Genomic DNA, 144,179 nt, shown 5'->3' with positions numbered 1-144,179 from the left:
AAGGTTATTCTTTACTGTAACTTTTATTCTTGTACTGTCCTTTTTAAGGGCAGGGCACAGAAAGCTTACTTTAATCCAAAGTATATATATACTTTTGATATTTTTCTGTTCTTATTCAGCCCACTTAATTTTAACATTTTGAAAATGCTCACAGTACAATTTATTCCTTTCCTGTCATTAAGCTTAGAATCATTCACTTTTCAGCTTTTGAAAAACTGAGAAACAGCCATTTTAAAGAATGTGTTTGGTACTTCTCTCAGATTCCTTTGATAATAATTCTGCATCATTCCTAAACTCTGCTTCTTCTTAGTCAAAGAACAAGTCCATTTTTGGAAAGCATTGTGCTCAGAGATTACCTTATTGCAATACCTATAGAAACAGTAAATTTCTCCTCAAACAGGCACAGTGCAATTGAAACAAATATATTTAAAGTGTTGAAAGAGTCAAAAGCAAATTATGAAAATAAAGTGGAACCTAAAAAATGTGCAATTGTGCTCAGACTATTTTGCACTGCTGCACTTTAAGACTTCCACTATGATGACAAAAATGACAGCAGTCGTACAACAATACCAGAAGTATTAGAAAGATTGCGTTGATTTTTATAAAGCATACAAAAATCTTAATTAAATAAGGGCAATCTGACGTTCTAAATATCCCTTCCAAAGCTTATCCTTTATTTTTAAATTGCTTTTGCGGAAAATCACACCCCTCCTCCACAAACCCAAAGCAAACCTTAAGGTCTAATTTTTCATTTGCTGTTATTACTCTGTGCATTGCATGAGTTACTCATGCAATAAATTCAATTTAAAAATAAAATATTGATGCTTAAGGAAGCGTCATGAACAAGATGTATGTGTTTTGAATTTTGAGAATAAACAACTCCTGCTACGTTTGTTTAAACACAATCTGCAACTCTTAAGAATTGTGAGATGAAGTGGATTACTTCAGGAAAAAAGTTAGTTTTCTTTGTCAGAAATGGGGAAGAAAATGTTTGCTTTTTTATTTAATAATGGCACCTAATTTCAGCCATCTGTCTACTTGTTGTCTTAGAATTTGTGATCACTTAATGTAAATATAATTATCATCCCCTGTAATCTGATATTTCTTCATGGTACTGTAGCTGTATCATACACTTTTTAAAGCTTTTTAATCTAAAGCTAACCATTCCTGATCACAAACCATATATCTAGAATTTTTGCCATTGTCAATAGTTCACAACAACATAGAGTAAAAATGTTTAAATATAATCTTAACATGTTGTAAGTGACGTATATGAGCAGATTTATGACTATTAAAGCTTGAAAATCTCTTTGGCTATTATTTCTTTCAAAGCCAGCAATATATTCTAGAGAACACATATCAAGGAAGCTAAAGGTACAACAGTATTAAATATTGGTGTATTACAGATAGTATTAGGTTGGAATTTTAAAATATTTATTATACTTTAAAGTATTCTTCTCCAAGGAAGGTAAATGATAAAGGGGCATAAGACAAAGAAGATAAAAATGATTTTGTTTGCAATATGGATTTAAAGGAGTTGACTGTAAATCTTGTCAGTCGACTTTGCTTATTTCATTGCTTATTTAAAAATAATTTTTTTTTTCCCCAGGATTTCATGAGATTTCATCCCATGTACCTATGAGATATGCTATCAAGCATGATAGGGTACTGTTCCCTTTTCACTTGGTAGTTAGAGCACAGAAGAACATCTGGTTTGGGTGTTTTTTAGTAAATATATGTGCAAAGGGATGAATAAACTTCACTATTCTTTCAACCAGAAAAAGATTATTTTCTTGATGAGTGAAAAGAAGTGAACAATATAAAGGTGGTTCAGTTTGGCAAAGAAAATAGAAGCCATTTATTGTGTCTTTGTAAAATGAGAGAATTTCAGCTCAAGTTGTCCATTAAAACAGAGGAAAAATGGGAGGGAAAATAGATCTTGTTTTCATTCAGATGTTAAGCACATATCCCTAGCAAGCAATGTGTATTATTATTAAGCAAGCTTGACAAGCCTGCTTAAGAGAAATTCTTTCCACAGTTCCTCTGCAAAGACAGCTACATTCACACTTCTCTGTCTTTCATTCAAGCTTTTTTTTTAAAGCAATTTTCAGTCAGTGTAAGTGAATTAAACCTTTCAGCAATGTTGTTAGTCACTGAAAGTTATGTATCTCTGTTTTATGATTTGAGGCATAAAAGTTTAAAGCCTTAATCCATAAAAAACTTTCACTGTCTGGTGTAACAGTTAAATAGAATTTGTGAGGACAAATCTGAAACGCAGGTCCTCAACTCTTCCTTCTACAGTCTAACTCTGGTGATGGCAAAACTGCATTAATGTATCCAATTAATTTCCTAGGGAGAAGGAAGCTATTACAGCTACATTAATGAGCATTAAGATGCTTTAATACTTAAATGGAATAAAAATACTGAGCAATTGGAGCAGGGATGGGGAAACAGGTTTCTTTCTTTTCAGATGAGTACGTAATGAAACACATATAGTGAAGCTGCGTCATTTTCTTTTTCTCAATTTTTTTTTTTTCTGGTGAACTAACAATTCTTCTTTGCGAAGTGTGCATCTTCAAAAACAGAAACAAACAGAGATTTCTTTTTGCCATATGATCGAATCTCTCTCCAGGAAAATAGAAGAGAACAGAACCAGATTCCATAATCCATAGTCACTGTTCTGAGTTATGGACTTACATCTCTTTCTAAAACAAATTTTAAAATTAAGTATGAAGACAGGGGATGCTAAAAAAGGAAAGAAAAAGGGAAAGAAAGAAGAATATCAGATGGAAAGAGGATGGGGCAGGGGAAGGAAGGATTGCGCAGAGATATCCATAATGTCATATGCTAATAAATTGACAACTTTACTGCCTTTAAATGATTATACTGCTTTCTATATTTCAAATGGATTGGTTCTATCTGTAAAGTATGGCTTTGCACAGCACCACAAACCCCAACACAGCGTGTGCAAAAATATTAAAAATAGGAAAGCTCCAGTGGTGCCCAGGCCAATGCTTTTTGGATGCATTTTTCCGTATTTCTAAAATACTAATAAATAACATTACTAAAATCTACTATAAATAATATTAATAATAATAATAATAATAATAATAATAATAATAACAACAAATTTCTACTATGATAAATTCTACTATAAATAATGCTAAATAATAACATAATACTGTGGAGTATTTTAGTGAGTAAAAATTATTTCTTCATCAAAATTCTGGAATGGAAATTCTTTATTTCACTCAAAATTTTATTTTTTTGTTAGTTGTTCTCTGTCCATCTTCCAAGAATTTTCATTTTTTCCCAAGAAACTGGTGACTCAATCTGTTTTCAATTCTTCTGATTCTGTTAATAACATCCAGGATGGAATTTACAAAGGAATTGCAAATCATGAATGAAGAATAATGTTGCACATCTTCACTCCTTCTGCTTCCACTGAACAAACGAACACTCTCAGAATAGTTTTGAAAAATGACCTGTTCATGTGGTTTAAGAGAAGAAATAAATATATGAATTACAATTCCTTCAATATGTAATAAAACATATTTTAAAAAATATTTGCTTTTTGAAAAGTCAACATTACTTCTAAAATAAATAAGAAATTTCATATATTTTCTGCAGTATTTGCATTTTTTCTTTCCTCATTCTATTCCAAGTTGTGTTCATTTCATTGATTTGGCTGCTGATTTTCCTCTATATCATAAAATTATTTTTAAGGTTGGTTTTATTTTTTCCAGTGAAAGTGAAGATTCTTTTACTGTACTTGTAGAGAGTTACTTGCAGTCTAAAAGAATTACTCCCAGAGTAGCTAATAGTTCTTGGGTGAGTAGTTCTTGTGCTCCATGGTTTGCATGTTCACCATCATCTTGCGCATCAAGTTTTTGAGAAGAGATACTACCACTTTTAAGAACATGAGATTTAAATTGGTAATTATTGGTGTAAATAACACACTTTTAGAATTAATAACTGTGGAAATAATAAAGCAAATCCATTATTGATGTGTTCAGTTCAAGACTAACCTTCATGTATAGACTAGCTCTAGTTCTGAACTTTCATTCCTTTATTATTTACATGTTTTTTTCTCCTTTGTTTTCACCATGTTTGTTTTCTCGCTTCTCTCACTCTTGTTTTGGGTTCCTCTTGCCACTTTTCCTTTTCCATAAGGAATCCAGGTATCCTTTCCAGCTGTCAATAAATTCTTTGAATAAATTTTGTCTTATAGTGAACTAGCTGTTTCAAATCACTAAAAAAGGCGGTAGATAGCAACAGAAACAAGCGTTTCTGTCCATCTAGTTCAATTGTTTCTAAGTAACATTGAACAAAATGTGGCTTTTGTAATGTTTTACTGCATTGAACAAAATACTTTCCAAACTTTCCAGCACTTTGGGTACAGCCTTCAGTCTAGATTGCATTACAGATCTGCTGTAAGAAGAGTTGGTTTTGAGTACAGACTTCATTGTACAGCTTGGTCAGCATCTCCAGTGTGTCAGATGGCGCAGCAAATTCCAGTTATGCTGGCTCTATCAGACATTGGCTTGTTATCGTGTCGTGAAATACTTCACTGTGTTTAGGATGCATTGGATTCACTCATTATGTGCAGCAGAGTTCTGTGTGCGTGCTCTGCTCATTTCCCAAAGCTGTATTGGAGGTGCAGTCCAGGCAAAGAAAAACTCACCAGATCATTGCTAAAAGAGGCAGGCCTGTGCTGGTTTTTGCACTTTCTCTCTTACCCCTTACCACCACCCACCAGTATGCAAGAGTCACAGTCATTTTGAAACAGGTAGTAAAATTATTAGTTTAGGCTTTGGCTGAAAATCACAGCCATCACTTCATCACTTAATCATGGTCCTCCTCTTCCCTGGAGTGGACTGGTGCAAGACAGATTTTGCCTAATATAGATTTGAATAATTCCGCTAGAGTAAATATTTAAACCAAAGCTATTTTTTCAACAGCTCCTTAATGCCTTATTTTATTCTTCTGTGTTTTGCCTGTGATTCTTTTTGGCAGAAAAAAATAAAAATGAAATATATCAGTCTGTAATTATTTATGTGTTCTGAGATGATCTTCCCTTAGAAGTTTAGACTATGGAGATGAAATTCTGTTCTCTACAATATGGTTCTGTGCTTAGACTCCAAAGAGCCAGTACTGATAATAAATTACGTTGGGGTTGTGCCTTCTCAATGATTAAGCAAACATGCCAAATTGACACTTTAACCGAAAATGCCATAAATATTAGGCCCTTGGAAAGGGGGAACACGGGGACCCCAAATAGCCTCTCTGTGATCTCACGGCAATTATAGAAAACCTATGGTAGAGTAGAACTGGTACTGTGACTTAGAGGTCTCTGGCACTATTGCATCTCAGCCTAGAGATGTCCTGTTATCTAGATTCCATGTTGCCAAGTCCACACTGAAAACAAATTCTGAGTGTTGGAAGTCAGGTTAACATGACATTTATTTTAATTTGATGACAACACATATAATTACAGCACCACCTAAATTCATGGTTTATAACTGGAGTAATAAAAAAAAGATGTGTGATGCATTGAATGGTCAGTTGGTATAAACACCTTCAAAACCCACCAGTTTATGGCAGAAAACTCAAAGGCAAATTTTGCTGAGGAGTATTTCCATTCTGAAAATTAACCTTTAGTCCCTGACCATGTAACCTAGTTGTTTTTCAGAAAACTGTGACTTTTCTGGCTAAAATACAAAATACTTCCTAGAACTTATAATGGCGTTTAACTGGCTATTACAGGAATGCTTTCTCTAAGTAATTATTTCATAGATGAGACTACAATCTAATCACATAGGTGCTGAGTTCAAGACCTTGTCTTAATGATTTGTACAAATTTAGATCAGGTCTTTGCCCTTCAATATAGAAATAATTCTATTATCTGCTACTCGCAGGTAAAAGCACAGGGATGTATTTTCTATGAATGTAAGATGCACACTGCAGGTTGCATCAAAGCCCCAGCTAAACAACCCCTCTGTCACTGCCCCAGGAAAAAAAATACAGTTTTGTGCAAATATGTAGTGATACTGTCTAGATAAATTCACAGTAACTACTGAGCTGAATTCCAGGTGCTCCTTGTTGACAGAAGCAGGGTATTCCATAGTGTACATAAAAGTCCATGGGTCCTCTTTTGTGAAACTGTCGATCCCCTGTAGTAGTGGATAAGTTTTGTGGAAAGGGATTCCACAAGTCCTCTCTGCATGGCACATGGGTGTATTTTCTTTAGTTTCTGTTGTACTTGCTAGTTTATTTGATACCCTTTAGCTCTTGGACTAGATAAAGTAGTGGAATGTTCTTTCTTTCCCCTTCTTCTCATTGGACTTTTTTTTTTTTTTCAATCTGAGAAGCAGCCAGTTGGAGCATGAAATTAAGCAAGACATTAAAACTTAGACTCTTCAAACTTCAGTAATGCTTTTGGTTTCTTGCAGCTTAAATCAGACGTGGATAATTTTGTTTGGACTTTCATAATTTTCAGTCTCATGTAATATAAGAATTTAATACAGTTTAAGTAGAATTTCAAGCCCGAATTAAGAATTGAAAATATTTCTTTAAAATGAATGTTTTTAAATGGGTTGCAATATTTCTAGCACAGAGCAAAATATATTGAGAAGGCAGTTTTCTTTTACTCTATAAATATACTTAACAAGTTTTTAATGCTCCAGTACAAGTTTCAAATTTGAGTCAAATGGACATAACTAGAAAATATTTGGACAAAAAACTGAATGCAATGAAAGACTGTCATGAATTGATTTGAATGAAGATAATTTAAGCCACCCTTAACTACCTAACCTTTTAACCAGTGCTTTTCTAATTATGATTTGGGAAAAATATATTTAGGCAGATGGTGTCATTACCTGAAGACGTAAATCTTCATAGAAGTACTAATGAAGCCTGACATTTTCCTACAAGGTTAGGACAATGTTATATTGCTGTTTGTCCACTTCTGTGAAGCAAAATGCATTTAAGAAGAATTTGCTGAACACTAGAAACCACTTAATTGAGATTACCCAGAGAATGACTCATCACTGTGATTATCAATGGCTTCAGGTCTGCTGTCATGGAGCAACAGTAGCAACTTTTTTCTAGATCAATGGAGTTCTAAAAACTCGGTAGCTACAATTTGGTTGCTTTTTGCTTTCTCTCAGTCCTTGAAGTGATTTGCCATTTTGCAGGTAGTTTACTCAGAGCACCTGTGAACATCATGTTTTGGAAGTATTTAGGAAATAGCACAGCAAGAGGCTTATTTTGCAGAACTCTGAAGAGGATGAGAAAGCTTGCTTGGTGTTTGGTAGAAAAGATGACATTTTGACCAGTTCATAAGGGGCATTTGCCACACAGAGTTGATATTAAATCTTGACTTCTACTGGCAATTAAGCTAATTTTGTATTAAAAGTCTCACTGAAGGCCAGATGGTGATATTATTATGTTTCTAGACAGTGATAGGTGACAGTAGGTCAGCTGAGAGGACAAGATCTCTTTTCCTCTTTCTAACATCCCATGCCATGTTTTGATTCCAGTCAGAAAACACTGAGCACCACCTGACTGCAGCTTTGATTTTATATTTTCTTGTGAACTATATGGTAGAGGTTGACTTAAGTTTACATTTTATTTTTTACTGTATTTTCTGCATAATTTTCTGGACCTCTAATGAAAATTTTATTGAATTAATACATTCCAAAGGGGTGACTCTGTGTAACTTTCTGTGCCCTTTCTATTTCTTATGGTAGCATTTCTTTATATAAGCCAGTAAAATGCAATATTTTGAGAGAGCAACACCGGCTTTGGAATTTTTTTTTCGGTTTACATATTGTAATTTTTTGGCAATCTGTATGCAATAAAAGAAATCTATAAAAAAAATTACAGTAGAAGACACATCAACAACAGATTGAAAAATGTGTTGCACTTTTATGGTGATTTAAATTGGCTGTTGCTAACAGTGTTTTGCAAGATGCAGCAATCTTGTCTTTGAATAATTTTGTTTTGTTATATCACTAAGGTTTCAAAATACTGTATGTATATTTTATATGTTATATACCTAGAAACTAAAAATATTTAAACGAAAATCTGAACTACTGTTATGACTCTGTCACATTGGATGCAAACTATGACTCAATGTATTGTTACAGAGGGCCAGCTTCTGCCTCTGTGCCATTAGCCTCAGACTAATATTAAAATCAAGATGTAAGTCCATTTGAACTATGTGAAAAATATTTTTCTCCCTTCATTGCCTCTTGTTTCTTTTGAATGCATCCTGTTTTTATATTTTCTAAATTTTTACATGGTTTATTGTTTTTTTGTTTTTTTTGGTGGAAGTTTTTAGTCTTATAATCACTTTAAATTTTGGAATTTTTTGTTTATCAGCCTGGACAACATCTCTTTCATTGAATAGCTGTCCAGCTTTTTTGGTGGGAATTTTCCTATCTTCTAGCAGATCTAATATTTTCCATGAAAAATGGGTTTGACCACTGAATTTGTACATGTCATGGTATGGTGTCCAATTTATGACCACAGTTCATTTAATTTCTCTTTAGATGTAATCCATCTGCGCATTTGTAACTGACTTCACATGTTTCTCTAATTTTATCTGGTTGGCATTATTTGCTATTATAAATGCTCATTTCTTCTTCTGTTATCAGCATGTAATTGGGTCCGTTTTTTCTGCTGTCACTTGCTGAAAAGTGTTTTTTATACCGACTCTCTAATCTTTTATATTCGAGTTGTTCTAAGAATCAAAATAATCTTCTTAGTAGTACTGTGGCAAAAAAACGTGTCACCATCAGCACACAGTTTGTGTGCTGTCTGCCCTGTCTTAAAAAAATTTCTTCTTAGTTCCTGTTTTGGAGTCCATGTTTCAAATGCTGACATTTTCATAGAGAGCTGCACTTCAAAAGTAGATGAACAAATAGGACAGCACTTTTTATCCCTCCAAGAATATCTTTAACATCTTGATTCACTTTTTCCTTCGCAGCCAGCCAGTGTCCAGATTGGCAGAGGACATCCTTCTGTCTGCTTCATTACTCCTGCCTCCACCATCTGAATATAGAATCAAAGAATGGTTTGGGCTGGAAAAGGCCTTAAAAATCATCTGCTTCCAAATTCCCTGCCATGATTAAGGATACTTTTCACTAGACTGGGTTACTTATAGATCCATCCAGCCTGACATTCAATGCTTTCAGGGATGGGGCATCCAGAACTTCTATAAGAAACTTGTTTTAGGGCCTCACCACCTGCATAGTAAAAATTTCTTCCAAATATTTAATCTAAATCTACTCTTTCACCTTTTGAAGCCATTCCCCTTTGTCCTGTCACTACATGCTCTTGTAAATAGTCCCTCTCTATCTTGCTTGTCTGCTCCCTTCTGGTGCTGGAAACTCTCAGATAGGTCACCCTGAAGGCTTCCTTTCTCCAGGCTGAAAAATACTACTTCAGCCTTTCCTTCTAGGAAAGGGGATCCATTCCTCTGATTATCTTGGAGGCCATTCTCTGAGCTCATTACAAAAGGTTGATGTCTTTCCTGTTCTGGGTACCCCAGAGCTGGATGCAGCACTGCAGGTGAGGTGTCACCAGAGCAGAGCAGAGGGGCAGAACCACTTCCCTCAATCTTTTGGCCACATTTCTTTCAACAGGAAACATAAAATTTGAAAAGAATTTGGACCTCATTACCACCAATTTTCCTTAATGTATGTATCTAATTGCTGAGAAGGAACCAAACTTCTGTGTAAGTTTTCATGATGAATGTTTTAAGTATATCTCCCTAGATCTCAGTGTTCATGAAGTTTTCTTAGAAATATAAATGATTTGCTGATAAACTTGTTCTTAGAGAGGTTTTTTTCATCCTATTTATCTTGGTGGTACTGTTGACCTTATGGAATAATAAGATTTAGAATTTAGTTTTGGGATCCTGTCACTACTGCATTTTAAGCCACAGCATTTAAGCACTGTTATAACAGACAAGTAGAATTTTCCTATGCTTGAAGTATGTCTCTGATATTTTTGTGGCAGTTCAACAGTGTTCTGATTTTTCCAGTGGTGGGCATAGAGGGAGAAAAGAAAGGTTTGGGGATTTTGTTTGTTTAGTTGGTTTTGTTTTGTTTGCTTGGTTGCTTTTTTTTAATTATTTAATTAATGTTCTTGCTGTTGTTGTTGCTGTTGTTGAAAACAATTTTAGAACACTTGAGTTACTGGTCTTGTATTCTATTGGGTTTCATAGGAAACCTTGTTACTCATGACATATGTTCCATTATTGATATAACAATTTTGAAAAACTTAAATTTCTATGATTCTGGTTCCCAGATTCAGGTTGAAAAAACTTGTGATTTTCACTGTCTTTCTCTCATAGAATATCAAGTGTACAATTATTTTTCAGCACCTCTTGCTGTATGTACAACCCTCTTCCTGTACGGCTACGGAATACAAAAAATTGTGTGCATGATACTTTATGATTTTCTCATATGGGGGTTTTTGTTACCTCTGTAGTATCCTTTCCCACATGTAGGTGGTAAGGTTGGATAATGATGGTTTTGTGTGCTCTTATTTCTATCTAGAGAAGAAGACTTTCTTCCCTCTGGAAGTTAATGTGTTCCTTTTTCAGCACAGGCTGCAGGCACTCAGACATGTAATATTACAAAGCATAAAAACAAGGTTTCATCTCAAATGATCTTTATTTTTCTCTAATAGTTTATTGTGATGGAAGAATTTTTAAACTGTCTTAATTTTAATAATGAATAATGGATGGTGTAATTACATAGAAATAGCATTTAATTATGCTTTTTTTCTTTGCACAATATGATATATTAGCTACAGCAATTGAAGCCCATTAAACTGCAATAGACAACAGTATTCACAGTGTGTCTTGGTCATTCCAGAAACCTTTTGCATCATTCTGTACAGTTTGACATTACTTTATTATGTTTGAGTGACTGCAATGAAATATGAACTCTATTGTAGCTAAAATTAAAAATTAAAAACTAATTAATATTTGAAATAAATCTTACTTCACAATCCTAGCATTGCTCCTAAATGATAGCACATTATGTTCTTTCAGTATAACTTTCTAGTTTATTGAACGACAAGGAATAATTATGTATTAATGGAAAAGCATACAGAATGTTAAATAAATTTAGCTAATTTTACTCAAGCATATTAACCACCTATTATCCCAAATGAACACAACCCTTGAAAAGTGTATTAGTCTGAAAACAGTTAAGAAAGTTCAGAAAACTGAAAATATGAATCTGTAAATGAAGGACTGACCATTCAGAGTGAAATTTAACAAACTTTGAAAACAAAAAGGATGCTTTGTAGAGGGAGCAACGATATGGAATTTTTTGATGGTCAAATCCAGGGGAAGTGGGCAATGTCTCAATGTCCAGATGAAGATCAGTGCTGAGGGATATCCCACATGGGGGCCAATACTGTTCAATGTCTTCATCAATGTCCTAAACAGAGGGATGGAGTGCACCCTCAGCAAGTTTGCAGATGACACTGAGTGAGTGGTGATGTTGATACACCTGGGAAATTTGATGCCATCCTGATGATAAGTTCAAGAAGTAGTCCCATGTGAACCTCATGAGGTTCAACAAAGCCAAGTGTAAGTGCTGCAGCTGGGTCTGTGCAACCCCCAGTATCAACACAGGCTGGAGGATGAAAGGACCAAGGGCAACTCTGCTGTGAAAGATTTGGGGGTGCTGGTAGATGACAGGCTGGACATGAGCTGGCAATGTGCACTTACAGTCCAGAAGAGCTGAATCAAAACAAGTATGGCAGCAGAGAGTCTGTCCCTCTGCTCTGCTGTCATGGGGCTCCACTTGGAGCATTGAATACTGGTCTGTGGCCCTCAGAGTATTGGAGAAAGTCCAGAGAAGGGCCAGAAAAATAATTAGAGCAATAGAACACATCTCCTGTGAGGAAAGGCTGAGAGAGCTGAGGTTGTTCAGCCTGGAGAACAAAAGGCTCCAGGGAGACACTAGTGAGGTGTTGAAATATGTAAAGGAGTCTTATAAGAACAATGGGGACAAACTTTAGCAACACTTGTTGCAAAGTGAAAAGCAATGATGTTTTCAAACTGAAGGAGGGTAGAATAGATCAGATAACATTAGATTAGATTTTAAGAAGAAGGTTTTTACGAAGAGGATGGTGAAACATTGAAACAATTTGCCCAGAAGTGGTATATGCCTCATCTCTGGAAATATTCAAGGTCAGGCTTGCAGCAGCCCTGAGGAAGCCTGATCCAGTCGAAGATGCTGCTGGTCATGGCAGGAAAGACTGGACTAGTTGACCTTTAAAAATCCCTTCCAATCTGAGTTATCCTATGATTCTGATTCTGTGCTTTGAAGTAAAAGAATGAGTAGAGAAACTTTTATCGGTAAATAAGAATTCATTCACTCAGTGAAAGGGCTGAAGGACTGATAAAAAATCCTCAACATTCCTGTGAACTGAGGACCTGAAATATCATAAATGGCAAAGGTTTAGAAAGTCAATGCTAATAAATTGTTGTGAGTAATACTCTTTACTGTGTGCCTGAGAGAATCTGATTTGATTTCTGCATTTGTTCTCCTTTCTTTTCAGGCCATCAGGATTCCAGCCAAGATCCCCTCTTGCTAAAACAAGTCTGTCTTTGGATGTTGTCCAGGCTTTGCTGAAAGCATAGTGACTGCTTTATTTTTCCATAGGGTTATTGCCCCTTCAGTATTTAACCCACACTTGGTAAAACACATCTGAGTACCATGAGTGTGAGAAGAGCTGCTTAGGAATCAAGCTATTCCCTTAAGGTTACTTGTGGGTAAAGATGCTGGGAAGAGAGGTATAATTCCAGGGTGTGAATACTCAATCAAAATCACTCCAGGAAATCACAACCTGACTTTAATGAGAGCAGGAAAAGTCAAGTCTTCTTAATGAGCATTAGGATACCAAGTTGTGAAGTTGCTGTCAGAATACTATGTACTCTGCAGTAGATCTAGTTTGCCAAGCCTTTTTATTACTCAAAATTGGCTAATTAACCACTACATTACAAGTAAGATCATACTTTCCTTAGCCTCTCATCTCACTCTGCTTCTTTGAGAGCCCAACTCTGCAATGCCAGCCCAGACAAATAGTCTTTGTACTTAACTCCATTCTTTGCAGTGGATGCCAGATAAGGAACAATTTTTTATGTGAGTGGAGTACAGTAAGGCTTAAGTATCTCATTTGAGAAGTAACTGCTCAAGCTGGGCTGAAAAAGCATAGAAATATTTAAATGTGACTATTTCAACATGTAAAGCACCCTCACACAGAGGTAGATGAGCCAGTTTAGGGAAAATCTTTGCAAGTTCTTAGAGCCTTCCTGAGTATCTTAACCTCCTTAAGGATGAGCCATCTCCTTGAAGTGAAATAAACCAGTGGCTACAAATATGAAGGAGTCTGAGCCATTTCAGCTGTATTACTACTGTTATTACTTTGTTTGCATGTACCAGATTCTTTTAATATGTTGTAATAAGAATTATGAAACTGAATTCTAACTTGATCATAATATCAGTCTAGTTTCAATCTAATTTTCATTTGAAATGTGTAATTATCTTGGAATCCAGTCTTGAGATTAGATAATGGAGAGCTGAAGTCTTTCATTTGCCACTTGATTTTTTGTCAGTACATGCCACAGCAGTGCTGGGGGTAGAACAGACTCTTTAGTAGGAAATGCCATTAATGCTGATATGAAGCAGTAGCTTAGACTTGTTGCCTCCAGCACTGCATGTAAATGTGTGGAGAACCACTGCTCTCAAATGTAGTGCTGAGGATATGCAGGTTGCACAAGGATAAGAATTGCCTCCATTTCCACAAATTCTGAATCAGAATTAATGATTTTTTTTTTATGACTTCAATATGTTCTCCTTGAGAAATAATGGTTTAAATGAGTATGATAGTTTTACTTCCTGGTTAATTTTAAGAAAAAACCTCACTACACTCTAAAAAGCCTAGGAGAATCTCTCATCTGATTATCTTTTCATTTGAAGAGCAACAAACCAAAGTCACTTGCACAAATATTTGGCAGTGATATTGAGTAAGATCATTAAGAGATTTAAAATCCCAATGAATTCCTGAGGATTGGCAAGCTGCCAATGTGACTTTCTGAACTCACAAACCTAATGCAGGTTATGTAAGACAAGCTACAGAGAGAAGGCTAGACAATTCCAACTATTTGACACAATTTACTTATACACTATTTGACTATACTGTATCAGCGTCAGTGTCTGGGATGCATTTAGTATGCTGCAGGTGCTTCAGTGTTAAACCACAACCTTCAAGTAATGACAGAGATGATGCAATCTGGAACACAGAAGCTCCTTATGAGTATTAATACTGCATAGGAAAGCCAATTGTTTTTCTGGGCCCATTAGCCTGGCTTTGATTAGAGAAACACAGCAGAAATATTCAATTAAACAGTTCTTTCAGAAAAATGGCCTGTACGTCTCATTCTTTGAGTATTTCCAGTGTGTAACTGGACCTGTATAATTTTCTGTCAGACTTGCCAACTCCTGTTGAGTTTTAGCTTTTGTCTTGCTTTCTTTAAATATTTTTCTTTTCCAGGCTTTTTAACAAGCTGAATTAATGTGTCATCGCAATCATTACTGAGTGAATAACACAGCTGCACCACAAGGACCACGACAGAAGGTAAGAAGACTGAACAAGTAGCTATTGCAGGGATCTACATCATTTTAGTTAAATTAGTCTTGTCTGTGTATTGTGTAGGTGTCCTTCAATTTTGTATATTTTTATAAGCAGCGAATGAAATGCTTTGTTATATTTAAGATGTAGCAATGATAACATAAAAATCTCCTCCCATCAAATTTTCACTAAATGCCTGGATTGTATTTTCTATAAATTTCCTGTTTTTTTCTAAGTACCTCAGACATGACTGACCTTAGGAATCCAGACTCCTAGTGCAGACATTGCAGCTGCTATCAGGCACAATAAACTGTGCTTTGTCAGTCCCTGCTTGCCAGCTCATGTGGGAAAATATTCTAAAGCACAAGTCCAGAGCAACCATACTATGGTCTATGAGGAACCTGTAATCTTCTCAGCTGTTTTTTTCACATTTAACCCACAGCTAAGTGTCTTGGTTAGAAGAAGGTTTTGGGTCAGAGACAAAACCAAAACTCAAATCCTTTCTCTGTTATATTTATCCATTTCTTGTCAAATATTGACTACAGATAAAAAGAGGGAGCTGACATTTGGGCTGTGTGATCCCTCCCAGTAGTTTGTTCCTCCTTTGAAAATGTCCTTGTTAGGAGAAACACTTTACCAGTGGGCGAAGAGCATGGATATTCTTCCTTCACTTTGGGGCGAGCAACCCCCAGGTTAGAACTTCATTTACTGACAGGCTGGCACTGATCTAGCCTGCTTAACTGTGAAACCAAAGACATAAGTTTGTAGGAGTGCATGTTTTCAACGAGTTGTACAAATTATTGACTGATTTCCTTCCCACCTGGAATGAGTAACTAACTAGTTCATGCTAGAGTTAGAAGAATGAACAGAAGTGTGAGAGTGCATCACTGCATATTTGCAATGGGTAGCAAACTGTATTTCTTGAACTACTTGATTTCTTTTGTCAGCCTCTCAGATTTGTTTTTTTCTTAGTATTTACCTTCTCATAGTTGTCCTACTCATAACTGTGATAATATTGCAATAATCTCTGTGGAGAAGTATGAGTTTTCCCAGATAAAAGACAGCAGCTGTCAAAGTGGAAATAGCTCCCATTTCTGACATTCCAAAAAAAAAAGAAGAAGAAGAAAAAAGTCCTCTGCCAGTTAATGGGTATTCCTTCCTAAGACACATTTTCTACAATATGTGCATATAACCTGTTTATTTCCCAAATAATATCTTTATCAAAATCACATGAACTGTGATATTTAGAACATTTAGATATGTTTTTTTCAGCTTTTTTAGCTTTGCTGAGTGTGACAGGGTAGAGGATGTTAATTTTAGCAGAGATCAGCTGATGTACATTGTTATTCCTGGAGAAATTTGGTCATGTGCCCAAGTCCTTTCAAAGTATAAAGCAGGATAAGTGATGATAGAAAACCTCTTATTCTTTGTGATCTTGTGACAGTATATCTATTCTTTTGCTTCACTGTAGCATTTTTCTGACATCTTCTCTTTTCCATCATCTCAGTCAGAAATAAAATTAAAAATTAACTACTTATATGTAGTCTGTAAGTCCCTCCCATATTCAACTCATGAGGAACATAACCCTGTTCAAAGTACTGCAAAATATATATATAGCATTGTGCATATGAGATGGGCAGAACTAACTGAAGTTTCTCACTTTTGCTTCACTTTTAATTTAAAAATGCCAACTAGAACTCAGGTTTTTGGGCACCAATTGTTCAAACTCTTTCCTAGCCAATATGGTATATAATTTAATAACATTTCTTCTCATTTTTCAGTTATCAAAAGGCTCAGTTACCTGTAGCAGGGCAAAGTAGTTACTTAGATTGAATCCTTTAGACAGGAGTACACCCTAAAGGGACATAAAAATTGGAGACTTGATGTCTTACTGTGAAAATGTGCCAAGACTTTTCTCTGAAAACGTTGTTCAGTACAAAGTCCAAATTCCTTTTCTCGACATAAAATAAAAGAAAGAAGGGAAGAAAGGAAGGAAGAAAGGAAGAAAGGAAGAAAGAAAGAAAGAAAGAGAAACCAGAACAAAAACCAAAAAACCCCAAAAAAACAAAACAAAAAAAAACCAACCCAAAAAACCAACCAACCAACCAACCCCCCCCCAAAAAAAAACACCAACCCAAACAAACAAACAAACAAAAAAAACCAACCAAAAAACAAAGAAGAAAGCTGTCCTTCCTTAAACCTTTTAAACACAGCACTCTGTCATGAGATTCATTTGCTGCTAAAATTGGAATCACTTTGTGCCTGAACAGGTACCCAGGATGCTCTTTCTCTCAAATGGTCTCTGTAGAGTCCTTAACTGTAGATCAATGTTTCTGAATTTTTATAAAGGCTTTAAAGGGAGTACTGAAAGGAAATTCTCTGTTCCTAGATACAGTAATGCACTGTTATATTTGGAGAGATTTTACAAAACAGTTTCCTTACTGGTATACCTGAAGGACCTGTTGGGCATAACTTGATATACCTCATTCTTTCCAGCCTGCTCATACTACTACACACAGATAAAATCCTCAAAGTCTTTGTAAAAATGAAAAGAACAGTGCTAGAAAGACTGCTGGAGACAGCAAGGTGAGCAGATACAGGTCATCAAAAATTAAAGGTACTCTTAATAATGAATGAAAAGTGTTATAGAATCAGAGTGTGTTCTTTTTATTTAATGCCATTTATGGTGTGCTTTCTTGCCCTCCTGTTACGCATGAGATTTTGGTTTAAAATGTCATCCTAATTTTTTTTCAGGTCTGATAATTTCAAGAAAACCTGACAAAGTGAATAGCACAAAACACTTATTTAAGCCTTTTCAAGAATTCCGAAAGTCCTGTTAATCCAGATTCCAAGTTCATTCACAGTCTTATTAAACTGACTGTCAGCAAATTTATTTTTTCTTCCAGTCCCAAGGAACAAACCCTCATTCTTGTAATTTTCTCTGATGTCCTCTGAATGCTGGCTTTCCAAAATATTGGTCTAGTAGCACCTTGCACCCATTGTTATTGATACAATAAACTGATTTCTTGAAAATATTTATGTAGGAAATCTGTAGGGTGTACACTGCTAACATTTGAAACCACATATCTGTCTCCAGTTTTAGGTTAACAACAGAAATCACTGATGAAGTTGATTGGTTTTTGAATATGCAAAAATTAATTCAAAGATTCATGCTCACTGACAGCTCGGTGTAAAGTTTATCTGTGTGCTCCCCAATTATTTGTGTTGAATTTTAGAACTAAACATATATGAAATCATGGTTACAACATCCTGTTAGTAATTGAGGGTAATTGGGATTTTGGGGAAGCTTTGTTTTTGGGTTTTGGTGGGGGTCTTGTATTTTTTGGGTAGTGTTGGGCTGGATTGTGGGCTTGGGATAGTTTGTCTGGGTTTATTTTGGCAGTTTTTATAATTTTTTTTATATTTTTTAATGTCTAAATGTCTAAAATCTATCTGAACACAGATATTTACAAAGTACTGAAGTAGAAGTTTATAATTGTATCTTTCTGAATTTCAGTCTTTTGCATGCTTACAGCTCTGGGTGTGGATGTAACTACTCATGCTGATTTCTACTGTATTGGAACTTGTGAACTAGTAGAAACATTTAACTTGTCTCTCACTTGAATTTTCTTCCCATTTCCTCCCTTTTCCCTCCATCTCTCACAGGGGAAATAGAAAGAAGAAAGTGTAGAAAAGCAAAACCTTGAACCTAATTTTGGTAGTGTTTTGCACAGTTTAAACTTTTAGATAAGGAATGATCAGGATTCAGACCAGAAAAGTACATCAAATGGGAATGTAATGTAATGTAATATAATGTATAATGAAATACTACATTACAAACAGGAAGAAATATGGTAAAATTATTTCTAATATTATGAGCATATAATCTGTTTTGTGGTGTGATACTCACTACTAATCTCCAGTGAGTTCCTTAGGAATAAAGCTGTCTTCTCACAAGATTCAGGATTAATAAAGTCATACCTTAATAAAGGAACAATGCACAGTGCTTGTTGCTAAGGGAGCAAGTGAAAAGCTAATGTGTCATGCTGTATTGTCACAGCTGAAATCTTCATAAGGGATTGCATTGGATCATTAAGTGAAATTATTTCTGTGATAAAATCAGAGAATTACAGAGTATTTAGCTTGTGCTTTGAACGCAAGCAGAAATTAGTCAGTTGATGTTTGTTCATGCAGGAAGTTCAGAGTTGACACTTTTGTTCCATATGACAAATATAACCTTATATATGACCTTGATTTCCATAGTTCAACTCAAGAGCTTTTGAGCAAATTATACTGCAATTAGAGGAGAACAAAACAAAGAAGTGTGGATCACTGCTCTCTGTCAAGTTATAGTGATTGATCTAAATAACCACTACCACTGTATCATTTCCACTGATTCAGTAAGATTTCTGGAGCTGCAACACACATGTATGCACACACACAAGAGGGTGGCTTAGCTGCTTGTCAGATTTTTAAAGCCAGTGATTTTCAAGGGATTTGATCAAATATAATGAAGACAGAAATCTCATTAGTTACCTCAGACAAACAGATACACTCACAGGTATGGCTAAAATGGAAATGGGCTTTGTCAGAAATTTTAGGGAGGAAAAAAGCCTCACAATTAGATTTATTTATTATTTTAAAATATCCCTAAAAAAAATTCTGATGGGTATGTTCAATACAGTAATGGGCTCCTAAGATTCTTTTTTGGTTAGACTCAGACAATAAACTTATCAAGATTTTTCCTCTTAAAGATATTTAGAGCCAAAATGTCTAGCCTGTAAATAAGAGATTCCAGATATTCTTCTGCACCCTTCTATGCCTGAGGCTATTCTACTTCTCTCATCAACCAATTTAATAAGCCATTGACCATTTTATTATAGCCTTCATCCAGAGAAATCTTCTCTGGCTGCTAGCATGCTAACATATTTCCAAAGCAACACAGAGATGTCTCAGAAACAAGTAATAAATGCCTCACCATGTCTGAGATATTTACTTGAAAAAGTGGTAACTGCTGGGAAAATCTGACCTATTAAGAGTGAGACATTCATTCATTTCATTTCAGAAATCAATTCAAATTTCAGTCAAATCAATTTTTAAATTGATTTTTTCAGTTTTGAGTTTCGCTTAGACATTGGCAGTCCCTCTCTAAATGGAACCAACTTCCACCATGAGTTGGTAGTTAACTGGTGAAATGAATCAAAAAGAAAAATTAAAAAAAAAATAAATAAAGCCAGATCAGTTCCTACATCTGGTTCAGTGTCACACAAAGGCAGAGGTGAGTTGCTAGGCTGAAGAAAAGACAAGACTTCTTCTTATAGAGACAGTGATGCCTCATTCTGTCAGATGTTTTAATGAAGTTTTGCATTAATTCTTGTTGCTTCTCTCAAATTTTCCTCTTTGATTTTTTTGTTGCACTCCCAACAACCACTTCAAAATGCAGACTCTTCAAAACCATCCACTTACTACATTAGGCACTGTCTCAACGCTTTCAGTGTCAAATGTTTGCCTGCCCTATCTAATCATTACCAAAGACCAGAATATTTTCTCATGGGTTAAAAATTTGAAAACAATAGCACTGCTAGCAATACCTGACCAAGAAATGAGAGCAAGTAATAAATAAAGTAGGAGAGAAAATATGCACTGGGAAGAGTGAAACTCAGTGTGTTTCAGCATAGTTCAAAATGTCAGAAGCGGAGATCAGATCCAGAATTGGCTTAATACTTATCCTTAAATTAAATCACCTAAAGTTGGTATTTTCGTATTAAAAGGTGTAGGATTATTAAAACTAAATTTTGAAAATCTGGGAGAAATTAAATTTTGACCCACTAGTCACAGATTATCTGAGTGAGATATCAAGGCACCTTGCCTCAGTCTTTGCATGTCACTACTAGACAAACTAAAAATATCATTAATTTACTGTGTCTATTGGTTGACAAAAACCATGCAGGAAGTGCTAGACACTATCTTTATCAAGAGAAACAATTCCAGGATCTCTTAATAGCCTTTCTACACTTATATAGGCTATGTAAACATATTTTTGATTTTTTTTGATAGTTCAAATAGCTCTGCAATCATGAATATTTTATTTCAAATTATGGAATATATATTTTTAGTTTAAGCTTTTTTAACTTATTTCATTGCAGTTAAATGAATTCAATATAATAAGAGCTAGAAAAATGTACACTAAAGACATTCGCAAAACAGTTTTAAAATAAAAAACCTTTCATGTCCTTCTCAGTTAGTGACTCTACTGCTTTGTAGGGTAGCAGTCAAAGATGAGTTGGCAATGAAAACTTCCCACATGTGGAGGAAACTTCAAGTACCATTATGCAGATCATCATTTAGGAGCCACTCATATCTGAACAGATGGTGAAATCTATTCAAATGAGTATGTAAACATATTTTCAAAGATCACAGCACCTTAAATAAGAGTGCTAGAATGAATTTATCTTGAACAGTTTTTTGATGTCTTAAAATAAGACAGAGATAAGATTACTGAGACAAAGATTTGTCAGTGATAAATGCCATTTCAGATGTCAAAATCCAAAATTTAGGTCTTTAAAATCTTCTCATGGCCACAGACGTTCCAGAATTACTAAAGTATCAACTTTTAATGCCAAAAGGATCTTTGCAATCCAGTATTTCTGAAATGTATCCTGTCATATCATCTGACAAAATCTGACCATGGCTTGATGCTACTACATTTTATCTCCTTAAGGGCTTTACAGGTTCAAACTAATGATCACAGAGACAACTGAAAATCTCATAGCTTTGATGAAATCTACTAGATATGTAATGAGACATTGTGTTTAGGATATTAATTTATACAGAATGAACGACAGATCTTCCTGTTTTCATTGTATCAGAAGTGATGACATTTATGACGCAAATAGATTATTTAAAGCCTCAAAGCCACTAAATATTTTGTCTAACAAATAAGGAGTCTATTCTGCTTCCCTATCTTCACTGACTTATACCCTGGAACTATCAGAGTGCTCCTGAGAACAAAGCAAGGACTAGCTTTTATATGTATTTTGAAAAAAAGCATTTTGAATCATGCACAATCTGTATGTGTGACACTCACACTTAGAACAGACAATTTAGTCATTGTGAAAATCTTTTGAAGTGTAAATGACTAACATCTCTTTTCATCCTCTTCATGATTTCAGTTTTATCTGAAACATGTAGTTAACAGGAGAAAAGAGTATCCTTAAAGCAATCTTGTCATATTCTTTTCAGTTCTCTCAGAACCAAGAGTTCCCATTTCAGTTCAGAACATTTTTTTCTAGTCTATGTGTTTTTATCCTAAATACTCTACAGTTGTAAGTACAGGAATTTAGAAGAAATTGGCCTAGTGTTAGCATTTGAAGACAAAGTTAGACAAAGAAAATCAATTGCATTTAAGTCAATTAAGATTTTTTTTCCTCTTGGCTGTGGTCTGTGTCTACCTGTATCTAAAAAGCAGTTTACCTGTGAAAAAGGAAATCAGACTTTCAGATGTGAATGGCAAACTTTATTTATGTGTGTATTTATGAAAACATATTATTATTTAGGTAAATAGATAGTAAAGAGAAATTTTAGACTGAAGGAATAATTACAAATATAGCATCTATGAAAGATTATTTATATAACAAGTAAAAGAATTTACTTTTAAAATATATTGTATAGTAGTTGATTGGAAAGAAAGGTAAGTAAAAAAAAAAAAAAAAAGTTTTCCTTAATATTCCAGTGTAATTGCAGTTCTAATGAAGATATGCTTTTTTATAATTTCATTTGTCATAATATATGTCTACTGCAGTCCTTCCTGTAGACAGAGGAGTTACCAGCAACCTGCTGTCTAGCATAAAAGTGATTGTCTGGGGTTAAGAAATCTGTTCAAATTATCAAGGAAATATTGCTAAGGGGGAATAATTTCAGTATTCTAGAAAAGTGGTAACAGCAACCTGAGGGAATAAATGAAGAAGATCCCATTAATTGTTAATATCTTAGTAATATTAAAAAATATAATGGCCATAATTTGAAACATACCTTTCTACTCACTTTTACCTAAAGTTTCCAGCTATCTTTTGCATCTGATTGAAAAAAAGAAAGGCAAATCTCTCATATCTCATACACCTGCTGTAGCTCTAACAAAGTTTTATTGCAGTCCATCTAGTAACAGAAAAATATGAAAGAAGAAAAAGTATGTATAAAAGAAGAGCACTTTGCTCCCTGATATTGTGGAGAATTTATACTGTGTATTGTGTGATTATTCTACAAAAAAATCTTTTGTTGGCATGTGCAACCATCTGACAAGAAAATTACCAAAGTATTATTGCGAAAAAAAACAACCAAACAAACAAAAACCCCAAAAACATACAAACAAAAACCCAAAAAAAACCCAACAACAACAACAAAAAAAACCCCAACAAACCCACCTCTTTTTGTAAATACAAATCAGAGATATTTGAATTTCAGTTTGATTTGCCTGTAATAATCAAGGTAAAGGCCACTAAATTTACACTCCTTGTCAAAGACCTGAAAAGACATAGGATCGACAAGAACTGAAATACTGTTTTCCACAGTGTCTCTTTGATAGATTTTTGTTTTATTGATTTAATAAACCTCTTTCCTGAAATCAGATTGTGAAAGAAAGGTGGTGAGATCATTGCAGCCAAAGGTTACCACTTCACACTGAAAGAAGCCTAATAATCTAAACCCAAGAAGATGCAGATTCCTTGAGATGATCTCCTCACTCACTGTCAGTAAGAACTGAACCACAATGTCAGTCATGGAAAGAGGAGTATTTTTAGATGGCAAACCTACCATACCGTAGCTCATATGCAGCAAATGTTAAAGGAGTTCTCTTTCAGCTCACCTTGTACAATATGATGAAATAATTTTTGCAATTACTGTAATGCAGCTGTAAATAGGATACTGAATTCTTACAGACTGAAAATCTGCTAAAACAAGATGCATTGCAATTGCAGTGAAACTAAGCAATAAATCCAATGTATATTTGGGTAATTTAACTTTGAATGTTCATGGCAGATGATTTCTCTGGATATTAGAAACCTGTGGCACATAGCACTGAGACAGTTTTTCTCATCCTTCTTTGCAATCAAGAAATTCCTTCCTGCCTACAGTTTAAGGAATTGACTTGTCTATCTTGTCTATTTAAGTATGCTCTCTGGAAAATACTAACATAAGGTTTTTTCTTTCTATAATATTTAATGGGTTATGAGTCATTTTTCAGGTGTCCAATCTGCATGCAATTGTTGGGAAGATACTAGTTCTGCTTTTCCAAAACAATACAGGGATAATTTGGACATCCCTAACTTGGAGACAGTCAGGTCACAAATATATTTGGAATTTTGAAGGAAAAGGTTGCTATGCCTAAAACATGTAAGATGTTAAAATTAGGATAATGAGCTGAAGAAAAGCTTTATTTTAGTGCCTTTCTGTGTATTTTTTGTTCACATAAGAACTTCATTCATTCACATCTCTATCTGTGATGTCGAGACCTGTTGATAAGTTCAGAAATCCACTTTGTCACTGAAAAATTACTGGACATTTTTTTGGACATAATCCCTATTCATTCTTCCAGTGCGTCATGGAACACAGAAAGTAAGATAGCTCAGTAATTTCTTTTAGGGTGTTAACATGAATACTTGCACAACCTTGTATCTTTCTGAAACTGCCATAAAATGTTAAACAACTTCTATGGATGTATTTTTTTTTTAGCAGGACAATCATTTACATCTGCCTTGAATTAATACTGATTTTTGCCTTGAGAATTCAATTATCCAGCTGGTAAACACAGAATTGTCTCCTTACTCCTCATCTTAAATGTATAGAGATTCTTCCAAAGGGTGTGTGATTCTTCACAGGTCTGAGACAACAGAGGTGTTTTGGAAGAGCAGAGAAGAGAGAACCCTAATGTATCCACCTGTTATCTCTCAAAGTGTTTCAAAATAGAACCTCATGCCTGGGCAATAATTCTTATATGAGTGAAAATGGTGCACATAGCAACACAAGGCAGGTGTGTTGATATTGCCTGGTAGCTTGAGCTCCTGCAGGAAGTTTTTGAGTTCAGGTTTGCTGTGCTTTCATTTGCACATGTAAGACACTTTCCTAGTCACAAGCACATATGATCATAAGTGTTTCAGAAAATGCTTTGAGAATATGACTAAAGTAGATTATGTACCTGTTTCTTAGATCCTAACAAATTTAATTTATGTACTTACACAATTCAGTGTACTGATTGTCAAAAATTGAAATGAATGGAATATAACACCCTGCTGACAGTAAATATGATCAAGACTTGTTTCTCTATGGACTATTAAACCATATGACAAAGAACTCTTGCTTTAATGTGTTTGAAAGAAAAGAAGGGTCTGGCTGTAACTTTTAGAGGTCTTCTGAAAGTGTTTTGATAAAAATAGATCAGAGTGGACACTGAGACAAAAATGCGCTCAGAAAGAAGTAACTGTGACCTCATCCTATGTCAGAACATTTTTGTTGAATTGCATTGTTTCCCTGTGTTGGTGAAAACATTATCACAGGCTGATTGCTCAAGGTCATGACCTGAAGATATAAGATATTTTGAGAGATAGTTTTTCAGTGCAGAAAAAAACCAATTTTGAATCTTATCATCCAAGTGAATATCCTAAACTTTACACTTAAAAGTGCACACATAAAGTGAACAAAGATTTCTTTTTTATTTTGAATTAAAAAAATGAAAATAAATTGTAATAAGAATTAGATTGTTATCTTCTGCTGTTCTATTTACAGATCTTGTAGCTTAAGGCAAGGATATATATCAGCTTTACAGAGGATTACAGCAGTCACTCGATAGTTCATAAGACACCGGAAAATCAAGTGGTTGCTTATTTTCAACTTGCAACAAGAAAAGAGCCAAGGACCTGCTATTAATATCACTTTATCATTCATGTCACCATTACTAGGCTGCCTTTATCAACATTCTAAGTGCCATTTACCCATGAACTGGTACTTGAACAGCTTGTATAGTGAATCCCTCAAAAATAAATCACTATCAAAGCTTTCATATTCCCAGACATGTGACCATACCATTAGGAATATCTGTTTTCCTGCATGACATTTTTCGATATATTCAGAACTGTCTTATTATTCTCAACACCACCAGCATTTGACACCATGTGAAAAGCTCCAAAATGAGTGTATGCTGGTGTAAATGCTAAATGAAATCTTGTTTGACTTTTCATTACCTTCTGAAGGAGCTATATTCCCTTTTTGTTATGACTGTCCTCTGGAAATAGTAGAATAGCTGCTCAAGGGTATTTTGCAGAGAGAAAGGCATTTTCTGAACAAAGTATTTTTAAATTATGGAATACCCTGCTGATTTTGAAGCATTAATGGTATGCTAATTTATCTGACAAAGTAAGACACACTTGTGACCACATGAACACTAGTCAAAACCCTAAGTATATCTGATCACCCCATTTTTCCAAGCTACTAAAGATTGCAGAGATAAATTTTCACACATTGCGTGCCCCAAGGACAGTCAATGGTAGGTGTCAAAGCAGAGGAGACTAATTAGTCGCCGTTCTTTACTTCAGGGTCAGAAGAAGAGGTTTTTGTAGCTTGCATAAAGTGATCATCTACACTTTCTTATGGCAGACTGTCCCTCTCCATTTTTCCCACCCTGTACCATTTTTAAGGGAACCCATGAGGAAAATATTGTGCTACTGAGAACATATTTTTGCAAAGTACTTTGGGTATCAACCAATTTTTGTGTAGACATCATTTTCTTCATGGAGTCAATTGATTTTGGCTGTATTTGTGTGTAGTCTGCTATTTAAGTCTGTTTATCCTCACACATACAGACGTGTATTTTGTATCTTTCTAATGCTTGTCAGGATTCTGAAACTTTAAAGCTACCTTATACTTCCATATGTTTGATGTGAATGTGTGATGATTGACCATCCTCATTCAAACTTTCATCTTATGATGTCTTTGAAAAAGCTTAATGTTACATGAATGCAGAAGATAAATTCTTCATAGTTTCTAACACAGTGAGTTGGTTGTCCATTAATAGCTGTTTGGAATTTCACTGAGTGTAATCAAGTCAAAGTTATTTTCTACAAAGTATCGTGTTGCATTTTTGAACTATTCATTTTTTTTCTAGCCAGCACTATTACTCAAGTAAAAAAATTCAAAATTTAATACATTTTAAAAAATTTCACTGTATTCTTGTAATTGGTAACACATAACTACAATGCAGAGGCATAAATTCTTTTTAAAATAGGTTTATTTTACCTGTGAAAGTAAGACAATTCTTCAAGCCTGGCCATTCATATCAGATTGTTCACATCCACATTATACTTACAGAAAGGCATATAGGACGGGTATGATAGATTTTCAACAGAGAAGAAGTTTCTTTTTGTGCTGTAGGAGAAAGAAAAGTTGTGAGAGATGCTCCAGAAGGACTTCAGCTTACTCTGGAACATGGCCAAACCTTATTAATGCAATTCTTAAAAATGTTGGGTTCATCATGGAACAAACACTCCCTTTCATCTATGACATCTGTAGGGCACATAATAGAATAAACTTCTGAGCTGATGCCCTCATCTTGCTTTTATTTTCATTTCCATTATGATCTCTCTTCATTTAGTCAGCCATAAAAAATTAGAACACTTGCTCTCATCTGAACTTCAGTTTCCAAACCTAAAGTTGCTTAAAAGATGAATCCAGTTAGTCTGTAATTAAACACGGGGGAAAATAGGAACATCAGTTATGGATCCATGTTAAATCAAGAAAATAAAATTCTGACTGTGCTTAAGGATGAGAATTGACTTTGAAATGGAGAATTTAAACAGGGTTTGTTTTTTCTTTCCTAATGTATAGCTAAGAGTATTGGATTGCATATTGTAGTTACAGCAAGATTTTGGGAATAGCATTGATTCAATGCACTCAAAATATATGTAAATGCAGAGTACATTGAGGACTAAGGAACAGCAAAATGTATGAATGATTTGCATTTCTTTCCTTTCACACTTTGACTCATACCAAGCAAGTGAATTTCATTCTTTCTTTTTTAAATATTACAAGTTAATGCGGCATTATGAAAAAAGAAAAAAAAATAAGCAAGCTCTATTTTACTTGGGATTATGAAACACAGAAAATATTTGACTCAAGGCACAGTTTTTACTATATCCAAGCTGCTAACTTTCCTGTAAAGTTCTGTTAAATGAGTGTTGATCTGTTGGGTTTTGTGAGTTTTGTTTGGTTGACTAAGATTCTTTAGCTCCTCACAGCAGTATGTAGCACACCTGAGTTGTTAAATTAACAGTTCAATCTCTATATTGATTAAATTTAAACTGAGATTTTGCCTCTGGGAATGTAAATGAATCAAATCAAATAACAGAGTTCATATTTCAAGGACTAAAGGTGTGTATCCCACTACAGGCTTTTACCCAAATTGTAGAATAAGCACAGGCTGTGGGATGTTACCAGTATACTGAGAGTTAGTCTGGAAACCAGGATTTTCAGACTCTGTAGACACTCAGTGTCCAAACAGGGACTCCAGAAATCCCAGGAAGGGTGTTTGGCCAAGAGAAAACCTTCCTGCTAACCCTGGAGTGGGAAGAACCTAAAAACTCCAGACTCTTACGCTCATTCAAGGAAGGCAAGGAGCCTTTGGGAATTAAGAAGGCGAAGAGTCCTCCCAAGAGTCTCAGGGAGCCTTGAATATTGCAAGAACTCTGTGGTCACCAAAGTAGGAGATTACTTGTCAAGCCTTCCTTGGAGCTTGAGAATCTGAGTATCTTCAAGCCCTTTTGACCTACTTGTGAGGGAACAAGGGGGAAAAAAAAGAATCTTTCAGGTCTTTCTTATGAGTTAGTTTAACTAACAGAGAAACAGACAGCTTTGAAAAAGCCAGAATCACCCAACGGTAGTCCAGTACTTGGCCAGGTCATGATATGACAAGGTCCAGGTAAATACTCCCTTCTTTTTAGGCTTTTTATAGAGATTGCATGTAAATATTTTGGTGTAATTTGTGCTCTTTTTTTTTTTTGTCTTTTTTGAAACAAAACATGAAAAGCATGCTAATAAGAAAATTTTTAACTACTATGCATTGCATCAAAACAAGATCTCGTTCAATGTCTTGTCCCTCACAATCATCAAGAGCATATTCTTAGAAAAACCAAATAGGGATCATACTCTAGATTTCCCAATTCACCCACTTCATTTCACTAAAAATTCCGTGGGCCTTCCATCTTCTGTCAGTATCCTCTCCCCAAACCTATAGAAGGTACTCCATTTCTCTCAACACACTTCCTGTATTTTGATCCCTATTTTTTAAATTTCAACGTTAGTTTTTTTTTTAAATGGGATGAACAAGACTGCAGACAGAATGCAAGAACATGCATTCTAACCAAATTCTTACTTGTTCTTTTTCTTATATTCCTGAATGGCTAACATTCATTTTCCCATTTTGACTGCTGAAAATTCTATATGATATTTTCAAAGAGCTACCTGCAGAAGTCTCAGGAGCTCTTTCACATCATAATAAAGCAGAATTTTTATTCTTATTATGTCATCGGGTGACTTTTTGAGAATTAATTACCTTGTATTATTTCATTTGGGTTAATTTGCCATTTTATCTTCCATTTTTTGATAATACATTCAAATATATTAAGGTCCTATTGTTATACTTCACATTCAGCTTTGCCCCTTGTTCCTGATTTTGCATTCTTAGAGAGCTATATCGCATCATTGTTCCTGTAATTTTCAGATTTATTTGTAAATATATTTGACAACGGAGAAAAACCAAAAAGGTCTCTCTGAGAACTCCCTGTAGTTGTGAAAACTGACCATAAATTCCCATGTTTTCCTTCTTACCATGACTGAATCTTCCCTTGTATCTCTGACCCCTTGGTTTATTTAGGAACTTTTGTTCAGAATGTACTGAAAAACCAAAAATACTTTATTAACCAAATTGCTTTTTATTTTCTCACAATTTATTGCTCTCTAGCGGATGTGTCAGACATGTCTTTTCTCTACAAAAGCTCTGTTGATTTTTTGTAGAACCAGTATTTATCCTCTTGTTTCTACAACTTTGTCCTCTGTGGGTAATGGCTCTGATCTACAGTTATCCAGATAATTATCCAGCCTTCTTTCACAAGTTGGATTTACTACAGTCACAATTTATTCTCAGCAGCTCCAATTTAAGCAGTACTTTGAACTCACCCATAAAGAATAGTTCCAGAGAGGGAAAATCCACACCTCCTTTGTAAGCATAACCAATAAATAGGGTTCATCTTCTTCTTTTTCTGATAAAATTTTAGTGTTCTCACATATTGTATATATTGTCTGTAACTGCCTTATATATCTGATTTTTCAGGTTTTCATTAAACTATGAAGCAATGAAAACTGAATGTACAAATTCCTTTTTCCTCTACATCATGTACTTCTGATTTTGAAAATAGTATGAATTCCAATATTAATCCTATTAAAATTTTCATCTTGTAACTCAGAATATGAATGTGACTTGTGTAGCTAATTTTGGGAAATGTAGCATTTCATTAAATGAAATGAGTGATATAAGGATTTCATTCAGGCCTACTGTGGAAATTAAACCTCTTCAGTAGAACTTTTAAAATTGAGATAATTTATTTTGGAAAGGTAAAGACAACTTAGTGATGAATGTAGGTTCACTGTTTAAAGTGCATTTCAAAGAGCATTTAAGGGCATTATACAGATACAATGAAAAAAAAGAAAAAAAAAAGAGATGATCCTGTAATTCAGAGTATTCTTGAACTAACTTTTAAATCATCTCAGAAATTATATCACCTGTAATATCCCATCCACAAACAACATAAGTGGTGTAATTCTGCTAAAACTAATATGCTTTTCGTAGACCACTGAGAAATCACTTAAAATATCCCATATAGAAGCTTTCAGAGGCAGTAGTTTGGCAAACCGTTCCGCTGCAGGAAATTTAGAGGGAAGAACTTTGAGTGTTAAACCTGCAGTTTATGATTTGAGATATCTCTGTTTTTGTACTTCTCTTTTGTGATCTCAGAACCAAATACTAGACTGATCATAATGTTAAAGTGCAAAATCTAGTTCCCTGAATGGAGAAGTAAGCTTCTACTGATCAGCATCACTATACCCTGAGCAGCAATGTAAGCTTAGAGCCTCTTGTTGCTTAAACATGCACAACTGACCCGTGTCACTTGGTCATTATATGGTGGATTTGCGTCGAGAAAGATTCAGGTCAAATATTAGCAATAATAGGGTTACTGAAGCATGGAAAAAACCTGCCCATTGAGAATTTGCTATCTCCTTCAATAGAGAATTTAAGGACTGGCTACATAAACATGTATCAGGAATGACAAATATATAGTTCATCTAGCCTTGTGCCAGAGAACTCAGTGACCTCTTAAAGGCCCTTTCATTTTTATTTCCCTATGATTCTATGAAGATTTGAAAATAAATACAATAAAAGCTTTGAGATGGAGTAAAGGAGCCATATAATGTTTTGAAGAGATGACACCAATGCTGTCTTCCTGGGACTTTTGCCAGGTAAGTGATTTTGAACAACAGCTTTTCTGAACACTTATGCTACTGAATCCCTCAATTTATTTTAATTGAAGTCTTTATTCTTAAATCCATATAAAGAAATTAGGCATCTGAACAGAAGGGAAATACACTCTGATCTTTAGGAATTGAGCAATATGCTACAAATACTAATAAATGTAAATACCTCTATAAAGAGCATTTCTGTATAATAGATATTTTTCTATTTGACCTCTCTCAATTTAGACTGCTCAGGAGATCATCTGATTGTTAGTATGTACATGCAAATCCAAGAGGGTGTTATGAGCTGTTCAAGCCTTTTAATACAGCCAGAGTAAAAATGGTAGTTTTCTGTGGTCAAAGCCTCATTTTGGTATAAATTTTAAAGATAAAATCAAGTGATAGTGTTAATTGACACAATGTAATTTAGATATGACAATATATATGAAATTGAAAATTACCCTGAAAAGTAATTGAAAACATAAATATAATATAAACTTAGAATTTAGATGTGCTAAGTATGAGATTATTTCATAACCTGATGTCTCTCATTTGTATAACAACAACATAGATATTAATTAATTTATCACAATCTGTTTTCTTCTAAAAAGATCTTTTTCACACAAGAGAAAAGCAATAGCACCATCTAGAAGAAGCCTACTTTCAGTTATATGTTAGTCCTTTAATGTCTATCTTTTTTCCTCCTTCCTTTGCACTGGCTAGAAGATAGCCCCTCTGTGTTTCCAATTTGGTCAAATTTGTATAGACTTTAATACTGTAGTTATTTGCATGAATTAAATTAATATTCTTTTTTTTAAATAAAAAGGTCAATAAAAACTTTTCAGATAAAGAATTAATTAGTAGAATTTTATTTTTTTTATTAGACGGATATGTGATTAAACAATTCTTGACATTTTTACAAAATATAATGATAGAATCAGTTACTTGGCAGAAAAAAAAGCTTACACAAGTGGATGAACTTATAAAATTATAAGAAACTGAGAATGGACCTTAAAATCAAAAATGCTAGAACACCTGAGATAAGCCCTAATACTCAATAGTCCTTCCAGGATTTTTTCTCATATTGGTAATACTGGATCAATATTAACATGCCATGTGGCCATAGTACAGATCAAAAAATATTTGTCTCATATAATACCATGATAATCCAGATAAAATTTTCTGCCACAAAAAAAACCCCAAAACCACAAAAACCAAAACCAACCAACCAAACAAAACTGACATAAAATTTTGCCTGTAGGCAAGGAACAGTGGCTGAAGTGTCCAGTATATCAAAAATTTCTCATGTCCAGCACTGGATTTTCCAGGAACTTTAAATATATATATAAAAAGTCCCATGATCAGCCTCTTGATAATTATTTAGGATGCAGCACCTCTAATTTAAATCTGTAGTCTAAATCAGAGAAAGAAAACCCAAAAACCCTTGAATCAGAATTTCAGAGATTTCAGATGCAGGTTTTCTCTCCAGCTCTTTCAAAGCGTTTTAGAGAAGGTAAGGTCAAACTGCTGAGCCTTGTAGCTGGGAAGAAAGGGGAGTATTTTTCTATCATTTCCTTCACAGTCATGACAAAATCTTGCATTAGTTACTTAAACTTTATCAGATGCTCTTGCAGGCTGGACATACAATCTGTGATAAAATTTTAGGTTTTGTTTGTTTTGTTTTGTTTTTAAACTAGATGATTAAGCTTATTGTCTGTCTTTCTCCCCAAAATTTGAATTGATCTTTTAGTTTCCCTGGGTCCTGGCCATAAAGTAGCAACTGAATTAGAAATTATAGAGAAAGTCAAGTATTGTGGAGAGGGAAGGACACAGTGTGTCCTTGTCAATCACCTTGCACAAGCTGGAATTTTCTCCACATGGGAAGTGTTGTGGCAAAGCACATTGCATTACTGCAGTTCCACTATGAGGTGAGATAAGCATCACAGACAGAGGCAGCAAGGCAGAATTGTGTTTTGCAAAGAAACTCTGTACACAGATACCTGAGCTAGCCCCAGGCAATGCTGATACCATCATGTGGTACACACAGCCTCCTGTTCCAGAGAAGCAACCCTGACATCATGGGTGCCTTGTTGCTCAAGCTTCTTCAGGCCATGGTGATGATCCTGATGGAGATTTCTGTCTGGCAGTGAGGGAATTACTGAGTGCTAATTTAGAACCAGTCATGCTGTGCTCTGTGGCACACTGCAGACATACCTACAGACTTTAACTGCTCCATGAGGAGAGAGGCCCACCAAAGATGTGAGACTGCAATGTTGTAGTAAAAAAGCCAAACTGCCCAAAATTATTGTTTCACAGAATCACAGAATGATGAGGGTTGGAAGGGACTTCTGAAGGTCATGTAACCCCACTGCTAAAGCAGGATCACCTGCAGCATGTGGCATAGGATCACGTTCAGTAGGGATTTGAAAATCTCCAGAGGAGACCTCACCATGTCTCTGTGCAGCTTGTTCCAGTGCTCTGAACAGTGGTTCTTCACATGTAAAGTGCCTTCCTGGTGTATAATTTAAAGTCTGCACAAGATGGAAGTCATAAATTTGCAAAGCATAGAAAGTGCTTCACAGCTTCAAGAGAACCTCATATCTTCTGTGGACTTAGAGCTGGCAATAGTCACAACTGCACAGCTGAATTCTGGCATCCCATGCAGTGCAATTAGGGTGTAACAGCTGATATTCCTATTCAGCACAGACTGGAAGAGAATCAATAAGAAAAATGGCACAACATAACCAATAAATATGGCATATAATATTTTCCTTTTATTAAATCAGCTTATAAAGAGCAGGAGCAGGAGATATTCCTTTAATATATTTCAACTTGCATTTAAAATGTATTAAATGTAAGTGATTTAGACTTTTTTATTTCATGTTCTAAGTACAAAGAATCAGGACATTAGTATTTAGTGTTCTTTTAATTAAAATAGCAGTTTACTCTAAGCCCTGGAATTAATTACTTTTTGAACTGCTTCTCTGCTCTGCTAATAATGTTTGACAGTTTTAAAATAGAATAGCTAAACTTGAGGCTATTCAGTTTAGTAGGCTGATGCAGAATGTACTGAGAAAGATGAACTGTAATTTAAAAAACTATCATGTGCAATAGGAAACTATTCATTTAATGATGAAGACCTCTGTCAAAATTTGTATATGCACGCAGTGAATGAAAGGCCATTCAGAAGATGGAAACTGAAAGTAATTTGAACATTTATTGACTTAATGATACTAAATTTTGTCCTAGCTGTGACTTCAAAAAGAGATGATTATTTTCACATGAGATCGGGCCTTGGAAAGAAATAGTTTACATTTTCCAGGAAATGTGTGTTAAAAATGCTGGGTTCAACATTTTTTTCTTAATTATGAAGAAGTGTTACAGGACTTAAATCACAAGACATGCATTTTAAACTAGAAACAGAAAAGTTTTCACCTGTAACAACTTATTCATGTAAATAATAGTCAAAGAAGGACTCTATTATTGGTTACCTTCTTGGAAAAATCGCAACTTTAAAGCATATTAACATAATGCTAATGTTAACTAACATTGCCCCAAAGCATAATGCAATTTTTTTGCCTTATTTAGAATATTTTGAATGAATTTTACCAGAGAAAAGTCTTCAGTGTTATCTATTAGCATCCAATTAAGATATTAATGTTAGAACTATGCCTACTTACCTTATTTATGTACCCTTTCCATCTTCTGTCAACCTTCCACTTTGCTCCCAACTCAAGGTTAAGAAAAGGACAATACAATGAAAGTCTATATTGTGTGTTAGTCTAGAAGCTAGTCTTTTAAAAAAAGGCTTCACTTAGACTGACAAATGTGTATCCAGCATCTTCAGTGAAATTCTGTTGATTTACAACTGAGATCAAACCAGGCTTTTCCTTCTAATTCAGTGCTCCCAAATAACTCTTCCCCTTCTGCCTTCATTTCAATCTACTTTGCAGTCCATCATTTATTTACTTGTAGCTTTGCTGCGTGCACTACATATATAACTCATGTGCTAGATATAGCAAAGATGCTGACTTGGAAGATAGAAAATTGCACTCAGCTTTCAAATTCCTTTACCATAAGAGATCATAAATTAATGCCTTTTTTGAACCAGGTCTACAGTAATTAGTAATTTCATAGTATCTTGCAATAATAACTAATTTAACTCCAAAATATATGATTTGGCACAACCTCTGTTACTCACTTGTAAGGATGAAATGTTTGGCAAGACAGCAAGATTCATGCACTTCTTTCCATGGCACAATATTATAAATATTCCACCTAAATAATGACTCACCCTGCCTCCCAAGTGTAAAAAAGAATATTTACCTTAAATGGTAAATTGAGTCCTATTAACAATTCCCTGAAAATACATTTGATTACAGCATTCCACTGGAACACTAATGAAATAAGAATTAGTTGAACTTTCCAATTAACCCTTCTAAGATTCCACACTACTGTGTAGGAGAAATGGTGCTGCTTTGTCTTATTAAGGAGGTAATTTCTTTTATCAGTACTAAAGAGAATATTTCAGGAAAACATCCAATTATCTATGTAGCTGAATTATATTTTCTCTTAAGTACTCTTCATTCTTACAATGAAGAACAGGTTCATAGAGTTCTTATATATGTCACATTATTTCTAAATACAATTTTCAGATTGGACCCCCACTGAGTATTTGGGTTCATTTACCCTAAAGAGTTATAGGAAAAAGAGTGCAGTAAAAGCTGCAACGGAATGGGTCAGAGGTAAGTGCAGATGAATCAGCTAATAATAAACTAGTAATTTTTTGCTAATTTTCATTATGTAGTAATTAATGATAGTAGTTTTGTAAGGAACTATTTATCTATTTTAAACATAATTTTAGTTTCTACCATTTCAGGTTTTAATTTGAAATTGTGCAGATTCCCATGGTATATCTTCCACTGCTGTCTTCAAATTCTTAACCTGTGATTGATGATTCAGAATATAATCTTGGGAAGATTTACCACGAATTTCATGTTCTCTTACAGCTGTTCCTTTGAAAACTTATAATTTATCTTTTTTATTGTTCTTTTGTTTTCATTTATTTGATGTTAGTTATTTTGGTCAGAGTAGTAATCACAAAATTCTTACTAGATGACTTGGAAAGAAGAAAATTTTTTTTCAAATATTTCTGTCAGCTTTCTTCCATATTTTGCCAATAATAGGTATGGAATTTCTTGAGCTCTTTCAGGTAGCAACACATCTGTGTTTAATTCATAAATCAAATCATCAATATGTGAATGACAAAAAACCTAAACAACTTACAAACAAAACCACCTCCTCCCCCCTCACCCCGCCCCCAGTTCTGAGTTGCCCTTTTTCTTGAAATGATAGAATTAAAAGTTCTTGAAAGCCTTAAGTGACAAATTTATCTCTGGCTTAAATGTGGAATCTAAGCGAGCATTTTTTCAAATGCCATTTGCTCCAGAGAGGATATCTGGAAGAACTTTAGTGGTCTTCAAATTTTTTTGGTAGCAAACCCCTATTAGTAAAACATTTTTAAACATGCAGCCTAATATACGTTTATTGACTTATTTATAAAATAAATACACAGACTACTGTATTACTGCATTGTGTTTATAAATCATATACAAAAATAGAAATTAAGAAGGATGAGATAAGGATGAACTAAGAAACTTTTTTTAAAATTTGTTTTGCTTCGTTTATTAATGATGTAAAAAATATTTTCTTTCTGCACCCCAACAGGCTGTATTGTACACTCTATGAGTCCACAATCTCCTCCCATTTTGAAGACCATTGCTCTAAATAAAGAAAGAAAATGGAGTACAGTTGGCAACCTTGCCAAATCCTGTATCACCCCCAAAAAAGAGATTTTTTTAATTCATTCCATTTCAGAGTGAGACTAATCAAACAGAATAAAAGAAAAAAAAAGAAGAAGAAATAAAAATGTACTGTAGAACAGGAGTCTTTTATCCATTGAAATTTTGTGATATTATATAAATCCAAGTTGCACTTATTAAATACAAGACTAATTATGAAAAACTGCAGATGAAAAGTATCAGATTTTTCTTCATTCCTTGTTTAAATTGCCTCCTTCTCATATTTAAGGGTTATCTCCCAGACTGGTTTTCAGAAGGGAAATACACTTTAATTTTCAAGAAAACTGTGTGAAAAGTTCTAAATGTGTTGTAGTCAGGAAAACATTTGTTGGAAGAGTACAGACTCAAAGTTCTTCTGCACTTACAAGAGACAGTCTGCAAATGAACAGAAAATGGATGAGAGAAAATATGTTATTTTAAGGGACTAAAAGGTTCCATTATCCTGATATCACAAAGAAAGATATATGTTACACCTCTCTGTAGGTGTTTCATCACAAAAGAATGGAATGTATTTCAGTTCTTCATGTTTCAGCTTCTAGCACTGTTGAAAGAAATACTGAATAAGTCCATATCAATATACAATTCAGGGCAAAAGGAGCCTATCTGAAGGGTGAAATGATTGATACAGAGTTTTCCATGCCTGCTCTGTACCTGTTTTAAAGGGTATTTATTTAGCACTAGTTTTAGTCTGTTCCTATGGGGCTGCATGCCTTTTAGAGGTTAGAAAACAGACTCTGCTCTAGGAACACAACTCTCAACTTCATTTCATCTATGAGAAAAACAGCTCACACACTCAAAGTCTGCTCCAATTTGCAATCCAAAATGCTGTAAGTGAGGGCAATTGGGAGACTCATTTTAGAACCACACTCCTAATCTGAACTAAACCATGAATCTAGATGTGCTGATCAGCTTGGTGATTCATTTCAGTGTTTCCAAATGTCACACTGCGTAAAACTGTTATCCTGAGCCTGTAGTTTGGATTTGATACATTCTAGGAAAAAAAAAAAATCATTCACAAAGAGATTGTGGCAAAAAGTACATCTGTGATTACATATGACAGCACAGATTTCAAAATGTTTTTAAAGAAGGCATAGAGAAGAGAAATACCACTCTCATATTTCTTCCTTCCCACCCTCAGAAGCATAAATTGCTTTCCATAAATAAGGAAGCCAGTGCCTTCTCCATTTCATAACTGTGCTGTTTCTTTCAGTTCAATGAATGTTTTGTTGAAAATGTGGGAGAAACTTGTGGTTATTTTGAATCCTTTAAGTCTTTTATCTACACAAACAGGAATTAATTCACTTAGTTTTTATGGGGTATAGTTAGAACAGTTGTCAATGGCAGAGTTGGGATAAGACAAGACTATCCAAAGTAGCCAAGAAAAGATGGACAAATGCTGGTTAGGTCTTGTTTTCAAAAAAAAGAATTTAATTGAGAAAGGTATAGAGGTAATTTACCTTAGGTTCCTTCATGCTGAGGAATTTTTCACTGAGAATAATTTACCACCTTAAATGAGACTGAATAATCTCCTCTGGGTCAAGGAGAAAATAATCGAGATAAATTGTCTCATTTTCTTACACACTACAACTGAAAGCAAGACAAGTCAGTCCTGAATATTAAGGAGTTTCTTTTTCTCACCAAAACTGCTCCCCCACTTTAAGCTCCATTGTTACCTACTGTTTACACACTCAAAGCATCACAGTGTGTTTGAGGTGGGAAGGGACGTCTGGAGATTGTCTTGTCCAACTGGAGATTACCTTGTCCAACCCCTTGCCTAGACAGGGCCACTTACAGACAGTTGCCCAGGGCTTCTGCTTTTAACATACAAACAGACTAACCACAGAAGTGGGGGAAGGCAAAGCAGAGTTTTTATTTTCATTTCTTGTCATTGAAACACCAGCATAACACAATTCAGAGGCAAAAGCTTTTTTTTTTTTCTTTTTTTTTTTGGTCTGTTGAAGAAAACTGTCCAATGCTTCACATAGATCTCAATAGGAGATTGTACACTACTGTTTTGGACAAAACTCGTAGGTATTTTCATGCCTATGTGTCTTTTTTCATCTTGTAATTTCAATCTGAAAATGTTTCACACTGCTTGAATTGGTCTGTAAATGAGTGATCTCCTTTTGGCCATACCAACCCTCCTCAGGCTGATCAGTGTCTTAGGTTGACCTAAAGATGTTAGACCACAGGAAGGAAGTGCTTCATGCCTTACTGAATAAAATATTGTCGGTTCAAACAAATTGCTCTAAAAATCAATAGAAAAATTCAGCTGTGAATGTGAAAGAGACAGGCTGACAAAATGTGCTATATGAAGATATTGTCATGTAGTGGATGGTTTAAAACTACAAAGAGTAGCATTGTATGCACTGAATCAAGTAACATAATTATGTTGGGTTTTCTTGCTTGTTTTTAAAAACAAGGTTCAGTTGACAACCAATTTAGAACTAATAGAAGTACATTTCTAATCTAAAAGTGTAGTTGTCATTCTAAGAAATAAAATAAACCAATGTTATTACTCTAAGAAAAAACACAAAACCTAAACTCATTTAAAAATCAATAGGACTCTGACCAACTAAATCCAAAGACTTCCTAACACTACTAGGATGCCATTTGACATAATTGTTTATGGCTATTAGGCTTTCCCATTTTGAAAAAAAAAATCATGTTTTATTAAATGTCAGTCCTTTTCTTTCTTTCTTAGCTTACTGCCTAGTAGAAATGTAAGGTTCTGGCAATTGGGTAATTTAGCATGTAAAAATACTAAGTTTATAAAAAGTTAGCTATAGAATTCCAGGGTAGTTGAAGATGTGCCCACCTAAGAGCATGAGCTACTACTTTAATAAAAAGAGCTTTTACCAAAATCACATGAAGAGATTTTGCAACAAAATGAGACATAAAGCCAAAAAAAGATGTTGGTGAAGATTTCAGTAGTTGTATGAAGTTCAAAATTTCAAACTCTCTATGAAAGAGATATCTGTTGAGGCAGAAAGCAATTCTGACCAATCTCTAAATTGCAAACACTAGGTACTTGCTTATAAACACATTTGCATAAGCTTTTAGCATTCAACAATGCAGATCCTAAGATATCTCCTTAAGGTCTCATTGCTAATGAGAACGTACAGTGGCCATTGTGGTCATGCCTCATTTATTGTGTGGATGTCTCCCTCCATTACGATGGCTACTGATTACATTTTGGCATAAACACACAAGGTATGTACCAGTTTCTGTTTCTCAATACTAAAATGGCCTTAAAATTATGAGTGACAATAAAAGATCTAGGAATTTTAAAACTGAAAACACCTTATTTCAGGAAAGGAAATATGTGAAGCTCGCTGTTATATGATGTGACACAGCACATTTCCCAGAAGAGCAAAATCAGCTGTTTTGTGCCTACTTGGTCTATTACCTTTTTTTTTTTTTTAAGCAACTATAACTTGAAACTTAGCCATATGGATGTCTGCATCATCCTGCAGAAGAAACATCTGACTGTCTATAAACATTCGTATGACTGTTTTCAACACCACCTAATCTGTTGCTTGACCAAGGTAGACTGCACATCTGTACAGAAGTTTATCCTATGCATAAATTAGGTGTCTTTCAATTACTCTACAAATAAAGTTCTGTGGCTCATTGTGGATGGGAATAAGGAAGGTCAGAGAAAGTGTTGAGAGGATTAGAAAGCAGGGTAGGTCAGTTTATTAAGATTAACAGCTGCAAACTTGATGTTGCTAATGGCAAGACAAATTACACAAAACAGGTGAATCCTTTCACAAAGTCTTATATCTTCTATATTCCTTATTATAAGGAGCTTACTCATAGCCCTGTAGCAAAGCCCTGTGCTCTTTTCACCCAGCAGGATTTTCAGTGCTCAGTCAGACTGGCTGGGTGGTTGAATGGGTGAATCCTGCTAGCCAAGATCACCTCAGGCTTACCCTAATGTGCACGCTGTTGTTTCTGACTACCTGCAATAGTAAGCATTGATGGCAGATACAGTCTTCATTTCAGAGTATTGGGGCAAAACAATCCACAGGCTGAAAGGAGTCCCTGAGGCTTTTTATTAAAACATGGCTTTTAACTGGGGAAAAAAAAATAAACAAACAAATAAACACACAAATAAATATCCAAGCTTCCTCGTCATTCACCTTCCAGAACAGCTGCTGTGCTGCTCAGTGCTGTCCCAAAGGCAGCAAGGGTACCGACATCATTAAAAGGTGCCCTAAAGACAACAGGCCTCCCACCTATGCTAACACTGCCCCCAGCCCGCCGGCAGAACCCGGGCTGGGGGGCAGACCCCTGGCTGGGGGTCAGACCCCGGGCTGGGAGGCAGGCCCCTGGCTGGGGGGAAGACTCCGGGCCGGGGGGAAGACCCCGGGCTGGGGGGCAGACCCTGGGCTGGGGGGCAGACCCGTCCGGCCCCCGCGGGCAGCCCGGCTCCGCGAGTGCGCACCGCCGGCACGCATCCATCAGCGCCGTCCGACCTGCGCTCACCCGCGCCCGGGCTTTTCCGCACCCGCGCAACGGAGGATCCCGGGCTGCATCTCATTTTTAATTGACTTACAACCTCCTCCCCAAAACCCCCGCACCACCCCGGCTGCGCTTCCAGACACATTTTTCTTGATGCAAACGGCGTGAGCATCAGGTGCGGGCAAGGAGGAGCGGCGCCGACCCCGCCTCCGAGATGCTGCTGCGGCGTGGGGAGCCCGGGGCAGGGGCTGCGGGTATCCCGGGTCCCCCGGCTCTGCCCCCATCCCCGCGGGCGTCGGCAGCTTTCCCGCGCCGGCTGTTCCCCAGCCTGGCCGCCGCAACAGCGGTGCAGAGGAACCAGGGAATCCAATCCTGCACCCCCTGCACTTATGTGGCGCATATATTCCCTTCTCCACGTCCCTCGTCGCCGCCCCAGCCGTGCGCTTCGCTCCCTGTCTTTTCTTGCCGCCCTCCCCTCGCCGGGGCCACGGCGCTGCGGGATCAGGTGCCTGCTGCCGTGGCTCTGCAGGGCCGGCTCCCGAGGCTAAGGGGGGGTCACAGCCCTTCCTGTTCAACCACTCCTCCTCGCCTCTTGTTTTCCACTGAGGCCATTTCGGGTCCTCTCATTACTCTTATTATTTACATGTTTTCTCTACTGTATTCTCGCCCTCTCCTCCCTTCCCGCCCTGGCCACTAGCCCTCCACAATCTCGGCAAAGGCATGGGGTTTTGGGGTGGGATGTAGCTCGGGGGGAAGATAAGTCCTACACGCGGGGGGAGGCGGGAGAGAAAGGGAGAGATTTTGCAGTCGTCTCTGGGCTGATTGGAAGAGGTAATCATTGTATCTGCGGCCGGAGGATTAGCAGATAAACTTTTATTGCTCCCTTTTGCGCGTGTGTGTGCGCGTGTCTTCGTGCGTGCGTGGGTGTGGGTGTGTAGAGGAGGAAGTTGCCTCTCAAGGGGGAAAATCTTTTCAATTTCCCTTTGGCAGGTGCAGGTCAAGGGGGAACTCATGAGCATTTTGTCTGATCCATGAACTGATTAGGAGAGGGGAAGCGATCCCTCTCCTCTTACCCTTCCTTTCCCAGTTTTGAAATCATTCCTTCCCCACCACCGCCGCCCTCCCGTCCTTCCCCTCCTCTTCCCTTTCCCCTTCCCCTGCACTGAATGAATGGAAGAGTCTCCACGGTTTTCTTCTACTTCCCACCCTGGACTGGAGAAGTGAGGGGGCATCTATCTATCTATCTATCTATCTATCTATCTATCTATCTATCTATCTCTATTCTCATCCATCTCTTTCTCGCTCCATCCATTCCCGAGGGGATTCAGACCGTGCAATGTGTTTTCAGGCTCTTGTCTCTGCTACCACTTGATACTATGTTATGCGCAGGGAGAGGGTTTTGCAAAAATGGATTTATTCGATTTTGAAGGATCTCTTCTCTAATAAGGTTCTCATTGCACACAAATATGACTAAATCCCCTATTTGGTAAATCTTTCTCTACCCCACCCCTCCTCTTTGGGTTCCCTCCCGCCCGCCCCCACCCCTTCAGAGGAGCAAGCACAGGGAGCTGATGACGGACCCATTAATCCCTTCTTCAATGCATCAAAAGAAGCCGAAGGGCTGGAAGTCGCTGGGCTCGGAGTCCTGCAGGAAATGCTTCGATCTGCTTTTGGTTCTGTATGAAACTGGTGACTAGGGGCTCGGCTCGCTCCGCCGCCGCCGCCGCCCGCCGGCACCTGGATGCGCGGGCCGCCGCCGCCGCCCGCCGCCGCCGCGATGCACCGCTCGTGGCGGTGCTGGTGATCGCTCGGGTGTGATGGGATTGAGCCGGCGGTGATCATTCGAAGGCGGTGAGGGAGAGAGCGGGAGAGGAAGGGCTGCTCCGCTCTGCTGTGTGTGGGCTTCGGGATATTTTTTTTGGTTTGTTCTTTTTTCTTTTCTTTTTTTTTTTTTTTTTTTTTTTTTTTTTTTTTTGTCTTCTTCTTTTCCTACTTCCATCCTCTCCCCGACACTGGAAGTCCTCCCGTATCTAAATGGAATTAGTGGAGACCGAAGCCCCTTGTGTAAGGAACAGACATGACCCATGGGCGCAGCTTCTTTCACAGTAAGTATCTATCTCCCCCTTCCCACCGCCCACCCCCGGCCGAGCTCCGCCGCCGCGCACGGGCTCTTGCCCTCCGCTGCCTCCACGCCTGGCGTGACGGGACGCCCAGGCTCCCGCGGCGTGGGGGCGAACTCCCCCCGCGCACACACCGCATCCTCTCCCCCAGCGTGCTGCGGTGCCCCGGAGGGCAGCTGGTGTCTGCCAGCGCCCGCCGTGGCGCGGGCGGCGGGGCACGCTCCCGGGGCTGGAGGCTTCACCTGGGCGCGAAGCGTCTGGTGGCTTTTGCCGCGCCGGGACAGACCGCAGGGGAGCTGCCCCCGCCGCCCGTGGCTCGAACCGGCGGCCGAGGCTGAGGGGGCGCGGGGCAGCGCCGGGAGCCGCGGCGGGGGCGGCCACACAGGGCACGGATCCCGGAGAGCTGCGGGGCGGGGGCGGCGCCTTCGGCTGAAATCCACCAGGATTAGCAAGGAGGCACCGAAATATGTCACCTACTCTTCCAAGACCTTAGGGGCCTCTAGCTGCGCGGTTGGACCCCCTCTCCTGCCTCTGTTTTGCAAAAGGTCCACTGTTCTGAAGGGGCTTGATTGGCCACCGTTCCTCCCAGCACTTCTCTGTGCGCCCACACCTGTACAATAGCGCTATGGCCAGGTATTGCTTGTCCAACAACTCTTCGCCAGGCTAAGACACGTCTGTGCCAAAACACAGCCTCCTAAAAGCCTGGCCAAGAGATAAATCACTTAATGTGCAGCTTGTAATGAAAAAAATGTACAGATCCAAAAAAGATGTAAAGATGCGTAATCAGAGTGGCACTAGAAAGCACGATTATAATTACACCCGTGATTAGGAGGGAAATGGGGAGGAGGAAGACAGTGAGAATGCAACAAGAAATTTTGTGGAAACTTTAAAATAATTCCCAAACCGACATAATCACAATATTGTTGCCATGCTGCCAGCGCTTCCCAAATGACAGTTTTCAATGAGTGGAGATTCCATGGTTGGTCTCTCTGAAGTCTCTTTTTTTCCCCCTCTCTGAAAAGCACTGTTCTTTTTCTGTGGCTTAAGAAAGAAAAAGGCGAGGGTTCATAGAATAAAATGGTCTGCCTTGTCTGCTTAAATGAAATATATTGTGTTGGCTTTTCCCAGGAAGATCACAATTTTAATTACTTTCTGGCAACATGTATATTTTAGTGCTGCTGTTAATAACACTAAAGCAAGAGGTTGTTTTTTTTTTTTTTTTTTTGGTTTTTTTTTTTTTTTTGGTTTTTTTTTTGTTTTTTGTGTTGTTTTTTTTTTTTAATATGGGAGAAATGTTTCACTTTATCTATCCAAACATTAGGTATTATATGTCTGGAATAAAACCTAAACCCCCAACACACTTAGTTTCTTAGTCTCTGCTTGTCTGTTCAACTTCATTATCAAGACTATTTTGACTGCTTAGTAATAACAAATACTGATATGATGACATGTAGCATAGCTCTCTGCTTTGGGAAAACAGCTCTGTGATTTGGAAACCTCTTTCCTAACAGTTACAACTGGAAGTGGAAAGATCTGTGGGGTTTTTTTGTCATCTTGGTAATAATATATCTGTGGCTCGGACCAACTCTTTACTTCTCTGAACTCCACTTTTTTCCATATAGAAAATGAGGGGAGACCTAATAGATATAGATACTTAAAATGAACCTGTAAGAATCAGATATGAATCGTCATTAGTTACCTAAAACAAACACTTCTCACATGGAGTTTGTTTAGTTATCATGCGTCCTATTCTGGAATTTGTGGGGAGAAAGAACACTGGCAGCTGATTCCATATTTGAACACCAATCCACTTTAGACTATTGAGAAATTAGGTGTAGGCTGGTGAAGATTACAGGCATAGATGCATTATGATCACTGCATGAAACACAGCTAAAGTAAACGAGCAACTCAGCAAAGGGGTGATTCCTGCCTTGCCTTTGGATTTTGACACATTTGGCAGGCAGAGTCTCAGCCAGCATGTATTTCCAGAATTCATCCCTGAGGAGAGTAAGGGCCCAAATGGCTAGGTAGCATTCAGCTCTGAGCAGAAGGTGTAATGTTCTCACTGAATGCCCATGACACACAGGAGTTTTAACTAGCAGTGCTGCCAACATCTGTCTCTAGGGGCTGACTAAGAAATAGTGAATTTGCTGCCAAGCCTTCATTTTCCCAGAATTCCAATCTTACCCTGCTTAACAGGGCAGCCATCACCCCTGGCTCAAGCCCTCTGTCACATGGGAAAGGTCAAAGACATAGAAATAGGCATCTCAGTGCCATCAGAATACTGGAAATATGGAGAGTGTCTTCCTTTGGGGTGAAAATTGCACCCTAATTGCAATAAAAAAAGAAGAAAATGTTAAAAAGCCCCATCTCGGAAAAGATCATAGTTACTGGCCCATGATGGCATTTGGTGTCTAGTGGGGAAAATAAGAAGAAATTATTACTTTCAATTACTTTTGTTAATTGATCAGTTCCTCTTCATAATCATCAACAAAATGGTAGCTGACTGACCCAAAATGCTCTAAATAAGTGCACAACTTCATTTTCACCTTAAGGTCAGCGCAGCCTGGGCACTGTGTTTGGGCCTAATGCCAAACATGCCGGGGCAAAGCCCTAAACACTCCAAGAACTGATGGATCTGCTCTCTTCTGCTCTTGCTATTCCACTTTCTCTAACAGCCAAAGATATGAGTGATGATAGGAAAATCAGCGTGTGATTTCTTCATCAGGTAGCTAGCTAGTCACTTTGATCTTTCAAATTTGTCTCACTGTGACTGTATTAAAGGGTTTGCCTCTTAGCCTTTTATAGTCAGACTGTTGATTTGGAATTCCCCAGAGACCCGGTAATTATCTCCAGGTCAAAGCCCATTTCAGAAACATTGCATTTGTTTCCAAGAGGAATGGTTTTCCTATCATGGTTGAAGATAGTAGATACCTGTTTGTAAAATCGACTGCAGATTCACTGCAGCAAAAAAGCAACACCCTCTTGACAAATCAAACTAGATTAATGGGATTGTTAAGCACACACAATAATTTACTTCACTAGAGATTTACAAATGCTTTGATGGATGTGAAGAACCCAACCCCTCACTTCCTTCCTACTCCCAGTACTCATTTTCAAATTTTATTATGCCATAGTGAGAGACATTAGTACATACAGCGGCACTGAAATTTAGTCTCCCTCTGTTAAAAGCCACTTTACTATTACTGACACAAACTATTATTATATAAATAAGTGTTATTAAAAATGTTTTTCTCTAATATTAAAGAAGACGGAGAAAATAGGATGACAACATCAGTGCCTGTGGATTTTGTTTCAAACCCAAAAGATCTCTTTATTTGCATACATTTGCAAAAATAAGTACTTACAAGGACAGGCCATGGAGAAACTTGTTTATACAATATGTGCAATTAAAAGATTCAAGTAAACATGAAACTTTTTCTTTACAGTAATGCTATTTATTTTGTATTCTTGTGAGATATATGAGTACAAGTGATTTGATTGCAGAAACTATCACTCTGTGATATTGAATGCATATTTCTCTTTCAGTTGTAGCAAGTCTAATCATCCTACATTTGTCTGGGGCAACCAAAAAAGGAACAGGTATGTAAACTTCAGACATGCTTTTCAGACAATTTATTAGAGACCAAAATATGGATTTGAGTTTTTAGTTTAGTTTTTGAAATTTTTAGTAGCTCATTTACTTCCAGTGTCTGCCCTTTGTCCATTTGATTCACACACTTGTATACACACAAACAATCCAGGAGTGCTCAGCAGGCTCAGCCTGACTCTAACTAAAGGCTATACAATACTCCCACTTTCAAATTGGAAAGTCCAGTTTGGGCACTTACCTACACTGAAAACTTTTTTCTTGTTGAAGTATAATTAAAACCCTGGAATTTGGTATCATGGGTACCTTTGCGCAGTGGGAATATAGAAAGAGGTTCTTGAAAGCTTTGTATGCTCAGTGTGAGGACAGCCTAGCAGGGGATGCTGCTAAGCACAGTGTGTCTGAACCTGCGTCTGCATGCAGTCCCTGCACGCTGGAATTCGTTGTAGGACATTAGGCTCCATGTCATATTCTGCCTGGATATGGACCAGGGTGAAAAAGAAATACTTGCAGAGTATAAGTCAGACCTCAGACAGTTAATATCATCTTTGGGAGGTAATTGTTTTTCTCCGTTGATCCTAAGAGGGAGCCTCAAACACCTTTATGCACCGGGGGCTAAAGTTATATGAGACAGTTCTTTGATTATTAGATACCTCATTCAGAGTAACACCAGTCTAGAACCTGCTATCCTTCCTTTTAATAGCAGCCTAGATATATTTCCTGAAGAATCTATCTCATTTTAGCCTATTTGTCAAAGCAAGATGCTCAGGTATGATCCCTGATCTTCTTCAGCTTGAGGTGGCCCAAACCTACAACTCCAGTCTCTCTGCCAGAGAGCAGAAAGAAATGCAAGAGATTCAGGGCTAGGAAGTAAGCAGACAAGAAGGTCTGACTCTGCTCTCTGATGATTCACTTAGGAGAAGGAAACTTCTGGGCTGTGATTGCTGGCCTCAGAGTTATTTATTAATTTTACAGCAAACACTGAGATAAAAATAATCTATGAACCAGACTCCAGGAATTCCCCTGTCTACCTCTGTCCGGTGAATATGGACTAACTATACTGCACATTTAAAACAACTTCGATATAAGATCATAATTGTCTGAGTTATTTCCTTGATTTTGTCACTGATAAATTCCTGTATTATGACTTGAAGCTTGCTGATAGAGCACACGCTTGAGCTTTTTGAGATGTATAAGTAGGAAATTCATGCCTTCCAATTCTCAAGCTTGTGCTTTCCCTAGAAGGTTAGTATTTTAAAAACAATGCAAATTTATTTTCCCTGAGACATCCAAACCTCTCCTCTGCTTTGAACAAAATGTTTTGAGTAAGAATTATATGTTTGAACCCATAAAAAACATCCTTCTCTTCCACTAGATCAATAATCATACTCAATCTCAACAGAGAAAAGTTTGAGGCTCCTGACAGAAAAGGGGCTGTTGTATTTATCCTGTTAAAGAGTTCTACGTGTCATGTGAACATAATTTGAGAGCTAGTGATACAATGTTTAATGTCATCATTTCACAGAAAAGCAAACTACTTCCGAAGGACAGAGACCAGTGCAGTGTGGAACTTGGACAAAATATGCAGAAGGAGGCATCTTCACTTCTCCAAACTACCCCAACAAGTATCCTCCGGACAGAGAGTGTGTCTACATCATAGAAGGTGACTGAAAGAAGAATCTTTATATTTTACCATGAACTGCATTAAAAGGGTAGATTTTATTATATGTGAAGAGTAGGTAAAGTCATGGTAATAAATCTTTTCAAGACAAAAGATTTAGAGAACCTCTTGACTTCTATCTTGGTATAGCTCAGAATCTGGTTAAGGTGGTAAGTATGCATGGCTCAATAATAAACAGTACCATTTATTTCAGGATATTCAGAAAATGAATAGAACCTAAAATGCTGTAATGTGACAGAAGAAAGGATATTTTAAAATGAGTAGTAAAAGTGAACATGGAAACAGCAATGTTTTTGACTTTCATGCAGACATTTTAAACTTGCCCTAACTGAATCAGGGATGACAAGCTTAGCTAGGCAAAGTACAGTAAAAGAAGTCATACCGAAAATATACATATAGTGAGTGTTAAAATTATTTTCCATCCTGTTGTTCATAAGAAATGAAAACGAAAAAACCCCAACCTACAAAATAAAACAAGAAAAGAATAAACACTAGCACAAAACAGGTCTAAAATGTAGTTTTTAAAGGCTATACAATTGCAGGCACTGAAGTGACGTAGGAAAGACTAAAGATGTATTACAAACAAATTATGTGGTTTCTTTTCATTTGTCTTAATACAATGGATGTTCGAGAGATTGCTGTAATAATGGATCTGTGGGAAGTACTAGAGATTAGATCCTGTCAGAGCTCAGAAAAGATGGATCAGGTACTGTGTAGTAAGTCTCTGGAATCAAGAAGTTTCTTTCAGGAGTTGTGAATACATGTCGAATAAAACAGTGGTGGTCTTCTATCCATGCTTCATTTAGAGAATTATTAATTAATTAATGATGGAGTGAGGAATTACAGAAATAATTATCTTATGAAAGATGCAGGTAGTACCAAGATATACTTCCAAAGATATGTAGCTGATTTAAATTGAATTAACTGATCTAGGCCCACACACACTATGTACTTTTTGAAAGTCAAAAGTCAGAGCAAAATGATTGAATTCCACTTTGGTGCTAGATAACTTGACTGAAGTCAGAAGGGGTGATTATAAATAATGTAGCCAAACAAACCCTTAAAATAAAATTTATGCTAGTCTGTCCTAGAATATGTCTGAAATTTTAGCAGACATATGGTAAATATTGAAATTCCATCATAGTTTGGTAATTGGTTTAAAAGAATAAGTTTTTTGAGGAAGATAAATGCATAGGTTCAAAATGTACAGTTTAACTTTTTTTTTCTTTTTTTTTTTTTTTTTCTTCTTCTTTTCTGGTTATGCATATGTTTGTAGAGATCTGGGTCTTTTTGCATATGTTGACCAAATTATCTAATAATCCTGTGGGGCTGGGAAGAAGCAAGTCTGTTTTATCTTCAAAGATCTGAAACACAGGATATTTTATCATTAAAGTGAAATGGTGTAGAAAATAACCCACCATTTTTGTGAAATTTAGTCCCATATCTCAGGTCATGAGATGTTCTTCCTCACAGTAAGAAGATGCTTAAAAGTCCAATATTGTAAAGACTTTTATCTTTATTACAGTAATTAAGTACTTACAAATATATAGTTAATATGCGGAAAGATGCAAAATACACTGTTGAAATAATGTGATTAAAAATACCTTAAAATGGACATGCCTAAGAACAGTTTAAGAAGGAAAGATTTAATCAACCAACTTCTATGACAAAGATGAAATTCCACATTGACAAGTTTAGAGACATGTATAGGGAAAAGAGTAAACTCAACAGAAATCTTATTATAATTTATTGGAAAATTCCATCTTGTAAAATGGAGTTGAACACAATTTTTTATGGCACAGGTATTTTCTCCTTCCCATCCAGCCTAATCAACAGTTTGGATTGTAGCTGGTCATTTAAAAACCCACAATGAAGCATAGGCACTGCATTACATTTTCAGTTCTGATCTTCCCATGTCTATTTCTGTCTTCTAAAAAATTCAGAAATAGTCATGTCTGTCTGGAAAATGTCAGAAAAATAAGCAGAGATATAGGAAGATATCTGAGCAATAATATTTTAAAATGTGGCAGATTTTAAAAAAAAAGGCAAAAGAGCTACTGAAGGTCAACAAAAACTTTTTTGTAATTAGAATAAATTATTTGTCCTTATTTATTTTTTACAACATACAAAATGACAGAATATGATAAAGAAGTCTAACAAGAATCAACTTTCCCCCAAATCTATTATATTCTTTGAAATCCATTGTCATAAGACACTGATATTAAAGGAATTTTTAAAAAATACTGATAGCAATGTCTCTGAAATCAGATAACAATCTACAGAAATCGTGGATAATCCTGACTAATGCAGGAAAGAAATATTTTACAGTGAGACAGAAACATCTCTATATGCATTTTATTTCTGTCTTTATTATTGAAATTTCAGTGTGCTTGATCAGCTTCTGAATCCTGTTGGATGCCAAGTACCAAACTAGAGGGACTGTTGATATGGTCTATAAAATCATCCCCCCATCACTATCTCCCCATTAAATGTCTCAGGGAATTCAGCATACCAGGACAGTAGATACCATACTGAAAGCTGTATGATGTGAGTATAAATACATATATGAATCGCTAGGTCCTTTCCTGGCTGCTTGCATTCATTCCTTCATTTATTTGCTATCAAACGGTCTTAGGGCAAATTCAAACACAATTCCTAGAGACTTTTGGGGTCTTTACTGAGGACTCCAGCTTGTAGGATATTGTAAACTGTTGACTTTCATCTTATTTTTTTTTTCCTTCACATTATAGCTCAACTTATATGTATGCATGCCTTTTATCATGTCAAAATTACATTGGTGATATAAAGGAGCTGACACAAGTTGCCATCATCATAAACTATGAATTTCTGAAAGAGAAAGGAACTTCTGATTGCAGAGGCTTCTATCCTAGCAGTCAGACATAAACAAAGCAAAGAGTTGGAAGTTTTTCAGATTATTCTGCTTTCTTTTTTCTTTTTTCTTTTTTTCTTTTTTCTTTTTTCTTTTTTCTTTTTTCTTTTTTCTTTTTTCTTTTTTCTTTTTTCTTTTTTCTTTTTTCTTTTTTCTTTTTTCTTTTTTCTTTTTTCTTTTTTCTTTTTTCTTTTTTTTTCTTTTTTTTTTCTTTTTTCTTTTTTCTTTTTTCTTTTTTCTTTTTTCTTTTTTCTTTTTTTCTTTTTTCTTTTTTTCTTTTTTCTTTTTTCTTTTTTCTTTTTTCTTTTTCTTTTTTCTTTTTTCTTTTTTCTTTTTTTTTTCTTTTTCTGTTCTGCTTCAGTAGTAATGATAACAAACTCCTGGGACAGCTAGGAATTTAAAGTCCAGGTTGAAGGCCTTTCTAAAAGAAATCCTTTAAGTCATTTAGAAATCATGGACTCTGTACAAAAATTGTTATGCTAAAGAGGAGTGTCACAAGTCAGGCTTGGAAGAGATGGATACAACTCCCCAAGGAGCTTCTGATGAATCCCATCTGCCTTTCAAAATGTAATGAGAATTTGTTCTTTTTGTTTGGGTTTTTTTCTTTCTTTTTTTTTTTCCTTTCAGTCTTATTTGGCATATAGAAAACATAGAAAATGAACTGAGAAAAATTGGCCAAATTTCACCCTTATTTTGCATATTCGTGATTCTAACCTGAGAAAATTCACAGCTGCCCAGAGCAATCACAGCAGTGACAGCAGTAGCCTTTGCCAGACTGCAGAACATTTGGCGTGTGTGCTACAGAAGGAAATTTGCACAGGAGATTTTGTAGGGGCAAAGGCTTTTATTTGTATTAAAATATTTGGGGAGTGGGATAGTCATACTGTACACACTATAACTTGAGAATTGGTTTAGCAATCCTGCAAGCAAAGTACCTGTAAAATTTTAGCCACTATTCTGCTTTTAGTAATTAAGTGCTTATTTATGAATATAGTTATGGACTAGAATTGCTTTACAGAGATATAAAATATATCTTCCACTTTACGTGTTTGCAAGCATAATGGGTTATTGCCCTTGAAGATCTCATATTCTCACAAAAGACCATTAAACTCTTTCATGATATTTCTCAGTTGTTAGAAAATTGTCATGTTATCACCGAATGAAAAACCTCTGTTCAAAGTCCTTTTGTATTTCATAGTGATTTTGTGTTCAAAAACTTTTCACCAAAACAATGAAAGAACACTCTTTTCAAATGGACATAAATCTGATTTTCTTATCAATAATAGCAGGATAACCAGAAGGAATGGGGGTTATTGAAACTATTAGCTGGGTAACAGCTCATGGAGATGGCAGTAGGTATTGAGTAGTTTCTCATTTCCATGCAGTGTGGCAAATTGAAACAGATTTTTTCACTTAACTTCAGCTGTCATTACACAGACTTAGAGGTTGATCAGAATTAAAACCTTAATTGTGTAGTTTTGCTGCAACTGTTTTACTGCAAGCTGGAACCCAATGACTGTTTTTTCATTGGATATAAAATCTCAAGTCAGCACTTGTGTAAGATAATTACATGAAAAATATGACAAGACATGCAAGATTTAAGTAGGTCTTTCCATGGTACTAAATGTTTTTTGAAGAAAGATAATTAGAAGTTAAATATGGAATTTGTGAGATTAGAAATCAAGTCCTTTTATGAGACAATATATTATTCAATATATTTCATTTGGAGTTGACAACAACTTTTTCTGACTATGTAGCCACAAAAGAAGTTCTGAAGATGTGAATGGGCTTTACCTTTGCATTAGGATACCAGAAATAACCATGCCATCCCTCCTTTTCTGACTAGAAGGCCAGGTGCCAATCCAGTCTGGAAGATTTGCATATTCTGGATTTTTTTTTTTTTTTTTTTTTTTTTTTTTTTTTTTTTTTTTTTTTTTTTATTTTTCTGTAGGTACACTCAAACTATTTGTGACTATTCTGGACTTGTTCCCAGTTTATTTCTGTAAATTTTACTGTGACCTCATGTACCCACACTGATGCAAAGGCTGTGGCACAAGATGTGTATTTAAGCAATAGCTGCTTGTTCTACCCTGCATTTAGCAAAGAAACTCCTCATTAAAGCCTGGGCATAAATGTGAAATTATACCATTTTTGCTAAAAGGAACTTAAAGTTAAGAATTTGAATTATGTGTTTTCATCCCTTATGGTCATATCTAGAAAGTTTTGATTTTAGTCTTATGTAGATTATTGCAGACATTTAACCATTGACTAAATATGAAGCACAAGATGAAAAACAGAGGTACATTTGAAAGCACCCGATGATAAGATCATAGATTCAAGTGTTGCACCCTGGGGTTACACACAGTTACAGAAGCATGAAGTGTTCCTACTGGCATGGACAAAATGATGCCAGAACAGGAATTTACATTTACGTAGTGTGAATGTGTCACCAGTAGGGACACGAAAGAACCACACTCACTCAGGTTCAGAGGTGAGCAGAGAAAGAGAAAGTTTATTATCATTTGGAATTTAAATAGGATTTGGAGTTTGATCAAGGATTGATAGATGAGAGGAACACCTTTCTGACCCTAGTGGTCAGTTCACCAGTCCATCACAGACTGGAATGAAAACAATCTACTTGTTTATGTTACACTTGTGAGAGACTCTACTAAAAATATGTAAACAGTCATCAGAAGGCTAAAGAATCAGGGTGACATGCATGGGCAGTGGTCCAGCCCTCAAGCTCAATCCCCAGCCCTGTTTTGCCCCCACTGGACAAGTGCTGCTAATGATTATTCAATGTTCCATTCTAAAAGTGAAGTAGCCTCTACTCACAGGACTTTAGGGAAAAGTGGGAACTCTTGAGCTCTCCTTGAGCTGATGTGATTCTCTCTGATCCTCTAGCAAGAGTTGAGCTTCACTAGGAAAAGCCTCATCTTGACTTTGTTGTAAAATAAATAAAAGCAGAATAGTGTGAACTGTAGCAATATTCTGGTCATAAAACTGGTTGGCAATGTGAGATTCAGAAAGCTACATGGAGATTATGGTTCTGGAAATTTTGCATTTTCTCAGATCATGCATTCATCCAGTCGATAGCTCTCATGTGTAACTCTGTAGGCCTGATTCTTATTTATCCACAGTCTTTCCTTTTACTTTAGAACCTCCGATACAGAGGCTATATCTGGCTCTAGGGCTCCTTTTCGACACCCAAAACCATGTCAAATGTCTGAACTCTGAGGGGGCCTCATGGCCATTTTCAGTGTTACGTGAGTCTTGGATACAGAGAAGACCTGTTAAGGATTTAACTATGGGCCTGCAATTGTAGCCCTCTTCTTGCCAATAAATAAGGCAGCAGAAAAGAAAGTTTTTAAAGGATAAATATGTTATGATAGACATAAGCCATTTTTGAAGCAATCACTTTGTGGCTGTGGGAAGTGCAGCAGCCATACACTGCGCTTTGCTGCTGTATGTCACTAGTAGTAGGAGAATCGATCTTCATATCTAGTTTGTGACATTAAAACATAATAATAAAAAAGCTCTAGGCAGGTTAACAGCATAACATTGGGAGTCATGAATGTGGAAGATTTTCAAGCCATGACAAGCATTCTTAAGATTACCTAAAGTGTTGTCAGGATAGAGTTGCTGACATCTGACTCTGTGGTCCTTAGGTGAATGATGAACAGTTCTCAACCAGCCTCCTGAAAAGGAATAAAAGCATGAATGATATGATCCCAAATTGAAATTGTTGATTGTTCTCTTCTGTTGTAGCACTGCTTAGTTGAGTTTAAATCAATAATTTTTATGAAAGTGTAAAGTTAAGGATAGAAACATCTGAATAAAATTATCGATGATGTCTTCCAGATATTTAATCTTTTACTATAATCTGAAAAGATTTACTTTGTTCTTCAAACCTCAGCAAAGATAACATTATTTTTTTCTCCTTTACAAGCTTTATTATCTGACTTGCCTTTTGTAATTTTTTTTGTACTTTCAAAGTAGTTTCTCTTCCATAGACTGGGAATTTGGTGCAATTATATGTAAAATATAGACCTTTGCTTTTGCTATTGAATTTTTATGGGCATAAACATCACAAATTTCCTGTTAATTGGTATAAATAATGAAAAGTCAATAGTAAGTATTTCCCTGAACATGAATTTTTTCAAATTGAGAGCAGTAGAAAAGGTATCTTTCTTATGTTAAATTAAATGTTTCAATAAATATCAATCATCTAATTGTATTAACATTGTAAAAATCTTTCTTTTTAAATAAGGTGTTTTCATTAACTTCTTAAATGCTTCTTATAAAATGCGGTGGTATTTCTTTACATGAAATAGTTGCAAAAGGGATCTGACTATGTGCTCATATGCAAAGACTTCAAAATTTACTTAATATCTTCTTATTCAGTTAATTTAAAATAGTCTCTCTCCTTATATGAATAATGAGTTCTTACCAAAACCTTCATTTTAAAATGTTTCCGAATCCAAACAAGATAGTTGTTCTGGTCACACTGACAATATTCTTACTGCTCTTGAGGAAAGAAAAATAGAGATGCTGACTCCTGGAGTGGCAGCAGTTTCCATGCTAAGCAGTTCCCATGCTAATAACTCAGCATGGAGTTTGATCTTGCATATTTTCATGTGGGAAGAATGGTAACTCTGGCAAAGCTCACGGTCATGCAGACCTCTTTTGCTGTGTGTCAAGTGTAGGACATGATCCTGTGATAGGCATAGAGGGCAATGACACAACAAATCCTTGTCTTAGCAGAAGGCTTTGTCAGCAAAAGGCTCCAATGCACCATGCTCCAGACATGGAAGGCACTTGTTTTTTTTGCTATGGCCAGGATTAAGCATAGAAAACAGTGCCACTAGGAGGTTGTCTCTGATAAAATGTATAAGTCAAACCATGATTTTTTACCCTCCTCTTAAGAAAGTACAATATTTCCATAAGTTATAGGTTTTTTTGCTTTGTACAGGAGATGTCAGGAAATATTTGTTTTAGAGTTTGTTCGGACTATCTCTGGACTTAGTACCTATCATTAAAGATGGATTTATTAAAAAAATGTCTAATTAAGTGTCCACTATGAAGTTCCTTCAAGATTTTCAGCTTATCATTTGCTCTTCAATTGTCATCCTTATCTAGTTGGCTTTTTTTTTAAGTAAGTATTCACTGCATTTAGGTTGCCAATGAGAAGTAATTCTGAGTAGAAGCAATTACAGTCCAGTGTGCCATTGACTGCAATACCTATAGAAACATAACCTGTCCTTACTGTAGCACAGTCCTGATCAGCCTTTTCTTCATCATTTTTATTAGTACTATAAACAAAAAAAAAAAAATTATTCTGATTACCACCCCCCTCCCAAAAGAAGAGAAAAACTATTTTTCTAAATATGTAAGTTTCTTAGAAATATTTTATGTTTGAAGAAATTGTTCCTGGCTGTATTTTTCTTTTCATTGCAGATCTCTCTCTTAGCTTTACCAAGCAGTGCTGTAAAGAATACTTTTTTAAAGGAGAACAATAGACAAACTGACAGTGTGAAAGCTATAAAAATGCAGATGGACTGATTTTCAAACAGGTTTTTAAAAAAATTTTAGGAAGTATACAAAATTGATATATTTGATTTTCTTCAGTTTTGCTTTAGTTTTTAAGGGACTTGGGTTAGAAAATAATAAAATAATTTTATTTTTTTGTCTCTAGCTGCTCCTAGACAATGCATTGAACTACACTTTGATGAAAAATATTCCATAGAGCCTTCTTGGGAGTGTAAATTTGACCACATTGAAGTACGAGATGGACCTTTTGGCTTTTCCCCAATCCTTGGGCGTTTCTGTGGACAGCAAAATCCACCCATGATAAAATCCAGTGGCAGATTCCTGTGGATTAAATTTTTTGCTGATGCTGAACTGGAATCTATTGGGTTTTCTGCTCGGTATAATTTTACACCTGGTAAGTACAAGCCATCACATTTTTAATAGAAAAGGCTTATAATGGTAACTTTTCTAATGATGTATAATCTTGCTGTTGAATAATATCTTTAGCTGGGACTTAGTTTATTGTCAAGGAAGGTATTAATAGATAGAAAATTAATAAAAGTCATATGTATCTTTTGCATAACAAATAAGGCTTATTCAAGGGAAAGATGTTCAGATTCTGCAGTTTTGAAAAGTATTATTTTCAAGTGAATGTTATTACAGAAGGTCATTCAAAATGCCTCATGGGAAGTTTAGTGTTTTATGCTTGACTGCTACACTCTATGGCTTTTATTTCAATAAGATCATTGATAAAGTATTCTAATAAAATATGTAATTATCTCAGAAAATTCCATCATTGCTCTTTCACTTCACCAATCATTTTCACAGCTCAGGAGTGGAATACTTCTTCTTCCTCAATAAAGCAAATTATTACAAGTAATACTAGAGGATGTGTGAGGTTCAAATAGTAACATGTATTGAATATTTTTCTAAGAAGGCTGTAAATCTTAGTTGCAGTTGTACAAGTATTGCTTGTCACTGTCACTTCATTCCTTAAAGTAAAACAAAATTCATAGTCATATTTTCCATTAACTTCCCTGCTCCCCCACTGATTAACAAAAGATTGCTGATTTTAAATTTCTTCTTTGGCTGCAGCTCCACTATAACTGCACTGCAACTGCACTGCTGGATGTGACGTAGTTCTGTGACTTCTTATGTACTGAGTGATGAGTCATGCTTTAATATAGCTCACTTTAAGCACTGCAATTATTATGTAATTTTGTCAATTATATCACTATTTTTTTTCAGCTAAATTGTTATATTAGGTAGAACAATATTCTCTAGAATACCACCTAAAATTAGCAGACCTAAAATTCTTCCTTAATTATTCCAGTAGCATCACAGAAGTTGGCAAGTCTACATGCTCTATGTTGTTGTTCTTTCTGTTTTTCTTTCATTAATTCAAGAAAAATACTTATTAAATTAACCAGTATAGTTAAATTTTCTTTCAAGTCAAGGCTACTGTTTTGCTGTGGCTAAACAAAATATAAAAGGTTCAAACAGAAACTGAAGAGAGAATTTCTGTAGCAAATTATCTGATAGCCAGGTATATCTATCTGTTGTAAATGCAAAGAAAAAGAACAAATTTTTGTTATAACCATGCATTTCCACAATGAAAAGTGAGTTAAATTTTTATCTCTCATCTATCATGGGTCTGTGGGCTTTTGCCATTTCACCTGCACCATTGCCACCTCATCCTGCACCATGAGTTCTTTGCTTTAGATTTCTTTGCCTTTTTTTTTTTTTTTTTCAAAAGGTTGTGCATTATGGTTGAAAAGATATTCATGGCACAATCTTCAATTTAGTCTGTCTAAAAAACTCTCAAGTAAAAGAAAATTTCATGGATCATGTTTTATCCTCATTCCTTTTCTACTGATGTAAGGAGAATTTCTACACAAAGATCAATGCTGGTAAATTGGTACAGCAGCATAAATTATTCTAGACTTCAGATGGAATAGCTACATCTTTTTTCTTCCTTGTTTCTTTCTGTTTTTCACCTCCATACATTTCAATAGAAAGCTCTGCAAATAATAGGAAATCTCTAGCAATATTGGCCAAAATGAGAATATAATTAATCTGACAAGTGCAAAACAACACTACACCCTCTTTGATCACCAATAAAAGGACGCACTTCACAATTGCACATTATTACTTGGACAGTCTTTTATTATGCAAATATGGATAAGGCATGACATTTTGAGATCTAATGTCCATATGTGTGCACTGGGAGGGGTTCCTGCCAACTCATAAAACAGAATGATGACTTTGGAGATTGTAGAAGAGAATAACACAGAGAGGACTCCACTCCAGAGAATAACACAGTACCTTAGAGAAGACTCCAGTACAGAAATCATCATCTAAACCACTTAGAACCAGCTTAGGTGGTGACAACTTAAAAAATTAAATTATGAACAGTGGAAAGATCAGAAGAAAATCTTTGGCTAAACTCTCTTTAAAGAACTTGAAGACAATGATCCAAAGCAAAGACTCATTTGGAAACTATTACTGTCTCAAGCAGCTGAATGCTCAGGGAAGATGCAGTTTTTGTTGCCACTCATCTCACTTGTTGAAAGCAGGACACTCTTCCTAGCTGCAGCCTGCAGAGGAGGATTTCTTCATCCAGACACAGGTGCAACACAGCTATTTCTTGGGTATCAGCAATCTTGGAAGGTCCCCACCTACCCATGACACGTCTTTTATCTGCCTCTTTTGCATTTGAGATCTTAATGAAGGATAAAGAGATGTGATGTTAAATGTGTGGGTGTGTGCCAAGATTCAAAAAATAAAAAGTAAATTTGACTAAATTGAAGCTGCAACTGTTTATTGTTATTTGAATGGTACCTGGAAAAACAGGGAAAGAAATTATTTACTATGTCTTCAGGGTATATAAAAGCAGCTAACTGGATGAAGTTGAAGAAGAAGATCAATTAGGGTATCATGAAAAATGCTGCAATGAATATCTATTAGGCTGTGCAAATGGAAAGAGTCCTACACCTAAGGCATTTTAAATCTAGTTTGGACTAAGTCCTGTAAAAAGCAATTATATAGAAAAATCCTAAGGGATATACTAATAATTTGCAATTACTACTACTTTTCTGTTCAATAATTTCTTTGACTCCTTAGTACTGAAATGGTTGGAAATCCATCCACCAAGGCAAAAGTCCAGTAGGGACTGTGGTTTCAGAAACAAATGTAACTCTTTTGCCATACATTCTTTCCTTTTAAATAAACCATTTTTCAGAGGTCTTTTCAGTACTTTAAAAGATGAGATTTTGCAGAAGAAGAAACTTTAACAACAAAATCAGAGCTACACACATAACCAACATGAACACACCCAGAAACTGGTAAAACTACTGAAAGTTTTGCAAAAAAACTTCCTTATTAAGAGGATAATTTAGGCTTTCATTTTTGCCATTGCTAAATTATAGTGTTAAGCAATACATGGATGAGTGAAGTTGTACTTATGGTATAATAGACTATTTTCAATGTCAAAACTCTGAGCTAATGGAAAAAGTATTCAGCTTTTGCATTATTACAGCTAATATACGTAATGACTAGATGTTTTTTGATGTAAATTTTCAACCATTTTGCATATGTATAAGAGAGTTTATAAATAAATGAAAATTTCTTTACTTTTAATATACTATATTAATTTAATTTTTATTTTAAAATTCCGATTAACTATTCATTTCTAAATGGAACTTTCTGAACCTGTTGAACCTTCCTAAATGTATAAAAACATTTTTGTTGAGTTTTTTCTTTTTAAGGAAATCTGATGTATGAGAGAAATACATATCAGGCTACAACATTTTCAGCTTCCTTTGGTTCGTTTTGAAGACAATTTTGATTGGCTAGGGAAAAACCCATAACACAAGTCAAAGGATAATTCATCTTTGTTCTTGTTTTGTTATTCTTCAGGCCATTGAAAGGCCTCTACCTGAAATTTTGTTTCACAGCTCTGGGTCCTTTGACTCAATCTATTACACTCATTTTTCCTAAAAAGTTTTGTCTCAAGACTGTCTTCCAAAGTGGTGTTGAATAACTGCTTTCTGTAGAAAAATTCAAGTCCTACCTCAAATCATCCACAACTCTTTCTTAAAAAGAGTAATTTTTTTTAAATACAGACAGGGATTCAGGCAGAGAGAGGCTGTTTATCTGAGCTTTCTTGCTCAGCTAGAATAATCAGATTTCTGTTTATCCTAGTCCCTGATTTTGCAGGACAGTGGCTTAAGATAGCACATCATTACTTTCAGTTCCTTCACTTAGTAGAAGCCATCTGTGTTTTTATTTAGCCTCATTAATATAAACGTCAGTCAGTAACGTTTTCTATTCAACAGCCTGATAGTGGAAAAAGAAAGAAAGATTTATACTCCTGTGTCCCACAAAGTGGAATATGAAACACTTTCTAACGAGAGTAACAGTACTTGTACATTCCCGTTTCAGTGAATGTCAGAGTAATAGAATTATTACATCATCTATCTCGAGGGATAAAAAAACCAAAAAACAACCCAAATTCTTCCTCGTTGGGGAATTTGCATATTTTAGAACTCGTGAAAAATTAATGTGAATTTATTAAATTCAGATGCAATTCTAAAATCTTGGATAAAATATTATCAAATCATTTTCCCAACTAATGTCCATATTCTGCCTTGAATGTATTTAGGCAAGGGATATTTCCTAGGTACCTGGGATAGCTGAATATTCATGTGAGCTAGCTCACTTACTTGTACACTTTTGTTTACTCTTCTGCACCTGGTCTGACTACTTCTTATTTGGTATCAGCAATGACAATCACTTTTTAGCAGCTTGAAATCCATTTAAGTTTTTTGAGAACCATCAAACAATGCCAGAGCCACTCACCTTTGAACAAGACAATGTTTTTTCTTTGGGATCAGAGCTGGTTTGGAAGTATGAGAAATTAGTCATTATAGCTTCATTTAAACTTTTGAGACAAAACCAAGTGATGTCAAAAATCCCCAGAAAGGGTAAATCTGTTTTATTTATTGAGCTATAACCCCCTGGCACTGCAAATTGCTACAAGCAGATTCCTGGAGTTATGAATGTTTATTGTGTTCAAACAAGTGCACTTCATATGAGTCAGGCACTTCATTGCTGTTTACAAGGCATTAGGGCATCTGGTCTTGGGAAAGGGAAGGAATTTCTCTCAAGTAGGATGATGCATTACATTGAAAATCATGATCTCAGGTTTATATTAAATTTCAAGTAAAAAATAATTCCTTATGTGGAGCAAATGAGTATCTAAAAGGTCTCATGGGATTCTCAGATGCCATATTATGTCTTGTCATCACATAGTTCTGTGTTTCTTTTGACAATACCCAAAAGGCAAATACAGAACTTCCTAGTTTAGAAATCTCTGTGTGCTGGGAGTATCATATTACCAACAAAAAGAAGTTGAACATTTAAGTCCCTACTCTGTTGAACTTTGATGTAAAAACGAGAGCAAGAGAAAGACGAGATAAAGTTTTAAGCATTTCTAGCACTGGAGTAAAGAAAAATGACAACTTAGCTAGGGACAGTTACTGCTTCTCCTGTCATCCCCTGTTCTCTACAAAATCCCTTCCCTGTATTCATTTCATAATAAGCTGGCCACAGACTTCTAGGGAAGGTTTACTGGGATATTCTGCAGCAGTCCAGGTACAAATAATTCCATTCCACCTCCACAGGAAACACCTTTCTTCATTTGTAGGTGACTGTAGCAATAATGGTGATTATGATGTTGAAATGATAAATAATCTCTTCAGAGGAGTCTTATTTCTCTGACAAAATGTCTGTGTTTTTGGAGTACCTGTGAGGGATCTTTAGGAATCTTAGATGTACATTAAAAATTAGTCCTAGAAAACCAGTCTTTTTAGGTTAAACTGGATTTTTACAATACCGTTGTCATTCTATAAATAGTTTATATTATAACTTGTTACAAAACAATTAAATCTAAATCTTAGAAGCAGCAGAGGGTTTTCCTTAAATATGATCTTTTTCTTATCCTCTTTTCCCTAAGGATAAACTTTTGACTTTATGTAAATACTATGCTGAGTTAGCTTAACCTTAGGTCTGATATAAAGGGATTATCCTTTTCTTTAAACGTGTATAAAATAAAGGCCCTGGACATTTGTTTTCCTTGTAAATTGTTGATTTCTCTGTAACATTTGTGAAGCTCTTGGAAACGGCAGATCAGGGAGGATAGTTTGGAGTTTGTGCTGAACAGAAAGCCTGGGTAGTCGTCTTTTAAAAGCAGCTTATTTTCAAAGAGAATTTTCACTACCCACATTCAGAACAGCACCTCCAAAACCTGTTCTTGTGTTACTCGATAATTCTCATTCAAACATTATAGTACTTACTTCTTCAGGAGAAAAATGGAAACTTCTTGTCTCATATGTAATGAATAAAGAGTTTTTGATTACTCTTCAAAGACTTTCCAGGTCATCTGATTTTCTCATCAGGCAATTTTTCTAACAGCTCATATTGGGATGCACTCCTAGGTGGGTGGTTGTGTTGTGGTGTCATCCTGACAAAAGTGTCGTTGTCTGTAATAGTTTCACTAGGGGACCTTGGAAATGTGGATATCTGGAGAGATTCTGCTGACATTGAAGCAATTATTTTTCTTCATAAATACTTGAGCTGTTAAATTTTCATCTTTATGCATTGTATCTACAGGTTTGTAAGGTGTTACTGGTATGGCCAGTAAATCTTAGCAATCACCCCAGTGCTTTTGTCTGATCAGTCTTAGTGTGTGCCCCATCTGTTAGGCAGAAGAACTATTTTTCAGTGTAGCCATTCAGTTGCAACAGGTTTGATTCTTTAGATGTCAGTATATGTTAGGTAAAACCCATGTTTATGTAATTTCTTTTCAGTCATCTTTTTTGCATAGGTTCAAGTAACTGTGATTGTAGATTGTTTTTATTATTGTCTAATTTATTTAATGAAGCATTTCTTAATTCTAACAGCAAGAAATAATGATCTTTATTGAGATATTTATCTTTCCTTAAGAGAGTTTTTACTCTTTGTATAGTGCTTCTAGCTAATTCTCCTTAAGGAAATACACACAAACTGTTGTTAGAAGTCAGTCAGTTCCCTATATCTAATAAACAGGGTTCTTGCCCAGTAATTAGTACCTTTGTAAACTTAAGTCTTTGCAAAACTGAGTCATGTTTCTGGTTTTAGAACTGAATATTTTTGCAGTATTCAATGTTTAGTAAATGCTGAAATGTGTCAGATAAAAAATAAATCTTCTGTCATCATTTATTTATACTCATCTATTGTCTAGCATTGGTTCATTTTCTAAGGACAGTACTCATATTTTTGTAAAGAGGACAATCCAGAGAATCTCTTTTGCTTACCAGTACTGAGGTGAATGTATTGAATATTCTTTGCATATTTGTGGTTCTAGTGGGTGTTAGTTGTCATCCTAATATATCTTTTGCCATATTGATGGCTCAGATCTATCTTGATTTGTTTACTGTCTTGTTGAGTAATACAGACTATGTAATACCTTCATTTCATCTATCACACTTGAGCTTCTTTGATGGTCAGATCTAAAAATAAGATCATGCTTCGTTCAGCTTTGACACAAATTTTGTTTGAAATATTTTGTAAATAAAGTTAACTTGCCCATTAGAGCATCTATGCCTTTGATCCATCTTCTCTTTTTCTCCTATCACGTGCTAAGATATTAGGGAGCCAGCAGTCTTTAATACCAAACTGCTGTCATGGGGTCGGGAAATACTAACACGTAAAGTCTTTTTCGTGTGATAAACAGGTTATACAATGATTTCTGTGAGAAGTAGGTGTCATCTCTATTGTTAGACACAAAACTCCTGGAAAATCAAGACTGAATCAAGTCTATGAACACCCTGACTTAGTCCTCTTTTGTTTTTGTTTTTTGTTTTTTGTTTTTTTTTCCCTCTCTCTCTTTCTGTACAATCATGGCCTATCTGAAGCTTCTGACAACTTCCTTTTTATCACACACTCTTTTATCTTATACATACACTGAGGAGATACAAACCTCCTCTCAAAACATTGACTGATGACATCTATACAACAAGGCATGTTGTCCTAAAAATAATCATAACAAATTGAGGTCGTGAGAAGGTAATTTTTTTTTTAAGTTCTATTTTAAAAGGTTTCAATTTTCAATATAATTGGGTTCATGCAAGGGTCACCTGCTCATTGTAGGTGTGGTTTGATATTTGTGAATGCTGAGTAGATTAAACACGGGGGTTTTTTCCTTATACTATTAACTCATATTAGATAGAGATATTCCTAATCTTTCATTGGGGAAAGTCAGCAAGTCAATTTTTTTTTCAATTTATGTTCAATGTGTACGTATTTTCAATTTGCATGAGGTTTTTTTTTTTTTTTTATTGTGACAAATCCAAATTCTAGTTGTCTCCTTATTTTTTTCTCTGAAAAACCTGTTCATTTCATAACAGCCCTCAGGCCAAGTAAGAATAACAGCTACTATAATTTAATGCTGTAATCCATCAAAAATCTCTGAAATTACTTTCTGATATGCCCAAGGATAATTCCAAAGAACAGTTGCTTAAGCTTACTATACTCAAATGCTGCACTGACAAGCCACCAAATCTAGTCTCAATTTACAAAGAATTTCAGGAAACCTGCATCTAAGCATGTGCCTAAGTCCAGGCAATCTCTAGGCTTGGGTTCTTACTTAAAAGAAAGTATGTTTAAAAACTGTCCTCTACCTTTTTATCTACGGAACTAAGTAAAAACTAAATATCTGTTAGTTTTTTGGAGCAAAACCACTGTTTCTTCAACTCTTTTAATGAATTAAAACTACATTTCTACCTTCACACAAATTATGTGGTAGATCTTTATTAATTCAGCATTTATCCATTTGATCAATATCAAACTAATATAGCCTTAAATAGGTTCAGGTTACTCTCTCCCTGTTTCTCCATTTTTTTTTTTTTTAATATTCCCTTACAGTAAGCTGTTGGAGTTAGAAAACCATGATTAATGATTTTTCTGTCTTTCTGTGCTATTCTTCCTCCAGACACCCTTGCCCCTGACCAAACTACCGTGGAATTCTCTGAAATGAAATTATTTTCTTCAATCGTCTTCTGCTAAGGATATAATTAATTCAGATAAGCTTTTTTGATTCAACTCAGTTGGTCAGTCAGGTTTACAAGTTGTAAAATGAAGTGATAAAAGTTCTGCAATCATTTGCAGGGAGTACTGGTTCCACTCCTTGGATTTAAAATTTGAAATGTAAAATAATTTTCCAGTGCACTTTTACCACATTCCCACTACAACTTTTGTTTGTGCATCCATTGTCAAAGGGACTTTTTTAAAATAAAAATTGAGCAATACTTAGAGATAGGTTTTTGAAAGAGAAAATTTAATAATAATAATAATAATAATAATAATAATAATAATCTTTCTCTGAAAAATCCTCTTGTTTATTTCAAATGCACATTGCTTACACAACCACAGCATAGTCTGCAACTCACTAGGGAGATGAATGCCTGACATTGCGGTTTCCTCAAATAGGTTTGTAGAGGAGGTTTTAACTTCAATGAGAAAAAAAAAAATGTTTTGGAATACACATTATAAAATGTACTTCCAATTAATTTTTGTTTTTAATATATAAGGTGGTGAGATTTACCAAACAATTTAGAATTTCATTAAAAGGAATAAAGTCATTGTAAAATTGTTAAAATAAGTAAGCAAATACTTTTGATCAAGACTTCAAAAATACTGTTTCAGAGGTCACTAGAAATTAGAGATGCAAAAAGTTTATTTGAATACTTGGATATCAAAAGTATATGGAATATCCAGCAATTTCTGTTAATAAAGTTTGCTTGAGTCATGAATAAGATGATAAAAAGACAATTGCAAAATATTTTTTGAGAATTCAAAATTAAATAAACCAGTTTTTGTGACACATTCATTGTTAAAATTGTGTACTAGCATGACAGAAGCAGGCAGTGTGAAATGTGTTATTCTAGTCACATATCAGTCCCCTAGATGACACTGAGAAGCCAGAAGATGTTGTGTAACAGGACTTACATACATCATTTGCCAGATGTTATCTGATAGTTGAAGCTCAAGAGACAATGTTATCAAATCTGCTGGTTGCAGTATGTGGGTTAACAAAAGATTGTATTATACTCTTCTTGTTTTCTGGGGTTTTTTTCCCTTTCTTTTCCTGTAGCTTATTTCTCAAGTCTATATGAAAATTAATATTAAACGAGAATGCAGAAAATACTTCCTAAAAATGTTTTATTCCTAGATGTTGATTTCATTATGTGGTTTAGAAAGTTGTTTATTAACTGCTACTAACTATGAATTCCATACTGAAATTCTACAAAATAATTTTACAATTTTCTTTAACAAATCACATACTGGCCTAGTATTTTGAAAATCAAATTTGGTAGTTTGGATCTCTGTAATTTCATGTGCATCTTCCACACAAATAATTTTTAGCAGTAATACAGTTATTTGTATTCTAGAATATTGCATATCAATGATATTTCAATATCAATAGAGATCAATGAATTACCAAGTACTTTTATAGGGAAGGTTTAGTTTAATTTATATTTGACTTTTTTTTTTATCTCTAGAACTTTAAATGACTCTTTTAAATCAAACTAGGAAAAATCCTGCTCTTTGGCAGTCAAAAACTTGATCTGGTCATCAAATGAAATTTAATTATTGTCTGCTTGCTGGGTAAGCGGCTGTCCCCTACTTAACAATCCTGAGAGCTGTGACTGGCCTTCATGTTTTGACCTGCTTCTGCTGCAAGTCAAAACTCTCCTGAGACCTCATTCCTTCTAAATATTACCAATCAGTGGTAGAACTAGACAATCTCTAATCAGTACCCACTTTTCTGTTCTTTTCCCTGTCTCTTCAGCCACTTACATAGTAATATTGTGTATTGTATAAAGTAGACATTAGGACTTATGAACACTGCCTTTCTAAATTGTGGTTCAATGAATCACAATGTCTTTTTCGTTAATGTGATGCAGAAGATCAGCATTTATTCTCTGTATTAGGCTGAGCCAGTCAGTTAGTGTTGGACTCAATCAATTGCTAAATTCAGCTCAGATTATGGACTTAAACCTGCTTCTTTTAGAATCAATATTAAAATTATGAGTAAATCCAATGAAAATAAAATTACTGCTTCAGATCAGTAAATACTGAACAGAGGAGGAAAAGGTGTAAATCAGTTAAATACCATGTAAATTAGAATTTTTAAACCTAAAATCTAAAGTTATGATAATAGAATTAAAAATTTACTAAAATATACTTAATATAATCACTGTTTAGGGACCCAAGAATCTGGAGTTTCTGGGGTAAGGAAAAGTATGAGGCAAAAGAGTTTTTAGACTTGAATGCAACCCTACTCGAATTTTAGGTTCCAAATCTCCATTTACCCACAGACTCACTTGTTTGTGACGTTCATGACAAACCAGTTTGAGGTAATGTTGTGATCACAGAGCATGTGGCATACATGCTACTTAGAGAGGACTGAGGATTCATTCGAAGAAAGTCACTGGAAGAAAAAGAGATTGAAGGTAATATGCCCTGGTTTAGAACTTATTTTCATGTTGATTTTTTTCATATAGGCATGCAGTAAAACATATGTTAGTGTCGTTTATGAGAAAAAAATTTTATTAATTAATTTCAGTGGAAATGCTTGGGGCTAGAGTTGGTATGAACTGTGTTTGGTTTCCACAGTAAAGCATACAGTAGGACTTTTCTCATCAAAATTAAGGAAGTCCAAGCTGACCTCTATCTTGTTTCTAACAGTTTCTGTCTACTCTTTGTCAGTATAAGTATTTAAGTGTGGTTTGAACCTTCTCTGGCACTTCTAGTTGTATGAAATTGGAGAAAAGTTATCAATATGAACAGAAGTGAATGTCACTTTCATGAAGGTATAACCAACAGGAAGCAAATTAACTGTTAGGCAAAAAAGTCTGGCTGTAAAGCCTAGATTAACAAAAAATTGTCTAAAAGTTTTCCTCCCATAATCTCAGGGGAAGCTGAACTTCATAATACTGGAAAAGGGGGAATGATTATTGCTTACTTCCAATATGTATTTATATCCTTTAAATATGTGAAAGTTACCTTGTATAATAAAATGTAAAATTAATGTTTGTGGGTAATTTAAATAAGGAATTCACAGTTTAACACAGAGCTATGTTCTTTCTGAAACACTTCCTCAGAAAGAGCTGCTGCCCTATGCAGTTAAAAAGATGAGGAAGCAAAAGTCTTAGAATGTCTCCAAAGACACTCCCCAATATATGCTGCAGCTAAAGTTCTTAAACACACCACTTCTCATTCTGTACATTTGGAGAAACTGCTGAGGCCAACAGCTCAGTGGTCCGTGAGAGGACAGTTTCTAGCCAGAAAGCCTCCTAAGAGTAGCAGAAGAAGGAAAGATCTGGTCTCACTGAAATTTATACTGCTATGAATTCTAAAATGAGAGGACAGAAGTCTTAGTTTTCTCACAGTTGTTTTAGGGACTTCGTGTTAATATGCCTTCCTCAGCAACTCACTGGGCTATGTGGCTTTTATAATTCCCCTTCTTGTTCACTGAAAGTTATCTGCGGTGGGCATATATAATTACAATTGGAGGTGACAATTGAGTTTAAAAAGTGAATTTCACTTTTCCTCTGATATATCCTACAGTGTTTTTTTCTAATTTTTTCCTTTATAAAGAGAACATTCAGGTTCCAGTGGGGATAAAAACCTAGATTTTTTCCCTTTGATCCTAAAGATTTTTACCCTAGATACAAAATACACTTTAAAAACATCCTATGACATTGACTTTTTGAATCACGCAATGACTTTGATATAAGAGAGTATGAGAATATAATTTATCCAACAACTTTCAAAAAATCTAGCAGTTGCACAGTAAACTAATGAATGGGGGGTTCTTTCAGTCTGTGGCTATTTAACTTGTTTCTACTCTAAGATTCTCATTTTATGGAGTGTTTTGTCTGTTTCATCTCCCTCTGATATACGGCCAGATGATTAAGCAAGCAGTTGTTTTTTGTAAACACAATTCAGTTCCCTCTGGTGCTCTCTGACAGAATTCTTCACTTTAGCAAAAGACCGCCTGGTGCTTCGCTAGTCTATAAGAGAAAAATATTTGGAGATGTGGAAGAATTTGTTAAAGTGGAAAGTGAGCTATTCACAAGTGGAAACTAGAGGAGATATTTGGGTTTCTCAGGTGAGATGCAGTTATCTTCAAAAAGATGCCATCACTGGCGTGGCCAGATACAGCAGGAGAATATTAGTAGGTGTAAATGCTGTGATGTATTTCTTTTTTAATTGGAAATGTGCCACAGTGTGCAGTGAACTACATGTTATACAGTGCTACTTGAAGCAGCACAAGTGGTATATTGTGTTGACTACAATAGCTGTAAAAGGTGTAGCTATTTGAAAGAACACTACAGTAAATGCATTAATTCTGTTGAATGTTCTGAGGTAAAACTAGGAGAAAACATTTCTCCTATGAAAAAACAACAAAAGCTACCTTAAATCACAAAGTTATTCTCATAAGATCCTTCTGTCCTGAGAAATCCTCCCAGTGGACTGATACAGCATAAATAGCCTGAAAAGAACGTGCAGATTCTGTGCTCAGTGGTAGCAAGAAATAATGTGTAAATAGGTTCAATCTGCCTGGTACTCAGTTGTGGCTAAACATTTGGGCTCATTTTTTTCCCCTACTCTTCTGACATGAACTTAAAGTGTTATTTCTTTGGACTGGGCCAGGAGTCATGTATAAAAAAAATAATGAGACACATCCTGAGTCTTTAGTATAATTTTGCTGAAGTGGCATGACTAGGAGTACTTAGAATTCAACATTATTCAGGAAAAACACCATAGCGTTGCACATCTCTCTTCCTAGTCCAGTTCAGAGACCATTAGTCAGTTACAGGAAGCCTCCAGGATATTATCTTGGGGAGACACAGACAAGGTGCTGCCCTTGACTGATAGTCAGTCCTGGTGGTCAAGTCATCTGCACTGTCACAGCAAGGCTGCATTACTCAGATAAAGTGGACTCCTGGGCTTGTTCAGTCTTTCAATATTTTCAGGCAACCAGCAAATGAAGGTATATGCAGGCCTTGAAATATTCATCATAGGAGCACTTTTTTCCTGTGTTTCCACACACAGCGTGATGCATAAAGGCAATGTAATGCCTAATTAGAGCACTCAGATGCTAGTGTAAATATTTAACATAATAAAAATGATCTGTCAAATAATCCCATGCATAGCAAGGCTCCAGGACATCCTCTTTCCACTCATCAGCCTGAGTATGACATTTTTGCCCATTCTTAGTCTCCTTTGTCACTAGGTCAATTCCAAAAAGCCCTTCTCACTTATGGGATTTAGGCTGAAACACCCTTTGAGGATGAGACCAAAAATCTCATGCAGCCTTTTGTTTTCTGACATGGTTTCCACCCATGACAAAATTTACAAGGGGTCAAGACTCTGCTTTAAATGGTTTGCGGAATAGACAACAGAGGTATGCAGGCTAAAATCTCAAAGCCTGCCATCATGTGCATGAAAATAGAAATTTAACTGCAACTTCTCCTATCATGTGCTCTGTTCCTGTGGAATTCATTCAGGTGCTTCTTGTCTGTTCAGTTTGACCAGTCTTATCAAGAAGCAATGCAAAGACATGGATTTTGGTGTGGTGGTGTTTGTTGTTGTTGTTGTTGTTGTTGTTGTTGTTGTTTGTTTGTTTATTTGTTTTTCTTTTTTCTTTTGTTGTCTTTTTATTCCCAAATAGATGGCAATGAAACAGAAAAGCACATCATTTAGGCATACAAATATCCAACTGTTGCTAACACTTGTAGTATATCTAATTTTACTGAGATCACCATAGCAATACAATTAGTTTGTAAATCACTATCAATATTAATTACAATATAAAAAATTCTTTGTAAGTATAAGCTGAGAGTAGTAAAGTGAAGAAAGTAAAAAAAAACTAAAAAAGAAAGAAGATATTGTAGAAATCAAACTACTGGGTAATAGTTTGTGTTATTTCAACGGTATTTGTCTTCATATGACTTTTTGATGGTTTAATGGCAGTTAGATGTTCAAGGCAAAATAGCAGGAGTCATGTCACTGCTACATTTGCACTTATCAGCTTTGAGTTCTTTCATGACTGTGTTAAGAAGTGAAAAATTTGTGAAGCATTATTTTAGGGTATAAGTATGCAGTCTTCAAAAGGGCTGCAATTGTTCACAATATTGTCCTTAAAAGAAAACATAGAAAATAAAGAGCAAATACAGCACATAATATTGCCAACTATAATTATTACAGAAGCTTCCACAGTGTCTAGCAAACTATAGGCTTTCTTTGGACGCTATTTTATATCATTAGTACAAATAGAGAGATATATATATGGAAGTTTCAAGAAGACTACAAATATGAAAAGAGCCATCAGAACAAATTTCATTTTAGGTCAAGAAGAAGCAATTTTGGGGGTTTTGGATAGCTATTTACCTTCATATTGTTATTCTTCTTACTACTTTTTCTTTACTCTCCCCAGCAGAATAGCTAAGTTCCCTTTGAACACCATACAAAAAATGTTTACGTACAGAAATGTTTCTCTCTTTTAGAATAATATTAGTGATTCTTTGAGAAGATTTTTATGCTTTTAAAATCTTTTGGCCATCTTCTTCAAATACTTTTACTCTATCATCAAATACTACAAGGCAATGACATAAAATGCCTTAGAATAATCATGCCTTTCTGTACTGAGTTTTTCAAACTCTGCTTTTATAGAGAACTATACTTCATCCATCAACAGGGCAAGGCTGTTTTAGGCTCACAGAAATCATTGTAAAAGAACCTGACTTAGTAAACTTACAAATAAATAACTGGTGGCTTGCTGTGGAATGCAATTCTATTTACTTTTCTATGAATATTTACATGCAAAATCAGGTCTCTAGTAAGTTCTGTGACAGAGAAGCATGTGCATGTGTTAAAATTTCTTAAATATTGATGGATAGGAGTTGAATATGTATTTTCAGTCAAAGACAGAGAAATGAAAAGATATATATATACAGCTGTCTGATCAGTGAAAAAAAATGTACTGTCTCCCTACTTCTGATTAGGAAATATGGCTTCAACCTATTGTGACTACTTTCTGTATGTGACCATTAAAAAGGAGGTTTTGGTATTCACAAACAGCAAAAAACTCCTTAGGTTTTAAACATCAACCCTTTGTAGTGTATGGTTTATTCAAATAGTTCAAATAATTCTTCCACATCTCATTTATAGAAGAAAAGAGAGAACAATACCTCAAAAGTTATTCAGCACCAGAATTTCGCATCACACATTTCGTTTCTCTTGACTTTGGCATTACACATTTCCTTCCTCTGGACTTTTAACTGTACAGCAATTGCTCATGTTATTTACTGTAAGTATTGCACTTCAGATATTTAAAAAAAAAAAAAAAAGAAGTGTAATTAAGTATAATGTAGTCCAGATATGATCAGGAACACATAAACTCAATCTTCCATTTTTGAAAGAGATGTAAAATTTTGACTTACATGTTTTGACTTCCAGAGTGAGATATCTAATTTTTTTATCAGTGAAAGCAGCAGGTTTGAAATTCGCCAGGTAGAAAGTGCACAGATGAATTTTATACGAAAAGCTAAGGAAAGATAAATAAAATGTGAGAGGTGAACTTACAAATTTTGTCTTTGTAAGAGTGAAAACACTAATTTTTCTGTATTACAACATTACTTTTAAGAGCCTTGTGAAGACAAGTTGAATGATCTTTATAAGTGTGGATTTTTAAATTTAAAATGTGGTCTTTTAAAATTGATTTGCAATAATACTTAGCAGCAGAACATCATGTTGTTAGCAATTAGTTTGAACTTTATGCATTTGCCCTGTGTCTTACAGAAATTATTCAAGTAATATAGTTTTAAATAATTTCACTTCCTGTGTAAGTGACATGGTGTGAGGTGTTACATGCATAAGTGCATGAATGGGTGGGTAAATGTGTTTCTTTGTGGATATGCCTCAGTTGGGAAATCCCATAAAATGCTGCAGTGTACTTGTAAACAAGGTCATTTATGCATTTAAAAGTATGTACTTTTTGAAGACTTTATCTAGTTGATGTACGGTGCCTTTTAACTTTACATTTTTCTTTATTTAATAAGATTATTGAGTATTCAGGTGCCCTAGCTCCTTGCAATTAGCCTCCTGTTTTTCTATTTAAATTCCACTTTTGCCAGCTGCTTAGAAGAGTCAGACTTCTTGCATAGGAACAGTGAAATGAAAAATAAAGAAATGTAGTACGGTTTCCATGGAAAATATAGGTTCCAAAGCTAGCATCCAAAATCTTTAGAGTCTCCCATAAATACCTAGTGGAGCTTTTTGAAACCAGGCCTAAGTATTTCATTTTTCTCCAGGCTGGATGGATATGTTTCTGCAACTAAGAGCAAATTCCACAAAAGCAAGTCTGGATTGTGATAGAAATTTGTCTAACTTCTGCTGCTACCTCAGATAATATGTCTAGATTTTTAATTTGTTATTTCACTATTATCCAATTCTATTGTTTAGTTATGACCTCTGAAGGTCATCTTGTCCAACCCCCTTTTCAAGCAGGGTCACCTAAAGCCTCATGCCTAGGATCATGCATAGACAGCTACTGAACATCTTCAAGGATATAGACTCCACAACTTCTTGGCTACCTTGCTAGTCCTGAGTTACCTCACACTGGAGAAGTGTTTCCTGATACTCAGATGGAACCTCCTGTCGTTCAGTGTGTGCTCATTGCCTCTTGTTCTGGATACCTCTGGAAAGAGCCCGGCTTCATTCTCTTTGCACCCTTCCACTAGGTTTTGTGCACATTGGTGGGATCACCTCTGACTTTCTCCTTCTTCTGACTGACTAATCCCAACTCGATCTCCCTTTCCTCATATGTCCCTCAAAAATTTCATGACCCGTAGTTGGATTGTCTCTAGCAGCTCCATATTGCTTCCTATTTTGCCTCTGATTTTTCTCTCTCCTTATGGGTGATGTATTTTATTTTTTGCAGAAAAGTTTTCCAGTCTTTGGTGTTTTCCCTAATGGGAACATGATTTTCATCTGGTTATTGGAAGATCTAGCTAGTCTGTGTTTATATAACATTAATGTTCTGACCCAGCCAGACTGAGAATAACAGTTTTATTGAGTTACATACAGAAGAGCTGCTAAAACCTAATCCATTTGATGAAAGACTATTTAAAAAGCAATATTTGATAGTTAAATATGCTCAAACATGGGTGAATTTTAAGCATCTGTGATAATACCTTATTTACAGATTTTGCAGTATTAGTACGATAGAATTATTTAATGAAAGGTTATCCCCTCAGGTGTCATAGATTTTATTTCACTCTTTAAATCTTGAGAATTTGAAAAAATTTATTTTTTAAGACTGGGCAAATCTACCGTATTTTTAGAATATTAATGGATTGTGCATTTGGGTATGCACTGTTACCAACGTTACTGTAATGTTAAATGAGAACATACTTTCAGTGTTGTTTTGTGGGTCAAACTGTAAGGTCTAGATTGTACTTCAGCCTGTATTCTTGCTACTAACACTGCTTTATATGAAAACTCTCATATGGGTAAAATTCTGGCAGACAGTTTCTGGTTTCTTACCCCCTATGTACTTTCCTAATGTGGTGGAATGTCTTCAGTAAATCACACTAATCCTTGCAAAGTAATCCTCAGGAAAAGGAAGAAATGCAATGGTTACATGAGATATCATTGGGATTGTAATTTGAACCATAAGTAAAAGTGGATTTCCTCTAAGTATCTCACTTTCAGAGCTGAAATACATCAGCAACCCAAATACATCAGCTGAAATATTTGATTGCATTTAATGTTGTTGGTAATCATATCTATCTACTGATCTATAAAAATGCGTAACAATTAATATTATTTGCCTACTCAGCTATATTTGCAGTCCTGTAAGCTCATGAGTATTTACTCATGATTTATGTTGTGCAACTCTTGAAGAAATTTGGGAAGAACAACAGCAGACTGGTTATAGAGGGACAATTTAAAAAGCAATTTTAGAACTCCAGTTTTTGAAGTCAGCACGTTTTGACTGTTTAGATTAAAATGGTTGGTCTTATACAGCACTAGACTACCTTGTTATATCATCTGGTTATGATTCTTACTGTTCTTAATTGACTGAGGCCAGAGGGAAACAGCAGTTTTTGTGGCTTGGTTGTGAGTTTAATTTTTTTCATTTGATACATCTCCTTCTTCATTCCAAGATGTATCAAAGTTTCTCTTCTTCTTTATTTTTTAAATTTTTTTAAATAGTTCTTTTTACACTGACCCAGTTGTGAAACAAGAAGATCAGTTTCATGTGCAGAGAAAAACAGTGCACAACATCCATTTTATGTAGAAAAGCAGTGCAAGTGATAAAAATTTCCCAGACAAGACCAGTCTATTCGAAGAAATAATTTCTTGAAATACTTTAGCCTCCCATATTTCCGGTTTTGGACAGTATCTTCAACTTGAGACAAATTTTGTGGAATTATGATTTATATGTGGGTGGTTGAAGCACAGGACTAATACGAAGCTCCTTTCATCTCTAAAAGCATGATACAAGCCCTCTCAGATAGTAAATGCAATCATGTTTATCTGATGGAAAATAGCACGTGTTAGACTTATAACCTTGTTAGCACAATGACTTCTAATGGTAATTCTTATGGTATTTTCTTCCAGTAAGACCAAATGGATGCTTCAGACAAAGAAAGTGTCTCCTCTTCATCAGTAGGGATGTCAGAGAATAAGCATAAACAGAGAAATATGTTCAGCTTTCTCTGGTTGAGTGTTATTCTTCAAAATGCAAAATAGGCAAAAGGATTCTGAATGGATCTGTAAATATATCCTCTTTCACTACGCTGATGTATTAAAATGTCATGTGGTTAGCTGTGTGATGTTCTCACTTGCTAATGTATGCAGAAATATTTTTGTACCCTTCTGAGAGACAGAGAAAAGCAGGATTTCGTAACAGAAAAAAAAAACTTGGTATGATGGTATCTGTAAGTTCTGCATTAATAATTATTGTGTTGCCATAGTTTTGAAGCTGTTCCCATTTCCAAGAAGTATATGTATAATTATATAACTAAAGTGCATTATAAAATTTGAGCATATTGACATAACATGCTAGATATTGAACAAAACTTATTTTGTCTTTCTCTATTTTTAAGACCCAGATTTTAAGGACCTTGGCGTTTTGAAGCCATTGCCAGGTTTGTATGTTGTTTTTGGGTTTTTTCTAACTTGGAGGCCTTTATACTCTGCTGTAGAAAACATTTTGTTTGCTGTTCAGGTTTCATTTTTTCTGGTGTTTTGTTATTTAGTTTGTGAGTTTGAGATGGGAGGACCTGAAGGAATTGTGGAATCTGTACAAATTGTTAAAGAAGGAAAAGCTTCTGAAACTGAAGCAGTAGACTGTAAATGGTACATCCGAGCACCACCCCGATCCAAGGTCAGTCCTTCATCCACTTGCTGATTTGCCATTTAATTTAAGAAATTGACTTTTCTAATATATTGTGCATTTCTTAGTACAGTCGGATCTCGTTTAATAACTTTACAGTTTGAACTGTAAACTATTTTTTCCTTCTGCTGTGGAAGGGTGATTTTTCATCTCAGCCAAAATAACCACCTTTCTCAATAAGTGATGATTTGGGCAGTACTAATGTGCTTTTTGTGCCATAAGTAATTTACTTAAATTCGTCTTTAATTTTGCTCATATTTTTAAAGAATCAATGTGTGTTTTGAAGTGGGAAGTAATCTTTTAATTTTCACTGTATTTCAAATACCTAACATAGAGACTACTAAGGGAGCACTGCTGGCTCTCTGAGGTCACCATTGTTTCTTGTCTGGGAACTGTGAAAACGTACCTAAAGTAAATTAATGTTTCTCTGTGTATAAAGCCTTTAGCTCCTTTGGTCTAGAGACACAGACAAAGAGTGTTCTCATTTTTTTTTCCTCCACAGTCAGCAAGCCAGGACTTTGTAAAAAACATGAGAGGGCTGCATTTTGAATGAATTCAAAAATACTTTTCTTGGATTCCCCTTGATTTTCTCTCTTATCTATAATTTATCAGTTATGATATGCATTAATTGTTGCTGGCTACACTACCACTTCTCCCCTCTTTGCTATAGGAACAGCTTTATGCCTCCTACCTGCTTTCATTCACTGTGTAAAAGACACCCCACAGAATACTTTTTCTAGCTGTCTTATTGGACAGGAAAGGTTTTAGAAAGAATTTATATGTGCACTTCTCTCTGCTGTCTTTAAACAGAGAAAGGCTTTTTTTGTATAACCTCGCTGAGGTAACTGTACTGAATATGTAATTGTCTCATCATCAGAATAACACACAGATGAATGTTGAAGGGTTCCCTTCAGGAAAGGTTTTCAGAAGTGAAAAAGTCATTAGTATCAGCATTTTTCTATTGGGAAAGTTTGGGATTTGAGTTGGCTCATAAAGACTACAGATAAATTATTTCCAGAAAATCTTATGCATTTAATCTTATATATAGTTTTTGCTTTTGGATAAAATTAATATTGATAGAGGTTTTCAATTAATTAGATGAGCTTCCCATTTTGGTACACTAAGTAGTGATATGAGATGATGGTACTGATGAATGATTATTCTATGTGTTGTAGGCAGTTAATATTCATTCAGGGCAAATCCCAGTGTCAATATAAGCTTCAGGAAGAACAGATGGGGAGCAGCCCTACTGAGAAAGTTTTAGGGATGCTGGTGGATGAGAGGTTGAACATACCCCAGAAATGTTCACATCCAGCCCAGAAAGCTAATTGTGTCCTGGGCTGCATCAAAAGCCATGTGGCCAGCAGGGTGAGGGAGGAGATTCTGCCCCTCTGCTCTGCATTGGTGAAATTACGGAACACTCATCCATAATTTGGAATGATGGAACACTTGGAACACTGCATCCAGCTCTGGGGTCCCCAGCATAGAAAAGACATGAGCCTGTTGGAGCAGCTCCAGAGAAGGGCCACAAAAACAGTGAAAGGAATGGAGAACTTCTCCAGTGAGGAAAGGCTAAGAGGTGAAAGGTTATTCCATCCAGAAAAGAGGTCTCTGGGAAGACATTATAGCAACCTTCCAGTACTTAGGGGGAGTCTGTAAGAAAAAAGGGGAAAAATATTCTGTCAATAGAGTAAGACAAGGTGTTTTAACCTAGAAGAGGGTAGATTTAGACTAGATATGAGGAAGATATGATTTTTGCACTGAGGGTTGTGAAACACTGGAACGTGTTGCTCAGTGAGTTGGTAGATGATCATCCCTGGAAACATTCAAGGCCAGGTGGGATGGGGCTCTGAGCAACTGGATTTAGTAGGAAACATCCTTGCTTTTGGAAGGGAAGTTGGACCAGATGACCTATATATGTCCCTTCAAACTTGAACCCTCATATGATGTATTTAGATATTAGTAGAAAGAAAACAGAATTGTAATTAGAATCAGCACAATTAATTAAGACAATAACATTTCCCTATAGTCTAAATTCAAGTTTATGGTTGATCATATAATGTCATTATGGTGTTTCTACTTGGTCTAACTCTAAAGTTCTATATGATTCAAAGCCCTGCTAAAAATCCCAGTTTTACCTACCCGTAGTATTTATCCATACTTCAGTTCTGATGCAAAACTCCAAACTAGGTACTTATGTAACTGGAAATCCATTGTGTATCAGAAGAATACTACACTACCACTGTTAGTAGAGGGTTAAAAATTAAAGTTCATCAATCCTTCATAAACTCCATACCTGTGTTTAGTTGTGTTGCATTCCAAGAAGCGTATCCTAGTTGAAGGGCACCTGGAAGGGAGAGCAACAAGAAAGTTTTAGAAAAATGAATACTGAATACTATTAAATGTCATCTAGATGACATTAAATTTGTGATTTTAGACTTTGTGAAGGAGTGTTATACAATACAATAAAATGCTTTTACAAGAAAGAAGGAATGCTCTGATGCTCACCTCTGTAGGATAATTCAGTGTCCCATACTCAGAAAAAAGGTTTCAGGTTAGATATGAAGGAAAAAAATTCAAACATCAGCGAGGACATTAGGAATGTTTGTTTGAGAAAGTTGGTTCAGCTGGCATTGTTAGTGGTCTGAAAGTGCAGGTGAGATAACAGCCTGTGAAAAATGAGAGAAACATTAATAATCCTACCTTTAGGCAGAGGGCTAGACTGGGTCATCTCTTGATGGATCCTGTTGTTCCCATCTTATCGAATTTTCTGGGTGGAGAGATTGAGCAATATAAAAGCATATAAATCACTGTTTCCTAATGTAGAGTTGAAAGGTTTCACAGCAAACTAGGAAAAAAAAAACCCGAACAATGATTTTTCAAGTCTAGATCCATCTTTAAGGCGTAAGTCCAATTTAGCATTTGGACTTAGTGTGGTTTTCAAACTGATATATTTATGTACACACAGACAAGTATATACCTGTATAGATGCATACACATACGGTTATGGTTTCATCATACTGGGACAAGTTGAAAAATATACAGATATTATGGAAAGAGGAACAAGTGGATAAATTTTTAAGAAATTTGTATGAAGTGAGGTTTATGATAAGATTGTTTATGGGTCTGATTCAATTGAACTGGAATCTACTGTTCATTTTTTACAGTCAGCTTCCTTTGTCCCTATCTAACCTTGAATTAATGACATAGTCAGTACAATTATTTAGTGACATCATTTTAATTTATGTCAGCTTGCACCTATGAAAACAAGCTCTCCTGCTAAGAACAATGAGAACTCAGCAGTCATTTTTAAACCCACATGTTCCTGTACTCTGGGCTGCACAGTTTGTTACTGGGATTTATGCCTAAAAGGCAAGAGTTTCTCAGAGAGAGTTTGTGTTGGACTTTTTCATCTTTAGTTTCTTAATTAAACTGCGCCAGAATGTGAGTTGCCTGCAATTTCATTTGGCGTTAGCTCATCCAATCTAAACTGTCTACAGAAGCAAGATGCAAGTCCTTCCCTTGGTTTCCAATTCCAGATTCCAGCCAAGTCTGATCTCAATATATGAGCAATGAGATCAGCCAGGAAGTGTGTACTTGAGGTCTCTAAGCCTGAGCTTCAAACTGACAGTCTGGGTCTAATGCTTCTATCCTCAGTGATCTGGAATGGGACAGAGAGCAGAAAATTTGTTGCACGCTTAAAATAGAGCCATCACTGATTACCTTATATCACTCACACACACACACACAGAGAGAAAAATAAATCTGAAAAGCATTCAGAACTTGAACATTTTCCAAGTGCAGAAGGTTGCAGAAGGCAGCATGAACACAAATTATATGCAGACCTAGAGTCTTATATGTGAAAGTGACTAGTTGAAAAGACTGTGTTTCTTGTAATCATTCAAAGTCAGTTCCTGCTAAGGATAGCTGTGAGTTTTGAGTAGAGTAATACTAGGGATTCTGCATTCATGTGGAATGTGATCGCAATTAGTATTCAGACCAAGAAAGGAAAATTAAGAAGAGAGCTGCAGACTGAAAGTGCTAATCCACCCAGAAAAATAAAGTTCTGGAAGAACTTCTCATCTGAAAAGTCTTCAGTGTATAACAAAGCCCAAAGAAGGAAGTGTATAAGCTTATTACGCTGTGATTTGAAAAATTTCAGAGACATCATTGGCTGCAAGCAGTGGATAAGCAAAGATTTTGTATTTAGGAATAGAAAATAAGAAAATTAATAGAATTACAGGTTCCTTACATTCTGTTAAGGGTGAGGTATTGGAGAACAATATCAACAAGTGTTTTTCTGTGTTGGAGGGGTCAGCATAGTTTGACAAAGCCCCCCAGGAAGAGAGAACCATGTTTGTGCTCAGGTAGCTTGCTTTGGTGGGTAATTTTCATGCTTGTAATGTCATGCTTGTTCTTTGAGAGGCTCTGTAAAAAAAATGACACAGCAGAACTTGATAGTAAGAGTAATAAAATATTTACAAATATGATATGCTTATTTTGGAAACAAAACAGTAAGCAGTGCTATTAAAAACACAATTTATTATCAGACTCTCTGGGCACCTCAGAAAACGGCATCTAAACAGGAATTAATATGTCCAGTGGAAATAATCTCTTCTGGAGGAATAAGCAATAAGTATATTTAGACTGAAAAAAAAGTGGGAGTAGCTTCTTTATTTGCACCATGAGAGGTAAAATGAAGTTTTAAGGTTGTTGCTGTAGGACACAAAAGACTCCAAATATTTCAGAAGGCTAAGAGCTAGAAAAAGAAGGCATGTCTAAATTCCTATTACCTTTTATAAGGTTCTCCGATACAGACTTAACATGATTGGTAAATAGGAACGACACCTCTCTAATGCCTTTGATTGAACTAGAGAAACAGCAAACACCAGCTGGACAAAGATTGTTTTGAGAAGGGATAGTTGTTTACCAAGATTATTTTGAGAAAAGCTTTTTTGAGAAATTTTTCCTTGGGAAAAAGTTAGCAGCTGCTAGCAGGCTAAAAATCTCTCAGGCCCACAATAAGGTAGCTAGGAATAGTGTGCCTAACTCTCTTGCCCAGCCTGAACAGGGTATTGGACGAAGTTTATAGGATGCAAGACTTAACACAAGATATTGAGGGAACCCAAAGTGTCAATTAATGAGTGTCTAGTTCTGACACATCAAGGCAGCGTCCTTAACCCTGAGCTGCCAGAGGGTGGTGGCATCTGTTTGAAGAAGAGCCGTTGGGGAGCAGTGGGAAGGGGACATATGGCACATGGAAGGGGCCAGGATGAGGGAGGCCACAGTTCCAGGACATGACTGACGAGACTTGGACAGGCCTGTCCATGGTGGCAGGATTTGCCCAGGCAGTGGGGCTGGCCCAAACACAAGCCAGACAGCAGCTTGGCACTGGCCGAGGCTGGGGTGGTGAGGAATGAGGCTGGGAGCGGGGCAGTGTGACCAAGACACTTGCATGTTTGCTGAGGGTTTATACTGCTACCTGGCATGCTCCTGACCAAATGGAGGGATGACTCTTTTGGTTCCAGGTGCCTGCCTTCATGGTGAGTGTAGTCTGGAGAGAGACTGGGTCATTGTGTGTGCATTTCCTAGACAGTTAGGGGGAAACATGAAGTGAAACAAATTGCAGAGCTGTGAGTAAGTCTCTTTAAACTGCTCTGACTAAACCAAAACATTTTCTGCTCTCCCATGTGAAATGGAAATTTGTGCTCTTAGATGGGACCTTCAAGAAAAGCAGTTTAAGCTGTCGGCACTAGCAGGCTAACATCCACTAATTTTTGGAGGCTTCTTAATCAGTTGTAGAAGAGAAGCTTTAAGTAGTGCACTAAAATTTAATAGGAACCATTTGTGTGGTGATTCTTGAAATGTTAACAAAAATAAAATTTATAGGCTGAATAACCTAACAGCCAGAGACTCTTTTGCAAGCTTCAGATGATCTCCTCTGAAGGAGCACTGAAGCTTACAAACAGCTTTAAAAAAGCCCAGCATAGATATATATATATATGAAACCAGGTGAATAAATCATGTTTAAACAAGTATAAAATATCCTTATGTTAAATAGTTTTCAGAGATGAAGATGCAAGACAAGTACATGTTTGGAATAATGTATATAGAATCTGTGCTATGAAGGTGTGTCAATGCACACACCAGAGTAACACTGACAAAACCCCCACTTTTAAGTTACCATGAATCTATTCCATCTGGGTATAGAAATATAATGAACCTCAGCATCCTCAAACCAAATAGCTATTAAGAAATGTAATTTTAGAAAGCTATTAAAGAAAGTAATAAAATGTCTGCCAAAGAGAACAGCAGAATCAGGATGTAATCTTCAGTTTTCAGTGTTATATAGCAGAACAGTACCAAGGAGCTGTAAACGTTGCTCACTTGTGAGCATTTTTGGACTGTACTAGAAAAAAAATGAAGATGACTTGACAGAGTAAGTGTCAGCTATTGGATGGTCACAGAAGTTTGAAGAAACAAATAGGACAAAGCAAAGAAATCAAAAAACCTGTCTAGAAAAATGGTGTTCTGATACGTGAGTCTTGGCTGTGAACCACAGTATCTTAGAAGTACCATATAAAATTGTCATCTTTGACAGACAGCATTCTCCAAGCTCCAGAACAGAAGAAATTATGAGGTATGGAGCTCTCTGTACAACATGGTCCCAGACTAGTAACAGAAGGACCAAAAATGTTGAATAATTCCCCAAGGACCAATAATGTTGAAAAATTTGTAAAGTAGCAAACAAAAATCCAAAGAGATCACGTATTGTTAACACTTGTACATTGAAGTAATGTTGATTGGGAAAAAAAATAGCTTCCAGGCAAGAGAACAGACCATTTCAGATGACAAATTCAAACATCATTCGTAATATGCTTTTCTGGTTGGTGTACTTGGTGTCTGGTTGCCTTGAAGGAGTTTAATTAGTGTTGCACAATCTGCTTTAAAAAAACTGGGTTTCCCAGGCCTAAATACTGGAGGAATCATCTTGAAAGTATTTTGCTAGTCATACAGAGCTGAAAAAGATGTAGAATAAAGCAGGTGCTGTAACTGACCACTGAGCAATGGGACAATTTGATCCCATCTTGTGCTTACAAGTGAATTGACTGAACCCCGGAGGTGAATATGCAAAATCTGGACATTACGCTTGGATGAAGAGGAAGTTTTTCTCTTATGTTGAAATTGCTTTTGGCAGCTGAATGATAGTTTTTTGTTTGGTTTGGTTTAAGGCAACTGAGTGTCTGTGCAAATATATTAAGTCTGATATGCTGGGATATGGTTTGAAGCTTTTCCTGACTGGCCTGATATATCATGTTGTCATCCCTAACCTTCAGTGATTGATTAAAATGCAGAACTCATAAAAAGTGATTCACTATGAAGAGATTATAATCTGACCATTTTACTTAGGTGATATATTATTCGTAGTTTACAATAATTTTGGGGTTTTTGCTAATATGTTTGGTCAGAGATTTTTGTGGTTTTCAAATTTAAATGAAAAGAAATAGTATAACTTTCCCAGCATTTCCTTTTTTGAGTATCATTTATGGTGGCAATACAAAACCTTCAGGTGACAAGAGAATTATTTAAAATAAAATTTTAAATTATATTTTAAATATGTGTAAATTACATATGCTACAGTTGCAGTGAGGCTTTATCAGTTTTGTTGCTAATGACATTGGCATTTGCAGTGACATCTCAAAACTAAGTTAATCTAATACTTGAGCAGCCCCCTCGCCTAAGAAATGTGATGCTGATGATTTGACAAAAGTGTCTTATTAAAATTTTGCAATAAAAATGTGAGAGAAGAAGATATGATAGTTATGCTTCTTCTTTCAAATAAGATGTTCTCTTTACCAAGAATGCCTCGATTATACTAATATAATGTGTTAGTATCTATAGAAATGTTCATTCCAAAAGCTCAAATTGGCATCTATGAAAAAAATGATAAATGAAGGCAGACAGTGGTATTCGAGTCTGTGACCTCTTCTTTAGTTAATTTTCTTTCAGAGGAACAAAGTTTCTTATCCACTGCGGCTAGAAGTAATGGCAAAGATCTCTGTAAATGAAATAACCAGTAGTATTGACAATTTTTTCTTACTTTCTGATGAAATTGTTTTAGTGACATCCATGTACCAGTGAAAGTAATGAGAATATTGCCACCGACTTCAAAAAAACTATGTATAGGGAACATTTTGCATTAGATAAGAGTTTGTCATATAATCAGTTTTATTCTTTCCCTGGGGAACTCAATTTATTATTAGTCATTTTCTTCTGCCAGTGTGGTTCTTACAGCCAGTGACAGGAACAATGGCAAATATATAGCAATGAAACCATACAAGCTGGCAGAGGCGTGCAGATACAATTAAATTATTCCAGCTCTTTAAAATAAAATCTGATCCAATATCAGGTTGTCAGTTTGTGTAATCAGTTTCCAGTTTTTAAAAATGGACTGCACTCTTAAGCCAAAGGTCTGATTCAAAAAAATAGATTGAATTATACCCATTGATTTTAGGGTGTGTTGTATCAAGTCCTCAATATTTTATATAAAGTTCTGGGAGTAGTCATCACCAAAGACAATTATGAGAATGAAGCTCCAACTTACCTCAGAATACCAGGAACCTATTTTGTCTAATTTATGAAACTTCATGCCATTGGAGAAAGCTGGATTTTTCTTCTACAGGATAGATATAGATTTTTAAGTCAAATATTTCTTTCCAGTGGTTCCTCTACCTATCAGGTCTATATATGTTATGGTGTTGGCTCTATTTCTCACACAGAGGAATGAGCAGGTATCACTGGCAGCAGAACTCAGGCTTGGGAAGAACTGAAGTTTTTGACTTCTTCACTGGAAGACTCAGAACAAAATGCTGAGTTATTATTCTCTTGATTGCTTTTCAGTATTTATGACTGCTACTCTAAGAAATATTTTACTATTTTATAAGGCTAGTGTGCCTCAAGGAACTAAAGAACGTCAAACGATAAGCCCATAGAAATAAGATTTTGTCTGTACTGCTATATGAGCAGTGTTTTTGAACAGATCAGGAATAATTGATGAATTCTGGAAATTGCTGTGAGAGCTGATATTTTGTAACCACAGTGAGGATTAGTATACATTTCTTGTAAGAATGAAAACTCGTAAAAAGTACATCTCCATACTGAAATGGGATAACCTTTAAAAGAAATACATGTGCTTATATATATGTATATGCACATGCACATGCAATTGTACATATAAATGCATATATAAAAGGCAGCAGGATAGAAATAGACAACACGTGAACAAATGTGCAAGGCCTTTCACCCAGTAAGTGTAGTTTCATTATTGTTCTGCCATCAGGTTAGCGTAATTTTTTTTTTTTCTGGAGTAAATAAGAACTTTCCTGAAGAGGAAAATAGATAAAAATGTGATGTGATATGATACATTGCACTATAACTTTGATGTCTATCACACACACACACACACACACACACACACATACACATATATACATATCTATATATATATACACACGTATATATATGTATGTATGTATGTATGTATATGGCATATAAATATAAATGGTGTACATATGATAGGCATATATATAGAAAGTAAAGGTAATGATTCATGACAAAACAAGTTGCAAGCCTTCTGTTCTCTGTAAACCATCTCTCTGACACGTTTCTCTTCCTGGGAAACACTCACATGTATTCAATATTGCATACAACCAGCTGCAGGAAAATCTCATTGCATTACCTATGACAAGGCTGGCAAGCACTGGGACACCTTTCTGAAGCACACTGCTTTGATTAACTGAGAAAAGAAAAGCAAGGGGCACATTTAATTCCCTGAGCTTTGCAGAGATGGGCTATGGGCTGTCCCAGCAGCTTCCCAGGAGAGGCTGAGTGGCAGAGCCACACAGTGACTGTTGCACCCTTGCATGAGAAGGAGGATCTGGTGTCTGGGACACAGAAGCAGCTCTCTGGTATGTCCCAAATATGGCCAGTTGATGGGTGTTTGTGTCTTGGCTCTGCCTCTTCCCATACCTCCCTCCCCCATGTGGGATCCCCCCATGTGGGATCTTTCTCTGTCAGCACAACAGTGCTGACAATATCCGTGTTTTACTGAGCAACCAGTAAATGAAGTGAGAAACACTATAAAAACTATACCATCTCAATATGTCTTTTTGTATTTCTGATAGTTGTTCCATTTTGCAGAGACCAATGCAAGCAGATTCCTTAATTTATAATATGTAAATTCCAGGATACATGGTGAAAGTAAAATACACTTAACTGAACTTTAATTGAAATATATTCCTCTGAACTCTTCTGAAGGATGGAAATGATGGAATATGAGTAAGGGTTACTGTAAGATTAACAGATTAGAAAATAGATGTGTATTTAATATACCTAATTTCTTTTACTAGTAAAAATTTTTCACAAATATTCTTTTCAGAGGGACACTTATGCAAAGCATAACAAGGAATGAAAATATACCATAATACACTACCTGGAAAGGCCCATTAAAAAATCTGAGCTATTATTAAACTCTGGCAGACTGCTTGAGAGCACATAATTTGCAAACCATAAGAGCCTTAATATATTAATGAGGTGAGATTATGAGTCTTGTTGCTACTAGGATGTGCACTGCTTGTGTACTTTTTGAAAAAAAAAGGGAGAAGCTTATTAAGCATTTTTTCTGTGCATATGAAAAATATCTAAAGTCAATAAAATTGTTTGAAAATAAGAATATTTGATGTCTAAAACAATGGGGGTTTTTAGTAATTTTTTTCAAGTGAAGGTGCATACAGCTCTATGCTGTGTATGCTTACCTCCTTTTTATACAATTTCTGCCATAGTTCATCCTTCTGTATCATTCTCCTGAAATCTCATGAGCCTTTGGCAGTTTGATTATGTATCCTGTATCCATTAAAAATAGTACTTGCCTTCTCTGTGAATTGAATATTTGATGTTTCTTTTAAAATCAATTGCTTTTAAAATTGGTGGTTTTCCCTATTAAAGTCCATATACACTTGAATATCAAAGAATAGCTTTTTATCCTCACCCTGCTTCTTTTTAGGTAGATTTAAAGAGTTCTTTGCAAAGGGCAATTTATCTATTACTTTATGAGACAATTTAGCTTGTATGCAAGGGACATAGGTTTCTAGGAGTTTCCACAAAATATGGTTGATTTCAAGCCTGTTAAATTATGAAAATTTATACCATAATGCCTTTTATAGAAGGGCTGAGATAGTGGCCTGATCCTTGAGGAAACATAAAAAGATTAATGATGGAGTTCTGCCTGGCTCTCAGATTCTCACTTGCTGAATCAGTGTAGCAGAAACGTATAAGATGACACATTGACTCTGGGGAGGGAGCAGCAATGATTTGTCTTATTATTTCACATGTCAGTCATGTAATAGAGCAATATTGTACCAAGCAGTAAAAGAAGAAATTTCTAGCTTATCTGTCCTTCAGCTTGAAGAATCATCTTACATACTTCTGAAAAAAAGAAAAAAAGTATATATTTGGAAATTAGGACTTTACTGTGGATAAGAACAAAGAAATATCTAGATCTTCTGAGAGATTCTACTTGCAAGTAACACAAAATACCAGGAAGTAGACACAGTGTACAGTTTGCATATTAATGGCCTTCCAAGGAAGTGCCCTATGGATCAGAAGCTCCAGAAAAATGATTTCTGTGGGTTTTGTTATGTGCTCTTTCTCCTGCAATGTAGAGCTAAGTTGCTTAATGTTTTTTTCAGTCATTCTCAGTTGTCTGTACATGTTGCCTTTGTTTTTTGATTGATTTATAGATCTATTTGCGATTCTTGGACTATGAGATGCAGAATTCCAACGAATGCAAAAGGAACTTTGTAGCAGTCTATGACGGAAGCAGCTCTGTGGAGGATTTGAAGGCAAAGTTTTGCAGCACAGTTGCTAATGATGTGATGCTGAGGACAGGTCTGGGTGTAATCCGCATGTGGGCAGATGAAGGCAGTCGAAACAGCCGATTCCAGATGCTCTTCACGTCTTTCCAAGAACGTAAGACCCTAATCAATGTATCTGCCTTTCAGTTTGTTAAATGATACAAGTCCCAAAATCTGTTAATATTTTCTTCATGCAGAGCAGCCACTGAGGTATGTTGCCAAACCGGCTGTGTAAATATTCAGAACAGTTTTTATTCCAAGCATTTGTAGTGAGCAGTAATTTGTAATGCAGTAGACAGACCAAAAAGATTGGAAACAACAGCAAAACCAGGAAAACAGGAACAAGTGGTCATGACCTGTCCGGTCATATATCTGTGACTTTTTGTCTGATCCTCAAGCTACATGCAAGGTTTTCCTTACTCAATATGGAAAATAATACAGCTCTGAAAGTTTTTATCAAGTCAGATCATTTTCTCTGGATTTGATTTTTTAGATCTCATTATGATATGTATTTGAAAAATACCTTATAATTATTTTTTCACAGGTAGTGGGTGTGTGCATATATCAGTGAACATGTGTGTCAGATATCGTCAAGCAAAGAGTTTAGGGTTTTTTGTAGCAACAAAAGCTTTCTCAAATCCTTTCATATTTTGGTTCATATTTTCTTTATGTGTCTTACTTGTGTTGATATTTTTATATGAAATCTGGACTCAGATAATAAGAAATATAGCCTGTGAAAGAAGCAAAATGTAGTTCTAGACAGTTTAAGAAAAGAAACAATCAAACAGATCACAAAAATCCCTCAACAAAACCCAATGATCCCATTCACTGAAAACGATTGACCCAGACAACCCTGTGAAAGACCTGTGAAAGATATCAATTTGTTTTCTTTGATAGGATTAATACATATTTGGCCTCTTTAGAAAGGCTCATTTATTTTCACATGCTGGTTCATGTTAATTTTTAATGTGTTTGTGGTTTGTGCATCATGTGTCTGACAGAAAGATTTCTTTGCTGCTGTCAGTGGTTGGAATGAAGTCTCAACTTACCAAATACATTCTTCATCTGTATTCTGTGTGTGTGTGTACCCTGCAATGAGGCAACGAGTCTCTGTTGAGAACAGCCTCCGTAATTCCTTAATTATGGCTCTGATTAAAAATTTCTGACATTTTACATGCCTGAGACTGCATGCGCCCCTGTACTCTCACACTTGCAGCCTTAGGGTGGATTACATTATTCTTGCCTGCAAAACAATCTGGGGTCTAAAAGACACAAAGAACCCATGGTTGAGATGATGCTGCCCTTTTCTCATTTCTGCAACTGGAGATGTCTTGAATATTCAAGATCTGATTCATTTCTTTCACAAGGCATCTTGATCTGTTACCTTAGAAACAACTGCACAGACACTGGAGGTTCACAGCATATAAAGAACTGGAGAGTGAAGCACTATGATGACTAACTTGAAATGAAGGTTTGAATAAGTGTGTGTTTGCAAAGCTCTCATATTTTAAAGGCTAATAAGGAAAAATGTGGGGTTTTTTTCCCTTACAGTATTCCTAATATATTTACCTGACATGCTACATCTTATGAGCTACTCCTTTTATGTAAGCAGATGATAGTTTTTACTGAATACTATTCTGACTGAGAAATTCAAAATACTAACAATATGTGTTTTCTGTAAATTTACTCTGAGGAGTCATTGCTCACTAAAAGCTGAGAATTTATCAAAGGCTAAATAATACTTTGAAATATGTCTACATAGCCTACTCATAAATAGTAGAAGAAACTGCATCTGTGGTTTTAATGCTAGGAATTGACTTTAAGGGTTTAAAGGTGCTGCAGATGGTGTTTCCTGTGTCTTGTCAGTTGTCCATGAGTGCTGCCCTATGCCACATACTGGTGCTGGCTGTCAGGAGTGGGCTAGAACAGATGTCAGTCAGACACACTCTGAGACACAGCTCATGCCATGTAAACTGCAATGTCTTTCAGCAGCATGTGGGAATAATTAGATCATTTGCATGGAAGAGAAGGAATGTCAGACCTCATTCAGGGAGATGTGCATCAGGAAACAGACACCTGTGTGTCTATTCAGGGGCAAAGAAAGGAAGAAGTTCTATATTGTTCATATATAGCTGAGAATGGAACAAAATAGAAGATTATATTTATGTTGCAGTAATGTGAATGGGAAAGATTGACAAAATAGAATTACTGTATTACTGTTCCTGTGGGAATGACCAGAAGGTATTGTGATCTGTTTTTCCTCAAGTTCCTCTCCTTGGTGTGGAGTTAGGCTGTTGAGACTGTGAGTTTTCTCTTACACAAGGTTCTGTATAGTGTAAGTGGTACCTTGTGAAAACAAGTTACTAAGCCTGAGCATTGTTTTCTTTCAGTGGAAGTCTGTTCAGTGTTTATTCTTATTACAGAGCCATTTCTTGAGGACTTGACATTTGTGTAGAGCAGAGAAATTTTAAAGAGATTTCTTCTATGATTGTTTTCACATGTTTCAATCACTGTGTTCCAAATCCATTTAAAATATGTATGCATTTTTTTTGCTGGCATCTAAAAAGTGGTATTGCAAGTTTCCAAACCTCTCACAGTGATGCTTTCAGAGTAGCAGCGCTATAAATATAACTTAAGGAAAGGCATACAGTGCATGAGGTTCTTAAATTTCCTGCATCAGAAAATCAGGAATGATCCTCATCATTGTCAAAATAGTAGTTGACCTCTAAGTAACACTTAATAACTGGTTAATTCTTAATAGGTGATAATTTATAGTGGTGATCTGATATTTCATTTTCAGCATTATTAACTATTCCCATTGTTATTGTAGGGCTTGACTCCTTACATCCTTGCCTTTTTAATCTTTAAAATGTCTTCTAATCATAATCATATTTTTGTACACAGGAGTCACTGTTACAATGGATTTTAAATATCCCAATAAATTAATATAAGAATCACTAAAGGTAGACAAAAATCTGATATAAACAAAAGGTGTCTCTTCATCTGGTAAGAAGACTTTAAAAATGAGTCTTTGTTTTCTCACCCACTGACTAACTGTTCATTTAACTTTTCATGACTGAAGAGTGATCTCCAGCTTGATTAATGACAGACATGCTACACCTACGGCTTCTTCAAAGAGCTGCTCCTCAGCAGACACACCTACGCTTTAGCCTAAAAGCAGATTTGTAGAACCAGGGCATATGGGATAAGAGAAAAACCCTCTGTATGCACAGCAGACAAGATGTTCACATTCTCACCTCTGACTGCTCTTTGGTAGCACAGCTTCCTTCTGTGCCCATAACTCTGCACCAGAAACCCCAGACGAGAAAAACTTCATTCCGTCTCTTATCATCCCTTTGAACTCTAAGTCTGCTTTTAGACCCCTGTCACATGCAACTTTCCTAATGGAGCACAAACTCTATCATTCTTATTTATTTATTTTATTTTATTTTATTTTATTTATTTTATTTTATTTATTTTATTTTATTTTATTCTTATGAACAAAACCCATATTTGTGCAGAAGTCTTAAGGCCATGCTTAGAAGAGCAGAGTGCAGTTTGGGCAAGTAACTCAAGTCCTTGTTTACAGACTTGAAGAGGGTCACCCGGCATAGGCAGTTCTTTAATGGGGAAAAGGGACTGCAGGGCTGCAGTGCTCGGGACTGTGGTTTTTGTGGTAAAGCTAAGGGAAGAGCTGAAAAAGGGAACAGCAAGGTGTTTAGTGCAACCTGTGAAGAGTCAGTTTCTCTTCACAAGCACTTAGGAATGTAAACAGATTGCAGCTTTGCTGGTTTTGCTCTCTGCTTCCACGCTAATATTTTCAAAAGAAACCTTTGGGATTGCCTCCTTACTGGTGAACACTCATTTGTGATTTTCTGCCCTTCTGTGCTATTTGCAGCTATCTCTAGTGAAAAACCCTCACTGGCTAAGCATCCCAGTGACTCTCTGACCCTGAAGAAAATAATTGTTTGTGGTGCCCAGAGAGTATTAACTGAACACAGGCTGGAGCTCTGAGAACAGACTCCTGACTTGCCATTCTCTGGTGAGTTTGTATATTAAAAAAAAAAATAAAATAAAGAAAATAAACAAAAAAACCAAAACCAAAACCAAACAAACAACAACAAAAAGAAAACCACACATAAAACCCCACAAAGAAACAAACAAAAACCCAAAAAACCAAAAAAAACCCCAAACAAAAACAACAACCTGAAAAAAAACCCATTAAACCACTTAGAGGTGTTTTTGAAAGACTAGATTGTTGATCTGTACATGGTATTAATCATCCATAAAAGTTATATTTATCTTGCACAGGGCAGTCTGAAGGTGACTGAGAAAGGGGATTAGTATTAACCCCATCTCATTTTCAAGATTCTAATAGCTGTATTTTAACAAGTCTATTTTTCATTAGTGGCAAATCATATACTTGTGGTAAACATTACTATAACAATCTTAATAATTTTATAATTTTAATAAAGCAAGTGAAGCTGTTTCTCAATCAATATTTTTCCTTGAAGGGACTGATAGAAAATTTCTTCCTTTGTTTCAATGATAATTCAAGGAACTGCTGAAGATTTAAATTTTCCTTCTCTTGTGAAGGAAAGAAAGCCTTATTTTTCATTAAAGAACAATGGGAAAATCCAAATGATCTGTACTTAAATAGTTCTTGTTCAGAGCATGATGCAATGAGCTATCTTGAGTAGAGGAGGAGTAGGTGTGAAATGTCTAAGGACTTCAGAGTAAAATGTTTCTCACATCTAACCATTGTTAAGATTTCAGGATTTTCCCATTCACCCTTAGGAGGAAACAAGACCTTTCAAAAATGTTATGACAAGAAAGGAAGGGGAGAAAGGAGGGAGAGAGATAAGCCTAAAAATAACAAGTAGGGTAGGACGTTTGTCTAAGATTATCCCAGCCTGGCCTGAAATCCCTGCCTTGAAACAGGCTCAAAGGGTAAATCCACACGGTTCAATGAAGAACAACCTAGACACCCAAGCTGGCTTGCTCAGAGCTAGTTCACTTACAGTTGCACTAACTGTGGATGGTGCTGAGAAATACTGAGAAATACACTGGAGAAAGCACTGCACTGAAGTGGAACAGACAGGCTGCACACCAGTTCCATAACAGATCTGCTTTTGGCTCCATCTTGTAAAGATATTTTGGCTTGCCCATGATTGCAATTTCTATCCAGAGTATCCTGCAATGCCCCAAAAAATGATGCTTAATGCACAGAGATAATGTATTTTGTTACTTATGTAGTAACATCACAATGGAATAATAATTATTAATATCATGGAATATTCAATTTCTATACTGTTTACAAATTTTGTAATTTTATAGTATAAATTGGAATGTCTTACTTGTGACTTTATTTTATTGTCCGAGTGAAAGTAGTATAAATTTTTAAAATATAAATTATGACTTATTTTATTTCATTTGCTTTGTAAGGATGACATATGGAAGAACTATTAATACACTTTATGTTTCTCTGCTTCAGGGCTATTCAGGATTAAAATACTAAATTTTGTTGAAAAATTAAAAAGTGTAGATTATGGGCACATGCATTTTTAAAACCTTTCTATAGTAAGAAAATATAGTCAACTATATTGGTTCACCTTTTGAGAATTTTGAAAGCAGTAACCTTCAAATACCAAACAGAAGCTTTTTTAATACTGTGGCGGAAACCTTCTGGAAATATGAATAATATAACGACCTACTAATTTGTCCTAGAAACAGAATATATTTACATTCTTGATAACAGAAAGAGGGTTGCTATTATTATAGTTGTGATTTTTAAACATACGTGTCCTATACCTGAAAAAGACTCCGGAATAGCATGTTTATTCCTGTTAACACACTTGCTTATATATCTTCTAGGATAAGAGCACCATCTTGTGTTCAGTGTAAATAACTGTTGCAAGGAAGGAGATGTTGCATCACAAAGAATTCAAGAACTATAAAATTTGTTTGTATGTTAAGATACCAGATATCCTTACACATAGCACTCACAATCATCAAAAGAAAATATTATCATTAAAAATAATGTAGAATGAAAATACTTGGTATTTTTAATATTGTATATTAAGTTTATAAAAACTATTTTATATAAAAATAATTATTGGTTCAATTGCAAAAAAGAGAAAGAACCTTTAATAATATTTTCTTTGATTGGTGATTTAATTTAGATTATAGTATTTTAGATTTAAGAATTGATTAGAGACTTAAATTTATTAAAATATATCGGGTTGAATTATGTGCGTAGTTCTAATTTTCTCAGTTTTGCTATGGTCACTATGAATTGTTCATCATGTTGAATATGCTATCTCATTTATTTCTGAACCCATACTTTTGTAGACCTTGACTTAAAGCAGCTTTGAGACACAGGAGAAATAACACAATTGTCTGTTCCCAGCTGTTATTTTTAATCTAATTATGAAGTCAGGGTTTTTTCAGAGAACCACAGAAGGGATGGAAAGGACTTCAGGATATGGTGTAGTCCAATCCTTTTGCTCTAAGCAGGGTCAGCTACAGGCTGTGCCCAGTTGGGTTTTGAATAACCTCAGCAATGGAGACATCACAACCTCTCTTTGTAAACCAGCTCTTGCACAGTGTTTGACCACCCTCAAAGTAAAAGTTAGTTCTTCCATTTAAAGGGAATTTCCCATATTTCCTTTCGTGCTCACTACTTCCTCTCTTGTCACTGGGCATTGCAGAGAAGAGCCTGTTTCTGTCTTCTTTCCTCCCTCACAGTGGGTGTTTGGATATATTGACAAGAGCCTGTTTTCTCAGCCTCTCCTCACGCGTCCAATATCTCAACCCTTTAAAGGCCTTCATGGCCTCTTGCTGTGCTCACTGCAGTATATCTGTGTCCCTTTTGCTCTATGGAGCCCAGAACTCAGCACAACACTGCAGATGTGGTCTCACCAGTGCTAAATAGAGGGGATGGATCATACCTCTCAGCCTGCTGACTATTCTGTTTTTAATGTAGCCCAGGACAGTGGTGGCCTTCTTTGCCACGTGGGCACACTGCTGGCTCAAGGTGACTGTCAAGGTGACCTTACTGCATACCCAAACCTTTTCTACAAGCTTGCTTGTAGAAAATCAGTCCCAGCACATACTGGTGCATGAAATTATTCCTCCCAAGGCACAGGACTTTGCATTTCCTTTTGTTGATCTGCTTGAAGATCCTGTTTGCCCAGCCCACTGAGGCCTCAGTCAGGACTTTTCAGAACTGGTAAAGAGTGGCTTCACAATGATGTGAGTCACCTACTGGGGGGATCACATCAGGACCCAGGAGTTCGTGTCTGTCCAGTTGATTAAATGTTCCCTAACCTCACTTCCGCTCAGAGAAGTCATATTTCTGCTGGGGTCATGTTGTCCCACTGCTACCACCAAAGGATATGTATCCTTTCTATATTTGAGCTTAGCCAGGAACTCATTGTCCATCCATGCAGAACAACTGCTGCCTCCACTTGATTTTCAGCCTGTCCAGATAGACAACTGCTGTGCTGGGAGGAGGTGATCTAACAGAATCAACCAACTCTCCTTGAACCTGTATCTTTCCAGGACCTCCTCCCATGGCATTTGCCCAGCCAGACCCCTCAACAGTGAACTTTTGCTTTTCTGAGGCCCAGAATTATGATTGTGTTTTTTGGTTTATTCCTTCTTTGCAACATCCTGAACTCCATCATCTCATGCTCTTGACATTCACCTTCCCAACAGATTCTTGTTTATAAAAGTATGAAAAGCAGCAGAGGTACTCTCATTGACTCCTTTATTACCTGTGTCAGAAAATTATCAATGCATTCTGGAAACTTCCTGGCTTGTTTGTACCCTGCTGTGTTGCCCTCCACAGATATCAGGCGGTTCAAATCCCCATAGGGACCAGGGCCTGTGACTGTGAGGCTACTTCCAGCTGCCTGAAGAAGATTTCATTGACTGTTCCTGATCAAGTAGTCCAGACACAAAGTACAATATTGGTAGCTTTCCACTAATCATGACTGAAAAGTCATTTGGCTCCTCACTTGGGTGAGCTCTTTGCATTTCTTGCTCTTCTCTCATATAAATGGTGTCTATATAGTGATGGGGAAGACCATGGAGTGATAGAGTACGGCTTCTAGTGTGTGGAGATGTTTGTGCTGCTTTATCTCATTGAAGTTAATGTTAGCAGTAGTTTCCTCTTGTGAAAACATTCACAAGCTTGCTGTCACAAACTGCTTGATCCCACTGTCATCCTGGGTTCTGTAACAGCTTCAGGACTGCATCAGGACCAGATCCATCTGGCTGTGAAAGAATCTGGTTTACCACCAGTTCATTTATCTTTTTGTTATTACTAGAATGTCCTTGATGCAGCACCCTGAGACTCCTTTGCTGTGCCTTTTTATGGGCAAGAAAAGAAGTTCCTCCAACGTACAACAGGACTGAGAAGTTTTCAACTTCCCTTGATGTTTTCATTCATTTTAAAAAAAATACCTTAATTATAGTGGGAGAAATACGTTGTCTTCTTGTTCAGCTTAATCTCTCCAGGTTCATGGGACCACAGAGATGACTTGGCTATTTGAATTTTAGAAAAGTGAACAAGAGGGGGTAGTTTTGTCATTAGTTTTCTGAATCTTACATTTGGGTTTCTCTCATGCTGAACTTGCTGTACTGGTTCTGAAATTGTTTTGCCTCACTATTCATCTTGTTTTGGCATTTATTCACATACAATTTTTTTCTTCCACTGTTCAATAGCACAATTTAAGAAAACTCAAATTTTCATTATTTTTTCTTTCTTTCTCTTGCCTTTTTGCATAATTATTCCTTCTTCTTAAATCTGAAAAAAAGGTATTTTTTATTGCTCTTTATTTTTTCTCTCATCTATGAAACATTTCTTAATTTTTTCTTTTTGGTAGAAAATCTTGCTATTTCTTTTAGTATATAATAAAATAAGCAATTGGCATTGGTTTTCCCTGTAGAGTTCTCTTTCTTCCTCTTCCTTTCACTTCCTTGCTACCTTCCTTTAGTTCTCCTTTTCTACTTACCACCACTATAGTTCTGAATTCAGACAGCACTCTGTCCTTCCCACTTCTAAGATCCTTCATATCACTTAGAAGGTTTTTTGGCATTTTGTTTTTTGGTGGTTTTTTTTTTTTTTTTTTTTTGCTTTTCTTTAATAGCATAAACTATTCTCTTCTGTCAAATATTTGTTTATTTGCTTTTGTTTTTAATATTTCCCCCTTGTTCCTGTATCACTCCTTGAACTTTCTCCATTTGATATTTGGGTCTTTTTTTTGGTACATTTTCTATTTTGAATGGGTGTCTCTTTAGATCTTAGGTTTCTCACTTTTTCTAATTTTTTTTTTTTTTCTCTGAGTAGGCAGTGAGACTGTTTCTGCATGTGGGAAACCTCCCAAAAGATCCTCACCTTGCCTGGAAACAAGCATTGCAGCTAGAGTGTGAAAGGATGATTATGCCTCTGATGTGTTACCTACATGATGTGTTACATCATGATGTGGCACAGTATCCTCCAGGCTCAGACTTCACTGTCCCCAAATGACAGCAACAGATAGATATGGACTGTCCCTAAATATCCTCCCTTTCTAATATGTGCATGTGAGGCTCTTCTGATCTGTCCAGCATAAAGTAGAATCTCTTCTGTAACAAAAACAAAATGTGACCAGGTTCACTGCATCTCAGGAGATATATACCTCTGGTATACCACATTTAGAAACAAAAGTTGAACAGTGGACAGGCAGGTTGATGTCTTCTGGCTAAGAGTTACAGTATACGTACAGTGTTATATTTGAGTGAGTGGTTGCATATTTGGGGTGTGCACTTTGATTTTGATGGCATTTACTATTTGCTTAACACACCATAACTGCTTCAAATAAGCCAGTTATGGATATCTTAACTTAAACACTTATTAGTAAGTGGATTTCTTGACATGATATATGGAGTCATTAAGTTCTACAGTATAAATCCTTTGTATTGGGCTTTGTTTGCAAACCACTAAACCATTCTCTCTGCTATGCATTCATGTTGTCATAGGAACTGCTTCTAAAGTTGCAGAAGAGAACAATTTCCATGAAGTATCAAACTCAATGTATCAGTAATATGAGCATCTATAATCAGAGCACACAATAACTGTGTTCTGATTAATGAAGGGTCGTAGTTTATATTTTAACTCTCCCTAAAAATAATTATAATAATGCTTTTGAGTTGTTTGAACTAAAAAAATACATAAGGAGTTAATTTTTGACAATTTGACACTGACAAAATTTGCATCTCTTCTAAATTACAGAAGGCTTTCTCATTTAAAGAAGAGATATGAGGAGTATTTATCTCTGCTATATGATACATTTTTGGAATAGTAGCTTCACAACCCCAACACCTAATGATCTCCCAATACTTCTGAAAACACCATAGTTTGGCAGAATTTTCAGTACCTTCCAAAGGCTTTCAGGCAGTTTCTTCACAGTAATAATGTATGGCCATCAGTAAAACCATTTTCCTGGAGCTTTAATCTGCATGACTCTCCTAGACCATGGGCTTCAGGGACACTGAAGACTGTTGTGCTTCTTTCTTTACCTTCATACTTGTGACCAAAAGGGTGTTCCTCAACTGTAGCCTTTTTCATGACTAAAATGTTTTCAGAATAATTTTGCTTTCTCTGTGTATAAACGGTCAGGCACCATTGATCTGCGCCCTTAAGTATGTATATTCTTTGAGTCACACAAGTTTTGTTTACAAAATTGAGGTTTCAGCAAAAACTTTAACAGATGTTATTTTTCATACATTGGATCAGTCTAACAGCTAACTCTTTTCATAGCAGCCCATAGGGTGATATCTTTTGGATCTGTGTTTAAACTGTTGATAACACATGGTGACTTCCCAGCAATGTTTGGAAGCCAACCCACTACATCCATGACAGTCATGCTAGGGAAAGGTTCTGTCATTTTAGACTGAAACAGAGAACCTCTTACCACTATTTACAATAGTGGTAATTTATAATTACCACAGAATTATAAAAAGTCCATGACTTGAGTGCTCTTCATGTTGCATTTCAAATATTTAATGAGCTCAAGGGACGTGTTGTATCACTTTGTCCTGTTATAAAATACATGTCCACTCCTAGATTTGTTTATAGAGGAGAGATGAATGATTTGCTAATCTACTATCATTTATAATTTCTCTCATTTTTAGCCCCTTGTGAAGCCAACACATTCTTCTGCCACAGTAACATGTGTATAAATAATACACTGGTCTGCAATGGACTCCAGAACTGTGTGTATCCCTGGGATGAAAACCACTGTAAAGGTAACATGTAGAATTGAAAAAGTTGTCATTTGCACTGCATGAGATACAGCATATGATCCTCAGTTTCTTGCTAAGTGTGTGCCAAATGGGTGAAAGCTCAGGAAGAGTAACTTGGGGAGAGCATACATTAAGCCACAGAGAAAATGAAGGGAGGTAAAAAAATGCCAGTTGATTTTACTTTCAGTGTTTTCAATTTTTTCTCTGGTGTTGCATTGGTTAAGTCCTGCTGTCTGTTTATGCACTTCTGGGAGGCTTTCTGATCACTTGATCTCTGCTTTCCGTACAGCCTAAAGTATAATTAAAAGTAATATTTTGGTTCCTTTACCATAGTTACCTTTTTAGTTAAGTAACATGAGTAGCAGGTGTCTTTTAGCTGCATGCTATGCCCATAATAGACATGGTGGTCTTATAAAGGAAGGTGGAATTAACATTGTAAGAAAGCAACCAAATCTACCCATAATCAAGTGAAATTAAAGTGCAAGGAACAAGCACAGGAAATCAGATGTAATATTTTTTTCATAGGCAGGGAGCAATAATCCTACCCGTGTGCTGACAATGGTTTCTAAATATTTCTGTGGTTCTGATTGAAAGAAAGAACAAACCAGCCCCAAAACAGCCTCTGTATTGTCTTCAGGGAAAAGAGCTTAACTAACTTACATTGCAGGCTAGGGAGAGAGTTTGCTTCTCTCTTGTATCCCCCTGTCTCCCCCCCTACTGCAGATTTGTTCCTGAAAACATGGGATATGCCAAATTTAGGAACCAATCAAGAAAAAAAATTCAGAAGGAGGTGGATTAGCAGTCAGCCCATAAGTCTACTGAAGCCTGTAAAATCCATACAAGCAGTGCAATAGGGTAAAACACAAATGAAAACATATATTTCGAAAGAACACAGCTAAACTGTGGCATAGCATAATATTCTTCAAAGAAATTAAACAGACAATTGGGAAAAGATTATTCATTCTGTGGTTCATCACAACAGAGGAAAACAGAAAAAGGTTCACCACTCTTCAATTTCCAGAATGATTTTTATCTTTCCTTCATCAAGTATCTTTTATCAGGTCTTGTGCATTTATCCTCTCTTGTTTTTCTGACTACAAAAAGGAGGTTTGCTGATTCCAGCAAAAACGTTTGCTGCAGTGTTGCTTTTTCTGACTGTTTTTTCTCCAGAGTCTGTGTCAGTCAGTTAGAGAAACACTGAGTGAATCTACAAGCTTGGACAACGAACTACTGAAGAGTAAAGTTTTGGTATCTAGGAGATTATGAAGAGATGAATGTTCCTGTTTTGGTGCCAATAACTTTCATTTCAAAGGCTTTTTGTTAATTCTTTTTATATGTTTTAGGTTGCCAGGAAAAATTACACTAAACTGGGTTTTGGATCTTAACCACAATTGTCTTGCTATGCCTGAGAGACTGATGCAAACACTTTCAACTTGAATTTCTACAAGGCTCAGTCTGCAGCCTTTTATGAAAGCAAACCACAGAGAAAGACTGGTTTTATTTCACTATTTTACTGCATTTTTCTGCTATATTCACAATGCAGAATTTGCTGACTGACTTATCAGAGGGTCCTGACTAAAGGGTAGTAGTTATGATCAGGTTTTGGATTTTGATGGCTGTTCAGAAAAGTTTTGATAATTAATAGGAAAAAAAAAAGGACAGAAATAACTTGCACAAATTTGTGGGTTTTTTTTCCCTTTCTGAAATCTAAACTTGAATAAATTTTCTGTTTTCTCCTGATTTAGCATTTTCATTGAATGCTGTCAAAATTCCCATTCAGCTCACAAATATTAGACCTTAAATCCTGTAAAATCTTGTTCTTTCATAGGACCTATTATCCTAGCTGCATATATTTACTAGGAGAGAGAAAATAATGAAGAGAACATCTGTAAACTTCTTGGGGGCTTCAGCAGCCAAATGGAGTTCAGAGGTGACACTGAAGCCATCTGCTTGTTATGGTGGTTGCTTTTTATAAAAAAATTAAATAATTCTTTCATTTAATTAGGCTTGTAATATACCATGAATAAATAAGTTTCCAAGTGAATAGGCACACAAAGGATTTGTGTGTTGCTTATTTGACTTTCACAAATACCTGATTTCTTCCTCTTTTCTTTTTTGTTGGTGAGATTGATTAAGTGAACTCAGACATAGACTAGGGTCAGCCTTGCAGTAATCTGTGAACCCATCATAGCTGTTTTTATGCTTGAACTGCAATTAATGCTGTGCTTTTTTTTTTTTTCCTTTTTTTTTTTTTTTTTTTTTTTTCTTTCTTTTTATTCCCTGTCACACAGAAAAAAGAAAAGCAAACCTATTGGACCAACTTACCAATACCAGCGGGACTATAATTGGGGTGACTTCTTGCATTGTGATCATCCTCATTGTTGTCTCTATTATAGTACAGATCAAGCAGCCTCGTAAAAAATTTGTCCAAAGGAAAACAGACTTTGATCAAACAGTGTTCCAGGAGGTGTTTGAGCCTCCTCATTATGAGTTATGCACCCTTAGAGGGACAGGGACTACAGCTGACCTTGCTGACGTTGCAGATGACTTTGAAAATTATCATAAACTGCGGAGATCCTCTTCAAAATGCATTCATGACCATCACTGTGGATCACAAGTGTCTAGTATTAAGGGCAGCCGTAGTAACCTTAGCACAAGAGATGCTTCTGTCTTGACAGAAATACAACCCCAGCCTGTAAAACCACTTGTTCAGCCCATGAACAGGAGAAATATCCTTGTCATGAAGCATAGCTACTCACAAGATGCTGCAGATGCGTGCGAGATAGACGAAATTGAAGAGGTGCCAACCACAAGTCACAGGCTGTCCAGACATGATAAAGCTGTTCAGCGGTCAGTATCAATAGATTTTTGATGAAGACTATTGTGTAAGGACTTGATTGCTCAAACCTATTCACTCTTTGTTCAGTAAAGACATATTTTCTTTTTTCTTTATTGTTTAAATTTCTGTTTCCTGATAGCACATGCCATTATATTATCTTTCGTTCTGTCGCTCTTTCTCATCTCTGTTCCTCTTTGCTGAAGGATTCTTTATCTCCATTTTACCTTTCTACTTTCTTCCTTTCTTTTTCTTTTACTGTTTTGTATACCCACATGCATACACACACGGATCAACACAGAACAGGCAAAAATTTTAAAAACCAAAGAAGATTGTGTGAATTTAGTTTTTGGAACAGCCACATACATGTGGTTTCCTTGTAACTGAGGTGGCCTTGAATATCATCTACTGTTGCTCTAATGTCTCTAAATAAATTCATCAATAAATGAAAGATACATGTATCCATTTTGATGCAGAACATAAAAATTAGAAACACCGTCCTCGGGCAAGGAAACCCACTTTCCTCATAGAACATTACCTTTTATATAATGAATTATAGTATTTCAGAAACTTTACTGTATCTGTTCCATTATTGATCACAGTATTTTGTTTGTCAAATAAAAATAGGTAGATTAGAACATGAGACAACATAATGAACTTATATATTTACATATAAGAAGGAAGTTAAAGGGAATCTTTCTAATCAATAAAAAAGCAAAATCAAGCATAGTATTTTTAATAAAAGAGCTATTTCTTCTGTATATTTCACTTTGAATCACTTTAACTATGAATAATTAAAAGTTTACAAGGAAAAGAAAAACAAAATTATGAACAATTTATATGAAAAGGAACATAACTCTTTTTTAATATGTGTTTTGTCTTGCATGCATTATTGATTATCATGTTACTATTTACATACCCTCCATATTTACTTTGCACATTAAGGCATTTCCTTCTCTTAAAAATATGTTATTTTGTTATTTTTATTCAATTGCATGTCTATGTAAATTACTTCATGAATATTGATCAGATTATCAAAGTGTACTCTTTATTAAGTATCTATATGCATATATTACTTTGCAATGCAAACACTATTATTTTGAATGAAATAGCCATAACATTCCAGGTTCTGCCTCATTGGGTCTCTAAGCAAACATGAGTCTGAGTACAACACAACTAGGGTCTAAGAGAAAAACCTGAGGTAAGTAAACGTACCTATACAGCAATTGAACCATCTGTTGCTTTCCATTTTATTTATTATATTGCTAAAATGTATATTAAGTCTCAAATTTTATGTCATCTTGTATGGAGTCAGGTTTGAATGGTAAAAAATCTGAAATCCAGATGACCGCTTTAGTATTGCAAATCGAGCAAAATCTGTTAATTCCTTATTCTTGACAGAATTACAGTCAGCCCCTAGCAAAAACAAGCTTCATTCCGACTGCATCATAAGGTCGTGTGCTTTGCATGGCTCTTGCATTTCATTAATTTATTTATTAATTTTTATTTATGGAAATAAAAGTTAGAGGCCCAGCATGTGAAATAGAATGTAAAACTTGGCAATTTAACTTGTCAGTAAGATGTGGAACTATGTGTTTTCAGCTCATTTTTTTCATCCAATCTTGTGAAGTGCTGGGGGAAGAGTGTGTGTTAGTAAAGATAAATTTAGAGATTCTCTAGCACTAAGGTTAATGTTTTAAATTAAACATAATTTTTGGAGTATTTTCCATGACTTTTCATTTTGCATATTTTTTATCAGCATGTAATAGGCATAATCGCAGATGTTTATAATGGAGTTATAGATAGGTGCTAGTTTGTCAGTTTATATATGTGTATATATAAACATAGATATGTGTATATACATTTTTATGTGTATATATGTATAAAGGAACTTTACAGTTAAATAATCCATTAATTGTTTTATTGCCTGTAGATAGTTTAAGTAAATATTTTTCTGCTTTTTTTTTCTTTCCCCTCAGAGAGATCATATTTTAACTTAGTTTTGATTTCAGACAACTATTCATGCAAGCTCTGAATGGAAAAACCTATAATGAACCATTTGAACCATCTCAGTTCTTTGAAGGAGAGAGTGGACAATTTTTCAATTTAATTTATTTGCCTTTATGCAAACCTAAGAAGTATAGACATTATCTTACCTTCTTAGCAAGACATTCCCTTTGCACAAAAATACATTTCTTTTGTAATTTGGTTTCTGGCCACAAAGTGCTCCTTAGTTATTAACTATATTCGCAGATTTGCTGAAAACTCGAGGAAGAAATTAGTTCCTGAGACTGTCTTTTTATTTTTATTTTTTTTAACCATACTTTTCTTTAAGTTGATCCATTTTATGTCTGTTATTTACTTGTATGTTGTGTGATATGTGGAAGAAGATTTACATTGAACTTTTGTTATATGTACATTGTTTTCATTATATAGACTGCTTGAGAATAGTGCGCTCCTGGGTGATTTTGAACATGCTACAATGAAATGTGAAACTATCGTCCTTGGAAACACCAGCTAGAGGTTTTATGGACTCTGACCAGCTATTCTCTTATCATGAAAAAATTCAGCAGTGTTGAGTAAAATTACTAGAAGGCAATAAGACTTTGGTTATTACACTTATCAGTCATTTCTCTTTTTCTTTTTCTCTCTTCTTTTTGTTGCAAGTAAAATTCCCAATTTCAGGAACAATTTATTGAAATCAGGTATTTAGCCATTCATAATCACTTCAATAGAAACGTTTGTTGGATAAGCATCTAGCAATATGACTGAATTTGACATTGAGAAACTAATCTGCATGTATGTTACTGAATATTTGAGTTGGCAAAAATCCCTTTGTTAGAAACATTGTAAAAAGCATGCATTCACAGTTATTGCTGTTACTGTTCCATTTCTGTGTCATATGCTTGCTACTTGTAACTTTTATATAAAAATACATAAAACAATGTATAATGATTTCGTACCTTGAGTTTAATGCAATGTTTTCTTTACCTAATTAACTAATCCTGTGTAAATCAGGAGATAAGCTCAAACTGTAGTTTCTAGGAACTTGAAACACTTGATATAGCAGAGAATCAGCTGTCTCTCATCCCTCAATTACCAAACAGAATGCATAATTTTTTAAAGATTTAAATTAATTCATAATAGGTTGATCACCTAATTTCAGTTAAAAGGTTTATGATAATATATGTGTTCCATTCTGTATTTTGAACTAATTTATTTCCATGGCAATTATGAGGAAGTTTGCTTCAGTACAGTAGAGTAGCAGATTTTAATCAGTTACACAAATCTTGTGGTTGGGTTCCAACTTTGGAAATACAGACATAAACCGTTTCCTTAAGCAAAATAAAATTACATTTGTAATTCAAGCTGTAAGTATTAGTAACCAACCCCAAAATCAAGTTGGAGAGATTATGTTGTTATGGAATTATTATAGGTTTAAGAGCTAATGTTATGTAAAGTAGAAAGCCCCCTCATCTAAGAACTCAATAACCATTCATAAAATCATAGTTTCATTATCTATTTAAAGTGTATCTTCCAAATTCTTTTCCAAAACAAATCTCAGCTCCTTTGAAACATCTTGCATCATTCATGGTTGTTAGGTTCTTCTGCATAAAAATGTTGCTAGCGTTATTGGAAAAAGTGGAAGAATTCCATCTATCTTCCTAAACTATAAGTACATGGGAAAAAAGAAAACTGAAAAGACTGACATAAAAAATACAGTAGTCTATATGAGCTATTTAAATATAGAATATATAATTTGCATAATTAAAAAACCAGAAAATCTGATTTCTACAACTGTGACTTAATAGTGACATGAGAAGAAGGGCTTCAGATATTTGACTACTTTTATATTTATAATGTATTTTACAACTATTTTTTTAGCTTGAATAATTTGTTTGTTTTCACACATTAGCTGCCAGAGTTCTCTGTCCTCTGTAGTCATTGAGAGTCTTTGAGTCATCCCTCAGTTACATGGGTTTGCAACATGCACTAATAGTTCATTTCCAGATCAGTAGCTCTTCATATGTTCATATGATTTATCACTGTTTTTTTCCTTAACCTTTCTGAGTCCTAGCTCATCACCTTTTTTTAAGTATATTGTGTCAAAATATTTGCCACATCCATGCTTAAAAGGGATGCACCCATGCATCTATTATAAAATAAAGGAAGAATTAAAGACTTTCTAAAAGAAGTTCATATACATGCAGACATTTGTATGTATATATATAAATATTTACTATTGGAGATAGTGTATAAATAAATATATAAGAAGAAATCTAAATATTAATTTAGCTTTGAATTAACTATATTGTTCTCACAGAAAAATGCTGAACCTTTTTTTTTTTAAAGTTGCTGTATATTTTTATTTAAGTGCCTAAATCCCACTGTAACACAGAGTTTTTCAACTCCCTCCTAGACAAATACACAATAAAATTAATTTTAATATTTTTCCAGTGAAGTGTTAACTGAAAAAACTGAACTGGAGAAGACATATATATTAATAATTACATTTCATGCTCACCCTAGCTTTCTTTTGAAAATATCTAATTTTGCCAGAGAAAAAGGAGGGAGAAGCATAAAATGTTGTGTAAACAGACCAAGTTAAGGAAAGTGAGAATGGTAATGCTTGATCCTGAAAACTCCTTTAGAAACATATTGCCTAATAGCTAGGTGCACTTTTAAACAAAAAACATTTTAAGGACAAATTATGTGTATATTGGGGTAAGAGGGTCAAATTATAGCTATTAAAAAAATAAACAAAAATTAATTCAAACACAGATAAAATACTATAATTAAAATATTTAATTTCAAGTAACTGAATTCTTTGTAAAGTCAGTGTGAATAGTAGCCTAGTCCACTATACCGCAAACAGTAAAGATAATACTTGCTTCATATAACACAATAGTAGGATATTTTAATGTGATCTGTGAAACTCAGAATATTAAAATAAAAGGGATTGTTGCTGGGAGTAACCAGTTTTCCTTTCCTATCAGTATTTTTCATTCTTATGAATGCACTTGTTTAAAACCAGAAAGAAGTTCAAACAAGTTTTCAATTTTATGGAAAGGAATTTTGGATTAAATTAACACAGCTGTATGTATTAATATTGCATAACACAGTAAATACCATGGATTAGCTGAGTTGCTAATCCCAGCTTCATGCATTTTACCTCATGTTTGCCTTAAACAAAAAAGAAAAGAATGATATTTAGTAGATAATTCTGGTTTGACTGGTGCAATGAGTGTGATCTGTAACCATGTTGACAGTATGCTTATTTCTTACATACTTTTTAAAAATTAGGTTTTGTTATCAGAGTGCATTGAAATATTGTTTATAGTTTTGTGGTTTGGTTTTTTTCCCCTCCTTAGACACAGTGCTATGTATATACTTTTCTTTTTGCATGATAGTTGAACAGCCACATCCAACCTTTTTTGTCTGCTCCAGGAAACATGGCCTTTGCAATTTATCAAGGGCTTTCTGCAATATCATTTAAAAGCCTCAGGAACTTCATATTGTAAATTATCCTCATCTAAACTTTTCTCTCTTCACAATTCTATAAACAGCTTTGAAAAAAAAAAAGGCTCTGATAAATGTTAGCACCTTATCCTTCTATTTTTCTCAATTTTTATGCTGGAGATATTCTCTTGAACCTATCAACAATGTAACCAGTAAGAGGGAATAAGAGAAAGTAGGAAGGTTTCTTGTTAAAGAGAAATTCTTAGCTCCCACACTCGCCCACGCCCCCCAAAAAATCAGACAAAGAAAAGAAACACAGAAATGTATTATACTTGGAAGAAGAATATAAAGGACTTTTCTTCATACCTATTCCCAAATTTGAAAACATATTTAGGACTGATAAATACTTTAACCACCAACATGTCCAGCTCTGAAAGACAGAAGTAATACTTTGCAGAACACTGTCTTTTGAACACAAATTTGAATTTTTTTTGTGTGTCTTCTAGTTTATGTGTAAATCTCCCTGATAACACAAAGATATTTCAGCTGAGGGAGCACAGCTGAAGTACTAAGGCATATAAAAGGACAAAAGCTGCACCATGCAAAACTCTTTTGAGCACAGAAGTCTATATCTGATGTGAAAATATCTCCCCACTCATGACTCAGCACTTGATGTGAAGTCTTACACTCACGACTCCACTGCTCTTCATCATTACCTTAGGATCCTCTCTCTTTACACTTTGATGATCACTTTACATCTTTATCACTTGCTGCCTTTCATTTCTGTCCACAGTGAGTTTAGTTGGAGTTTAGTTCCGTTCCCATCTCACCTCAAAATTCACTGAGAATGCTGGAATCCTACCAGCTCTCTGCCTTTGTGTTGCCCTTGAATCCCCCAAGCTTTTTCCCATCTGTCGTTTTAGAGCCATCTTAATCATACCTTGCCTATAAACAGCAAAATGAAAACATGAGATCTCAGTATATCCTAATCACCCTCAATTTATGTAGCACAACAAAAGCTGTGAAGGTGCACTGGAATGGACAGGGGGATGGGCTCATTAGACATACTGAGTTGGCATTTTAGTAACTGTGCATCAGTGTTGTCTGGGCTGTTTACCTCCATGTGTTGGCATGACTGCTCCTGTGATATCCATACCTCAGTGTTCATCCACCATTTTTCTTCTCCCAGTGTATACCATTGTCAAAATATTTCCAGCACTCCTAAGTTTTCTTCTGTGCATTATTTATATTAGTGTGTATCTCACAACATAAATCCTTGTCTTAGTCTCCTTCATGTACCCATTAACACAGTGCACAGCCTGGAAAACACCTGCCAATGGTGTGGCAGAGCTATCATCAGCAAGGTAAGAACATCAGCTACCAGAAGAAGCAGGAGTTGCTGCTTCCATCCGTTTTCTTTCCCAGGAAAAGGAATTGTCCTAATCCACAATCTCCAAACAAAGTCATTATGGGAAAAAGGGGTAGCTGCTATCCCCTTCAAACAATGAATCCTAACTGGGAGAAGAGAGACAAATTGAGAAGCCCATGATGAAAAATGGAAAGAACAAGACTGCTTAGATTTCTTTACCAAAGTAACAGGTCTGACCAACACTGTGCAGCATCATTTCATCTCTTCATTCTCAGATAAAGGTAAACTGCAATTCAAGCCTTCTTTATCCCAAGGAGAAGGATGCTACAACTGTGAGTACCAATTCTATTCAGACCTCTGGGAGGACTTAAAAGCTTCTTGCATAAGTGTAGGCAGACAAGGACTTACTAGGCCTATGAGGGTAGCCTTGTGCTGCGACATGCAGCATCTGCAACATACAGTTATTTATATATTTTAAGCTTTCCATTCTTCAGTCAGTCCTCCTGAGTTACAGAGAGGTACATAATAAACACACTCAGCTACTTAAAAAAATGGTGGCTTTACAGAAAAGCAATTCCTTGGTAATTCTTTTAGTTGGATGTGAAAATACCTGTGGTGCTTGCTGCAGCTACTGTGAAAATATAGGTGGGTTTGTTGTTGTTGTTGTTGTTTGTTTGTTTGTTTGTTTTTTTCCCCCAGATCCTAAATTAATGTATCTGGTTAAATGAACCATTCAGCTGAATCAACTGCATTACTAAATGAAAACACCTTTCATCTGAGATGTTACTTGTGAAACTGCAGTGCCTGATTCATGCTTTAGTCACATCCTCCTTCTAGATCCTGCTTTTTTCTGAGTTCAGTGAAAGTTTTAGTTACGAAAAATTAGTTTGTTGTAAGTGAATGGCTTTCACCATCTTTAGTGAAGCCAAAAATACAATTTATACTGGGGAAGGAGAGCTTCATTCTCATTTCTTAGCGCTAGAGGAGTTTTCAACACAAGTCATCTACTCCTTCCCTCTGTTTTAAAAATCAGTGATATAAAGCAAAACTAATGCTCTATACTTTGGTAATCCTTGTACGATTAAAAAGAAAGTAAAACAATGAAAGAGAACACCAGAAATCTAAAGTAAGCATATTGTCCCAATGATCAAAGTAACAAAAATATTTTCAGAAGTTACAGTTGAACCCTTAGTTACTCTACAAGCCCAATCCTAGCCTTCATTTTTAAAATCAATTTTGTATTATCATGCGACAAAATTCAGCTGAGGAATATGAGTGATTTTATATTTGTATACCAATTTAAAATTACAAATTGAACATTTAAAAATCTGTAAGGTGCTGATATCCTTTATTTTAAACCCAGCTGATTTTGCTAGTCAGAAAGAATTACTGTGGTTTTTTTCAGAGATAAGTCTCTGCATTTTGAGGTTTTTTTGCCAAATGGAAGACATTTTTAATTCCTTTCCAACATTTTCACTCCCACATTCTACTGACTAGTTTTGGTGCAGAAAACACCCATGGGGTGATTTTGTTTGATATTCTGAGCATATCTGGCACCTCTTAAGTAATGAAACAGTACATTACAGCTCTGCCTGCAGGAAGAATTTCTTCAACTGTTATCTAAGTTGCATGGCCAAGATCCAGGCCCTGAGACTTGTGCTGTCATTTGAGAAAAACTTTAGTGACATAAAGTATCTTGTTAGCTTTTAGTGTCTTGGTAGAAGGTCTACACCAATCTAGGCAAATATTATCTAACTAGAAATAATTTAATCTTACATTTTTAAAATGTCGACATGGCATCTCCATTTGTTAATATCGCCGTCTCTTTGATGATTGAAAAAGAGAGTGATGTTAACATAGAAAACTTAGAGTTCATAGCAGAAGGCAAAAAAAGTTTATATGACATTTTTATTAAATATGCTACAATTTTCAGATCTGCATTTTTTTCTTTTAATTCAACTAGACTTCTTCGTTTTACTCCTCCCTTTTGTGATGTAGACTTCATAACCTTTATATGTCTATCAGATTAGCATCTCTTCTGCAATTCAGTAGCTTATGGGGACTCAAAAAGAAAAAAATACTTCTTGTGCTGGCGTATGGTATACAGCTTTATAAAATGTCTATCAAATATCATTAGAGTTTAGCTGGATCACAATGTGCTGCTAGAAAATTATTAAATTAGAGATGCATACAAATAAAAACAGGTAATTGCTCTAGAAGTTCTGCACACTTTTAGTTCTCTAAGATTTTATTATTCAACTGGAGTTGATCAAAAGAGAATTCTCAACAGGCATAAACTTTTATAGAAATCTCAACAGGGACATAAACTTTATATCGGAAGAAGTTTTAAACACACATCTGTTTGGAATATATGGAGAAAAGAAAGGGAACATTTAGAAACTTTTTTAATGCTTTGAGAAAATGAGTGCTTCTTCTTTCTCAGAATTAATCAAACAGATTTTTCACAGGTTTCTTTCTATAGAACCTGTGCATAGTGATGAACAATCCATTTAAATGGGAGCCATAAAATGCAATATTTATGAAGGAACAGAAGTAGATCATGGCAGTGAAACTGTTTAGAAGTATGGAGTGTGATTCTGAACCTGGAAAATACACCTTGAAATACTGAAAAATTTTAGTCCCTTTTGTTTCCTTATTGTAAGGCATGTGATTTAAAGCTGTGGCATACCAAGGCATAATAGCCAATTTAGTAAATAGAAAGTTTATCTCTTAGAGTTCCTGAACCAGAATCTTGTCATCCAGTCTCTAAGACTCAGCACCCTCTGTTGCTGCTGACACTAAATGAGCTGATAATTCAGAAGGCTCTTTGTGACAGACATCTTGTCATTTTTGTTAGGACTACAAAACCCACCTCCAGCTATGATGGTAATAACAGAAGTTAGTGGGTGATGAAAAATTTGGTTCAGTCAACCCTTAACTATATATCTGTATTGCCTTTTATTTGTCTTTAAATTTTACCAGTCAAAGTAGAAATTATAGATTAGCTAATTTAATTTTAAATGTTCTATTACTCTCTCTGGATTTTCTTTAGCATTCCTGAAACCTGTTCGATGATAAACACCTATCAAATGTTTCTTATTCTACACCATGGCTCAAGTGATATTTAGCTTGAATGTGAAGTTCTGAAGATATAAATTTTGTTATCTTACCTCACCCCTTGACATTTATTAACATTTCAAAGCTCTCCAGCCTCTCAGGATCTGCTATCCAGTTTGAAGCTGACTTTTGTCAGTGCTGAATACCAGACGTGTCAGAAGAAAAACTTTTCATCTGAGGATTACTAATCCATTTTCTCAATGAGAAGAACAATCTGAGTACTACAGCCACGTGGTGCCTTCTACTGCTAGGTGAAAAAAATCCCCAACATTTCAATTTGCCAGGTTGTATTTCTGCTGTGTGAAGAGTCCTTGTCTTCAATTCCAAAGTATATTCAAGAGAAACTGGAAATCAAAGAAGGATTATAAGGAAAAAAAATCATGCAAGATGCCAACAGTGGTAAGTAAATTAATTGTACACTTCTTCCTAAAGTTAATGTACAACATAATATGGGGTGGAGCCACTTCTGTTTCTTTTTGGATAATTTGCAAATCCTCTAATGATTTTATGAGGATTATTTTTAGACCTGTATCAGGCATGGTCTGCTAACACTTCAGTTAAGTTTTCTTCCTCTACTTCTAAGATTTATGGACTCTCTGCATTCTTAAATGCTTTCTAAAGGTGTTAGAAAGACAGTTCCAACAATTTCCACTACTTCACTTATTTTATAGATCATATATAGATCATATATAGATCATATAGAAACTACATATAATAGCTACAATATGGAACTCCTGTTGAGACCAACAACATAGCTATTGCATAGCAATTGTATCTAGTCAGTATCGTATCCATAGAGCATTTTTTGAAAAATGGGGCAAAATGCAATGATGTATTATAATGTCACATTCAAGGACACGCTCCACAGAACCCTAAAAAATGACCTTTAAAAGAAAGGCAGTACAGGGTCACCTCTAAGGAGTTTTCCTTTGTCCTTTTTCATATGCTGATTTCTATAATAGCAACCATTGTGAAGGAGAAAGGGAGAACAAAAGAATAACCCAGATTTTTTCTTTCATGATAATAGTAAAGCTTATCTCTACATCTACTGCTTGAGTGATGTATTATTTGGGGAGAATTCTGTGTTGATACAGGCTTTCAATCATAACATGTAAGGGTGATGCTTATGCAAACCTTCCCCAAGACTGTTATTGAACTTTCATAAAATTCATAAATCCAAAAAACATGAAGTGAGAATATTACAGCACTTTGCCTTTGTTGGTTTTAGCAGGAAATGCACTCTAAATTAAAAAACCTGCAGAAAGCTCAAGTTAAAAAAAAAAGTCATGAATCTCTCCCTACTCCCAGTCATGCATATTGTGAAGTTTAATACAGACTAATTTGTTAAAATATGGTGCATATGCTGACATATGCATCAATTTTCTAATGTGGCATACTTTCCATCACTTAGTATGCATATCTCCCAGGTACATGGATACTTTATTACGAACACCGGAGCTTGTATGTCCCCAGACAGCAATAAGCAGTCATCAGCTTGCTGAAAACTGCAAATGTATCCAAGCTAATGCTGCAAGTATTTGGACTGATATTACACAAAGAAGTTGAATAAAGAAATACAAAAGAAGGCTTTCATCTGTTTCCAGAATATTTCATGCTTGACATTACAAAATTATTTCAATTTATATGGTGATGAACATATATTGAAAAGATTTATCAGTTCACTTTCTGAAGATGCTGGTAGTGTTCTATTCTGGGGGAAAAAAAGGATGCTGCTAAAATGTCACAATGCTTAGGAAATATCTGTTCAACCAGCTCATGATTAAGGAAACTCTACCCTAACTTTATTTGTATTTTGTTAATGGCTTCTGTGTCTTTAAATCCCCCTTCATGAATGTTAAAAGCTGTCAGTCAAAGGTATCTAATGCCTCAAAGCTGAATCTTGGTTGAAATCTTGGATGGTTGAACCTTTTCTGGCTTAAGAACAACAGGAGCCAAAGGAAAGATGAGTACTTGGCATTTCCCCAAGGCTGTGCCAGTGCAGGGAGAGTTGGGAAGGAAACAGCCTCATTTGGAAAACTTCAAAAGTTTTTTTTTAGACTCCTCAACTCATCAGAAACCAAAGCACTGTAAATAAAGTCCTGCTTCTGTAAAACTGCTTCTTTTGCTGTCATTAAAAAACCCATGAGAGGCAGGTTAAGGCTGTCTGACTTTTGTTTTAATTTATTAGTTGGTGATTGCTCATCTGCATTAGTTTTCATGAAACTCTGAAACTGATTGGGAGGTTTCAAGCTTAGCCTGCCACATGGAGAAAATGGCCTCTAAGCAGTGGGCCAAGGAGTGGGACTCCTCTTTACTCTTCTTCTTTCACTTTCCCTTTTAATCTAATAAATGTTTGTCTTTTAAAAGAGAAGGAATAATTCTCACATGACTAATTTAACAGAGAACTGTGCAAGAACAACGAGATTGTTGCGCTTAGAGGCAATTAGTTTTAGAATTGTTTCCATTCAGCTGAATTCACAGCTCCAGGTAACAGTATCTGAAATCTTCCAGTTAAAGGCAGACCCTCAAATTGCTTCTGTCTTTCCATGTTTCAATTCTATTCCAGTAGAATTTGGAAACTCCTACTTCTGAGGGCTGGAAGAAAATCCCTACAGAAGAAAAGATGCTTCACAACATATGTCTTTGAAAGCAGCCTCCCTTCCTATCAGCCCAGTTACACTCACAGATGACCACGGTCATGGGAGTGGCAGTAACCAGGAGCAGCTGGAGAAAAAAGACTCTGAGGGGGTGTTGGAAAAGGGAAACTGAGGTCTTTTCCCAATATCCTTTTTCCTAATTCCTAATTATCACTGCTGTTTTACCAGTAATAATTGATAAGTCATCTTGCAAATAGTAAAAGGGAGGGAGGTTTTCATTTGTCAGCCCCTCCTAATGTGAACTTACACCTTATCTGAGCTTAGAGCAAATGCTGACTGGCAGAGGGGATTATAAAGTGAAGGGTCTTTTCCTATCAACTAATTTGGCGTTTTCTCTTTTTTTTTTTTTTTTAGAGAAAATTTCAGCATTTTTTGTGTTTAAATAGAGCTACCTTGTCTCCAAGGTGTTTAGACACCTCAGGATTTAGTGCAGAACAGGTTTTAAACACTTCAGTAGAGCAGTCAGCTTCTAGGGAAAGCTCAATGTCCAGTATTGTTATTTAAATTAATTCATAGTCAAAACTACTCTCTTCACGAATACTTATTTCTTTTGATCCAGGTCAAAACAAATTCAATTTACTGCCTCTGTGACGAATTTCAATAAATCTTTCATATTTCTTTTTGCTAAAATGGGAAGATGAGGGGAAGAAGGTAACATATTTTATCTGAAGTCAGTTTCTAATTCAGTTAGAGCTTCATCTTGGCCCCACTGATCTCACTGGGCTTTTTGCCACTGACTTTAATAAGGTTAGAATCAGACTCATAACATGCTGTTTCTTATTTCTTCCAGATAACCAATTAAAATATTACATATCTCAGGGTAAATGCTTCCTTCTCGTCCACATGTTCTTTGATATTGCGTTATTGCTTTTTCTTCTGTCCTTCCATAAGTTTTAATTAAGAGTTCCTTTGTTTGTAGGTTATTGGAGGCTGTTTTATTTTAAAATTTTCCAGGATATGCTTTAGTTTTGATGGCTTCTAAAGAGAGAAAAAAACAGGATTTTATTTTATTTTTTTTCCTAGTGGAGGCCTAATCTACCAAATGTGCTTGCTTGAGGATGAATTGGGAAATGAGATGAAGAATAAGGGGTAACATTAAGGAGTAAATATACACTCTCTCTCTCTCATCTTTTAGATTAAAAAAGAAAAAAAGGAAAAAAATGTATTTGATTATTAAGAATCCTAGTTCATCAGACTCTCCAAAAAAATATAACTCCTTTATATTTAGCAAAATATCCATTGTGTAAACAAGATTTTTATTACTGATAGTTGGATTAATTTCTGAAGCTTCAGTACATTTACATCCATTCATTCTTTTTAAATCTGCCTGATCAGTGCTTACATCAGGTACAATGGAAAATAAGGCCTTTTGATCCAATTTGTGTCATTGGTTGCTATGCCTGACAGTACAGGTAAAAGAAATGTGGTATCAGGGACTAAAGACTCAGATAAAAGCTTGAAGCAGGAGATGTGGACAAAGCAACACCTCTAAAACATTCTTGAATCTTGGTATGTTCTTATAAAAAGAAGGAAGCTATTTTAGTGGTGAAGAGAGAAGAAGGGAAAGAGAAAGGGAATGAGGAGGGAGAGGGGGGACCTCGTTGCTCTTTAAGACTACCTAAAAGGAGGTTGTAGTGAGGTGGGAGTCAGTCACTTCTGTCATATTTTAGTCAAAACAATGTGAAGAAAAGACCTTAAGTTGTACCAGGGAAGGTTCAATTAGACATTGCAATTTATCACTGAGAATGATGTTTAATTGTTGAAATAATTGCCCAGGGGGGTTATGGAGTCACCCTCTCTGGCAGTGTTCAAGAGGAGTCCAGGTTTGTCAGTCAGGGATATGGCTTAGAGGTGGTTATGGTGGTGTGAGGCTGATGGCTGGACTAGATGATTTGAAAGTCTCTTGCAATATTTATGATTCTGTGTGACTCTGGCTGGATTTTCCTTCAGATCTGTTCTGCTGACCGTGTACTTCTTGGGTGGTAGTGTATGTACCAGTAGCACTGCCTGGCTAATTCTTGGAAAAAGGTGTATTACCATCCATTCAGGCAAATATTTGAAATTCGTAACGTTGGTCTAAGCAAAGGTTTTTCAGTACAGTTACTGATTTAGGCCTTATGTGCAAGGCCAAAAATATGCTAGTTATTGCTTTCTGTGCAAGCACACACAGCATGTTGGTAAATGTAAGGTGGTAATTGAAAGCCTTTTAAGAGCACCTGAAATTAAGGAAAATTTAATTTTTTACTTGGATTTAATAACAGTAGGGGGATAGAAGAGGAGAAAGTAAAATCCCACTCAATCTATTGATGTGCCAAGTTGGTAAAACATTATTTCTAATTGTGTGATTAAGTCTAATTTTTTATTTTAAAAACCTAAATTACAGAGTGTAAGGTTTTAGATGCCTGAGAGCAATTCCCACTCCTTGTAAGAATTAAACTATTGGGTACTTACAAGATTTTCTAATGACAAAACTGTCTTGCAAATTCTTATGGCCTTGTTTATTGATTTATCTAGGTCTCTAAGGAATATTACAGACTGATCTGAAATGTCTATCTCATGTATATTGAAAGACTTAAAACTGCTGAAAACAACTTATTTGATGTCTGAATAACTTTGCCTAGTTGATGACTTTAACACTAGCTTAAATAATATATTGGATGCTATCATGTCATTAACTTTTCTGTCTGATGAGGTTCTTGAGTGTCTTGCCTCATATTTTAAGTTCCTTCGTCTAAATGTAGTAAAGGCAAGAAAGAATTTTTCTCAATTCCGTCTTTTGCTGTGAAGTCCTCTCCAGTAAAGCATTTCACCTTGGCTAATATTTTTTCTTTTGTTTGAAAATCAATGTACAGTGTTTTCTACACACTGTATATCCTGAACAGCTTCCAGGGTTTAAAATGTTGCCAATGTCATTGTAGGACTCTAGGGGCAGGAATGCAATATTTGTTTAGTTAAATCAGATGGGAACCACAGATCAGGATATTTTTAATAATCGAATGGAACAGGCTAATTTTAATAGCCAAGCTATATATGTGTCAAGGAAGCAGTTGCTAAACCTTCCTTAAAGAACTTTGACGTCTATTGATCTTGCTGATTGTAGCCATACCTTTCATCTGAAAGTGATAAATGAAAAAATAGAAAACCACAAGAAAGGAAATTATTGCCTTTTGTTTAAACAAATAGATGGGAAACTATTTTTTTCTATATTAGTTCCAGACAACAACATTTAAACAGCATTAATTTTCTCCTTTTTTCACCTGATCCAGGTGGTAGGATGCTTTCATTTTGTCTTTCAGATCATGACTTGAATGAAGCAATGTTGAATAAAATGAATTTCAACAAGAATAAAGGAATGGAAAAAAAGATACTGAATTAAACTGAAAACAGTCCTAGGTTTTGTTCAACACAGTTGCAATTGGGGTAGTTTTTGTGCTACTAAATACTATATTCTAAGGTCATGGATCTGGCCAGGAATTTTAGATGGAGGAGAAAAAGGAATACATGTTAGACTCACATCAGGTGTTCCTTGATGTTGGTCATGACTGTATGAGTTTCAAATGTCATTAAAATTATCTTATATTGCAATGAAATTTTCCTTTGACAGAAACTGGCAAGATTTGAAAAATTACATGTTTATTTTACAGCAAAGTAATCGATCAGGTTACTTTTTTTTTTTAATTCATCAAGTCAAAGAAAGAGATACAAGCTACATTATATTATTATAATATTCAGATATTTTTGAGAGAAATTTATGAGTCCGTGATGATTCATACAATGGATCCAAACATGAGGTTTTTCTGTATTTTGGGAGTCTTTGGATGAGCAAGTTCTTATTTAGGTACATACATAATAAATCTATTCCTCTGGAAAACTGCTGTATTTTGATGTGAAGATTTAAGATCTCCTTCCTTTAGCTCTAATATTAAATAGTATAAGAGTTGTCAGCAGGCTTCTAAATTGCTTAAACTAAATGTGAGTGGTCAAACAGTATTGCAGAACTATCTCTAAAAAAAAGAAGTAAAACTGAAAGCACAAAACTTTTATGTGTTTCACTGGCTTAATGGGAGGATGGTGGCACATTTGCAAGCACTTATAGATCAATGAAAGTGTGTTGCCCTGATCTTTTTTAGCCTTTTTGATGTTTGCATTTTTGTAGTAGAGTTTCTTACAGATTTTCATGTAAACAAAGTAATGTTATTGTAAATATCCTTCTTGTTAATCATTCCTCTATTGAGGAGGGACAATTGATAGACTTCTAGTTTGACCAGTGTAGTTGGAGAGGTGGCAACCTCATCCTCCAATCCATGGTCATTGTCCAAAATCTATGCAAACTGAAGTAAAAAAATAAACTTCCCTCTTTTTGCCCTGACGACTTGACTGTGTGCGTGTCGTTCATTTTGTGTCCTATAGTGACAAATGTGCTGATATTTTAAGAGCAAAGACTATTGAAATTATGGCAAATTTCCACTGACGTTTTTAAGTCCAACAATATAACTTTAGAAATATCCTTATCATGAGGTACATGGCTACTTGTAGAATTTTTTTTTTTGTAGCAAAAATTAGTAATTGGGTTAAAAAATATGCTTCAACTTTTAATCCATCCTTTTCAGTATGAATAATCAAGGTAAAAAAAAAATAATGCTAATGGCAAGGTAATGAAATGTGTGTAGTGGATAGCACTAGAGATCTTTTCAAATGGCTGATCTATATATTACTTTATGAAAAATTCAATTTTTAAACAGCAATATAACAAACTGTGTTTGTTTCAGATTTTTATTTTATATAAAACTGATCCTAATACAGATATATTTTATATCTGATTTAATAACATTATTATTGTTTATTCACTTACTGTCTGTCTGTCAAAGTTTGTACTAATATAACATTCACAATTCACATCTGCAAGTTCAGAGAATTTAATGGTATTATTGCTATTTGTAATGTCTTTCTAGCACTTTTCATTATTTGTGAAGTGATGGTTTGCTTTGATGTGCAAACTGAGAAAAAGCTTTGAAAAATCCCATCTCTCTCCTTAACTATTAATTTAAAAAGAAGTACAGCAAAAACCTTATATATTTAAGTGTGTCATAATCTTTTAATTTGTCCTTTGTAGTCAGGCTCTACACTGATCTCTCCAAAGGCATCAACATGCATCTATTCACTGGTCAAATCAGAGTCTACACTGTGTTTCTGAAGTGTGCCCTGATGAACATGAATTTCTTTGGCTCCATTTGCTCTTGCTGTTTCCTCATTAGGATGCCCAAGGATTTTCACTGAACTGGTAGGATTGTCTATAACCACAAACTGGAAATGGCCCCATTTAAAGTTTTCTTGTCACTGAAAAAGATCGTGACTTCACATTTCAAATTCCAAATGGAATGATGATCTAATGTGAACTTGTTCAGCTGAAATTGCCGGGATCTTAGGTACTCCAGACTACTGGAAACACATCCTATTATTTATCCTGGATTAATGAAGAGAATGGACTTAGGGCATGATCCAGAGCCCATTGTAGTCAATGGGAGACTTTTTCCATTGACTTCATCGGGGTTTGGATCAGGCCTTTACTACCTAAAATGAATAAACTCCCAGCAAAATCTTCTATAAGCGAGTGACATCCTTTCCTGAGATCTTAGAAGATACCGGAGACAATAATACTCATACTTCACCCATGAGTATGGCTGTGTATGTGGCTCACTGCTCATGGGGAACACCCAGTGTGTCTTAAAAGCAAATAAAAACCCTTAAAAGTCTAAGCATTGCTGGTCACATTCAGAATATTTGGTCTAGAAAACAGGGATTTATGTTCATAAAATAAATTGTTAAATTATGAGAAACAAAGCTGGTATATTTCTGAATATTTCATAGTTTCCAAGGAAAGGGGATTAGTTAAGTTTAAAACTCCCAGAACTTTTGTATGTGTACTCTTGATGTTCAGAAATAAAAAGCAGTGACGTCAACAGAGACTTCTGTCAAAAACTGTAATGATAGTACTAACACAAAATCATCGATTTGTCTATGAAGAATGACTATTTTCAAATGTTTATAAAGAGATGTCAGTATGGTACAAAATTGAAGGCAACTAAAGGATTTATTTAAAAATAATAAATACAAAGGATTTGGAAAGTTTCTGTTCAGCAGTTGTTTCTGTGGGTTTTTTAGAAAAAAAATTTAAATCTCCCCCAACTCTTGAACCTGTGTACTTTCCAAATAAAAAGTTCTAATCAAGTCTTGTAGATGTCTGAAATCCTGAATTCCTGACAATACAGTCAAAGCAATGGCTTCAGGGCTTTTGGCTTCATAGTCTTGATTGTTTACACATTATGTGACTTGGACATCTGCAAGATTTTCTCTATGTCTGAAATGCTCAAAATTTCCTTTAAAGATAACACTTTCGTAGCAGAAATCCTGTCATACTACTGCAGTTGTTCAATATTGATCTGATTAATTATGTCCCAAAATTACCTCTGTCTCTATAATCATAACAAAAGAAACAAATATGACAGCTAAAAAGTACGTGTATATATCTGAGCGCATAATTTGCTTTCTCCTCCATCCTCAGGACACTTAAAAAGGATCCTTAAAAAAATTGAGATCCTTAAAACCTTGTGATCATAACCAACCAAAATCTAGAGGTTTAACGATGAAGTGGTTGATATAGCTTTTGGACTTCCGGAAATCCTTATTGTAGCAGTAGAGAGGACTTAGACACTGCCAATTGTAATTTTCACAACTTTGAAGCAAGTCATTAGCAAAGAGAAGAAGAAAGAGTTTGAAAGATTTTTTCCAGATGTTCAGGGACATCTTAAATTCGTAAATCCTTGATACATTCTTCTTTTTCTCCTATGTGAAGGTGCTAATATTTTCCATTTCTTGAGAACTGCCTGAACTGTTTGCTGCCTCGTACTTGTAGAAAATTCTATCCAAAATTGACATTTTTTAACTGAGTATTTTGTTCCTCATTTCCTTGGCATAGTGACATGCATAGAGAGAAAGAAAAAATTTGTTTTATGTGGTACTTTTGAAAAAGTTGTTTGTAATGTTAAGATTTTTTTTTGTCAAAACTACTAAATAAATAATATGGGGGAGATTTTTAGTGCTTCTGAGGTAATTACATCTTCTACAGTAATTCCATAAAGGCATAATTTCCTGGTAAACTGAAAGAGAACTTAAGTGGAAAAGGACCTGCTTGAAAAATCTGCTTGGGAGATATAATGATACGGTGAAACTCCTCAAGAATTCTTGCTTTTATATCTAATCCAAATTTATTTTCCCATTAGAAAATAAATGCTTTAATCTTGTTGCTTTTCACAAATTTTGGGGAAAGTTTGTGATCAAAGCATGTATTGTAATTGATCATTATTTAATCATAAAATTTGTTTTCCCTTAAAAAGTTCAGTGTCTTACTAGGCGACTCTTTTCATGATTCATATCTCTCTTGATTGATGTGACCTTATTTGGCCCATTTTTGCAGTTTAAAATGCTCTATAGGTCAAAAAAATCTATTTGAACACTGGAAAGGTTCACCATTACATTTTCCACAGTTATATTCTATAAGTCAGATTGATATGACTGTAGATTATAATGCAATTAAACGATAAATCTCAAAATGTAAATTATAGTTACAATCTTGAGGTTGACTTTGGGATACTGGTTTTTGAAATTTGCTCTTATATTGTATTATTTCTTAATAAATGTTAAACTTGATCTTTTATATAGTTTCTTCACTTTATTATTTTCTTATTGCTAGTTCTTAGATTTTAGCAATAACACTGATTTAAACTGTCAATAAATTTTCCTCTGTAATTAATGTTTTTCTAACTTGCAAGAGAATGTTTATAATATGCCTCTTTATATTCTTGAAAAATTCTATGATAACACTGCCAAAATATTTTGCCATTGTTTTCCTTTAAGCAATGTAAATTGTTTCTGTCATTTATGTTAATGCATTTTAATTCAGTAAAAATAAGCTAACAAACTGTGAAGGGCACAAACTCTAAACCTCTCAACAGTTTTGGCAACAAAAGTAGTGAGAAAAGTATGAATGGGGATTTGGAGGATCTGTTCTGTGAGTGAGTGATATTATAAAATAAGGACTTTATGGATGATGAGTTACATCTTCAGCTTGAAAAACAATCTGCTTGTGTTTTACAGTGTGTTACTTCAAAGAGATCAAATTACAGAGCTGTCACTAAACTTCCTTTTCAGCTGTCTACCTAAGACAAATTCCCTTTTTTTCTTTACTTCTGGTTTGGTTTTGAGTTTTTTTTAAGAATACAGAAACATGAAATGCAAGAATTCATTCAAGTGTGTCACTGTGGTATGGTAAATTGCATATTGTCCTGGTTCAGACAGTGTTCTGCAGAAAAATGTATGTGTTATCTCTAGGAACCTGTATTATCTACAGACCACCTAAGAGATGCACTCTTACTTTTAGGAATCTTTGAAACTATGTTAGCTCTGTATGTATCTATTAAATTATCACTGATTCAAATATATCTGGAATACCTTATAGCTGTTTGCTCATCTCAAAAATGTGTATGCATTAGCTGAGAATAGAGGTGAAATGGTTGAACATTAGAAAACCATGCTGATGGACAAGGTGGCATAGAAAATGAACTGAAAATTATAGGGAACTGAATATTTATATAGGTTTGTCTCATTGATTAAGGTTTATTTACTACAGAAAGTCGAAAGCACATAGGAAAATAATTCCTCTCATGTACAGAAAGAGAAAAAAGGGATTCTGATATGAAAATTAGTGATTTAAGTAGCTATTACATACAGGGATGTTGAACAAAGCATTGTTATTGGAAAATGGTTTTGATTTTTTTATACATTGTGTAATGGTTGAAGTAAGGGTACAAAACAATATAAAAGTGTGACATCTTTTATAAACACTAGAGACAGATAATTCTGAATTTGTATAGAAGCAGTACATGTTAGAAGAAAAAGATTTTTAAAACCTCTTAAACTGACAATTTATACCCAGAAACAGAAAAATTATTTTGATTCACATGTGAGAGTCTCAAACTGATTTGTCCTTAGAAATCAGTTTCATTGCTCAGAGCTGATATATTTCAAAATACAAGTAGTATGTTGGAAATCCTGTGCCTTGGGAACTTGAAAGAAAATCTCAATTGCCATACTCACCTATACAAGGAAAAAATACTGCTCCTGAACTGAGATGTGGAATTGTGCTACACACAGGCACGGACATACAGACACTCAAACACCCTCTTCACACACAGAAAATACCTTGCAATTCACTGTTTTTGTGGCTCACTTTTGGTCTTTCTGACATATCTTATTTCTGAGACAAGTTTTTGAAAAAAAATATTCCATGAATTATAAGAACAGCAAAGAGAGATATGACTTTGGCACATGTAAGAATAAGGTCTAGGAATAGCTTCAGTTCCGATAGACTGTAGTCTGAGAAGCACAGCTGTGTCTGAGAAACACAGGCTCTGAGATGGTCTGCAGATGCTGATTGTTCAGCCTTGAAATCTGCATTATTCAGATCAGAACTACAGTGGATCAACCACCACCTCTACTTTGATAGCCACACACACTGGGATATTTCAACAGTTTCATTGTGCATAAAACCTGCAATTTTTTGTGTTTTCAGTGGGCCTCTCCCATTTTTTCTCTAGCTATTGAAATTCTCAAAATGAAATATCCTAATTTTTGCTCTCTTCCATGTCCTTAATAACTGGTTATCACTAATAAACTTTGAAGCTGAATTTCTGTATTGTTTTCAACTCATGCAAGCTACCAAGTGAAGTTGGCAAATTCGAATGTCATGTGAATATGGTGTTGAAGAAGACAATTGCTGTAATTACCAATTTAAATCTAAAATTATCTTTTTTCAGTATTCAGTTAATCTCTCAGATGAAGATTGAAGATGTGATATTTTTGATTTTTTTAAAATAGAGAATAACCTGCCCATACATTCTTTGGGGTATATTAGCTTGAAAACAAAGATGGTGAAGGCCAGTTTAGGTTTTGATGGACAGAATAGAACATTTTCATTTTGGTCTCCACAGCATGAAATTTCTAACCCCCAAACTTCTAAGGGCCAGAAAAGAGAAAGGGTTTACATAAATTAATTGATTTTGAATCCACTTGTACCTACCACACACTGAAACAGAATATAATTTTTTAAAGAGACCTGACAGGTGAGTTATCAAACATCTTTTGCTTTATGTCCTTCATAATCTTATCAGGTAAAAAGGAGGCAAAGTTTTCAACACAGCTCGTTCATCTTTTCAGGTACTCATCTCTGTCTGTGTGTTCTCTTTACCTTTGTGAAGTTTATGGCACTTTCTCTTCTAGACTTCCTGTTTATTTATTTTCCAGGACTTGCCCAGAGGAAAAACATCAAGATGGATCTGATTTCGCATAGTAATTGTCAGAGCACTAACATATAGCATAGGTGTTTCTGTTTTGGTAGGAGATAAATTGCATCCTTTTGGCCTGTGGAAATACTGAAAGTATAGTAAGATTTCACAGTACCAGATGGTTTCTAATTACTAATGCCATTGCCTGGAAGATTGTTTTTAGTCACTGACAAACTCACATTATATTTGCATTTAAATGGCTCTCAGATGTACCCAATACCTTCTCAACACACTGTCAGTAGGGATACAACTCCAGTCCTATGCAGTACTTTCACTGAAGCAGCTACTGACCAGATGTCTGTACATAAATTGAATGCACTGTGGCTCTAGTGATGTCTGGTTACCTTTTACTTCTTTCATCAGAACAGGGCTTTGCCTCCTCCCCCATTAACAAACCTCTATCTTTAACATGACAACCTCTAAAGTCTATTTCATTATTATTTTCCCCATATAGTTACTGCAGGTGCTGTGCCTAAAAATCTACTTAAAACAAAGAAAAAAATCCGTTTGTTTTGTTAAAACTTTCATCACAGTACTGCCAAAGCAGAGTCATTATTGCATTTCATCTAAAGTTGACAGAACTATGGTTCAAAAATAACTTCTATTTAGTGCAGATTGACTTCACAGAATAGATTGCACAAAACTGCACTTTACTTTAAAGGTGTTTGTGTTGCTGTGAAACCTGTGCAGGCAGAAATTTGTTTGGAGGATATGTGAAATGTAGGAGAAAAAAATATATTAAACGTTTAGGTAACAATTGTGTTTTCCTCAAACTTGTACACTGCTAATCACTGACAGATAGAAAACTTTCTTTGAATATTGTGTCAAGGCTTATGGTCTAAATTTGACTGTTCTAAGGTTAGACTGTTTAAAGAAGGCAATTGTGTGTTTACATGACTTTATCATGTTCACACACACACAAAAAAAATCCTTAAAACTTTTCCAAATATAGCAGTTCCATTTGTTTACAAATTTACTGTAAGGGTTTTTTAAGTATTTATTTTTTTCATTAGAATTCATAAAGATGAGAAAATATTTATTCTTTTTAGTTCCATTATCCCAGATAATGGCAAGTTCTATCAACTTCTGAAAGCTCTTTCTTTTAATTTCTGTTTCAGTCACTGGCCATGTATCTGTCTTCTTCTAGTTGGCTTACATATTGTTGCTACTGAATAACTATTGTCAGCAAACAGCAGTACCGTATTGCCATCACCTCAAATGCAATGGCAAGATGTGCTATGAACAGTTTTCATGAACTGCAGAGGAGGTGAGCATGTTCCAATGTCAAAGGAATTACAAGACTGGTAATTAATTGTTTGCACATATTTTAGTGTTATACTATATATTTATTTTTTTTAGTTTAGGCTTTTAGCCCACAGAATGGGGATCTTTTCTGGGAGACACTCTCAGTCTTGCTGTAGTCAATCTCAAAAACCTCAGAAACTTCAGATTTCATCCCAGGTACCTTCATTCACTGCAGATGGAAAGGTAAAAGTTAGTGACAGCTCTTTTATATCACTCTGCTTATTTTGAGGGTAGGGGGTTGAAATTAGCCAAATATGAACGCAGGCAGATGGGACAGGACTGTTTTTATGAGTGTATGAGTATGAATCATATTTTGGATCAGGAAAACCAGCTACCAGAATTTCTACCACCCGCACCTTTAAAAGAAATGCGTACTTTGCAGAGGCACATTGTTGTATTGGTGGCAGTAGTCCTGGAGCTGTCAGTTCACATGACAAAGGATGGAGGCCCTATAGCAGCTGACAGCGATGGGAATTTTTTCTCTAACTTCAATGTGATTCGGGAATGAAATGCTGATTCTGCATACAGTTTATCTATATCTGGTTTTCCTCGGTTCCCCTTGCAGCCTGCAGGAAAGTATAGGCTTCTCTAGAGAGTGATTCATTCCATCCAAAGGCAAGGGTAAAGATGAGGAGGGTGATTCACCAGAACTATTTCCTTCCATCCACTTGGAGAAGAATGACAAACTTGACTAATATAGACAAGTCAAATAACCAGATCTCTAATAAATCGCTTAAACAGGATCTTCAAAATATCATGTTAAAACATCTTGACACATCTAAATATAACAGACAAAAATAAGTTTAATTTTAGTTTTAAGGTCAACCTACAAGTTTTCCTCAAATTTTCCAGATGAACAGGAGAGAATTATGAAAAAATTTTCCTTGTTAAGTCTTGGCTCCTATGTAAGGTGCTTCCTACAGTTCAGGCCTTTTTCTCTTCCAATAACATTTTTAAAACCATCTGTATAAACAGAAGCTGTCAAGGGCAAAACTCCACTGGTGTCTACCAGACAAGCTGGGCAGGCATATGGTCTATAATGCTGGGGGATATAAATGCAAACATTATCCCTCCTGCTGTTTGTGAAGCCAACAGGCCTCAGAATATACATAAAATCATGGTTTACTTAACGTGCCGGTGTGACTCGCTCGGTTCTAACAAAAAAATAATTTTCTTGTCAATACTGTTATGGTTGCCTTTAGGGACATATGCTTCCATAGCCATACTGTAGCAGAAAATATTTGTAATTGATCCTGACTAAAGGATACACCTAGTTTCCAGTGCTGTTGCAAAGACCCTGCCCCAGGAAAGGAGAGGACATTCACATAGGTAAGTATGTTATGATGAGTTAATAGAGAAAAGAAAAGGTACTGTAGACACCAGATCCAGGTGCTGCATCAGGAAGATATCTCTGTCCAGCAACTTAAATTCAACATGCAGCTTTCATCTGCAGGCAGCCTTGGCAGGGCTTGGTGCAGGACTTGGAGGCATTCAGATAAGTGGAGAAGCTCTTCTCTTTGGAACTCACAGCAAAGAAGAGCATTTGCTGGGGTTGTTCTGCGGAAAGAGAACCAAAATTAAACAATTCTTCCCACGCATTAGGCCTGTGTCTTGCTGAGGGGCATTTTCGTTTTGCATTCTGTCCAAGGTCAAGTGAAAAAGTGTGTGGAAGGTGATGAACACAAACTATGTCCTTCCATCCATGTGAAGGGGACTGAAAAACATGACTAATATAGACAAGTCAAATAATCAGATCTCTAATAAGTCTTCTAAATGGGATGTTCTATAAATTTTTAAAGGCACATTTGCCTCTGTAATTTTTGACCATATAAAATGTGTTTCCTCTAGACTATTACAACTGGTCATATCAGACCAATTCAATTAGAAGTTACATGAATTCCTCAGTCATAAGACAACAGGACACTTAGGCATGACTGTTTCAAATTTTGAGAACTGTAAAGCATATCTCGGAAAAAAACCCCAACCTTCTGAAAAGTCTTTACCAAAACTAAGTCTTGAATGACTTAAATCTGAGTTGCATGGACAAGAAGAAATTTCCCATTTTGGAGAAGTTTGGTTGTTTAGCTGTTTTTGTTGTTTCCTGCTTATTTGATTTGTTTACTTTCCCAGATGACTGGTCCATTCCACACTCTCTGAGACATTAGTTTAAAAATTTTCAGAGTTTTGACATTTAACTGATCCAGAACAGCAACACACTGAATGCTAACACCGTGTTTTTAGCGTAATAATAATAACCTTAAGCCTAGAAATAAAAAAGTAATTTGTACTTAAAATAAATAAAAAATAATGCAAGAGAATGGTTGTTATCTCAGCTTTAGGCATAACCTTTAAGCGCAAACATCTGCTTTTGATACCTTTATATATATTTCTTTCTCATGCAGAAAAAATATTACAGAATATATTTCTAGATTTTTATGAAATGGACAAATATATGTCAAATGGTTTTGAGGCATCTTATGTTTTTGAAATAACATGACTCTGGCTGTGCAGATTTATGGATCCTTAAGGTAGTTTGTGTTAATTTTTTTGCCTCTGATCCATAGCAGAATATGCAAGGATCTGCAAATACTGAGAAATTACCTCAGAAGAGAGCTGTTTGACTTGAAGCTTAAAAACAGTAAAAAGACAATCTTTGACACTACTTGGAGTTGATATTAAATTATATTAAAGAAATTCAGTATGCTCAATACTCCTGAATATGAGTATGGGAGCAGTGTCAAAATCACTGTGTACAAAACAGCTACAAGTAGTATTTGTTATTTTAAATCAAATTAAGCAGTGTTTTCATTGGACTCTATTAATTTCAATTTTTATTATGTCAGCCTAATTGAACTTGTTTTTGTCATTATCCTTTTTTCTTTCTTTCTTTCTTTTTTTCTTTCTTTTTTCTTTCTTTTTAGACATATCAGTCAATTCTTTCTAAATTTGAGTAATTTAACAAGTGGAGTAATATCACATTTTTCCTATAATGAAGAAAATAGTATGTCTCTATATGAAGGATAAAAGAGTATGACTGGTGTGTAAATTACCAACAAGTAAACCACAGCCTAATCCATTTATTCATTCAAGTACCATTGACTTCTAGACTTGTTTTGAATCAGAAATAATTGCTACTGTCTTACATAATTAAAATAATAAATCCTTTTGCTTTATAGAATTGTTCAGTAAATCCAAAGCCTCTTTCAAAGCTGAAGGATGATTTCATTTGCTTCAAGGAATCATTTCACAGTAGAATTTAATATCTATATATGTGCATACATATTCAAGCTAGTTTGTTACAGAATTTCTGGGTTGCCTCTGTTGTAACTAGTGCTTTAGTGAGACACATGTTTGGGTACAGTGCTGTGGCCAGGAGAGAAGATGAAGAAAACCTTGTGCATATCTGATAACTGTGAATTTTTGGAAAGCTGTCTCAGTGTGATTTTAAAAAGCTTATTGAACAAATGAACACTCACCTGCACTCAGTAAATTGTGTCTGTGTAATATTGAAATTTAAAATTGTCTGCAGTTACCAGGTAAAGAAATGGGTTTAGATCTGAAAAACTATGAGCAAAACTTTTATCATATAAAGCAACAGTTCCTGGAAGGAATCTATATACCTGAATTTAAACACAGAATCAAAGTAATGTTAACAGAATTCTGAGAAGGTTGGTTTCCTTTCAAGTTAGTTCTTCATTTTTCTTTTGATGCCGTGTGATCATCTATGGTAATAAAATCCTGAAAAGAGCTAAAAGAGTATGGTCTCTGTCATTACTTATGACAGGATTCAAGAAGGGACATTTGAGCATCAATATGTCTCCCTGTTGTTAATGATTTAAAGCTACTGTCTCTATGACGACCTGTGCATGGATATGGGATGATAGCATGCAATTCCAAGCTACATTGTTGAAAACCATTTTATTACTTGTCTTGTTATGCCTCCTACTGAGGACATAAAGTTAGTCCTTGCCATCTGAAAATCAACAATTTTATTAGTGGTGGAACTGCCAAGAACATTACAGGGCTCCCTGGAGTTCTGTCAAAGAAATGTCAATTTAATCAATTCTGTGGAAGTTGAAAGCTCTGTAAAAATAAAGCAAAGTAGGAAAAAGCACACTTACGACATGGAAAGAAAAAACCAAAGTTTCAGGAACAGTTCTCTTGAGATAAACATCTTCGTATATGCAAATTTAGTTTACATTCAGCAGTCAAAATGCAGAGCATGTGTAAGTTAGATGAAATTAGATAAATTTTTATGCACTAGACTTTCAAAATCTTGTAATACCCTACTCCCAGAGGAGTAAATTCAAGTGCCACATGCCAATCTACTACTACCACCATTGTCCTATTTTATCAATTTACACCCATCCTTTTAAACAACTTTAAATAAACAACAAAAAAATTTTATAAAGGGAATCAAAGGAACCAGATCACACTACACAGATTCTGGGTTCTGTGAGATGATCTTGTCACTTGTTTCTGATAATTTCGATAGTAATTTTGTTCTAAATTAACTCAAATAGAGAGCGTACACCTGTTATTGACCAATGTTCAGCATAGATGCAGAGAAGTAATCAAGTCGAAAGTTACTATAGCTCTATTTAACTAGAATATAATTCATCATGCATAAGTAATACACAGGGACACTGAATTAAAACCTGTGATGATTTATAAATTGTATATTTTCAATGAAATCTGAAAATTCTTTGAAAAGAAATGGCATTAATTTAGTGCTCTTTTTTATGTTCTATTATTTCAGATTCGTGAAGACTCTAGTTGGTGTTCTAGACGGATCAACAAAACTAGCAAATTTCCTCACCAGAAGGCCAAATGCTAATATTGAAAATATTTAAAGGATTTCAGAGACTTGTTCTCTTACACTTCTATAGCACAGTGTAGTAGCAAATATTTGTAATTGATCAAGAAACACTGTCAAAAAAAACATTTGTCTGTTTTTTTTAACCATTCAGTATGAGAAAGAGCATTTTGCAGATATTAAAAGCAATGAGATACCATCTAGAAGAAGGGAAACATGGCTATTCTTAATGATAATAGTATAAATAAAATTCCTAAATAATAATCTTAATCATCCAAAGATTTGAAAATGCATATTGTATAGAGGGTTTATAATGTTCAGTTTTAAATGAGGAAGCTGTAATGAGGATTCAACTCTTTGTGATCCAATACTGAGCTTGTCAAAGGCAGCTGTTAAATTCATTAACTGGGCCATTATTCATGTGCCATGTCCCAGTATAAATGCATTTATAGAGCCAAGACCTGTGTTATAACTCAACTCATTGTAGCATCATATGGAGAGCAAAAAATGAAGAAGTGCTATTTAGATTTTTCTGTGCATCTTTGTAAAAAAAAATCTTTGTCACAGGATCTCTTCTAAGGTGGTAGATACAGACATAGAGATAGATAGATAGATAGATAGATAGATAGATAGATAGATAGATAGACAGACAATAGATAGATATAGATAAATACACATATGCATGCTGACATTTTCAGACCACTTCTCTCATTGCTCTCTACAAGATATAATTATTTCCCCCAAGATGGAAAGGGGTTAAATGAAACTGTCACTCTGTGTGTGCTTTATATAGGAAATGTTTCTCCCACCATCATGTGGGCCAAAGAAAGGAGCTTGCATTTGCCTGGCATGGGGTTCATTACAAATCTTTTACTGCCTTATCTTTTGTGAACAGCTGGCTGGTAAAAGTTGCATTTATTGAGCTCATTCATATTTCAAAACATGTTTATATCTGTCAGTGAGCAGTTTTGATAACATCCCTCTTATATTTTACATCAACAGTATTAACTACAATTCATGTTGTTCATTTGCTATTAAAAGTAACAGATGGTACACTAAACTGTTTTTTCTGCAACATAAAGCATCTACTCAGTTGATATTAAAATGTGTTTCTGCTCTGAAAAGTGGCTTTCATAAAATGCAAGTTTTGGAATTCGCATTTATCACTTCTTGATGAGTCTTGGATGAAATAAACTCCTTTTTATAACTTACACATTGGATTTTGGAACTGCTTGCAAGTTTGAGTAGTTTGTAAGAATAACCTGGTTTTAATGGTACCAAAATCATTAAAGTAAAAAAGGATTTGCAATGAGGATATATGTACCAATTTTGTTCATATTATACAGTCAGGCACAGATTCTAACTCTGTCCCCAGACCTATATTAGCTTTACCAAAAAAAACACACCAAAATAAAAATATGCAAACTAGAATATGACTAGATTTCCTCTTAGACCTGCCACCTAAACTCTAGAAGTATTTTTGGCAGCTTAATCAGGTCTACACCACCCCACATCTGGAACTGCTGTTACACTGTCTGTCACTCCTCAGAAAGTACCGTGGGCTGCTGGTGTTTGCTCTGGAGGTATCCAATACTTAGGCAGATCATCTGTCTTTGTCCAATCGGGCAGAAGTGGTTTCCTTATGCCAAGATAATACAGATTATTACAAAAAACTCTACTTTCTCATTGGTACCTATGTCAGGATCATTTTCTAAGATTTCTGTTTTGATTGAGCAGCTTTGATTAATCTCTTATTGTGAAGTAACAGGACTTGCTGAGAGATGCTTTCTTACAGCTCTTTCTGTTTTCCTAACTCCTTTTCTCAAGTAGCATGGTGGTACAGATGCATCTTGCATAAACTTAGATGAATGGTTTACAATCTCGAAAAACATTGAAATTATGGATAGCTGAAATACAGATAAAATAAAATTCGGTATATTTTGATTAGAAAATCAGTCAATAATTATATGATAATATAGAGGTTCTGAGGACCTAGAGATTCAATAGACAATGGATACCTTATCTTTGTAAGACCTTATCTCTCAGTTTTAACCAACTTAAGCAAGACGTATACTGAGGGAAGATATTTTATTGATGCTTCTAATTTTATTTGAATTCTGACAAAGCAGCATTAAGAAATTCCTTATTTCTCTGTGTTAAAATGCAACACTGCAGAATTTTTCCTAGTTAGTTGTTTTCTTTAAAAATCCCAAATAAAAGCATAACAGAGAGGGTTAAAAAGAATCCTGACTTGTACTTAAAATCAGGAAACACTGAAAAAATCCTGCTGCATTTGGTGTTTTACAAAGGGTAACAGAGACACCTATTGGCAAAAAAAAGGAACTTGTTTAAACACAATCATGGATAAAACACTCCTTTCAGGGAAATTCGAGGTAATGTGAGTTATGGCCCAACCAAATTTTCCTTTTGATATTCTAGACTGGATATAACATAGATGAAGATAGAAAGGACAGGAATTTATGCACTGGAAAATAGCTGCTGATAGCTGTTACCTGATTGTCCATTTTATTCAAAGTGAATGAAATTCAAACCTGCAAGCAATCAATTCTAATTTTAAAATGCTTTTCTTGTCTTCTCTACAAATATCACTGCAATAATGCTTAGTTAGTGGTTGGAGAGAAATATGATTTTGATTTATTTCAAAAGGTAAAACAACCAAAATATAATGCTTTACCAGAACAACTTCATTGAATAGGTTTGATACAAACCAAGACAGTCAAGAAGACGTGAAGTAACATGCTCTGAGAGTTTTCTTAAAAAGAAGAGTAAAAGGTTGAAAGGGAACCACCCATTTCCTCTGTCTCCTTTGTAAAACTGTCATGCAAATGTAAAGCAATTGACAACTGAAAATCAGGTTTCATGTTCCCATTAGGAGACAAAGATCAAATTCAAACAAGCACAACAGGTTCACACATAAAGCAGATATAAACAGTACCTGATACAGGACACAGTTGGAATACCCGCCTTGCTAAGGAAATGTTACTTGGCTGGCATCAAGCACATCAAAATCACAGTGATACAATTGAGGTGAAATGTTGAAATGATGTGATTTCTGGAAACAATAAAGAGAATGGAAATAGGTAAAGCCTAGCAGTCTACAATCTTTATAAAAATCGCATGGAGTTATAGACTTGCATTAAACGTGCTGGACAGAAAGGAGTGCATGGACAGTCTCCAATGAGTTTAAGTTATTGATTTGCACAAGAGAAGAAAAACACATGGTTAACTGCTGCTGCAGCTGCTTCCTCAGCAGCCTTACAATGTCTCCTTCTTACAATGAACTTCAAGTCTCTAGTTTGCCAAGATAAATTTTCTATCCAATTTATACAATGGCATTGTTTTAGTTTGGAAAGACAGGTGTCTGCCAGGGAAAATCTGGAACTTCCTTTGGAATGAAAAATGTAAACCCCCTCCCTCTGAATTGTTTTGAAATTAAGGAGCTTTCAGGAAAGATAAGGGAATAGGAGTAACAGTTCTTTACTAGGAATATTAAAAATGTAGTAGTAAAAAAAAAAAAAAAGCAAACTAACAAAAAAAAAGAAAAACACTGACAGAGTCAGAACACGAACTGACACCCTCAGGTCAGGGTATTGGGAGTAGTCCAATTTAAGTCCTCCTGGAGTGACAGATGTGGTTCTGTTGGAGCAGAGATGATTCTGTAAAAGGGTCCAGTGGTGGCGAGATGGGTCCAGTCTTCTGAGAATTCAGTGGAAAACAGGCTGCCCTGCTGTTCTGAATCTCAGCTTTTATCCAGGTAGGAATTCTTGGCTCCTTCTACTGGTGGAGCATCTCACAATGGAATGATTAAATTTTATAACTCATGCAGTGATACCTAATGGCCAATTAACAGCAGATATCCCCTGGAGGATGGGTGGTGGAAGAGATAAAGAACACTGCCCCAGCTGGTTTTAACAGCTGGCCCATTTACAGAAAGCCATCTGCCCTCTCCACCCCAGAGTTATGAGATAAAGAAAAACACCTCTTCAACCAATTTCAACAGATGGGAATAGAATACATCTTGCATTGCAACCCAAGAGGCATCAAGTCCTATGGTGTTTATTACATGGAAACATTTGAGTCAAGAGGCAATCAGTGCTTCAAATAAATATTTGAACAGGGAGCTTTGCACAGACAGATCCTAAAACTTGTTTGGTTTCAGGCACAGTAACCTGTATGAAATAAACACACCTAAACCCAGAGGTGTCTATTGTCTCAATCCTAACCTCATTGCTAACTTTAATCACAGCCACGCAGCCCCTTCCAGACCAACACAAAGCTGGCTGGGCCTGCAGATTCTTGCCTTAAATACATTCTAGTGTCCATCCTACAAAATGCTGTAGCTATAAATTATCAGAAGTCTGGAACAAAGAGAGCAAAAAACCAAAATCACTTTCTCATATATAACATATGGTGGAAAGAGATTGAGCTAGGCTGGACTTACTGCATCTTGCCATGAAACTTATCAAGAGGTTTGACAGGTTTTGAGGGGAAGGCAAAATGGTTGGATTGACTTGGTGGATCTTCCAGAAAATGACTTTTGCACTTCTATTCCTTAGAAACACATGCCTACAAAAAATTAAACACAACAAGGATTCCTGTGTCCAAAAGACCCAGAGAGGAGAGAAACTGAGCAAGTGTCATGCTTTGCGTACAATGCCTTATGTTCAAATACTTACATTAACTTTATTTTGTTCTAGATCTGTCAGCTGGATGAAAAGTTACTTTATTCACAGGTGGGCAAAAAAGAATTACAGGTTTCATCTAAAAAAGATTTTACGTTTTCTTTTGTATGTGTGGATTGCTATATTTTTGACCCTCATCTTCTCTATACTCAAAATTAAATTCAGTAGATAATTGCTGACATGACAGAAAAGAGTCATTTCTAAATAACCATTGCAACTACAGCTGAGATCTGCATTCAGTATAAATAGTATACCCACCGTTGAAGAAAATGTGAAATAGAAAATAAAATCAAAAATGACAAACAGGACATTAAATATTCCCTATCAGATGAAGCAAAATAGACATGTATATTCATGGGGGGAATGAGGGAGGAAAGACCTGAAGACAACTGACAGACATTAGCAAAGAATATTACCAACCTTGAAAGTTTTAGCTGGCAGTTCCAGAACTCTCCCTCTCAACTTAATTGACTTTAAAGACCACATACTGCACGAAGAGACTTTAAAATTCACGTTCTGAGGCAATTTCAAACCACTGCTGTGGTAAACTGTAGTGCAGAACATGTGAAAACTTCCCAGAATAATATATATTGATGTAAATACAAAATGAATATTGCATAGTATTTAATGCTGCTGGAGATTAAATTATATTGTAAATATTTAAAGGAAGAGCAATTAATTTTTTAGATTTAGTTTTAATTAGAATTAGGGAATTTTTAGAAATCATCCTTAAACTGCTCAATCAGTAGCTGAATCACCTTGCTAAATAAATGGGCTGTTTTCCAGGTCCCATTCGTCCTGAGGAAGAAGGCGACAAGATTAAAATCTCAGCCTTTAATTCTTTAATTTTAATCACCACGAAGGCTAACGTAATCTTTGTAAATAAAATTTGGAGCGCTTATCTGGTGGCAGAGAGGGTTGAGGGTAAATAAGGACATTCACATTCTATCTTCAGGTAAAGAAGAAGATGTTGTTTCTTTTCCACGGTTTGAAATTATTCATAGAGCATTTTTCAGGTATACCTGATACATATTAAAGTAGTGCTAGCTTTGCCAGGACTTGTTCTGTGCAACATTGTTGCTGTTCCTTTATTGGGTGTCACTACTGGAAGAGAGAATTAAGACAAAACTGAGGAATACCTCCAGTACTCAAAAGTGATAAATAATGAGAAGTGAAGGCAAACTGCTGAACTTTGCAAGAGCAAGATTCCACCTGTTTAAGGAGTTGGTGAATGAGATCCTCCATGGAACTGTCCTTAAGGACAGCTGGCAACTCTTTAAGGCCACTTTTCTTAGAGTGCAAGAACTCGGTGTCCTGGTGTGTAGGAAATGGAGCAAGGCAGGCCTGAAACTGTCATGGCTGGGCAAGGGTCTGCTCCTCAAACTGAGAAGTAAGAAATGCACAGACAGAGGGAGCAGAAAGAGGTGACCTGGGTGGAGTACAGGGATATGTTTTGAATGTGTACGGATGCAGCTAGGAAAGCCAAGGCAAAACTAGGGCAGGACTGGGCAAGTGACATGAAGAATTTAATAAAGCGATTCTATCAGTACACAGGTCAGAAAAGAAAGGCCAAAGACAATGTACCCCTCTGATAAACAAGAAGGGTGAACTGGTGGCAACTGATAGGATCACTGAAGCACTCAATGAGGTTTTTTTCCTCAATCTTTACAGGCATTGGGCTTCCTACTTCTCTCAAGTCCCTAATCCTCTGCATGGGTGTGGGGGGAGTGAAGTCCCTACCACGGTAACCAAAGAGCAGGTTCAGGATCACTTGATGGCGTTAAACAGCCACAAGACTATGGGACCTAATGACACTGATGGTGGGATAAAGTGCACATCCAGAAAGTTTGCAAATAACATGAAGCTGAGTGGGCAGTGCAGTTGACACAACAGAAGGATGGGATGCCATCTGAGCATCTGGACGAGCTTAAGAAGTGAGCCCATGAGACTTCCATGAAATTCAGCAAGTTCAAGGTGCTGCACTTGGGTCATGGCAATCTTATTGAAAGAACTCCTGCAGGAGGGAAGGATTTGTGGATTCTTGTGGATAAACAACTGGACATGAGTAAACTTTGTGCTCACAGTCCAGCAGGCAAAGTACATCTGAGGTTGCATAAGAAAAGATGTGGTCAGCAGGAAAAAAGATGTTATTCTATCCTTTTATTTAGCTGCTGTGAGACCCAACCTAGAGCATTCTGTTTTTCTATATCTTGCATGTCTTTCTGTTTTTCTCTCTTTCTTCTTTTTCTAACTGTCTTTTTATGTAACATTATTAACATCAAATGGGTTTAAAAGTTTCTTTGTTGGATGGGCTATGTTTGTACTCTGTTGAACTAAACCATTTGCCAAAGTTCTTTGATTTTCCATAATTTGCCAGTAAGCTTTTGTGTGATTTTTACCTTTTGAGGACATCTGGTCAGTATTCCTCTTTTGCGTGTCTACCCAGGTTTAGCCCTGGATCAAAGTGACCGGGGTGTAACAAAGGGGCAATGGTATTAAACAAAGAGTAGGTTTAGATTAGATATTAGGAAGAAATTCTTTAATCAGAGGGTGGTGAAGCACTGGAAAGGTTTGCTCAGAGAAATTGTGGATGTCACACCCCTGAAAATGTTTCAGGGCAGGTTGGATGAGATCCTGAGGAAATCAATCTAGTGAATGGCACCCCTGCCCATGGCAAGGTGCTTGGAACAAGATGATATGTAAGGTCCTTTGCAACCAAACCCATTCTGATTAATTCTATAATTATAGCTTTTTTTCTGACATGTGTCTCACAAAATACTGTTCAAAAGGAAAAGTTTAAGTGATGAGGAAGGAAAATATTTTTTCTATGAATCCCTGCATTTCTTTAATTGATATTCTGTAATATATTGCTGAATAGGAAGAATCTTGATCAACGAGAGGCCTCAAATACCTTTGAAGTTAGATCTTCTTGGAATAAGAATCTTTTCCATATGACTTTCAAAGAAGCTCTCTGACCTATACCTTTTATCTGTGATATGACTTTTGCTAAAATTAAATGAAAAATATTAATTACCAAAATAGATTCTAGAGCTTAGTAGAAGATGATTGTGTCAGGAGGACAATAAATTGGCAGTAGAAGCTTGATGCAGACAGCCTATGTGACCTTGCACAAGCTTAGTGGGTTAACCCTGGCTGTTTGCCAGGCACCCACCAAAGCCACTCTTACACTCCCCTCTGCAACTGGACAGAAGAGAGAAAATATAATGGAGGGTTCATGAGCTGAGATAAGAACCAAGAGAGAAATTACTCATCAAATACTGTCATGGGCAAAACAGGCTTAAATTAAAGAAATTAATTGAATTTATTACTAAAATACAGAACCGGATAATGAAAAGTAAGAAACCTTAAAAATATCTTTCCTCCATCCCTCCATTCTTCCCAAGCTCTATCTCTTCCCCCAGTGCTGAAGAGAGAAGAGAATGGAGGTTATGGTCAGTGACCACATATTTTTTCTCCTGCTACTCAAAGGAAAGAGTTATTCCCCTGCTTTACCAGGAGGTTCCAACCATAAGAGACAGTTCTCCGTGAACTTTCCCAGTGTGAGTCCATCTCATGAGCAACAGATTGACACAAACTTCTGCAAAGTGAGTCCATCCCCCAGTCCTTCCCTCAAACTGCTGCAGAATGGGTCACTCTTCCATGGGGTTCAGTCCTTCAAGGACAGGCTGCTCCAGTGGGGGCTCCTTTCTCCATGAACCTCCCATGGGTTCACAGCCTCCTCTCAGAAATCCACTTCCTCTGGTGTGGGTCTTCTCCATGGGCTGCAGGAGGATCTCTGCATCCCCATGGACTTCCATGGGCTGCAGGAAAACAGCTACTTTTTCATGACCTTCACCACAAGTTGCAGAAGAATTCTAGCTCCAGGGCCAGGAACTCCTCCTCCTCCTCCACTGACCTTGGTGTCTACAGAGTTGTTTCTCTCACATGTTTTCACCCTGCTCTTCTCTGGCTGCAATTAAAACTGTGCAATAACTTTATTTTCTTTCTTAAATATGTTAGCAGCAGAGACATTACCGCCATTTCTAATTGGCTCAGCCTTGACCAGGACCAGGTCCACCTTTGAAGCAGTCAGGGATTGTCCCTGCTGGACATGAAGGAAGCTTCTATCAGCTCCTCACAGAAGCTGCCCCTGTAACCCTGCCAGTACCAAAGTTTGGCCATGCAAACCCAATACAACAAGTTATCTTTCAGATCTTAATTTCAGTTTCACTGTATATGAAGTAGAGAGGCAATCATCTCCTCATAAGGGTGATCATCAAAGACATTGATAGAAATACTCAAGAGTATTGCCCCTCTCCGCCAGCCTACTTCTGAAATAAGCAACCTGGATCCAAAACATGGTGAATTCCCTTGCCACTGGATCTTTCAATGCTCCCTTTCTTAAGTGAAAAAGTATGATCTGAAGCATTTCCATGAAACCTGTTACAAGGGTCTGTCGACACTATGGAAAATACCTGTGTTTTTTATTTAGGAAAAGATGATTAAGATAATTCTTTCCATTGAACATTTCCAATTATTATTTGGCAGCCGAAATGGCTGTTGGGGCAGCACTGAATAAACTGTAACTCCCACCTCTACTTTACAAATGTGAATGTCTGTCTGCAAAGTACATAATTTTGCAAAATCGGTCATCTCTTCCCACTAGTTCATGTGCTGTCAGAGTAATGGCCATGACATTCTCAATATTGTCAGCAGTAACGCTCCATTGACAAAAAGGAAAAAGAAGGAGGGCACACACAGCCCCAGGTCCGATAATATTTGCCTTATTGCCCTTCATACCATGACACGTGATGCGTACAGTTCAGTGTGTTGCCCTTTCTATGAACAAGTGCTTTGAGGGAGCTTACATAATCTTCTGCATGACTGGGTAGGCACCAGTAAAGCAGCTTCCTTGTTCCTACCTGTCAATCAAACCAATCTGAAATTTGATTTAGATTAGCTCTGTCAGTGAAATTATACTTTGCTATTGTAGAACGTGAAAAACCCCCAAACTAACAACCACAACCAAAAAAAAATCCCCAACAAACAAAACTAAATGAAGAGTTAAATCTTTATTCTATTATAACATTTCCTGTAGGAAGAGACACACATCTAAGAAAGCAACTGCAAGTTTCATGGACCTGGTATCTTCCTGTTTGACTCCATTTTAATTTTATATGGTGTTTTTGTAAACTTTTAGCATCTTAAACCAAAGAAAATGTAAAAGTGTAGGCTGGTTGGGGCTTGTCTGTTTTTTTCAAATGCATAGGGATTGGAAAAAAAGGAATGGCTTCCTCTTAATTGGTTTTTTTTTTTTTTTGTTTTTTGTTTTTTTTTTACTGTGTACAGTATGGTGGGTTGAAATCTAAGCAGCAGAATGTAGTTGAGTCTGCTTTCAGAACTGAGCAGTGTTTTTTTCCCAGGGCTTGTGGGTCATTTTTTCATCATTGCAGAAATCGGTACCATACTTTTGATGCCGCTGATGGCATCGGAGGAGAGCTGTCAAGCAGTAGGAGCCATGCACCACAAGAGGGTGCCAATTACTTCCATAAGCAGGAAAATAAACTTATCAGGTAATCTCTGGAATAAATTTGTCAGGTAAACGCTAAGTTATTTACTGTGTGGATATGTTCAGAAGGTTGTGTTGGGCATTATACCGACCATCAAAAGACTCCATGTGACCCCTGTCATTAGCATAAATCCACGTTAGCCAAAGCATGCAACAAACATCTTTGTGATCAGGGGCAGTGTGACAAATGCCTCTGGGTGCAATTACAGAGACAAGATGAGGTGCAGTATTTGAATGACTGCCTACCAGGGCTATTTTAAAACATATCTTGCTCCACAGCCAGGAAATCTGCAGGCAAACAGGTGAGTAACAAGGTGTGAGGACTCAGAATGTGTTTGGAGTGGTTTACTTGCAGGGCAGGCAGCAAACACACTGGGTGAATTTTTAACTGTGATATGTGGAAAATTTGGTCATCTTTGTATGCACTGACCTCTGCATGGGTGAAATTTAAGAGTGTGATGTCAAAGGAGGTCTCCTTGTTAAAAAGCAAAGAACTTGATAAGGATCTTCCCTAGCCCTTTCCTCGCTGCTACTGTTAGTTCTTTATCCTTTCTGCAAATGCTCCCATTATAAACAGCTTTAGTTCTCCTCTGAGCCCCTGAGGAATCCACTAGTAAGAAATGGAGAGAAAATCAGACAGGATTGTGGGTAATCAAATTGAAGGAACAATTATGAATTATTAGCATTTTAAAGTGCTAGCAATCAGAGCCCTACAATATTAAACCAGCCTGTGTTCCAGCAATTTGGATCCTTGTTTGTTTTGTTTACACAAGACTTACTCTGGGCTGAATGAATATGCAATACTCAAGCAGAGTGAAAAACATGGTGGTGGTCCTATTTTGTTTCTTTTTCCTTTTT

The 144,179-nt window shown here is 35.7% G+C and overlaps 1 protein-coding gene and 1 long non-coding RNA gene across 3 annotated transcripts; both read left to right on the top strand.

Moving 5' to 3' along the window:
• The first annotated feature begins 42,589 nt into the window (after nucleotides 1-42,589).
• On the top strand, nucleotides 42,590-109,488 carry NETO1 (neuropilin and tolloid like 1). 2 transcript variants are annotated; one of them, XM_066184395.1, is made up of 11 exons: nucleotides 42,599-43,645; nucleotides 47,210-47,263; nucleotides 48,796-48,933; nucleotides 57,537-57,785; nucleotides 77,596-77,637; nucleotides 77,749-77,876; nucleotides 89,684-89,912; nucleotides 100,979-101,092; nucleotides 103,381-103,939; nucleotides 105,052-105,126; nucleotides 106,362-109,488. In XM_066184395.1, the coding sequence occupies exons 1-10, from the start codon at nucleotides 43,618-43,620 to the stop codon at nucleotides 105,110-105,112; spliced, it is 1,602 nt and encodes a 533-aa protein (XP_066040492.1). In that variant the 5' UTR covers nucleotides 42,599-43,617; the 3' UTR covers nucleotides 105,113-105,126; nucleotides 106,362-109,488. The 2 variants fall into 2 exon arrangements, with proteins under 2 accessions (XP_066040499.1, XP_066040492.1); XM_066184402.1 differs by lacking the exons at nucleotides 89,684-89,912; nucleotides 100,979-101,092; nucleotides 103,381-103,939; nucleotides 105,052-105,126; nucleotides 106,362-109,488 and having other exon boundaries at nucleotides 42,590-43,645; nucleotides 77,718-77,836.
• An 18,713-nt stretch (nucleotides 109,489-128,201) lies between these two features.
• LOC136289988 (uncharacterized) lies at nucleotides 128,202-136,590 on the top strand. Its single transcript, XR_010720915.1, has 2 exons — nucleotides 128,202-129,562; nucleotides 132,993-136,590. It is a non-coding gene; the product is annotated as an uncharacterized lncRNA (long non-coding RNA).
• The last annotated feature ends 7,589 nt before the right edge of the window (nucleotides 136,591-144,179 follow it).

Source organism: Chamaea fasciata, unplaced genomic scaffold (assembly GCF_029207755.1).
Source record: "Chamaea fasciata isolate MVZ Bird 193981 ecotype frontalis unplaced genomic scaffold, bChaFas1.0.hap1 SCAF_1, whole genome shotgun sequence".
NCBI lineage: Eukaryota > Metazoa > Chordata > Aves > Passeriformes > Sylviidae > Chamaea > Chamaea fasciata.
This window is presented reverse-complemented; position numbering and strand designations above follow the sequence as displayed.

Bases quoted from the DNA above. Each gene is read 5' to 3' on its own strand.
- NETO1 (XM_066184395.1), top strand. From the start codon at position 43,618: ATGACCCATGGGCGCAGCTTCTTTCACA. The intron at 47,264-48,795 runs GTATGTAAACTT...ATCATTTCACAG, and splicing joins GGCAACCAAAAAAGGAACAG to AAAAGCAAACTACTTCCGAA. The intron at 48,934-57,536 runs GTGACTGAAAGA...TTTTGTCTCTAG, and splicing joins GTGTGTCTACATCATAGAAG to CTGCTCCTAGACAATGCATT.